The sequence below is a fragment of the Schistocerca cancellata genome, chromosome 5 (genome assembly GCF_023864275.1).
Source record: "Schistocerca cancellata isolate TAMUIC-IGC-003103 chromosome 5, iqSchCanc2.1, whole genome shotgun sequence".
Taxonomy (NCBI): domain Eukaryota; kingdom Metazoa; phylum Arthropoda; class Insecta; order Orthoptera; family Acrididae; genus Schistocerca; species Schistocerca cancellata.
This window is the reverse complement of record NC_064630.1, coordinates 492,793,734-492,895,217: the sequence shown is the minus strand read 5'-3', so window position 1 is coordinate 492,895,217 and position 101,484 is coordinate 492,793,734. Positions and strand designations below refer to the sequence as shown.

Sequence of the window (101,484 nt, the reverse complement as noted above, 5' to 3'; positions counted from 1 at the left end):
AAATAAACATATTGAAACAAAGTGGGACGGGCTGCATGGACATAACAACTGGTTACTGGTAGCAATCGCAAGAGTTCTGTGTTCCTGTTTCCATCTGCTTCCTTGACTATAGGAAAGCCTTTGACTGTGTTGTCTGGTAAAAGTTGTGGCAGGTGCTTGCAGAGTTCAATGTCCCACCCCATTTGATAGCACTGATCAAAAGTCTATACAATAATCACTTCGCAGTTGTAAAGACAAGTGCTGGCAAGTCTGATTCCTTCAGAGTATCAAAAGGTGTGAGATCAAACTTGCTGAAAGAGATTAGAAGGCTCTTTCATCATTCTGAAGCCATATAAAATAATAGGTATTTCTTATGTCAAGGCAGTACTTTCTGTAGATACATCCAACAGTAAGGAAAACAGATTATATAACACAGACATGATGAAAAGATACATGACCAAACATCAGGGTCGCAGGGAATTTGATGACCTGCATAAATTATGCGGACTGGTGCCTGCAAGGCTCCAGTTGTCTGTTATATTTTTCCCTATTTGGATTTCTGTGTAACAGTCTCTTCCTCTTATCCTATGCTATATCGGTTAAACAACATTTTTCTTTGACTGTTCTATCAGAACTTATCACTAAAATAAATATATAAACAAATAAATACATAACAACGTGTATCAGGCACCTCTATACTTGGTGTGAATGCATTTTGCGTTTATGGACTCTTAAGAGGCATTTATGAAGTTATCTAGATGTGGAATGATTAAACCAATGGCATAAAAATATCGTCTATATTAATGATACATTAAATGAGTGTGTGTGTGATTTTGCAATCATAGTATATTATACTTACATAACAAGATGCTAAGTAATGTTACAGTAACAATGTAGTTGTTCCCTCTTTAAGTATGATTAACTTAATATGAGTACATAGGATGAATACTAACCCACAAGGATTTTGTACATTATTGCAGTAAGATATTGATTAAAGTTTATGTAACACTACACATGTAAGTAGTGGGCATGAGGTCTTAAAAAACAAACAAATAACGACAGGATGCCCCACACCAAAATGGGAGTTGTGAAATTTATAGGGTTGTATAAGGAGTATTCTTCTATGAAAGGAGGTGTATTTGACAGTTCCTACAGATGCAGGAGATCATTGATTTTGATGCTTATTATAAAATTGCAAAGTAGATGAACCCACCTGGGTATTGTTTACACAGATTTAATACATGAATAATGAGGATGCAAGTGTCTGAGCTTTGTAGGATATTCACAATGCTGAGAAGAATATGAGAATAATTATAGTTTGCAAGACGATGAAAGGTGGATAGTTGTTCTAAAGTATTACTTAAACGCTGTAATGCATCCTGGAGAAGTCTGGTAAAACAGCTTAAAATAATAGATATTTAAGTCTCCTATGACACCTATGTAGGTGTAGTTCACAAATACACCTTTGTAAGTTTTGTAGTAGAGGAATTTATACCCTTTTTGGTATGCTAAGCCACATGGTTGCATCTATATAAATTTGCAGAAGAGGTTAGTTGATTGGTGGAAGGAATTTAACCTGATTTTCCTACTTTGTTTTACTAAAGAGAGGTAGAACCCAAATTAGAGGCATGGTTAATAAAGTCTGAGTTACTTTGGAAGTTTAATTTATTAACCATCAGAAATTAAAGTAACACTGAAATGGTAATGGGACAGGATAATTACTTCATGTCCAACAAGCATGATGATGAGATGAATACTCATCTTATGCAACTGAAAAACTAAAAAAAACGAAACTCCATCTAAACAGGCCGCCGTTTCATCCTCAGTCCACAGGAGCCACTTTTGCGGATATGGAGGGATATGTGGTCAGCACACCACTCTCCCATCCGTATGTCAGTTTATGAGACCGGAGCCGCTACTTCCCAATCAAGTAGCTCCTCAGTTGCCTCAGAAGGGCTAAGAGCACCCCACTTGCCAACAGCACTCAGCAGATCAGATGGTCACCGATACAAGTGCTAGTCCAGCCCAACAGTGCTTAACTTTGGTGACTGACGGGAACCGGAGTTACCATTGTGGCAAGACCGTTGGCCTTGTGCAACTGAAGAACTGATAATAAAAACTACAGGTGGACTGGTTAGCCAGTCCTCTATGTGGCTTGTCTATGCGTATAAAGAAATAGTAGATAATCTCTACAATTTATGACTACATCTTATTTTGAGAACTCAAATGCATATCAAATGAGAAATAACCATGCAGAGATGTTTATGTAACAACCAGGTAGAGAGGTTTATGTAACATGACAAAAATAATTCTTGGTCAGTTAAATGGCAATTTTCAGTCATTAATGGCGCTTTGTGGGTAATCCATATGCAAGGAATAAGAAATTAAATGACTATCTAATGATTTAAAATTTTAAACCTGAAAAATTGAAATAATACTTAGTGCAAATGGCATATGTTAACCTAAAGTTTGGAAGATGATAATGTTACAAGGACTCCCCTCCCCCCGCCCAACCTAGGTCCAGTCCGTCACAAAATTGAAACAACAGTGAAAATCCAATGAATCATTACACAGACATGTGCACAGGGTCTCTAGTATGTCTATTGATCTCATCATGTTACAGTTGTCAGTTCTGAATGCACTGTGAGCATGTAAACATGCCTAGAACAGTAAGAGTACCCTGCCAAGAGTACATGCTGTCACTCAATTTTGTCATGATGAGGAGTGCAATGCAGCCAAAATTCAACAAAGAATGAGTAATGTGTACAGTGAAACTTTTATGAGCGACAGTAACGTATAGCAATGGTTCAAAAACTTTGAAGCTGGACATACAGACATCTATGCTGTAGGCAGTCAGGGAAGGAAGTGAGTATCAACAGTTGATCAAGTTCAGCGACTGGCTCAAGCAACTCGAGAAAATCATTGACTCACAGTTTCTGTGCTGAGTGATATGTTTTCCAAAATTTCAATGTCAGCTCTCTCTACTCGTGAGTGAGAGACTTCAGTGCTGCAAAAGGGTCTCTAGGATGCTTTTTGACCATCAAAAAACACAGCCTTAATGTTTCTCCAGTGCTATCATGATCAAAGGGAAGATTTTTGAACAAAATTGTCACAGAGGGAGAGACTTGGGTTCATTTCATAAATGAAGGTACAAAAGAGTAATCCAAATAGTGAATGCCATCTCATTCACTGAGTACACCAAAGGAGTACAAGTGAACTTTTTCCATCAGAAAGTGTATGGTTATTGTGTTCTGGGATCCAAAAAATTGAGTTTTGTTGGTGGCATAACCATCACTGCAGTCTCATACAAGGCGAATCTTCAACGTCTATGAAAGGCATCTAAGAACAAGGAAAGAGGAATATTGTCATCAGGCATTGTCCTTCTTCATGAAAATACTCAGTTGCACACTGTAGGTGCAACAAAGAAGCCCCTGCAGCATTTTCAATAGGAAGTGTTTGATCAACCACCATACAGCCCAGATTTGGCTACATGCACCAAGCGTGTGTTTGACTAGCAGTCACTCCCAGCCAGGTGGATGGCCAGCCCTCATTACATATGTCCGATGTCGTAGGCCGGGCAGACTAGTAAGACATGATAGGTGGCAGACTTTGGCACAACTAACATCAGACTTTGATAGTGAGCAGAGTACATGTATGTCTCAACAAACAGGGCACCAAACACTCCTAATGATGGGCCTCTGCAGCCGACAACTGAGCCTCCACAGTCAACGACCCTTGCTTGTGCCAATGTTAACACTACGACATTGACATCTACGACTGAAATGGGCACGTGACCATTAGCACTGGATACTGGCACAGTAGCAAAGCAATGTATGGTCTAATGATTCCCAATATCTTCTTCATCATGCTGATGAGAAGGCATGAATATGTCAACTTCCAGGGGAACAGCTCCTTAACACTTGTACAACAGGGTGGAGACAAGCTGGCGGCAGCTCCACTGTGCTCTGAGGAACTTTTACATGAGTATCCATGAGTCCCGTGGAGCTCATGCAAGGTGGACCACATTCACCCCTCGACGTGAATCATATTTCCTGATGGCAGTGCATTTTTCAATAAGATAATGTAGTATGTCACAAGACCATGCATGTGATGGAGTCGTTCAAGGAACACAATGGTGAATTCCAATTAATGTGCAGGCCCCCAAACTTGCCAGACCTGAACCCGATTGAACACATCAAGGATGTGATTGAACATGGTGTCAAAGCTCATTGCCTCCCTCCCTGGAATGTACAGGAATTAAATGACTTGTGTGTGCAGTTATGGCGCCGGCTCCCTCCAGTGACCTGCCAAGGCTTCATTGGTTCCATGCCACAATGTGTCACCACTGTTATCCATGACAAAAGTGGACATACCGGCTATTAGGTGGCTGTATATTCACCACTAACTGATCAGTTGGTGGCAGAGTTAGAGGAGCAATGTCACTGCTTAAGAATTTGTGTGGAACTCAAGAAATCCTTTACAGAGACACACCAAATGAGCAGGAAGTCCTCGGTGATGAGTTCTTAACCTGTACTTGGTGTTACTAATGGTTCACATGGTTTAAGAATGGCTGGGCTTAAGTTATAGATGACCCTCATTTGGGACGTCTACCGACAACGTCAATGAAATTGTGCACGACAATTGAAGACTGACTGTGAGAGAGATTGCAGAAGAATATAACATTTCAGTTGGACCATACCAGGAAATTCTGACACAGCATCTTGGCACGCGCTGTGTTGCCGCCATGTTCGTCCCATGGCTCAAGAGTCAAGACCAGAAGACCTTCACCCCACTACCTGTGTAGAGCTTTTGGATCAAGCAAATGAGCACAAAATGTTCCTTAAGAGAACCATAACTGGTGATGAGATATGGGTCTATGGTTATGATATTGAGACCAAGGTTCAATCTTCACAATGGGCTGGAAAAGGTTCTCCAAGACCAAAAAAAGCTTGTCAGGTCAGGTAAAATTTCAAAGCCATACTGACAGTTTTCTTTGACTTTGAATCGCGAATTCATGCCAAAGGGCATCAATGGTACTATTAGGACATGTTGCGACACCTGCAGGGAAACATGAGAAGGAAACAGCCTGAAATGTGGTGAGGCAATTCATGGCTCTTGCATCACGATAAAGCACCCACACATTCATTCCTGTTGGTGTGTGGCTACAGCTCAAAACACCAAGTCACTGTGCTGCCTCATTCCTCCATACTCTCCAGACACGACCCCTGAAGATTTCTTTTTTATTTCCAAAGTTGAAAACCCTGTTGAAAGGATGAAGATTTGCAATGACAGTCAAGATAAGAGAAAATTCACAGACAGCACTTCACATGATCCAGCAAGAGGCATACCAAGACTGCTTCTGGAAGTGGAAACGGTGTATCAATTATGTAGAAGAGTATTTCAAATAAGACCATGCACAATAAGTAAAAAATAAGTGCAGAAAAAATTTGCGGGCATCATTCCGGAATTTTTTGAACAGACCTCATATTAGTGTACTGACTCTCTGCACTACAATGATATACTCCACCTGTACCTGACAACAGACTTAAGTGACAAGTTCTCAGTTAAATGGGTAGCAGTGAAGACTGGCAAGCTGAGTCTCTGAGTATACAGAGATGGCAAGTTTGGAGATGATGTCATAGAACCTGCTGCCAAGTTTAAAGCAAGTATACAGGGCTCATTTTTGATACCCAGTAGCTGTGATCAGGATCCATAAGCTCTTTGTGACGTGTAGCGCATGATACCAACTTTGTAATTTCTGCTGTGTGACTTTAATCATAAATGTATACTGGTAGATTAATTCTCTCTACCGCTACATTTGTAAATAATTTTAAATAAGTGTTGTCAGCCTCACTATGACCCATCAGACAGGGTTAAACTTCTCACAACTCCGAAGTCAATAATCAAAAACTCTGCAGCTATGTAACTATTTTCAGGTAAAATTCCAATACCTGACCACTAGAATGGAATGTGATCGCTACTAACAGTTCAGTGCACCACTTCCAGTCGTTTACTAGCAACTCTTGGCCTAAATCACAGCATCAAAACAAGAATACAGTTTAAAATCAATATGGAGAAAGTCACGAAAACAACACTTTCAAATTTGCATGGAAAGAAATGAAATTTATTGGTACCAACGAATCCTAGCCAAGTCTGTCACCCTCATTCAATACCACTTCACTATCTAATGGCTCCACACTCGATTCTGAGGCCTGTTTGTACTGGACAATTCCATGCTCACCAATACGTAAGACTCACCGAGAAAAACAGTAAAGAGTCTAAACTGATTTTATAGCCTGCACATGGGAATGCACTCCTAATTCTTTGTAGGCTTGATCATGAAAGACCACAAACTTCAGATATCCAAACTGATAAACAGTTTAAAATACAGACTATGCTGCAGAGAACCCAAGGCTTGCACCTCAACCGCACGAGGGCTACTGGATGATTCATCAATTTCATCAAGTTCCAAACTGCTCCACAAAATTATTTTACATATACGCCTTTTAGCCAATCAGGATTGGGAGCAGAATGTAAGCATTCTGATTGGACATTTCCTGCTCTGGCTTACCTTGCTTCTGTAAAGAGCTACCTTTTGTCAACACTCTCAGAACTTTTTCTGCAACAGGTGTTAGAAACACTGGCCACTGTGTGAAAATTACTTGCCCTTAAAAGACTAGTCAGCTCTGAGCACCACCCATTAAGAGAATCGGGGTGAACAAAAATTCCCTTTCTCTGCAAGTGGAAACTAGCTGATACTAATACAATAACAAAGAGTTGCCAGGAAATGAAATGTTACAATGTGCCAACAGATTGTTTGGTTGGTTCTGGGAATGGAACCAAACAGTGAGATCATCAGTCCCATAGGATCAGGAAAGGACGGGGAAGGAAGGTGGGTGTGCCCTTTCAAAGGTACCATTCCAGCATTTACCTAAGCGATTTAGGGAAATCACGGAAAACCTAAATCAGGATGGCTGGACACAGATTTGAACCGTCATCCTCCTGAATGTGAGTCCAGTGTCCTAACCACTGCTCCACCTCGCGCAATCAATAGATTGTTTTCTTTGAGATATTTCATAATGCTGGAACACACTATATGTTCAAAAATCCTGCTACAAATCAGTGTTCACTGCCATGCATCTATGTTTCAGCATATTACTTCTATTTCTTTCCTTGTACATTGTTATGAGAAGTGCAACATTCTAGACTTTTTTGGTGACCTTTCATCGATCAAGAGTTTGTGTATGATTGCTAAAAACTGAGCTATTTCTTTAGCATACTCTGAAAGAAACCTAATTAATTTCTAGCTTGGATAGGCAAATTTGCTTTCATTAAATGACCTAAGTTGTTTTGCTGTAGTGAGGGTATCTACTTCCAAATTACTTGTATTAACAACTACTCCTGATTCAAATTGTAGAATACTTACTCCATTTTCTTAAGTGGAAGAATTTCAGAAAGTAACACCTCTTTAGTGGTGCTGTCATTACTACCTTAACCATCGGTCTCATGCAGTGAAGGAATTGCTTGTGACTTGCAGTTGCTATATTTTACATACAACCAAAGCCTCTTTCGATTTTCTACCAGATTTTGAGACAGTTTCAGTGTGTAAACTATTAAAAGTATCTCACACTGAAGTTCACATTGTCTGTAATTCTTTGTCAATGTTTGGATTCTTGTGTTATTTTAAATCTGGCATGTCTTTTCTTATTAATTGTGCAAATACTATAGGGGAAATGTTCCATCTCTTATTAATTTGGTTGTTATAAAACTCTCATTCACCATCAGCACTACTACTTTGAATATGACCAACGTTTGGTTCTTCACTCTGATAGTTAATGTTCATGAAAAACTAAGATGTTTCCAATAGCATAGGTAGAGTACTCAGGAAATAACACATTCAAGTAATCCTCTGTCCTTCAGATAATACAAGGGTTGAATGAAAAGTAATGCCTCCACCTTTGTTAATTGGGTTTGGATAGAAATCTTTTAATAAATCAAACACAGAAATACTCCTTAGAACGTGATCTTTAATTACCAATATTCACTTTTCCGTATAATCACCAGCCAATTGGATACATTTCTGCCAACGATGAACAAGTTTTCTGAAGTCGTCACAGAAGAAGTCGACACTCTGTTTCCCCAACCACAGTCTCACATTTCTCTCAAGGTTTTCATAGGAGCATAATGATGTCCCCACAGATCGTATTTCATTATTGGGAACAGTTGGAAGTCAGACGGTGCTAAATCTGGACTGTATGGAGGATGCCATATGGTGGGGAGATTCAGTCTCTGAAGTTCTGCTATGGTGGCACATGAAGTGTGTGGTTTGGCATTGTCATGCTGCAGGAAAACATTTCCGTTTTCCTTTCAGACCCTTGTTACCGCCATTTCAGAGTTTGCAGCATTGTGATGTAACACTCTGAATTTATTGTTGTTCCATGATCAAGGAAATCAACATGGATAAGACCATCTGCTTCCCAGAACACTGTGGCCATGATTTTTCCAGATGATGACTGTCTTTAATTTCTTTTTCTGGCAAAGTCTTTGTGTTGATGTTCCATAGATTGATGTTTCGTCTCCGGGTCATAATGGTGTATGCACATTTCGTCTCCTGTCACAGTTGAATGAAGAAAGGCATCACCTTCATTCTCATAACGTGAGAGGAGTTCCTGGCAAATTTAAAGTCTGTGTGCTTTCATTCCAGGAGTAAGCATCTGGGGTATCCAACGTGCACAGATCTTCCGATAGCCAAGCAAAGCAATAATGTGACCCACATGTTCTTGTGAAATGCCGACTGTGCTTGCAATTTCTCTCTGAGTGACACAATGATCATCCTGAATCAATCTGTCAACATTTTGCTTGCGAAACTCAGTGGTTGTTGTCACAGGACGTCGATCTCTTTGTTTGTCATGCAGGTCAGATGTTCCTGCCTCAACTTACTCACCCAATTATGCACAGAACTCACATCAACACAATCACCATAAACTGCTTTCACTCTCTGATGAATCTCCTTTGGTGTGACACCTTCTGCTGTCAAGAATTCAATGACTGCACATTGCTTAAATTGCACTGACCGACCGTCTGTGCAGGGTTCCATACTTTGCACTGTTACAACACAACTGTTCAATGCTAAGGTACCCTACCAACTGGAGTGTAGAGAAGAGGCTACAGAACAAGTCAGTATCTGTCGCATACCAATGCTGCCAACCTTTGAAGAGTTATGAAGAAGGAGGCATTACTTTTCAGTCACCCCTCATATTTCAGCCCTTCTAGGCACAATCATACGCTCTGGTGTAAGTTACGGACATCCAGCAGTGTTCACAAATTTTTACTGAATAGAACAATGGTTATTTTATTCTTGTCTACATGTGCGAGACAATAAAGTATTAATACAGAGTTTTTGATACATGGTGCATACATAAAGGATAATTTTTGATGAAAATTTGGGAAAATACTTTCAATTATAATTCACCTTCATTAATCACCAAAAATTATTTTGTAATGAGTATAATACTCCAATATTATGGCTTCATATTACTGTATGTATTATCCAATATCACATAATCTCTACTGCAACAAAGATATTACAGAATACTGCAAGTGTATGAGAACCAGGATAGAATGACCAATGTGGGCCACTACGCAACAGATTACCAAAAGTGAATACGCAATACAGAACAATGAAGAAGTTATAGACTGCATGACTGATCAAAATATCCAACAAGTAACCTGAAGAGACAAAACCAGAAATGTAACAGAGCCAAGATCAAGAGCCAGTAGTGTATTATGAAAATTAGACAATAGTGAAATGAATACACAACTGCCTCCCGTTCCAAGCAGCAGTACAGCCATAGCAAGTACTGATTGCCCAGCATGGAGGCTCATGGTGCCACTACATATGACACTAGTGCTTGAAAGCTATTGCTGCTCCATAATTCCAGTGGGCTTTCAAATGTTAATGATGGAGATATTACATCTTCCCACCCCCACCCCCTCTCCAAAGATGGGTGCATATGGCCACAGGTGCATGGGATGCTATTTGGTTTTGGGCTGGTGGTATATTTGGTTTCCTGGCACATAAGCCTGCTGGCTGGTGTGTGGAATGGGTAATAGGTATCATGGTTGGTTGCTGTGATGTGGGCACTGTTGGGCACGACCGTAGATTGTAACAAATCTCTTTTAAGAGTGCTTCAGATAATTTACAAAGTCTTTTACAAATTTCAAAAAACTGTAGCAGAATATTATGTAATGTGTAATTCTCTTTTGATTATTAAGCTGACAATGGGGCGATGAAAATCTGCTTGCTGTAAATATAAAATGCCCAAGGTTTCTCACATATAAGAATTGCTTCATGCACCCCACTAAATAGTGAACAGGAATTTTTAACCATTGTAACACTTCAATTTAATAAATCACAGGTTCCGTATTACAAAAATCCATAAACAAATACCTAACCCAAACAGACTGACTCACAAAAATTTGCTAAATTGGATAGGGACTGGACTAAAAACAACTAAATATTGGACACACAGTTAAAAGATATCCAGCTTTTGTGGCTATGTTTCTAGTATTTAACTTCTTAATGACTGATGATCTTGAATGAGGTGTGTATCTGTTCACTGCATTAGTCTCCACCCGTAGGGATGTCTGGGTTTTTCTAACGCAAGTCAGGAGCTCCACACCAAGTTAATCAAATCAAAATTGTGTGTCCAAAAGAGTTAAATGCTTGATACACTTACTTATTGTACCACAAATCGCCAGAGGTTTTGTGTCTGGAAGATGACATAACTCAGGAAAAGTGTGAGTGCTAATGTTGTAGTGGCAGTCGTCTATAACCACGCTATCTGCTTCTCTGCATATGTTTAAGGTTTAACAAGGATTAAATAAATTTTTGAAACATGAGATTACTAAACAGTTGTTACCAAATTACATAAAACTACTTTCTGATTACATAATTATTGTCAGTGCTTGAATGAAATCTGAATAAACTATTGTAGTGCATCCTATATGTTTTTATGATAGTTACATGTTATCATGTTACCTTCCAAAGCATTTTGAGTACCAGTTTTACATAAATAACAAAGTTGTGATATCCAGTAACATTCCTTTTTAAGTATAATAATATTTGTAAAACCATGTGACGTTGACATTTCACAAAACAAAGTATTAACAGCAGTTATATAATATTATTATACTCACGACAGTGGATCGTCTACTTCACTAATCTTAAGTACCAAGTTGTATACTAGACGAGTCTCAGTCTGGTAACTGCAGGATGTTGCATGGAGAACATCTCCATCTTCATGTCTGTGCCTTCTGGTATTCCTGCTGGTTGTCTTGGGCACAGGCCATATAAGTGTGCTGCGGTACTGCCAATGGGGATATTTGGTTCTGGATGTACCACTGGTGGTGGTGCTATTGTGGTTGGTAGGCATGGACGTAGATGGTTTGATTGGTGACACTCCAACCTCCCTGATGTGTCTACCAAGGTGATGGGCTGTGTGTGGGTGTCTATCACTGTTACTGGTGTCTATGTGCTTTTGCACCTTAAGAGCATGCCCACACTGCTAATCCTTGTTGGTAGTGATTTGAGTGTTGTGGCCATGGTTTTTGAGGCTACTGGTTCAGGAGATGGAGGAGCATTCATGGTTGTCTCCCATGGAGAAGTTCCACTCAGCTGCTGTTCTAGATGGGTGGCAACTAGACTGTTGCTGCTTGCAATAGGGCCATGAGATACTCTTTAGCTTCCTGTGCAATTTCGAAAGAATGTACAGTTGTCAAAGCATTTTCCAATGATGGGTTATCTCATCTGAGTGCTGTCCTACATACTTCTGCATTGGGAGTCCACTGGACTACTACATTTTGAAGTATTAGCATATGGATTCTTGCATGCTAAGTTCATGCAAGTGAAATAGAATTGATGAGTTAACCCTTGTAAATCTGTGACCCAGGAGTGATATGACCAACCAGACTGTCTCTGGTACTGATAAAATCAGAGCAGTGATATGACCACATGGAATATTTGCAAATAATAATTCAACAATAATGAACAAATTCCCTTGAATTTGAGGGTGAATGGATTTGAGAATCAAGTGAACTTCTTGAGCAAAAATAACATCTATGGAGAAGCCCAAGACAAGAAGAGCGACTACTGGGTAATCGCTGGTGACTTGAAAGACATGAAGTGTTGTTTCTGGCAGAGTAAACATGTCTCCTAATCCTCTTAGGCATCATTAAAGGGCAGGAGCAATGGTGAGCAGTTCTCTTTGTGAGTAGTAACCAAAGCCTATATTGAGTTGGTACCCTGTATCTGAATTCGTTGCACTGTTCTCCCAAACCATTCAGTTGCGCAGTAGTATTTGTGTGATGATTTGATTTAGAGTTGTGACTGTTATTGTTATTAAATTTTATGTGGTTTGTCACTGCTTTCATGCCTTCTTGAATCAGATCAATGGCGTCAAGTATAAACATGAATTCCTAAAGATTTGATTTAGGTACAATTATTAGTTTCTGTAAGCAGTTTTGTCTTTAATGATCCCAGTACATTGTGATGAGACATGGGTTTACTGCAGTTCTTTGTTTTATTAATGTATTTTTTCAGGTATCTCCTCAAGCTACCCTGTCAGGCTTGAAATGGTTCCCGGTTGAAAATCTCCTTGCAGAGTCATACTGGTATTCTCGTAGGCCAGAACTTCGCTAGGAAAGATTTCTCAAACTCATCGTATGTGTGACAATACTCAGCTGCACTGTTGATGTGAGCATAGCTTACCCCTGAATGTAGTCACTTACAAACTGAGCATCACACTACAACCATGGAGAAACTCTGCAAAACGTTCACATGAATGTAACTGGATGAATATTTCTTTTGTCAGGCAAAAGCAACTGGAACAGCCGATGTCTGATCAAATTTTCCGTCAGCAGCAAAGAAGTAAAGAGCAGCACAGCCTCCATTTCACTGGGTGAATCCTGTCACAATCGAGCCATCGGCCAACAATGCACTCACTGCAGTTCGCTCGACACTTGTTCGGGAGTGAGAATATTTTGCAAACACCGTGTGACTGATTTGCTATCGTGCATTATGTCCTTTTCCTCCAGTAGCACCGAAGTAAGGAGTGATGCAGCCTCCATACTATATGGTGAATCATGCCACAATTGAGCCACTGGCTCACAATGCACTCACTGTGGTCTGCTTGACATTGTTTCAGAAGTGTGAATATCTTACAAATCCTGTGCAACTGATTTGTTATCATGCAGTATGTCCTTCACCTAAGATATTTCTTATTTCACAGTTTCAATTTGTTTACTGACAGCACTATGCCACAGTAATAAACCTCGATCTAATTTCTGTATTACATATCACAATTTGATTTCTACCTGAATAGTATAACTTGCAATTTCATCTCTATTATGTCAGTGTACTTTGTGTCCTTCTCGGACAGCCAAGAAGTTAATTCATCTACAATTTTTTTTTGTCATTGTAATTCAAACTGTTCATGTATTACTTTTTCAGGCTACACAGCAATATTGATTACTCCATCTGAAAGCTGTCCTTTTTCAGCATTCAAGTCCAAGGATAGGTAGTTACAATATTTTTTTAAAAATTTTACGGGCTTCAGTGCAAGACACAGGTTTGGCCACCTTCAGCTACTGGATTTTTACTCTTTCAGAAATACTGAATAGTCTCTTCTCTAGACTGCCCAAGTCCCACAACAGTCTAAACAGTCTTATTTCGTTTCTAAATCCTACCTAAGTATGTTCAAGTAGGAATGATAAGCTGAACAGTATTACAACCAAGCTTCTTCATTTTTCGTTTTGAGCATCTGACAAACTACTTCCTCAGATCTCCATTGAGAATACAAATGAACAACTCTGTGCTACAGTAACATTTCCAGGCATATTTATGAGCTTATCCACTAGTCAATATCTCAACTATATGTTGAGATATTGTAGTGATTTCTATTTGTGAAATCATGGAATGTTACCCTAGTAATGAAGTGATGCTTTTCATGATTGAGAATTATTGGTTACTGATACTCTTTCTCCACAGCAGAAGTGGTTCAGTTTTTACAAATATATAACATTCTGTCTAATGAAAATTTATGTGCATGATAAATGACTCATGCTTTGCAATCATTTACATGATTTTCATAATACTGTTGATATTTCTACCTGGACTTTCCAGTGTATCATTCAGATGATTTGATAAGACACATAATTAGTAGCTGCCACAATGTGATAATTTCTGATTTGTTTTTGTAAACTTATCACACTGACCCACAGTTCAAAAGAGGGCACTTGTTACATCATTATAACTGACTAGTCGTAAAGGGAATATTGGTGGTAATTTATTTTGAAATATCACTATCACATTCTTAATCCAGAACACTTATTGTGAGTCATTATTACTTCCATATTCCTTCCTTTTACATCTCTAAAATTCATAGAACATATTTGAAAGGTTTCTATTCCACCTTAATTTAGTTAAATTTCACATGGACACTAACATAGAAAGAGACTTTGATAAAAAATATTACTGTATTTCTATTATCTTCTTTCAGCAACAGAATCTTTGAGAATAGAGACATATTCATCAGTTCTTCTTTAAAAATGCTTGTTAGTCCTATACTCTTATTTATGGTTTCACGAAAATCGAATGCATGCGCATTTGCATTGCTACAGTACTTTGCAACAGAAAATTATCTGAAGACAATAAACTCCAGACAAATCTTCCACAAGATCCATTACAATGTTTGCAATATCATTCAAGAGGATAAGATATTGTACAGGAGCCCTTCACAATTTGTTTCATAGCACAGTCTCAATATTTAACATAGAAGCAAACTGTCATGAGCTTTTCACATGGCTTCTTAAAAACTGTATCACTTCAGGTGACTGCAAAAATTCCTGAAAAAAAAAAGTCTTGTTCAGGTAATCCATTTAGCATTTATACAAAATATAGCATACTAGCTACTTCCTAAATGGCGGATTCCCAATGAATGTTAATACTTTCAAGCTAATATTTTTACAGTTCTTGCAAGTCAACATGCCTACACCCAGATTCACTCCTCTCCCCTATCCTTTTTTTAAATTTTTATGTCAATTTATTAGAAGAGAGAACAACCTTGACAGATAGGAAACACAAAGATATGGCGTACTTAGAATTTGTGACACTCATGCAACAGGTGATACTCACGCAAAACTTGGAAACAATATTACTCGTGAAAAACATAAAAAGTAATGAAATCTTTCTCTCCTCTCAGGTAACACATAGTTTTCTCTTGTCCGGTGATTCAAGTGACCTGCCCCTCCTTTCTAAAGTTCCTCAACTTATTTCTCTACCATCTGTAAGGTAGGAACTAAATATGCTAAGGTAGGAATTAATAGTTTCAAATGTTGGCTAGTTTTTCTGTACTTTTGTATATGTCAATCATGTGCACTTCAAATTTTGCTTCCTGAGGTACCAGTAATTACTAGTCACTCATTTTGTCTGTTTGTAATTCCATCTAATCAGCTTATTTAGAATGAAAGTGAAAAGAATGAATATTAAAAATACCCATGAGTAAAAGAGGTGTCTACTTATTAGCCACTATGTCAGGAGAAACTGGAGAAAAAATAATACCCATTTCTGTTTGTTTCAAACAAGTGAGTTAGCCATAAGTAACAGTATACAGGATCCCCTTCACTCTAAAAATGGTTATATTTGAAAAAGGCTTTTACATTTACAATAGGGTAAAATCAATATGAATTTTTTATCATTGTGCCAGAAGCATGGAGAATAGTTCTTACTATGATTTTATACAAATTGATGTAGCACATTACCAATGCTCTAGTTCACCTCAAAATGATGCTGTTGCTTAGAACAAGTCAGTCTATAAAATTCACAGGATTTGCTTCAGACCAAAATACAAAGGTCCTTGCTCTACGGGAAGGAACTCTGTCATGACACAAATTCTCAAATTTAATCACAGTGTGGAAAGCATGCTGCTACCTAAGATATTCTCAAAGGTCCCCCCAGTGGCCAAAACTAATGAATAATTACTGCAGATCATCATATTACTTCCTCTGAATTTTGCTGTTGTAGTGACACATTCCTGTAAATAGCATCTATCATGACCAAACACAACATCCTTATAACTACATACAAGTTTCTTCAGTTACTGAATTTGGCATTAGCAACTTCTATACACCAGCACAAGCATGAGAAAGTTAGGTCACATATCACCATTCTGTCACTAAACTCCATCCCTTGCAATAGCTCACACTGATGACTGATGTGTATGGTGAGAGCTAGGCACATGTGTGCTCTGTGGAAATTGTATAAAAGAATACCTTTACAAATGCAATTCTAAAGAAAATGATGTATGAACAATCGAATCATTACAGCAGTCAATATAATTATCAGTGTTGCTCATTATTTCTATTTTTACTTTTTTAAATTAATTAATTTGTTTTGGTGAGAGCCATCACCAGTATCTGTTGGACAAACAGAAAAAATGAGAAGTAATACTTCTAAAAATATTATAAAACACATTTATAAAATAAAATGAAAAAATACCACACATAATTATTTCATGTCATTTACAGACATGTGTACAATTGGGGTGAACAGTTGCCTTGTATGTAGCAAATGAAGGAAAGGACGGGCATGGAAGATGCTAGGTGAATGATGGGGCGAGAGAAAGGGAAGATCCAGGGATTACGGAGGAACAGGAATGAAGGAGTAGTTCAGATGTTTCACTCTGTGTTAAGAACGATACTATTTTGTAGATGGTTAAAAGTGTGATTTGAGTATTACGAGTAAAGGTGGATATGATATGGTCCACTAAATTCAATGAGTTCTTCCTAACAGCAGATGAAAACATAAGGCCAAAAAACTGGTCCACCAGGAGAAAGTGTGACTATTACTGGAAGATCGCACATACTAAATACTTCAAAGAGATCCCTCATTGGCACTTAGCAGGAAGATAGGGGACTCACAGCAGAACTCTGATCTCTCTGATGAACTTGTGAAGAATTTAAGACAAAGAGCATTTAGGTCACCCAGGTTGTATGGTCTCCCTAAAATTAACAAATATGGCGTACCACTGAGATCAACTGTTAGTACTATCAGCTCTCCTACATACAGACTGGAAAAATATTTAACTAAACTATTGGCACCTATAGTCAGCCACTGTAGATATTAGCAACTCACAAATGTTTGTAGATATCAGAAAGTGGATGAGAATAGGCCCTAGTGAAGTCAAGCTCAGCCTTGGTACCATCTTCCTTTTTAAGAAGAGACCAATAGGAGACACGTTAAAACTGTTAGCTGCTTATTTATGCCATGTCATTTTAAATTTTTTCTAATAGATCTTGATGACTAAATATTTTTTGTAAGTGGAAAACAATTATGACATGACTGATGGAATAGCTATGGGTTCACCACTGTCATCAGCCATAGCTAATTTTTTGTCATGGAAGATTTTGAAGAATGGGCACTGGATAGTGCCTTCCTCCATCTACCCTGCTTCTTCTGACGTGGTGATGAAACATTTTTAATTTGGTTGTATGGCTGTGAGGTGCTGCAGAAGTTTACAGATCATACGAATGGTATACATGCAAATATAAAATTTACAGCAGAGATGGAGGACAGAAAATGGCCTTTCTTGGATGTTTTGGATGAAAAAAAAAAAGCAAATGAATGACTTGGAAATTCTGGATATGAAAACCTGATACATATGGACTTACACCTCAATAGGCATAGTTTTACTGTCCACCTCAGAAGCAACCTATTGTGAACACCATAACACGCAGAGCCAGGACTACTTCAGATTAATCATCCGATGATTGTTTTAAGAAAGAATGGGTATTCTGTCCTCAATATTAGGTCAATCTAGTCAAGGAAACCAAGGCGTGATGCTGTTCAACCAACCCAAGAGTACCGACACACAGTGCATCTTCCATTTTGCAGTGCAACAACTAGTAGTGTAGGTGCAGCCTTAAATAGGTAAAGAATCAGACCAGTCTTTTGGCCAGGAAAAGAAAAGAAATGTTGTCGTGAACTATTAAAGATAATCTCAGCCTGAGAATATCATGGATTTACAATATCCCTTGTGAGTGTGGTAACAGTTACATAGGGCAATTTATATGAACTATGGCCAATCACTGTGGTGAACATCAATGTCTCCATAATATAGGAATTTTGAAAAATCAACAGTGACTGAGCACAGCGTGTTAAATCAGGACAAAGTCATGTTTGATTGCATGAGAATTCTGGCTCACCGATTGAAGTATTGGGACTACATCATCAGGGAAGCAATGGGGTAGACTATTTGATAAATTTAATAGACACACCAGCTGTGCACTTACCAGGGCACAGAAGCATCCAGTCGATAAAGAAAGAGAACAGAGGAAGACCATCTGATGTAAGCAGTGACACTGCAAACAATGCCAGATATTGAGCACAAAAGTAATACTTTGACACAGGGTGCATCACCTGAGAATGCACCACCTCTGTGAGATGGTCTAGCCAATCAGATGCTTTCTGGGCATAAAAGTGATAGCCTTCCCAGTTTCTGACAGTGACAACTAGACCCCAGCAATGACAATGAAGTCAGTCATCAAAAGCTTAGGATTTTATCCAAATTTGATGGGGAGTATTAACCAAGAACTTTTTATCCCAAGACTTTATCACCAAAGACTTTGTAGTCACGCTCTTCTTCATCTCATATTATCCTGATATCTTCCAAGAGTGCTTAATCCAGCAAGATACATGAAAGCTGACAAGATGATTGGCAGAATATGTGAGAGTGCAGGTTGTGAGCTGTGCCTAGACAGCTCAGTTGATAAGAGCATCATCCTCAAAAAGCAAGCTTTCAGGTTGAGTCACAGTCCAGCACACAATTTTAATGTCAAAAGTTTCAAGAGTTCTTATAGACCATAAAATGCAGAAATATATCAGAAGAACCAGTGAAAACAGTAGGTCTGGCACCCAGTATACAATAGTATTTTCCATCTGTACACCCCTTGTACTGCTCTGCTTCAATGTCTTCTTTTTGTAATACCCATTTCCTGGAGAAAAACAATGCCAACTGAAAAGCATGAATTCTGCAAGTTACCTCCATCTACAGTTTTACGAGCTCTACTGCAGTTGTTTTCCATTTTTTTAAAATTTAACAATAAAAATTACTCCTTGTTACTACAACTAATGTCAGAAACTGTAAAAATTAATTTAATTTACAGAAGACTATTTGACTGCAGAAAATCATACTACAGTTCTTCCTTTCAATGATCACATGAACGTTGCAATGACGAAGTTGAGATACATAATGTATGATACAAAATTAAGTGAAATTGCTTAAAAGAGGATAATCCCTAATGGGATATATTGTTATTCTATATAGATTGTGGGGTGACAGAACTTTTAGTAACTTTATTACCATATGGCATGTAAACAAACATACCTTAAATTACAGGCATTACTCATGATTATTCACTAATGTCATCATTACTGGTATCCTTGGAGAAGTCCACATCAGAAACAGATTCATTTCTTCTTTCCCTATCATTGTTGGTGTCATTCCAGAGCACATCACCTACATTGCCATCCAGAGTATCTGAAGTACAGCATTTTACGATCATTGGTGACTTTATGCTTTTCCAGGGAGCCGAAACCCAATGCGCAATAATGCGGAGTGCAGCATGCTTAATTTTTCCTGTTGGAATCAGTTCATGGTTTGGCAGACAAAACCATCTCTTGAACTGTATCTGAACGTAACCTTTGAAAGTTTTATTTATACTAACATCCAAACATTGCGATATGGAAGTCATTCCTTCAGGAATAACAACAGGGTCACTGGATAAACTGTGGATCTTCTTTTTTAGACTGTCAGTGAGATGACCATGAAATGCATTGAAACAAAGTAATGATGGTAGTTTGGAAAGCCCACCAGGATGTAATTCCTATATGTTTCAAAGCAAGTCAAGCATTAAAGTTTCAGTAAGCCATCTCATCTCTTGATTGCAAAAAATGAAATCATCAGGGAACAGCTTTCCTTTTTTATGGGTCTTGGAGCTTGTTTTCCACTCTAAGATTAAGAATGGGGGGAAGTTTGCACCCATCTGCCACGATCAGCAGCATTACAGTTATACACTGTTTTTCACACTCTGATGTTCTGATGATAACTTCTGTTGTCCCCTTCTCATCAATCGTGTAATTACGTGGCATATCAAACCATTTGGCATCTCATCAGTGTTGCCCATTTGGCACATCAAAAAATTCTTCTCTTTCCAAAGTGTGATGATATATTGCTGAAATTCTTGAAGTTTTTCTCAAAATCCTATGGAAGCTTTTGGCATACAGCATTGTAGAGTTAAGTCTACCTATTCCATAAAGTGATCAATCTATCCATGGCTAACCTTAAGCTCTTGGCTCAGATATTAAGCACTGCAGCCACCTCTTTTGCTTTGTTTCTCTGGGGCCACTAGTCACAGGGTGCTCATACTTCCTCCTTTCACAGATGAATTCCAAAACTTTTACGTCAAAGTCAGAATGTCTTCCTTTTCAAGGGTCAGTGAACTTCTTTCTAGTAGTTGCAAATAATGCCAATTTCTGTTTTTCCATAAGCGAACATTACTCTCAGTTACACTCAGCTCGCTCCTCCCTCCTGTTATGATATTCTTCAGCATAAAGAAATACTTTACAGTTGTTCTTCTCTGCCTGCTTTCCATTTCATGACTACCTAATGCAAACACAATATGCAGTCATAAGTCAACAATAAGGTGAAAAAGTTGAGAATTACAACACTGCACTGTGGCATAAGGAACAATACCGAAATTACAATGATGTTGCCAATGAATGAGGGATTCAAGTTTGTACGAGAATGAAATGCGCCATTTGAATACGGCATATCATAAAAAAGCGTGCATTAGATTTGCATAAATAAGGGAATCTAGTAAATTTTACTGTAGGTAAGTAGAGGAGCAGGAAAGCATTCCAAGTGATTGGAAAAAGATGCATGTCATTCCTATGTGAAGGAGGGTCACTGTACAATTTTACAAATTCACAGAACTATACAGTTACACCACAAACATCAACCTGTTGTAGAATTATAGAAAATGTTTTATGCCTGTGTGTGCATTATGATTTTGTAGAGAACAAAAATTTCATAATAAAAAATTCCTACATTGGAATCAACATGAATTCCGCAAAAAATGGTCTTGTGAAACTCAGCTCACTCAGTCTGCCAATAACATCCAGAAAGGCATTTGATACGGTTCCGCACTGTCACCTAACAAACAAAATATGAGCTTAAGCATGTAATTGTATGCTTGGAGTTACTTTTACTTCTATGTGTGTGAAAGTAACATCACATGCACACAAAGTGAGTGAGTTGTGAAAGAAACTTTAGGCGTATCTCGAGTGAGTTAGTTAGTTAGTTTGTGTGTGTGTGTGTGTGTGTGTGTGTAATCTAAGGATAATGTCACAAGCACAGTGAGAGTGTTTGGAAATGAAACTGTTATACAAAGGCAAGTTACAATGTCACAGAACTATAGTGAAACAAAGGAAGCCCTACAGGGGATTGATACTCTGTTCTGAGACTGTAAGTCGAGTCTTACTATAAACTAATGTAACATATTGTGCTTAAATAAGTGGAAAGCCCGATTACTGTCTGATGTGATTGACAAATGATCAATGAAAACAATATCAAAATGTCCAGGAGTAGGCGTCTAGTATGGCCTAAAACAGAAGGATCGTGTAAAACTGATTGTTGGCATATTTTGTCAACAATTCATTTAGTAAGCAAGAGAGAATCAAAGAGAAGATGTCATAAGAGAGGTGTTCTGCATCGAGACAACTAAAATTCTGAGCGAGCATGTCTTATGAAGAAGAAAGGAACAAATTAATTCCTCACAGACACTGCTTTTGAAATGATGATTATGGTACCATCAGACAAATTTGAGCTCATACGGGGTATGCCAACTATATGTCTTCCAGTAGATTAGTATTTATATTTTGTTGCTTGGTAAGCAGGCGCCCTTCTTCAGTCTCAGGAATAGAAGTTTCTATGAAACTAAATACTGTTCTTATACTACACTGTTTCGAAGTTTTGAAAATGTGATGTGTTACGCTCTAGCTGTAAATGATTTGTAATTTGCTTCTGCTATGGCTGATTTTACAGGAATCAAGGGATTATACTTCTAATACTATCATGTTTTACTTGATATTTCTTACTTCTTACAGTAGAAGTGTTAGCAAATAAAAATAAATTATAATCAGAGTACATATTTCAACAAAACTAATTAGTACCAATACAAACATAATTTATATAGTAGTAGTTACTAATATTCTAAAAACTCTTGTGACCACTAAATTACTGATCATATGCAGTTCAATTGTGTAGAAAATTTTGATTACTAATATGTTTGTATAACTAATATAAATTAGCAAACCTCTGGTCTCTATTGCAGTAAACACATCATGCGAAGGCAATCTTTTGTGAAATAATTCCAATGAATAAACTATTCGCATAAAATAATTATGTACTCGAGCACAGCTCACCACTCACCACTCACCAAAGACGTGGTAAGAGGGAGTCGTGTAGGAAAGAGCAAAACTTGCTAAGCTTTTGAACAAAAGTTCATCAGTGCCAATAAACAAACAAGCACACAAACTGACACAGCACTAGCAGATCAATATGTTAACCATACTCTAAGTTTTGTCTGCTCAGCACTTAGAAATCATTTGACCTGTGAATGAGTTTGCTAGCATAGTCCATTGCATACTGTCAGGTGGCATAATCATCTCGAGTAATGCAGCTCAGGTTACAAAACTGTATAAGTGTTTTGCAGAAGTGACATGTATAGGTTCTTCATTCGAAGTATTAGATAACAGCTGACTCTCTGCTAATATTACATTAAAATATTTATCTAAAATAAATTCTAACAGTTATCAGTGTGAGTAAATTAGCTAATTGTTAGCATACTTCAGAGAGGTAGCCTATAGTGGATACCTTTGACAATTAATATTTAATTTGACTCATTCCACATCCCTCACTCTTTGTAGGATTTATGGAACACACCGTGAGAAGTTGAAATTTCAACAACACTGTCTGCTTTGTAAATTTTTTCCCAATGTAATTTTTAGCTCATACAATCTGAACAAGTCATGAGGTATGTTTATATGGTGCAATAACAAAACTACTTAATTAGTATGTTTCATTGTAAATATCTGACCATCAAGGTCTCAAACCATTTATTATCCTCTTTGCATGTAAATCAAACAATAATCAGAGTGTGGCAAACATAGAGATTGTAATGATTTATGCATATATGATCAGGTTGCTGGGATTTTTGTCACTGTTATTTTATCTGCATTTTATTTATCATCCACTTTTAAGCATTTCAGTGTAATCAATTTCATGATTTTATACACATAAACATACAAATGCAATGAAAAGGATATGGAAAGTAACACATATTAATAGCCCACTTCTATTACTGATCAAAATACAATTTATCCACCACACAAAGTCCAATAGAGCTCAAATCACTAGCACTTTATGACAAACACTGAATTCTTCAATTGCATAATGTACCTTTCGTCTAAGCTATTTGTATGTGGTACATCAAACACACTCAGTGGCATACCCTGCGCTGTTTAGGGTGTATAAGTGCTCAACAGCATGGTTACCAGTGCCCTTACAAAGATTAAAAGAAACGAGTGTGGGTAAAAGGGTTAAAAATGTTGGCACACTCACTCACTCAATCCCTCACCGACTACTACTCCTACCCACTCACAATGATCCCCAAAATCGTTCCACATCATATGCTATAAAACAAAGAAAAAATAGTGGAAGTTGCTATATCTGGGAAGAAACAGAAGGAAAATGACACAAGAGCTAAAACAACAGCATAAGAATATGTGACTGGTTGACTACTTACACAAAACAAGGGTGAGCTGATTGCACTAACACATTAAAAATATCTCCCTAAAATCTTTGGAAACAAGTTGGACAAATCACAAAACCTTAAAAGTCTCACCACATTCGTTTGAATGTCACTTAAAATAGAGGGCAGATCTGCCGGATACTCTGCTAGTATCCTCTTGTTGGAAAATAATAGACAGTCTACTAAAATGTGGTGCACATTGACCTGTATGCCACAACATCACACATTGGGTGGTTGTCATGCCACAGCAAGTAGCCATGCATCAGAGTAAGGTGGACCTCATCCCATCTTTGTGGCTGAAAGGAAGTATGCCATGTCCACGTAGTAGGCTTTACTAGATACTGCTTATTGCCTGCCACTTCCAGCCACTGATCCTCAACACAAGACTACGTATCTCAACAGGGAGGCGAGTTCATGCAGGAGGATGGTAAACTGAGTTCACTGAGGATTGCGACACAACTCCTTGGCTGCTACATCTGCCCTTTTATTCCCCAGGCACATACCCATGTGCCCAGCCACCCAGCAGAAAGACATTTCCTCCCCAGCTACTGTAGTTGGAGAAAGGCATCCTTGGAATTTTAGACTACTTTACTGATGGGTACGAGTGTTGTAGAGAGTGAAGGGCACTCAGAGAATCACAACAGACTAAGAATTTAGTACTTGAGTCACATTTCATCTACTCCAGTGCCCCGAAGATCACATATAATTCCACATCAAAGACAGTAAAGTCTTGAGGAAGTTGAACCTCGAGGTCATGATCAGGGGAAATAAGGACATGATCAAGGGAGACAGCAGAGCAAACAATGTGGTCCCCCTGTTTCGACCAATCCATGAAGATAGCTATAGAGTTGTGGTGTTTGGTTGAAATGACATAAAGCATATTAAAAACATAAGCAGGAGTGCAATTTTTCCTGTACTGACTGGGCGAGGTGGTGCACTGGTTAGCATACTAGACTCGCATTCAGGAGGACGAGGGTTCAAACACATGCGTGTCTGGGCATCCAGGTTTGGGTTTTCCGTAATTTTCCTAAATTACTTCAGGCAAATGCTGGGATGGTTCCTTTCAAAGGCCATGGCCGATTTCCTTCCCTGTCTCTCCCTAATCTGAACTTGTGCTCCATCTCTAATGACCTCATTGTTGACAGGATGTTAAACACTAATCTCCTCCCTCCTCTCCTGAATTGCACCAAATCTAAAATTACTTGGGAACTCCACAGTAACCATTGCGGCTGGAGGTTAAAACCCAGGACTTGGGGTCGTATGTGCTCCACACCAAGTGACTCGCACACACTCCACAAGGTCACAAACAGCATTGTTGCTTGTGGACAATTGGAGAAAAGGCATTCCAGAGGTGAAGAAGCAACAGTATGGTATGTAGGTGATGTCAGAGTTGTGAGGAACTTACATGCTTGACACACATGAGGAGCTGCCACTGGATAGTGAGTGGCGATTCCCAGCATCAGCACAGAGACTGGGTACGAGACTGGTGTTGTAAGTACCTGTGGCCAGCTGAATCCCTTCATGATGGATAGCACCAATAATCTTCAGGTAAGAAGGCCTCACTGACCCATAGCTGTGCATCCATAGTCTACCCGCGAATGCACAAAAGCTCTATAAAACTGGGGCAGATGTACCCTGACTGCTCCCCAAGACCTGTCACTAAGGTACTTTATGATAATCAGTGCTGTCTAGGTTCTGGCTTTCTGGTCTCTTATGTGTTGTAACCACTACAGTTTGGAGAGAAAAATGAGGCCGTGGAACCTTACTGAGTCTTTAAAATGTAGAATAATGTCCCAAAACTGCAAGTCAGGTTTATTAAAATTATAATGAGAACAATTAAAATGAACACACACTATTTATCTGCAGAAAACTGAAAACACATGTTTGCAGCCCACTCCTCTAACCTCTGCAACTGCCAGCAAAATTGTCTACAAATAAGGAGCACTGTACAGGACTCCTTACCACAGACATGATGATGTTTATAGCCATGGCAAAGAGAGTAACAATTAAAACACTACCCTGAGAAATACTATTCTCCTGCTAAAACTGATCTGACAGCATGACACCAACTCAGGACCAAAAAAGCTCTTAGACAGGAAGGATTGGTACGAAGATGGGGAGGTGTCACAAAAGCCCCATTAATGGAGTTGCATGAGAATACTGTCCCTCCAAGCAGTGACCTATGCCATTCTGATATCAAAGAATATATGAAGATAGTGATGTTTATGAAGAAAAACCTCTAGTGGGGCCAGTTTCTCGACAGTGGACTAAAATCTTCAGAGTCCACACTGAGAGTAGAGATTTGCTGGTCTCTAACAATCAGACCAGACCAGACAATGGTTAACCATTCATTCCAGTGTTTTTCCTACCCAGCTCATTAAGGCGACACTCCGCTAACTATGGGGATGTACGCAGTCCTTTCCTGGTCTGAGGAGAGGCATCAAAATTGCCTCTCCCCACGAGCTGGGAAATTGAGCTGGGAAATTGAGCTGTCAGCCATATCAAATTAAACATTCAAGTAGGAGTTCCTTTGATACTGCTGGCAAATGTTGAAGCATGTCATACAAGATTTAGTTGTGACCGGATGCAGTATTACAAAATTCGGATAGTGCCAATTATAGCTGCCACATGGAGAAAGGGTAGTTATAGAACTCAAAGTTGTGGGATCTGAAGCCAAACTTGCCGCTCTATGCAGTTGCACAGTAGTGGCGAAAAGCCGGATCCTGGCTGGCACTGACAATAGTCACTGCAAAATGCTCTGCCATTGTCCGAGCAATGACTCCAGGTGTTGTTTGGAGACACCCCTGTTTCATCATCACTGCTGCTAGTAAAATACTGTCTACTGGAATCATTCTGATGGCTTCCCATACTTTTGTGGAACAAGTGGAACGGTTGATCTTTTCTTGCTCTCATTAATTAAGTGTCGAGCCTTGGCTCTAGCAACCCGAAAGGCCATGAGGTTGCTTGCTGCTGTGTGGTACTTGAACCATAAAAAAGCCTCATGCCTGTCCCAGATTCCTGAATGGCATTCATCAGTCCACCAAGGTACAGGTTGTCTTCTAATACTCCTGAGGACTTTGATAAGTCGGCAGCATGATGGATCGTTCGAGTTATGTGGTCCGTCCATTCCTGGATGCTATCATGGTGTTCTCTATTCCAGAGAAGAATCTCGAGTGAGAAGTGGTTACTGGAATGAAAGGTGTCAATGAGTTTCCACTGAAAAGAGTGTGCGAGAGCTGGAGAGCAGAAAGAGAGGTCGATGGCTGAGAATGAACCTCTAGCAGCACAGAAATGAGTGGGAGCGCCTGTGTTGATAATGCACAACTTGTGAGACATCATGAGGTTCTCCAAAACCCAACCTCGAGGGCAGGCAGAGGTTGAACCCAACAATATATAATGGGCATTGAAGTCTCCCAGTAGTCAGGGGAGTTGTTCCATAAGATCTGTGAGAGCCTCAGAGTCCGGAGGTAAATACAGCAAGCAAAGAGTGATCCTTTGACACACAAATTTCAGCTGCAACTGCTTGCAGGTCAGTAGCCAGGGGGACAGCAGAGAGGAATGGTGCGCATTATTGACAAACACAGCGACCCCTCTTTTGGTGCTTTCCCCGGTCAGGTTATCCATTTGATAGAGCATATAGCCTCACAGCACAGCGGCATCAGATGCTTTAAAACACATTTCCTGTAAGCACAAGCACGGAGGGTGTTCCTGCGCTAGGAATTTCAGTTTCTCCATGTGTCCTGAACCCATTAATGTTCCACTGATTGATGGTGGGCATCTATCATGGGGGTAGCACTTTCATCCTGACTTTCAGCTGGGGAGGGGACCCTGCAATGGGTGTAGGTTCAGTCTTGAAGTGAGATAATTGCCCCACTCAGACATCAAGGTCCATCCCCTCTGAAGAAGATTCAAGGGAGATGTCAGACAGGGATGATGTTGACATCTCCATCAGTGGGCAATTCTTCACCTTCAACTTTGATTTTTTGGTCTGTGTAGGATTCAGAGTCACAACCACAGAAGTGTTAGTGGTAGCTCTGCATGGTGGACATGACTGGACCTTTGGAGGGGCAGAGAGTTCGGCAACATTAGAAACCATGACTTTTTCTTAAGTTCTGGTGGTAGGGGCAGGCTTTGAAGTAACTGCAGCAGCACAAGTGCATTACAAACATAGGTACTAGTTTTGACACTAGCAACCGCCATTTGTGTAGCAGCATCACTTTTTTGGACTGACTGAGAATAGAAGCAAAGAAACCAGTGAATGGGGGTGGCTGCATGGCCTCGTATATGTTTTTAGTTTCACCATACAGGATGCATTTTGTCACTTCTATCTCCTGGGTCTTCCAATCTTCAAGGCAGACACAACAGTCCATACTCCACACAGGGTGATCCTCAGAGCAGTTGACACACTTTGGAGGAGATGAACAACAACTCAATCATGGGCGGTTTTACCACATTTGCCACAAGTGGCTTCTCCTTTACAACCAATAGAAGCGCACCCAAATTGCTGGGATTTAAAACATCACACTTGGTTTGGGGAAATAAGGCCACACGATTAGGTGAAGGAAACCTGATTTGACACGCTGTGGAAGTTTCGCGCTGTTAAGTGTGAGTGTAAAAAGAGTCCGATTTGATGAGATTACCATCCACTTTTTTCACAATGTTTTGCACATCAACAATACCTCTCTGGGACCACTCAGCTTTCAGTTCCCAGATCCATGTAGTCACAACATCTTTGCTACAGTTCAAGGTGTTGTGCAGTTCAGTTTCAGTTGTGTACTCCCAATGGCATTGAGCTTTCTGGAGCTTCTACACTTGTTGGGAACTAGATGTTTTGGCCAACACAGTCCCATTTTGCAAGTGCTTGACAGATTTGAAGGTTCCAGCAATGCCCTCTAAATCTTTTTGTATGTAAAATGGTGAAACTTTATCGAAGCTGCTCTTTTTCCTCTTAACTATTAAAAACACATTCTGACAACCAGCTTGCATTCTGTTACTATTAACTGAGTCTGGAGGACTAGCTACCCGAGTCTTCTTGTTAGACTGGGTGTTGGTACCTACCAGTGGCTCACCCATTCTGCTGGGAGGAGGAAGAGAAAATTTAAGATATTAACAGAATCTTCCATCGGTTCTTGGTAGAACAACATTATAATAAATGAAAAGCACCAGTTTGCTTTTGTTCTACAATATATATTGTAGAATAAAAGAAAATTTAAGCCTTATACAACTGAAGTGTGGTAGGTTCCCCAAGACTGCCCACTAATGACTGTTCCACTTCAACAGCCATGCATCTCATCAGCACACAACACACCTTAAGACTGAGGATTTTTTTTTTTTAGATGTTTTTACAAACCTCACAATCCAAGCCAAAAGGCCCGGTTCCTGTGACACACAACCACCACTGTGCCATTAACAGTGGCCACTGAACCTTTTTCAGAGTTCACGGTGACAGGAGACTGGTGGTGCTAATCAGCTCCCAGCTCAGGAACCCTGGGATTGGCAAGCCCATACCTAGCAAGCGAATGCTGAGCCCTTGAGGGACACTTACCTTGTGCCTGTGCTGGCAATGTGTTAAATAACTGTACATGCATGCTTGTGTAATCGTTTTTAGTTTCACTACTGCAAATGTATTTGTAATGAAAGATCCTGCAACTGTATTGAAATTAAAATTTATCCTTTATTTCACTGTCTAAGTTGCATATTTAATTTTATGGTAACTAGCTTCTATCAACACTTGGTGATCTTCAGCTCTATGTAGTTGTGTATGCAACCCATTATGTCCATGTGGAACTGGATGCAAAAATGCAGTGTAGTTGGGAATTATGTGTCACAGTGTAATTTGTAGTTCAGTATGGATACCACAGGCTGCTTATGCAACTACACAGATCTGAAGATGATCAAATATTGATACAGACAAGTCATGAGATAAATAAATGTGCGACTGAGGTGGTCAACTAAAAATTTTTTTTAAAAGTCTTAAGTTTTCTTAACTTTGGCAAAATGGGCCGTAAATTTGCTGTTTTGGCAAGTGTCACTTTAATGAACAAATTGTTGCAGTTTAGGGTTCTGTTGGTTTTCCAACATGCTAATATTCTCTTTGCTTTTTCATTTTACTTTTCACTGATATTAATAACATACAGCTCTCTTGTCCTCACTGCTGTGTAAATTTTGCAATATTTCCTCTAGATAACTGCTCAACATCATAAGGTGGATGCTGCTAGCAAGCTGCAACTGTGACAGTCGTTACTTTCCAGCAATGCCCATCTGACAATGTTCAGAAGTGTTCTCCAAGAGAAATTTTGGAATTTATGCAACATAGTCTGATGACATTCCTCTAGGACCATATATTCAACAGATTAACCAGTAAAATCAGAAGGGGTCAGCTGAATGTACCAATACCAGATGTTGGTTTTGGCCCATGACATCTTGTACATGCAAACAGAACACTGACATTACTTATTTTAATCAAAAGAATAACAACATTAACTACGAATGGGCTCTGAAATACATCAATGATGAAAGTTGAAAATTTGTGCCAGCCTGGGGCTCTAAACTGGATTTTTCTGTTTCTCACGAGTAATTGCCTTGGCCATCCAGACACAGTTCCTACCAACCAAAATTTGCAACTTATCCACACACTATTGACATAGTGCCCATGCCCATTACTCTCACTATTTGCAGTGATCGTCGATTGGTGCAGGAGTTTAGGCTTGCTTGGGCATCTGCACAGAAAGAATCATTGGGTGTCTTGTCTTAGTTATGTATGTGTGCTGTCTGTTCTCTCTGATATGTCTGAAAGAACACGGACATGTCCAAAAGAACAAACACCATTGTTGATCCTGCAGACTTATATGACAGTTAATCAACGGAATAATGGCATTAGCTGCTAGTGAGCACTGAAATAAATCAATGGGGATTTTGCTGTTTCTCTTGAATGGTCATTGCAGCATCAATGAGTTAAGAGTGAAGTTCAGCAGTGATGGTATCTGATCTTCTGGACACGTCTGACACCACATGTAACAAGGGCAAGACGGCCAATGATCTCTTCCATGCAAATGCATGAACACACCCAAACTCCTAAGGGAATCAGCAAACACTAGCAGTAGTCAGGGTAATGTGCACAGGCACTACGTCAGTAGTGTGTGGATGAGTTGGAAATTAATGTCAGCCAGGGACTGTCTGCAGGTTGCTAAGGTGGTTAAAGCAACATTTGAGAGAAACAGAAAAATCTGTGTTTGAGTCCTGGTGAGGCCTAAATTTTCAACTTTCCCCACTGAGTTGTTTCAATGCCCACTAGCAGCTAATGACATTATTCCTTTGAATAACAGTCTTGTAAGGCTGCAGGATCAACAATGGTATATGTTCTTCTGCACATGTTCAAAAGAACAGACACCACATAAATAGTATTAGTTTTGTTTCTACGAGGGTAGTTTGGAAAACTTGCAGAATAACCAGCAGATGTCACTGATAGCACACGAGGTTTCTGTGTAATATCAGGTCTTTTGAAATGGTAAAGAGCAGCAATCAGTTGTTGTTTTTGTTCTAGCTTTATTAGAGCAGATCCAGATTTTGACTAGAAAGTAGCCATTATCATTACCATTTTGAAAGTTGTATCACAGTCATGGAGCGCATTCTACTTTCCTAATGAAGGTAATCTGATAATGATACATAATCCTTTACGAATAAACAAGTGATGCATCTGTGCTCTGAACAGATACCTGTGGTGTGGTCATTTCTCTGTTGATGTTCCTGGGTAGTGTTTTTTGTGTGTGTATGCAGGAGGAAGGGGGGGGGGGGGAGATAGCAAGATTTGAGCAGTGATTACAAACACACTGAGGGCGGGAGCAACTGTTCCTTCATATTCAAGTGTTGCCAAGTGGACAAATGAGTCAGGACAGCCTATACGATGATCTATGTAGTGGTCAGGTACTACCCCAGAAATTACAGCAGAAGCACATAAAATGGTCATGAAGAATCACCGACTGAAGGTGTGAGGAATTGCTGACGCTGTAGGGATTTCATCTGAACAGGCACTTCACATTTTAACAGTGGAATTGGATACGAGAAAATTATTTGCTAGATGGGTGCTGTGACATCGCAGAATTAGAAACACATCACAATGGAAATGTCAGAATAATGTTTGACCTGTTTTTAGAGCAACAAACACAATATTTTGTACCAGTTTGTGACCACAAATGAAACATGGGTCCAATACTATTCCCACAGATAAAACAACAGTCCACACAGTAGAAACATGTTGATTCATCACCATCAAAGGAAGCAAAGGCAACATGGATAGCTGGAAAGGTCTTGGCATCACTTTTCAGGAACGCGAAAGGGATTCAGCTGATAGATTACCTTCCCACTGGGACAATACAACACTAATCGTCTGGACCAATTACAGCAAAAGATACACGAAAAGAAGCCAAGTTTGGCACGGAAGAAAGTCTTTTTCATCAAGACAATGCGTCTCCACACCAAGTGCCATTGCCATGGCAATGCCAGCTTATTTGCCTGGTGTATCTTTGTAAGACTTGTTCCAAAACTCAAAATTTTTCTTGTGGATGGAGATTCTTGTCAAAAAAAGAATTGATAGCTGAAGTTGTATAGTATTTTGCAAGCTTGGAGCAATCTAACTTTTAAGATGGGATCAAGGCATTGGAGCATCACTGGACCAAGTGCATTTGCGTACAGGAAGATTACATTGAAAAATAACAAAGTTTCACTGAAGTAAGTCATTTTTTTCCTACTCCATTCAGAGAACTTTGCAACCTACCCTCATATATAAAAATTCTGGAATGTAGCATGTGGTGGCAGACTAATCTGCACCACAGTGCAAGGTCTAGGATAGGTTGGGAGGAATTTGATTTTGAATTGGTGAATTCAACAAATGTCAGTATGAAATCTTATTTGTGGTGAAGTATTGGTACTGATTTCTAGGGTACCCTTAAGTCTAGATTACGTTGAAAGGTATAGTTTGGTTGTGAACCGGGGAAACTGACAAATGTGATTTCATGAGAATAATCATAATTATTTTTATAGTGAGCACTTTGAACATATTGTCTACCACTTTGATAACATCATGAGTCAAAGCACACAGGCAGTATCAGAAAATTCGTTTCCTCCTGAAGATTTGCATTTCCTGTTAGAAGTTTGGTTTCTTCTTTATACACAAGCTGTCTTATGTTTTAATGGCATGCAGTACATCTGTGTTTTCTTATAGCTGTGATTACATTCATACACCTCGCTAGTAACTGTTACAGTGGCAAATATATCTACTCTTTAGATCTGTCTACCAGACTCTATAAACCAAAAGTGACTCAGAAAAATGATTTGCAATCACCAGTATAGAGCTCTTTTAGAAATTTTTGACAACAGCACATTTAACAAGTATATTTCTGAAAATCTTTGTAAACTATGAATGTTGTGGATAACTTATTACACGGCAAATCCACCTCAGTGATTTACTCATCCCGAATTTCAGTACATATCAACATGAATAAACGTACATTTCTCAGATGTTTTAGAAGTTATTACTGTCATGTACATAAACTATTTCACAGTAAATTGACATTTGTGTTAGTTACTGTAGCATACTTTATAACTAACATATTGTGTTATACCTAGCATCCCTTTCAAGAAGCATATATATTACTTGCATTTATCAAACAATGGAAATGTAGACCAACGTCTTCAAACTATTACCAGGTACATACCCTCCTATATAAAAGATACCAACCATTTCCTCCACCGACACTCCACAGGTCCTGTCCCTTTACCACACAGTGCCCTGCTCATCACTACTGATGCCATCTCCCTGTACACTAACATCCCTAATGCCCATGACTTTACTGCTATTGAACACTGCCTTTCCCAACGCCCGACAGACTCCAAACCAACAACCTCCTTCTAAGTCACCATGCCCAACTATATCCTCACCCAGAATTACTTCTCCTTTGAAGGCATTACCTACAAACAAATCCAGGATACGGCTATAGATACCCACATGGCACCATACTATGCCAACCTATTCATGAGCCATCTAGAGGAATCCTTCCTAAAAACCCAGAATCCTAAACCCCTCATCTGGTTCAGATAAATTGATGATATCTTTGCTATCTGGATCGAAGGTGAGGACACCCTATCGACATTCCTCCAGAACTTCAACAACTTCTCTCCCAATTGCTTCACCAGGTCCCTGATCATACTCAACCCAACAAGTAACCTTCCTAGATGTTGAGCTCCACCTTAAAGATGGCTACATCAGTATCTCCATCCATATCAAACCTACTAACCACCAGCATACCTCCGCTTCGACAGCTGCCAACCATTCCATAAGAAGAAGTCCCTTCTGTACAGCCTAGCCCCCCGTGGTTATTGCATCTGCAGTGATGAGAAGCCTCTCTCAAAATATACCGAGGGTCTCACTGAAGCCTTCACTAACCATAATTATCCCACAACCTTGCACAAAAACAAATATCCCGTGCCTTATCTTTCAAGTCTTCCCCCAACTCCCAAAGCCCCACCGTCTGGCTGCAGAGAAGCATTTCCCTCGTACTCTATCGCTCACAACAGGAGCAGCTGAATTACATTCTCCGCCAGGGTTTCGATTACCTTTTATCATGTCATGAAATGAGAAATCTCCTGCCCACTATCTTTCCCACCCTTCCCACAGTGGTATTCTGCCATCCAACGAAGCTAGACAATATACTCATCCATTCTTACACAACCCCTGCTCCCAATCCCTCACCTCATAGCTCACATCCCTGTAACAGACCTAGATGCAAGACCTGTCCCATACACCATCCCACCACCACCTACTCCAGTCTGGTCACTAACATCACCTATCCCATCAAAGGGAGGGCTACCTGTGAAAGAAGTCATGTTGTCTACATGTTAAGCTGCAACCACTGTGCTGCATTCTATGTAGGCATGACAACCAATAAGCTGTCCATTTGCATGAATGGCTACCAACAAACTGTGGTGAAGAAACAAGTGGACCACCCTGTTGCTAAACATGCTGCCAAACAAGACAACCTTCATTTCAATGACTGCTTCACAGCTTGTGCCACATGGATCCTTCCTACAAACACCAGCTTTTCTGAATTGTGCAGGTGGAAACTTTCCCTGCAATACATCCTATGTTACCGTAACCCTCCTGGCCTCAACCTTCGTTAGTCACTGTCCTCACCCATCCAGACCCTTCCATGTTCCCATTCCAGCACTACATAGCTGACATTCCATCACCACACCCAGTCTTTTTATTTCTCTCCTTTTCTGCTACTTCCCCTTCCTACCTCTTCCCTGCCCTCAGCCTAACCTGCAGCACTTCGCTATTTGCCACCGCCACCATACTATGCCTCCCCCTCCCCACTCCAGCCTCCTCCTTACTCCCACCCACTTGCCACTCCCATCATGCACTGGTGCTGCTACTCGCAGTGTGGTTTCAGTTGCCTTAGACTGCAGTTTTGTGTGTGTGTGTGTGTGTGTGTGTGTGTGTGTGTGTGTGTGTGTGTGTGTGTGTGTGTGTGTGTATTGTTGACGAAGCCTTTAGTGGCCGAAAGCTATTATTGTGAGAGGTTTTTTGTTGTGCATTGTTGACGAAGGCTTTAATGGCCGAAAGCTATTATTGTAAGAGGTTTTTTGTTGTGCCTATCTGCAACTCGGCATCTTCGCTATATGGTGAGTAGCAACTTTCCTTTTCATAATTTGTTACTTACATTTATTGTACGTTAATACTACTTTTAAATTTGTTAGAGACTGTAGTCTCAAAACTTGAAAGCTTTGCCTCACAGCAGTCAGGTAGAGGCAATATTTTTGATTCTCGAAAAGCATTTGACTCAGTACCACACCTATGATTTTTATCAAAAGTACAATCATATGGTGTATCAAGCGAAATTTGTGACTGGATTGAAGACTTTTGATAGGAGGGACACAGCACATTATCTTTGATGGAGAGTCATCGTTAGAAGTAGAAGGGAAATGTGTGAAATGTGTGTTGGGACCCTTGCTGTTCATGTTGTATATTAGCCACCTTGTGGACAATATTAACAGTAACTTCAGAATTTTTGCAGATGATGCTGTTATCTGCAATGAAATACGGTCTGAAAGAAGATGCATAAATATTCAGTCAAAGCCTGATAAGATTTCAAAGTGGTGCAAAGGTTAGCAACTTGCTTTAGATGTTCAGAAATGTAAACTTGTGCACTTCACAAAACAAAAAATGCAGTATCCTATGACTATAATATTAAAGAGCCACAGTTGGAATTGGCCAACTCATACAAATACCTGGTGTAACATTTTGTAGGGATATGAAATGGAATTATTATATAGGCTCAGTCGTGGGTAAAGCAGGTGGCAGACTTCGGTTTATTGGTAGACTACTGGGGAACTGCAATCAGTCTACAAAGGGGATTGCTTACAAATCAAATCACTTGTGTGACCCATTCTAGAATACTGCTCAAGTGTGTGGAACCTGTACCAAATATGACTAACATGGGGTATTGAACATATACAGAGAAGGGCGACACAAATAGTCACATGTTTGTTTGACCCATGGGTGAGTGATACAGTGATACTGAAGAAACTGAAATAGCAGACTCTTGAAGATAGAAGTAAAATATCCCAAGAAAGTTTGTTAAAAATGTTTCAGGAACTGGCTTTAAATGATGAATCTATGTATATCCTACAACCCCCTAAGTATCACTCACACAGATATCATGAGGACACAATTAGAATAATTACAGCACATGCAGGGGCATTCAGACAACCATTCTTCCTCCACTCCATATAGAATGGAACTGGAAGAAACCTTAACAACTGGTACAAAGAAGTGTACCCTGAGTCATGCACTTTGCGGTATTTTGCAGAGTATGGATGTTGATGAAGATATAGAAAAAGTTACAAAACTAGTAATTTTTACCACAGGTTAACCTTCTGCCTTAGTAGATATATCATTTTGCATACTAACACTTCAGTTCTTAAAGTGAATTAGTAATGTTTTTAGCACAACAGATTCAAAGACAATCAGCAGGTTTAGTTTAAAGTTATTTGTTTACTGCCATGTAAAACACTGCAGCAGCCACAATGCAGCCCAACTGTGAATGCTGTTCTCAAACACGGGATGAGTTAGTAGATGTTCATATGCAGCTGGAAATTGCCCTGACTACTGTCAAATGACTGGCAGCTGTTGTGAATTGTTGTGTTGGGAGAGCTCCCACAAGCCAAAGTTATCTCAGGTACTATCCTCCCTGTGAATCCTTTCTCGTGTGCAGGAAATAATGGGATCTGGCACTACCTGTCCACATAACTGTCAGTGGCATACCAATGGTACTACAGGCATTCTGTTCAGGATAGACATGGGGCAGGGAGGACTCAGGTTGTCCCTCTAACCAACAGATTCATGGCGCTGTGTTCCACTGAAACTGAGCCAGTTGGACTAACTTCACCTGTTGAAGAAACCTACATTGTCCTGTGTCAAGAGAAAGAAAACACAAAAGGGTAGGGGTCTATTAATTTCCAGCACCAAGTATGTGGGAAGGAACACCAGGTGCCTCATTCATAATGCTGAAGAGGCTATTCTGGCAGACACTGCAGAAACAGTGTGCAATCAACTGCAGATTGTGGCATATGTTGGAACAAACAATGCTTGTCATCTGGGCTCTGAGGTCATACTAGAATTATTCCAGTGACTGGCTGAGAAGGTTTAGAAGATTAACCTTTCGTACAGAGTTTCAACAAAGCTCACAATTTGCAGCATTGCCACCAGAACTGATCACGGCCCCCAGGTTCTGAATTGACTAGATGGACTAAACCAGAGACTCTGAATGTTCCATGACAAGCTAGGCTGCGACTTCCCAGACTTGCAACATACAGCTGAGGACTGTGTGTAGGTTTTATTATTATTATTATTATAGATAAGGTGACTCTTCATCCAGTCCAGATAACGACAACTGTAGGAAACCAGGAAGTATTAGTGTAAGATAGATAGGAGTGTCCTCTACAGGTGAGAGCATTAAAATCCTAGTAGTTAACTGTCAAAGCATTCACGACAAAGTGCAAGCATTTGACGTGCTCTTAAAAATTAGTGAAGCTCTCATAATACTAGGTACAGAAAGCTGGTTAAAACCTGAAGCTGACAGCAGTGAAATGTTTGGGAAAAATTTAAGGGTACATCAAAAGGAGAGGGTAGTGGCAAAGGGAGGTGGTGTATTTGTCGCAGTACACAAGGAACTCAAATCCTCAGACAGAAACTGAAAGTGTATTATGTGAGATTGTTTGGGCAATATTCCGTATCAGCATTAAAGTGCAATTGGATCCTTCTGTCAACCACCAGCCTCATGTCCTGATGTAACCAGAAACTTCAGATAACCTGAGTTTGCTTGTACGTAAGTTCCCACATCATACTGAGAATATCAGTAGATACTTTAATCATCCAATAATCAATTGGAAAACTACAGTTTTGTTAGCAGTGGGTGTGACAAGACATCCTGTGAAAAATTATTAAATGCCTACTCTGAAAATTACGCAGAACAGGTAGTTCTACACACTGACGATACAACTATATTAGGTCCAATGGCATCAAATAGACCTGACCTCTTTGATTATGTCCACATTGAAACTGGTATCAGTGACCGTGATACAGCTGTGGCAACGATTGCCAAAATGCAAAGGACAACTAAAAAAATCTACATGTTCAACAAACTAAACAAAAAATCAGTCGTGAAATATCCCAATGAACTTTAGCACAGGACAGGAACACGAAGAGGAGCTATGCATCAAGATTAAAAGAGTAGTTGACCATGCGCTAGTAAATATGTACCCAGTCTTGTAAAGCAACAGAGACTACTGCATAGTAGGTGTAAAATAAAGTATAGGACTGTAGATAGCGAGAGGCTACATGAAATATGTTCGGCTGTCAAGAGAGCAATGCGTGAAGCCTTCAATGACTACAATATTCTGAAACGAACTTTCATGAAACCCAGAGATATTCTGGACATATGTCAAGCCTGTTAGTGGCACCAAAATTCACATCCCTTCATTTGTGGATGAGACAGAAATTAAAATTGAGGGGTAGCAAAACAAAATCTGAAATGCTTAACTCTACTTTCAAATATTCCTTTAAGAAGGAAAGCCCAGGAGAACTGCCCCAATTTAATTCTCATACAACTGAAAAGATGAGTGAAACAAGCATTAGCATAAGTGGCATTGAGAAACGGTCAATCCATACCATCTCAGAAAAATTTTATATTTGCTGAGTGAATTCTCCTGATGTTTAGTAGTCAGAAAAATATTTTTTTTAAAATTATTGTTTATTATTTTGAAATGGCGTCCACATTTGTTCCAGGCCGCATGCATTTTTTCGTATTTGGAAGCATCTACATTTTTTACAATTATTCAGTAGTGGATTGTCCTAAGCCTTTCAGATAATATGCATTTAGTTCAACACACTCTGGGTTACAAATTAACATCATTATCACTTAGCTGAATGTACTCTTTAATATATTTTTAATAGTTCAAAGTTATCAGCCACAAATTAAAAAAAACTCAATTTTTGAACAGTAGTTTTCCAAAGAAAGATTAATTTCTCAGCTTTAATATTTTTTCTGCTATTACACTGTATAGTACAGTTACTTTTTATATAGTATCAATGGTGAGCAGCTTACACTTAAAAAAATACACTATTTTAAAAAATTGATTTTTTTAATATTCGATTTTGTGGCCTGCAATAGCTTTGTTGGAGGACAATGTCAAAATCTGAAAATTTCACATTTAATAGTCCTTTATGATATCAAACTTCAGTATAAATTTCAACTTTGAGATTCAATTGGAAGTTATGGAAAAAAGATTACAAACACGAGTAAAAAATATGTTTTTTAACATCTGCAATATCTGGTAGGCTAATCAAATAATGTAACCCACCACATTACAATAGCTAATGATTATTTGTCAAAACAATGCTGTGGTAATTCTTTCAGCAGGCTAACAATTGCATCTGCAAGCCTATACAAGTCTGATTGTTGTCTTCCCCCTTACACCAACAATTGTCTACCCACACTTATTTAGCTAGAAGTTCTTGAAGTGTGCAGTTGAAAAATGGTGTCTCAATGTTCTTTTGGTGTTATTTTTAATGAACCAGGCCATAAATGTGTGTATGGAGTGTATCCTAAAGACATTACTTTAATCAAAGATTAAAGTGAAGAAGAAAAAATGTTGTTTTACTTACGAGTCGGCCCTGAGGTCAAATCAACATGCAAGTACCATGGAATGAAATACTTAAAAAAATTTCATCACCTTTTTGGACAGTGTTGCATGGACCCTTTTCAGAAACATAAGAAACTTATAACACAAGGTCTGCGAGAAATAACATTTGATCATTATTCTAAAAATAAAAGCCCTTTTGTCAATCTCATACCAGGAAAATCATTGGCTCCAACTTGTTATTTTGTCAATTTCATACCAGGAAAATCTTGTGTCCAACATGTTATTCTAAGATATTTGTAATTCACAAGAGAAAGGATAGTGAAACCTCAGATACAGAATTTTGTGACTTATCAGCAACCATTGAAAAAGTAGATACAGCTTATGAAATCCTGGGTATATCGCCTGCTAGTAAAATTAGAAGATCAAGTGGCTTGAATATAAAAATTGAGAAAGTGGCAGCTACAGTCAAAAAGAATTTGTAAGTTTCATTTCAAAATACAATTTGTACTAAAACAGGTGGAAGTTCTAAAACTTCACCAACTGAATATGATGATTTGATAGAAAAATTAAAAATTAAATGCAGTACTTCAAACAAAGATTATCCATTTACTGCTGAATTTTTGTAGTTGAGCAAAAGTTAGTGATGAATTTAATGTGTCAGAATGTCTTGTTAAGTTAACAAGGCAATTAATAAACGGGCAGGGAATTTTACCAGCATTACAAAAGAAGAGTGCATCTAATTTGGTAGGTGAAAACAAAATCAATAAAGTTATTAAGTATTATGATGATGACAGCAAAGGACTTGGAAGAGCAGTTGAACGGAATGGACACTGTCATGAAAGGAGGGTATAAGATGAACATCAACAAAAGCAAAACGAGGATAATGGAATGTAGTCGAATTAAGTCGGGTGATGCTGAGGGAATTAGATTAGGAAATGAGACACTTAAAGTAGTAAAGGGGTTTTGCTATCTGGGGAGCAAAATAAATGATGATGGTCGAAGTTGAGAGGATATCAAATGTAGACTGGCAATGGCAACGAAAGCGTTTCTGAAGAAGAGAAATTTGTTAACATAGAGTATAGATTTAAATGTCAGGAACTCGTTTCTAAAAGTATTTGTATGGAGTGTAGCCATGTATGGAAGTGAAACATGGACGATAACTAGTTTGGACAAGAAGAGAATAGAAGCTTTCGAAATGTGGTGCTACAGAAGAATGCTGAAGATTAGATGGGTAGATCATATAACTAATGAGGAGGTATTGAATAGGATTGGGGAGAAGAGAAGTTTGTGGCACAACTTGACTAGAAGAAGGGATCGGTTCGTAGGACATGTTCTGAGGCATCAAGGGATCACCAATTTACTATTGGAGGGCAGCGTGGAGGGTAAAAATCTTAGAGGGAGATCAAGAGATGAATACACTAAACAGATTCAGAAGGATGTAGGCTGCAGTAGGTACTGGGAGATAAAGAAGCTTGCACAGGATAGAGTAGCATGCAGAGCTGCATCAAACCAGTCTCAGGACTGAAGACCACAACAACAACATGATGATGACGATAACAGCCATTTGATGTCTGGCAAAAAAGACTGTTTTTCTGTGAAAGTAAATGGTTCTAAATGAACTATTCACTGAATTTAAAAAACAAAATCCTGACATTCAAATTGGAAGATCAAAGTTTTGCGAGTTGAGACCAAGACAGTGTATTGTTGCAGGGGCATCTGGCGCCCATAATATTTGTGTTAGTTTGTATCATCAGGACATAAAGTTGATGACAGATGGGGCCAATCTTAAGAGTTGAGTATAAAGACCTTTTGGAAGTTATGGTATGCAATGTTGACAGTTACAATTGTATGATCAAGGGAAAATGTGAAGATTGTCCAGGCAAACAAGCCTCACTTGACATGTTTGAAGAATCCGAAGAAGATGATTTGATGCCTGACAATATAAAATACAAACAATGGGTGACACAAGACAGAACTGAATGGTGACAGTCATAAAATCACAAGAAGAGTTTTTTGAAGTGTTGGAGGCTAACCTTGAAAATCTGAAAATGCATCATTTTATTGCAAAAGCTCAGTGTAAATTTTTGTAAGACAAAAAGCAAACCCTGGCAACTGAAGAATGCTTAGTTCTTGCTGACTTTTCGGAAAATTATTCCTTTGTTGTTCAAGATGATGTACAAGGGCACCACAGGGTAAACAAACAGGCCACAGTTCATCCATTTGTATTCTATTATAAAGATGAAGATCAACTAATGAGCCACAGATTTTGTGTCATAACTGACTACCTTGAACACAACACTACAGCAGTGCACATTTTTTCAACTAAAATTAACAAACCACATTCAAACAAAACAAATTTTTTTTATTAACCTCTTCTTTCATAAAGAAGATTTTGGGTTTAATGTAGAATGGCACTTTTCCACTTCATGCCATGGAAAGAATGCTTCTGATGGTGTCGAGGGTACAACAAAGCAAGCTGTCACAAAAGGAAGTCTGCAGTGGACCGATGACCATCATATCATAACACCTCAAGAAATGTTTGAAATCTGTAACAAACATATCAAAGGAATTACCTAGGTTTTTGTACAATGTGAGGAAATACAAGAAGTCTATGACAGTGTCTTGAAGGAAAGGTACAGCACTTGTCATAAGATTAAAGGCACTCTGTCTTTTCATTGTTATGTATCCCATTCACACAACTTACTGAAGTGTGAGATCACATCAACTTCACCTGACAGTGAACTTTTTCAGTGTGGAAAACTTGTGCAACTGGTTCTTCAAAATAAGGACATAGTGGCTTGTGTTTATGATGAACAGTGGTGGATTGGTGAAGTTGGTAATATTGACTGTCAAAACCAAGATGTACATGTTGTATTTTATCACCCTCCTGGATCAAGGACATCTTTTAAAAAAACTGAGAAGAATCAAGTTTGGATGCTACTTAAAAATGTACTAAGGAAGCTGTCGCCCATGGATTTACAACTGTGACTGGGCAAACTTATAACCTAACACCCAAACTGAGTGAACAAATTTCTCAAATGTTCAATGAGCAATGTCCTAAAAACAAATAACAAGAGAACAATATAATGTAATTAGTAGGCTTATTTTCAATAAAAAAAGTAGGTAATCATAGATATGATTAATCTATAAACTGTAATTGATATATTTTATTTCATAAGCCTAGATATCACAAATGTTAAAAAACGTATTTTTTACTCGTGTTTGTAATTTGTTTTCCATGACGACCAATTGAATCTCAAAGTGTCAAGTGTCCAAGGAATAGAAAAGCAACTGGAATCACTCAACAGAGGAAAGTCCACTGGACCTGACGGGATACCAATTCGATTCTACACAGAGTACGCGAAAGAACTTGCCCCCCTTCTAACAGCCGTGTACCGCAAGTCTCTAGAGGAACGGAAGGTTCCAAATGATTGGAAAAGAGCACAGGTAGTCCCAGTCTTCAAGAAGGGTCGTCGAGCAGATGCGCAAAACTATAGACCTATATCTCTGACGTCGATCTGTTGTAGAATTTTAGAACATGTTTTTTGCTCGAGTATCATGTCGTTTTTGGAAACCCAGAATCTACTCTGTAGGAATCAACATGGATTCCGGAAACAGCGTTCGTGTGAGACCCAACTCGCTTTATTTGTTCATGAGACCCAGAAAATATTAGATACAGGCTCCCAGGTAGATGCTATTTTTCTTGACTTCCGGAAGGCGTTCGATACAGTTCCGCACTGTCGCCTGATAAACAAAGTAAGAGCCTACGGAATATCAGACCAGCTGTGTGGCTGGATTGAAGAGTTTTTAGCAAACAGAACGCAGCATGTTGTTATCAACGGAGAGACGTCTACAGACGTTAAAGTAACCTCTGGTGTGCCACAGGGGAGTGTTATGGGACCATTGCTTTTCACAATATATATAAATGACCTAGTAGATAGTGTCGGAAGTTTCATGCGGCTTTTCGCGGATGATGCTGTAGTATACAGAGAAGTTGCAGCATTAGAAAATTGTAGCGAAATGCAGGAAGATCTGCAGCGGATAGGCACTTGGTGCAGGGAGTGGCAACTGACCCTTAACATAGACAAATGTAATGTATTGCGAATAGGTAGAAAGAAGGATCCTTTATTGTATGATTATATGATAGCGGAACAAACACTGGTAGCAGTTACTTCTGTAAAATATCTGGGAGTATGCGTGCGGAACGATTTGAAGTGGAATGATCATATAAAATTAATTGTTGGTAAGGCGGGTACCAGGTTGAGATTCATTGGGAGAGTCCTTAGAAAATGTAGTCCATCAACAAAGGAGGTGGCTTACAAAACACTCGTTCGACCTATACTTGAGTATTGCTCATCAGTGTGGGATCCGTACCAGATCGGGTTGACGGAGGAGATAGAGAAGATTCAAAGAAGAGCGGCGCGTTTCGTCACAGGGTTATTTGGTAACCGTGATAGCGTTACGGAGATGTTTAACAAACTCAAGTGGCGAACTCTGCAAGAGAGGCGCTCTGCTTCGCGGTGTAGCTTGCTCGCCAGGTTTCGAGAGGGTGCGTTTCTGGATGAGGTATCGAATATATTGCTTCCCCCTACTTATACCTCCCGAGGAGATCACGAATGTAAAATTAGAGAGATTAGAGCGCGCACAGAGGCTTTCAGACAGTCGTTCTTCCCGCGAACCATACGCGACTGGAACAGGAAAGGGAGGTAATAACAGTGGCACGTAAAGTGCCCTCCGCCACACACCGTTGGGTGGCTTGCGGAGTATAAATGTAGATGTAGATGTAGATGTAAAGTTGAAATTTATACTTAAGTTTGATATCATAAAGGTCTATTAATTGTCAAATTTTCGGATTTTTATCTGTTCCCTCAATAAAGATATTGCAGGCCACAAAATGGAAAAATTAAAAAAAAATCCATTTTTTACAAATAGTGTATTTTTTTAAGTGTAAGCTGCTCACCATAGGTACTCTATAAAAAGTAACTGTACTATACAGTGTAATATCAGAAAAAAATATTAAAGCTGAGAAATTAATCTTTCTTTGGAAAACTACTGTTCAAAAATTGAGTTTTTTAAATTTGTGGCTGATAACTTTGAACTATTAAAAATATATTAAAGAATACATTCAGCTAAGTGATAATGATGTTAATTTGTAGCCCAGATTGTGTTGAACTAAATGCATTTTATCTGAAAGGCTTAGGACAATCCACTAGTGAATAATTGTAAAAAATGTAGATGCTTGCAAATACGAAAAAACGCATGCAGCCTGGAACAAATATGGTCACCACTTCAAAATAATAAACAATAACTTTAAAAAAAAATATTTTTGTGATTACTAAACATTGGGGAATTCACCCAGCAAATACAAAATTTTTCTGAGCTGGTCAAGCAACCAATTATTATTATTATTATTATTATTATTATTATTATTATTTTGGACCACTTGGTATGGATTGACCCAACAGCTGAAATCATTCATACTGGAAAAAGCTCCAGTGCCCAATGGAATCACTGTCAGATTCCACACTGAATTTGTGGCTGAGCTAACCCCTCTGTTAACTATAATCTGTCACAGATCCCTTGGGGGGGAAAATAAAAAAATAACATGCTCAGTAGTTGGAAGAAGGCACAGGTCAGACTGATATACAAGAAAGGTAGCAGAAGTGATCCACAAAACTACCATCCAGTATCCTCAGCACAGACTTATTCTAAAACCTTAGAACATGTTCTGAACTTAAACATAATGAGGTACCTCAAACATAACGACCGTCTCCATGCCAACCAGTATGAATTCCAAAAACATTGATCATGTGAAAACCAACTCGCAAATTTATCACGTGACATAATGAAAGGTTTGGATCAAGGCAGTGAAGCACACACAGTATTTCTTGATTTCTGAAAAGCATTTGACTCAACACCGCATTTCGCTTATTATCAAAAGTACAGGTTGGTTGGTTGGTTGGTTGGTTGGTTTAAGGATTAAAGGGACCAAACTGCAGAGGTCATCGGTCCCTTTTTCCAAAATACTAAAAATATCCAAAGAGAATAAAAATGTTCAACAGAATAGGAGACAGACGACACAGAATAAAAGAAACATAGACAAGGACCAGACAAAACGAAATAAAATCACACGGAGTGTGACGGTGGGTGGCCGACCATAGGAACAAAAAACAGGAAAAGCCAACCACCGAAAACACATTAAAAACTTAGTTTAAAACCGTAGGCCAAATGCCAGAATCAACACAAAACAATAAAATAAAACAGAAACACTCAGATTAAAGAATAAAAACCCCCTGCCCGAATAAAACGTAAAAGTAAGTCAGCCATAACAGGGTCATCAGATAAAAGGGCAGGGAGCGTATCAGGCACCGCAAATGTCTGCCTGACCACAGCTAAAAGGGGGCAGGCCAACAAAATGTGGGCCACTGTCAAAGCCGCCCCGCAGCGACATACAGGAGGGTCCTCCCGGCGCAGTAAATAACTGTGTGTCAGCCGGGAGTGGCCAATGCGGAGCCAACAAAGGATGACTGAGTCCCTGCGGTTGGCTCGCACGGATGACCGCCACACAGTCGTCGTCTCCTTAATGGCACGATGTTTATTGGCCGTGATACGATCGCGCCATTCAGCGTCCCAAACCGCAAAAACTTTTCGGCGGAGGACTGCCCGCAAATCAGTCTCTGGGAGGCCAACATCCAGAGACGGTTGTCTCGTGGCCTCTTTCGCCAGGCGGTCAACATGTTCATTGCCCGGGATACAGACATGACCGGGGGTCCACACAAAGACCACAGAGTGGCCGCAACGCGCAAGAGTATGCAGGGACTCATGGATAGCCATCACCAGACGAGAACGAGGAAAACACTGGTCGAGAGCTAGTAAACCGCTCAGGGAATCGCTACAGATAACGAAGGACTCACCTGAGCAGGAGCGGATAAACTCTAGGGCTCGAAAAATGGCGACCAGCTCAGCAGCGTAAATGCTGCAGCCAGCCGCCATGGACCGTTGTTCGGAATGGTCCCCTAGAGTTAGCGCATACCCGACACGACCAGCAACCATCGAACCGTCGGTGTAAACAATGCCAGAGCCCTGATACGTGGCCAGGATGGAATAAAAGCGGCGGCGGAAGGCCTCTGGAGGGACTGAGTCCTTCGAGCCCTGTGCCAAGTCGAGCCGAAGGCAAGGGCGAGGAACACACCACGGGGGTGTACGCAGAGGTGCCCGGAACGGAGGTGGAACAGGGAAAAACCCAAGCCCGCAGAGAAGCTGCTTGACGCGTACGGCGATCGGACAACCCGACCGGGGCCGACGGTCTGGCAGATGGACGACAGACTGCAGGAACAGGACACGGTAATTTGGATGCCCGGGCAAGCTAAAAACATGGGTAGCATAAGCAGCCAGTAATTGTTGGCGTCGTAACCGCAGTGGAGGGACACCTGCCTCAACAAGGATGCTGTCCACAGGGCTGGTGCGGAAGGCACCAGTGGCAAGTCGGATCCCGCTGTGTAGGATTGGGTCCAGCACCCGCAACGCAGAGGGGGATGCTGAGCCATAAGCCAGGCTCCCATAATCCAGACGGGACTGGATTAACGCCTGGTAGAGGCGCAACAGGGTAGATCGGTCGGCGCCCCAGCGGGTGTGGCTCAAGCATCTCAGAGCGTTTAGATGCCGCCAACACGCCTGTTTAAGCTGCCGGATATGAGGCAGCCAAGTCAACCGGGCATCGAAAACCACCCCCAAAAACCTGAGTGATTCCACCACTGAAAGAAGTTCGCCGGCAAGATAAAGCCGCGGCTCCGGGTGGACAGTGCGTCGCTGGCAGAAATGCATAACGCAGGTCTTGGCTGCCGAAAACTGGAACCCATGAGCTACAGCCCAAGACTGCGGCTTGCGGATAGCACCCTGTAGCTGACGTTCAACAGCTGCAATGCCAGTAGAGCTGTAATAAAGGCAGAAGTCGTCAGCATACAGGAAAGCAGAGACAGAATTTCCCATGGCCGCAGCGAGCCCGTTAATGGCTATTAAAAACAGGCAGACACTTAAAACAGAACCCTGTGGCACACCGTTCTCCTGGACGTGGGTGGAACTATAGGAGGCTGCGACTTGCACGCGGAAGGTACGATACGACAGGAAATTGCGGATAAAGATTGGCAGAGGGCCCCGAAGACCCCATCCATGAAGCGTAGAAAGGATGTGATGACGCCAAGTCGTATCGTACGCCTTCCGCATGTCGAAAAAGACAGCGACCAGGTGCTGACGGCGGGCAAAGGCAGTACGGATGGCCGACTCCAGGCTCACCAGATTGTCGGCGGCGGAGCGGCCTTTCCGGAACCCACCCTGAGACGGAGCCAGAAGGCCCCGAGACTCCAGTACCCGATTCAAGCGCCGGCTCACCATCCGTTCGAGAAGCTTACAAAGAACGTTGGTGAGGCTAATGGGGCGGTAGCTGTCCACCTCCAAAGGGCTCTTGCCCGGTTTCAAAACAGGGATGACAATGCTGTCCCGCCATTGCGACGGAAACTCACCCTCGACCCAGAGACGGTTGTAAAGGTAGAGGAGGCGTCGCTTGCAGTCCACTGAAAGGTGTTTCAGCATCTGACAGTGGATGCGATCGGGCCCGGGAGCGGTATCAGGGCAAGCGGCAAGGGCACTGTGAAATTCCCACTCACTGAATGGAGCATTGTAGGATTCAGAAGTGTGGGTGCGAAAAGAAAGACTCCGACGTTCCATCCGCTCTTTAATGGAGCGGAAGGCCTGGGGGTAATTCGCAGAAGCGGAACTCATAGCAAAATGCTCTGCTAAGCGGTTTGCAATGACGTCGGAGTCAGTACAAACTGCTCCATTCAGTGAGAGCGCAGGGACGCTGGCAGGGATCCGATAGCCGTAGACGCGTCGAATCTTGGCCCAGACCTGCGATGGAGTGACATGGAGGCCAATGGTGGACACATCCCACTCCCAGCACTCCTTCTTGCCTTGGCGGATAAGGAGGCGGGCCCGCGCACGCAGCAGTTTGAAGGTGATGAGGTGTTCAATGCAGGGATGTCGCTTGTGACGCTGTAGCGCCCGCCGGCGATCTTTAATCGCTGCAGCGATCTCAGGCGACCACCAAGGCACAGTCCGCCGCCGAAGGGGCCCAGAGGAACGGGGAATGGCAGATTCGGCGGCAGTAACGATGCCGGTAGTGACCGATGTAACCACCGCATCAATGTCATCATTTGAGAGAGGCTCAATAGCGGCAGTGGAGGAGAACAAGTCCCAGTCAGCCTTATTCATAGCCCATCTGCTAGGGCGCCCAGAAGAGTGACGATGTGGTAGTGACAGAAAGATCGGAAAGTGGTCACTACCACACAGGTCGTCATGCACACTCCATTCGACAGACGGTAAGAGGCTAGGGCTACAGATTGAAAGGTCAATGGCGGAGTATGCGCCACACTGAAGTGTGTGAAGGCACCATCATTCAAAATCGAGAGATCGAGCTGCGACAATAAATGCTCAACGGTGGCGCCTCGACCTGTTGCCACTGACCCACCCCACAGAGGGTTATGGGCGTTAAAGTCGCCCAGTAACAAGAAAGGTGGCGGCAATTGGGCTATCAGCGCAGCCAGGACATGCTGCGCGACATCACCCTCCGGCGGAAGGTAAAGACTGCAGACGGTAATAGCCTGCGGCGTCCACACCCTAACAGCGACAGCCTCTAAAGCTGTTTGTAGAGGGACGGACTCGCTGTGAAGAGAGTTAAGGACATAGATGCAGACGCCACCAGACACCCTTTCATAAGCTGCTCGGTTCTTATAATAACCCCGGTAGCCACGGAGGGCGGGGGTGCGCATTGCTGGAAACCAAGTTTCCTGCAGAGCAATGCAGAGGAAAGGGTGAAGGCTGATAAGTTGGCGGAGCTCAGCTAGATGGTGGAAGAAACCGCTGCAGTTCCACTGGAGGATGGGTTTGTCCATGGCTGAGAAAGGCGTGACGGGACTGGGAAGGCAGATTACGCCGCTGGGTCACCTGCTGCCTCCGATTGAGCACCTGTGCTAGTGCTATTCATGGCGTCTGAGGGACCGGCGAGATCGAGGTCCTCAGCGGACGCCAGAATCTCCACCTCGTCCTCAGATGCAGAGCTGGAAGGTTGCGGTGGGGTGGCTGCCACCGCGAGTTCCTTGGGCTTAGAGCTCTTCTTCTTGGATTTCTCACGCTGCTCCTTGGGTTTAACTGGCTGGGAGGGCTTCACCGATTCAGTCTCCGGGACTGACGAGGATCGTGAAGCCCTTCGACCAGCTGATTGTGGGCTCTTACGCCACTGTCGGTCGTCAGCCTTCCCCTTGGTGGAAACCTGGGAAGGGAGGGACCCAAGGGACCCCTTGCGAGTGTGAGAAGCCGAAGAAGTTGGACACTTCTCCGGCTTAGAAGCGGGGACTGACGTCCCCGAAGGGGGGGATGGTGTTGCTCCTGAGGTAGGTGGCACAGGAGCAACCCGGTGGGTAGAGCCCCCCACTGGCAAAGGGGTAGGAGGAGTTGTACCACTCGTCGATCCGGCCGGAATTCGCGAAACTGATGGGGCGAGCACAGGTATTGTAGCAGCGGCGTAGGAAGATGTCATTCTCACTGGATGTAATCAGTCGTATTTCCTTTTGGCCTCAGTGTAAGTCAGTCGGTCCAGGGTCTTATATTCCATGATTTTGCGCTGTTTCTGGAATATTCTGCAGTCTGGCGAGCAAAGTGAATGGTGCTCCCCGCAGTTGATGCAGATGGGAGGTGGGGCACATGGAGTATCGGGATGAGATGGGCGGCCGCAATCTCGACATGTGAGGCTGGAAGTGCAGCGGGAAGACATATGGCCGAACTTCCAGCACTTGAAGCACCGCATCGGGGGAGGGATATAGGGCTTGACATCACATCGGTAGACCATCACCTTGACCTCTTCCGGTAAGGTATCACCCTCGAAGGCCAAGATGGAGGCACCGGTAGCAACCTGATTGTCTCTCGTGTTTTTTTTTTTTTTTTGTGGTTTTAGGGCGCACAACTTCAACGGTCATTAGCGCCCTGACTACTCTAAGAATGCACCGCGAGGCACAAGTTGACAACAACAACTAAAAGGGAAAACACGATAAAAGACAGACTGACAGGCATAGGATTAAAAAACAACATCATCAAATGTCCTTGGCGAGGTTTGTCAAATTGATAAAACGAAGAACACGAGCAGCTGCTCGTGGGTCATCCGCTAAAATGGCATCAAAAGTATTTGGCAGGTTAAGATCGAGGCGCAGTGTGTTAAGATCTGGACAGGACATTAAAATGTGTCTAACCGTCAGCAAGTGCCCACATGGGCAGAACGGAGCCGGCGCAGCCATCAGCAGATGGCGATGGCTGAACCGGCAGTGTCCAATTCTTAACTGGGCTAAAACGACCTCCTCCCGCCGAGAAGGGCGTGAGGAGGACGTCCAAGCCACGGGAAGAGGTTTTAAGGCCCGAAGCTTGTTGTCGGTAAGTGCAGCCCAATCGGCATGCCACAGCGATAAAATGCGCCGACAAATGACCCTGCTAAAATCGGACGAAGGGACACAACAAGAAGCTGTCCGAGGATGGAGGACCGCAGCCTTGGCCGCGGCATCTGCAGCTTCGTTCCCAGGGATACCGACATGGCCAGGAACCCACATAAAGCTAACCGGAGAACCGACGTCCACCAGCTGCTGAAGAGAGCGTTGGATCCGGTGTACGAAAGGGTGAACCGGGTACGGATCACTGAGGCTCTGGATGGCGCTCAGGGAATCTGAGCAGATGACATAAGCAGAATGTCGGTGGCGGCAGATGTAAAGAACAGCCTGGTAGAGGGCAAAGAGCTCAGCTGTGAAGACCGAACAATGGCCATGGAGCCGGTATTTGAAACTGTGTGCCCCGACAATAAAGGAACACCCGACCCCGTCATTGGTCTTAGAGCCATCTGTATAAATGAAAGTCATGTTGATGAACTTCGAACGAAGTTCCAAAAAACGGGAGTGGTAGACCGAACCGGGGGTGACCTCTTTTGGGAGCGAGCTGAGGTCAAGGTGCACGCGGACCTGAGCCTGGAGCCAAGGTGGCGTGCGGCTCTCGCCCACTCGAAAGGTTGCAGGGAGTGAAAAATTAAGGTGTTGAAGGAGGCGACGAAAGCGAACTCCAGGGGGTAGCAGGGCAGAGACATACAACCCGTATTGACGGTCGAGAGAGTCGTCAAAAAAGGAACGATAGGACGGATGGTCGGGCATTGACAGTAGCCGACAGGCATACCGACAAAGCAGTATATCGCGCCGGTAGGTGAGTGGCAATTCGCCAGCGTCAGCATGAAGACTCTCTACGGGACTAGTATAAAATGCTCCGATCGCAAGTCGTAAACCCCGATGTTGTATGGAGTTGAGGCGGCGTAAGATGGATGGCCGTGCAGAGGAGTATACGAAGCTCCCATAATCCAGCTTGGAGCGGACGATCGACCGATATAGACGAAGTAGGACGGTTCGATCCGCTCCCCACGACATACCACTGAGAACACGGAGGACATTTAAAGAACGGGTACAACGGGCGGCCAAATACGACACATGTGGAGACCAGCTAAGTTTCCTGTCAAATGTAAGGCCTAAAAATTTGGTTGTCTCCACGATTGGGAGAGCAACGGGACCGAGTCGTAAGGACGGTGGGAGAAACTCTTTGTAGCGCCAGAAGTTAATACAGACCGTCTTCTCGGCAGAAAAACGGAAGCCATTGGCGACACTCCAGGAGTAAAGACGGTCAAGAGAACGCTGAAGACAGCGCTCCAGGACACGTGTACACTGCGCGCTGCAATAGATGGTAAAATCATCCACGAAAAGTGAGCCTGATACATCAGCTGGGAGGCAATCCATTATTGGATTGATCGCGATGGCGAAGAGAGCGACGCTCAAAACTGAGCCCTGTTGCACCCCATTCTCCTGGCGAAAGGTGTCGGACAGGACAGAACCCACACGTACCCTGAACTGTCGATCCATTAAAAAGGAACGAATAAAAAGAGGGAGGCGACCGCGAAGGCCCCATGTATGCATGGTGCGGAGAATGCCCGCCCTCCAACAGGTGTCGTAAGCCTTCTCCAAATCAAAGAACACAGCCGCGGTCGGGCGCTTCCGCAAGAAGTTATTCATAATGAAGGTCAACAAGGTAACCAGATGGTCAACAGCAGAGCGGCGCCTACGAAATCCACATTGTACATTGTACACTCGAGCAGCCAAACCAATCGAGAGTTAACCATTCGCTCCATCACTTTACAGACACAGCTGGTAAGCGAGATAGGTCGATAACTGGAAGGCAAGTGCTTGTCCTTCCCCGGCTTAGGAATCGGGACAACAATAGACTCGCGCCAGCATGCGGGAACATGTCCCTCAATCCAGATGCGATTGTATGTACGAAGAAGAAAACCTTTACCCGCAGGAGAAAGGTTCTTCAGCATCTGAATATGAATAGAATCAGGCCCTGGAGCGGAGGACCGTGATCGGCCAAGTGCGTTTTCGAGTTCCCGCATGGTGAATGGGGCATTATAACTTTCACAATTCGAGGAGCAGAAGTTAGGTGGCCTAGCCTCCTCTGCCTGTTTGCGGGGGAGGAAGGCAGGGTGGTAATGAGCGGAGCTCGAAACCTCTGCGAAAAAGCGGCCGAAGGCATTGGAGACAGCCTCAGGGGCCACAAGGACGTCATTCGCGACCTTCAAGCCAGAAACTGGTGAGTGGACCTTAGTGCCAGATAGCCGGCGCAGGCTACCCCAGACAACAGAAGAAGGAGTAAAACTGTTGAAGGTGCTTGTGAAAGCAGCCCAGCTGGCTTTCTTGCTTTCTTTGATAATACGACGACACTGAGCACGTAATCGTTTATAATTGATACAATTCGCCACTGTAGGGTGGCGTTTAAATGTGCGTAAAGCACGTCGACGAGCACGTAAAGCGTCTCTACATGCTGCGGTCCACCAGGGGACCGGTACGCGACGTGGAGAAGAAGGAGGGTGAGGGATGGAATATTCAGCAGCAGCGAGAATGACTTCCGTGAGGTGTGCGACCTGACGATCGCAGCTTGTGAAGGTTTGATCCTGAAAGGTCGCCCTGGAAGAGAAGAGCCCCCAGTCTGCCTTGGAGATGGTCCAATTAGAGAAGCACGGAGAGGGGGTATGCTGCAGGAGATGGATAACACACGGGAAGTGGTCGCTCGAATATGTATCAGAAAGTGCATACCACTCAAACCGGCATGCAAGTAGGGGAGTACATATAGAGAGGTCTAAATGGGAATAGGTGTGAGATGTGTCCGAAAGAAAAGTAGGGGCGCCAGTATTGAGGCAGACAAGATTGAGCTGGTTGAAAAGGTCTGCTAACAAGGAGCCCCTCGGGCAGGATGCTGGAGAGCCCCAAAGGGGATGGTGGGCATTGAAGTCTCCAGTTAACAAAAATGGTGCAGGTAGCTGAGCAATAAGTTGCATCATGTCTGCCCTGGTAACGGCAGATGACGATGGAGTGTAAACGGTACAAAAGGAAAACGTAAAAGTGGGGAGAGTAATGCGGATGGCAACTGCCTGCAGGCCGGTGTGCAACGTGATGGGATCGTAGTAAATATCATCCCGGACCAGCAACATAACCCCTCCATGAGCTGGGATACATACCACAGGGGGTAGGTCAAAACGCACAGAGGTGTAGTGTGCCAAGGCAATTTGATCGCATGGGCGTAGCTTCGTTTCCTGGAGGGCTACGACGAGCGGACGGTGCAAGCGGAGCAGCAACTTCAAGTCCTCTCAGTTGGAGCGAATGCTGCGAATATTCCAGTGAATAAGTGCCATCGTAAGAAAAGGAAGATGAGAGAAGGGGTCACCTCGAAGGCCGCTTAGAGCCTGGCTTCGAGCGAGCACTGCCGCCGCTATCAGTAGGCGGACAGTCATCGTCCATTGGGTCTATAGGGTCATCGGCCATCTCGGGAGGATGGCCGGGAGGGGGAGCTTCCTCCGCCGGTGAACGGCCAGATGTATGGCTACCAGTGGTGCGGCCAGGCGAAACGGATGACGGCCTGGGGCGGCAACCGCTGGGTGGCGCAGGAGAAGAAATGCGCCGTGGCGGAGAAGGAGAACTGTGCTTCCTATGCACCTTTTTGGAAGGACATTTGATGGAAGTACCGGTCGAAGGCTGGGAGGTCGAGGTACGGAGGAAGTCTGCACGGGATGGTTCCTTCTTGAAGGCCCGTGCATCTGACTTCGGGGTCTTCGTCTTAGCAGAAGCTGAGGAAGGGGCTGGTGTCTGTGGGGTGATGGGAGGAAAAGGAGACGTCGACCGCGCGATCTTAGCACTGGCCGAACGGACGACCGTGGTGCTGAAGGTCAGATCGCATGTCTGGTTTGCTACCTCCCGGGTAGTCCGAGGAGAGGCGAGGACAGTACTGTATTTCCCCGCTGGGAGCAGCGTGGGCTTCCTACTAGCCAATAGCTTGCGAGCAGCCGAGGTGGACACTTTCTCTTTGACCCGAATTTCTTGGAAACAGCGTTCTACCTTATAGACAGGACAGTCGCGGGAGGATGCGGCATGGTCACCCTGACAGTTCACACAACGAGGAGACGGAGGTGGACAGTCACCCTCATGGGCATCCCTGCCACAAGTGACACATTTAGCCGCATTGGAACAAGACTGTCGAGTGTGATTGAAACGCTGACACTGGTAGCAGCGCGTAGGTGTCGGGACATAGGGGCGAACAGAAATAACCTCGTAGCCCGCCTTGATGCGCGATGGCAGCTTAACACTATCGAAGGTCAAGAAAAGTGTCCGGGTCAGTACAAGGTCATTGTTGACCTTTTTCATGACCCTACGGACAGCCGTCACGCCCTGCTCAGCGAGGAAAGATTGAAGCTCCTCATCAGTCAATCCGTCGAGGGAGCTAGTATAGACTACACCACGAGACGAATTCAAAGTTCGGTGGGCCTCCACCCGGACAGGGAACGTGTACAGGAGGGTGGCCCGAAGCAGTTTTTGTGCCTGAAAGGCACTCTCAGTTTCTAGTAATAAGGTGCCGTTACGCAACCTGGTACAAGATTTGACAGATCCGGCTATGGCATCTACGCCCTTCTGAATAACGAAAGGGTTGACAGAGGAAAAATCCTTTCCGTCCTCAGATCGAGAAACTACGAGGAACTGTGGGGCAGGCGGTAGTACTTTTGTCACTGTTGGCTGGTCACGTTTCCGTTTTTGGGTCGAAGTCGAGAGAGATGGAGTAGAATCCATTGCGGAGGAATCCCCCATGATTGCCAGTGTCTCCGATGGCGCGCTCCTTCCTTGTGGGGACCCTCTCAGAGGGCACTCCCGCCTTAGGTGAATGTTTACACCTCAGGTCACACCTCCCGAGAAACAGACGGAGGGACCAATCGGTATGGTCAGAAGGTATCAGCTCAGGCAATCACCCCTCCCCGGGCCTGGCCTTTACCAGGGGGTACGCGCGTGCCTTACATGTCTACCCAGGGCGGGGACTTACGCGTTACCCCGTCACCGGCTACGCGTGCGAACGCGTGGGTCGGCCTTCAGGCACGCACAGGGAGGAAGGAAGAAGAGGAAAAAGAATAGAGAGAGGGAGAAAGAGGACAGACTGTCTCAAACGCCGAGGCGGAGACCAGAGAAGGCAAGGAGAAGAAGGCAATGAGAAAGCAAGAAGAAGAAGGCAATGAGAAGGCAAGGAGAAGAAGGCAATGAGAAGGCAAGGAGAAAAAGGCAATGAGAAGGCAAGGAGAAAAAGGCAATGAGAAGGCAAGGAGAAAAAGGCAATGAGAAGGCAAGGAGAAAAAGGCAATGAGAAGGCAAGGAGAAAAAGGCAATGAGAAGGCAAGGAGAAAAAGGCAATGAGAAGGCAAGGAGAAGTCAAGGGAAAGAGTAAGGAAGACAGTGAGGTGGAGAATAGCAAAGAAAGGAACCAACAAAAGGAAGGAAGAAACGAGAAGTGAAAAACCAAAAAGACCACGATTATAGGTCGTGGAACCGTCCGTCTCCGGACGCAGGCGCTAACTACCCCCGTGAGGGGGATGGACTCTTACGACAGGCAGGAATACCTCGGGCCTATTCTAATCCCCGGACCCGCAGGGGGGTGATTGTCCCTCGGACCCTGATGAACGCGCCGGATGAAATGAACACCTCTACGTTCTAAGTTGGCGCGCAGCTCGTCATCAGACTGCAAAAGGAGGTCCCTATGGAAAATAACACCCTGGACCATATTTAAACTCTTATGTGGTGTAATAGTAACGTTAACATCCCCCAACTTGTCACAAGCAAGTAACCTGCGTGACTGGGCGGAGGATGCTGTTTGTATCAGTACTGACCCAGAGCGCATTTTAGACAAGCCCTCCACCTCCCCAAACTTGTCCTCTAAATGCTCGACGAAGAACTGAGGCTTTGTGGAGAGAAAAGACTCCCCATCAGCTCTCGTGCAAACTAAGAATCGGGGCGAATAACTGTTACCTCCATCCTGAGACTTACGCTCTTCCCACAGCGTGGCCAGGGAGGGGAACGTTTTCGGATCGTACTTCTGAGCATTAAAATGAGCCCGAGAACGCTTAGAGACTGCTGGCGGCTGGCCGCCAGCGAGAGATGATGTACCACGCTTCATTGCGGGTCATCCGCCCTGATGCCACCTACTCCGACCAAGGGCCCTCCCCAAGGGCGCCACCCAGCCACAGCAAAGGCCACCTGGCAGGATGGCCGTTGCCGGGAGTCCCGATACCCCAGGAGGATAGGCATCTACTCCTTGGCATACGTGGGGAGTTAACGGCGCAGGCATCAGTAGAGCGATCCCTGTGTTGTCAGGGGGCTACAACCAACAGGGTACATGGCGGCCCCACCACAACGGACTGGCTACCACGCTGGATCTTAGGTGCAAAAAAGTCCAAGGTCGTCGTCGCAGGTAAAAGAAACACTGCAGAGTGCAGCGTGGTAATCGCACCCAGGGACGTATCCTCGCCCAAGAGATCGAAAACGAGCGGGACACCATTGCAACGATGAGAAAGCCGGCTAAAGGTCTAATTGCACGACGGATACAGTGCACCATGTAAGGCGCCCTTCCCCAATTGGCTCGCTCTTCGGAATAATTTAGAAAGATGGAGGTCAAACCCGAGAGGGGACCATCACATAAGGCCCAAACATGTGAGACTCCTTTTAGTCGCCTCTTACGACAGGCAGGAATACCGCGGGCCTATTCTAACCCCCAAACTCGCAGGGGGATCAAAACTACAGTTATAAGGGGTATCAAGCAAAATTTTTTGTTATGAAGAATCCAGCAAGTTATCTTGGATGAAGAGTCATCAGCAAATGTAGAAGTAACCTCGAGTGTGCCTCAAGGAAGTGTGTTGTGATCTTTGCTGTTCATATTGTATATTAATGATCTTGCAGACTATCTTAAAGAAGCTTCATAAATATTCAGTCAGAGCTTGATAAGATTTCAAAGTGGTGCACAGATTGGTAACTTCCTTTAAATGTTTAGAAATGTAAAACTGTGCACTTCACAAGATGAAAAAATGTAGTATCCTATGACTATAATATCAATGAGTCACAGAAGGAATTGGTTAACTCATATGAATACCTGGGTGTAATAACACTCTGCAGGGATATGAAATGTAATAAGCACATAGCCTCAGTTGTGGGTAAAGAAGGTGGTAGACTATAGTTTATTGGTGGAATACTGGGGAAGTGCAATTCATTTACAAAGGGGATTTCTTACAAATCACTCAAGTTACCCAGCCTAGAATATTGCTCAAGTATGTGGTACCCATACCAAATAGGACTACAGCAGATATTGAATTCGTAAACAGAAGGAGAGTACAAATGGCCACAGGTTTGTTTGATCCATGTGACAGTGTCATATAAATGCTGAATTACAGATGTAAAAGATCTCACAAAGTCTCAAACTAGCTTTAAATGATGACTATAGGATATGCTATAACCCCCTATATATTGCCCCCTAATGCATCATGAGGACAGGATAAGATTAATTACAGCACACACGTAGGCATTTAAACAATCATCCTCCCACACTCCACAAGTGGATGGCATGCATTATGTGTTTTGCAGAGTGTAGATGTATTGGGTGATAAGGGTCTAAGCAAGATGAATGGTTGATACCTACAAATCACAAATGCATAAAATGGTATTGTATTTACATCTCCATTCATTCTCTGCAAACCACTGTCAATTATGTACGGTTTCTTCCAGACGCTAGCAAGTTTTCGTCTTCCTTTGTGTGTGCCTTTCGCTGGCTCTACACTTCTGTCATTCAAAGAGTGGTCACCTGTACTCCTAAATTATTTACAACATTCACCCGGAACTTTCTTCACTATAACTGTGGTTTGTAGAATTTTTAGTAGCTTTTCTCAGGATAGTTAGCATCTGTCTTCTTGGATCTGCAGCATTTCTGTGATGCTCTGTTGTGAGTCAAACCAACCTGTGAGCGATGTTTTGAAAGCAATCTTCTTAGTAGAATAATTGCTTTTTTTATTGTCCTACCGATGGTCCAAGACCTGCTTTACCTATCACTGATCAGTCCATTTCACATTCCCCAAAATTGCTACACCCTGATATTTGTAAGAGTTGACTAATCCAATTGTGACTCATTTATTTTATAGTCACTGGATACTGTTTTTCTGCATTTTTTGAAAAGCACATATTTACTTTTATAAACTTTAGAGCAAGCTGCCAACCTTTGTACCACTTTGAAATCTTACTGAGACCAAAGAAAGACATTGTTTGTGCACATTTTTTTCCAGAACTTCATTATAGATAACTGCATCATCTGCATTGATTACTATGTATGTTGTTCATCAATGCAACATTCAACCTGAATGATGATCATGTTGCTTCTGTACATTTTCCTGAGACATGCCTGAAACTACTATTACATCTGTCAATGACTATCTGTCACTTCACAAACATAAAAAAAAAATTCCTTTCAAGCTTAAAAATAAGCTTATAGAGACACTAATACTCCCCCTCATTGACTATCTATTACTCCACTGAGTGAACAGTACAACAGATATACTCATTCTCGACAAAGTAAAACTCTCTCTGTACCATCACATAGCACTGCCATGTTTACTAAACCGTTTTGCATACCAGGAATTCGACTTTGGAACAATCTTCCTCAAAATCTCTGAGAAATTAAATACCTTCCAAGCAAAGAGAGACAGTTAATGATTCATCTTTTGCCACAACAGCCATCTCTCCTACACTCTGTGCAGCTCATTCTTGTCAGTCCCATACCCCAAAGCTTTTCCCTACCCCTTGTTGGCTGATTTCTCTATTTACATTCTGTACTTTCCCGAAAGCCACTGTCACTATCATTTCAATGTTCTCCTCCTCCTTTATCCTTTCTGCTTCTCGTAACACTAAACATGGCTTCAAATGTGCTAAGCTAATCTATAGCATTCAAAATGCCCTTCATTATTATTATTGATAATATTATTACTAGTAGTGGTATCAATCATCATCATCATCATTCATAATATGGTCAGGCTACATAAGCAATAAATAAATAACATAACAGCTTCACAGTCTGAACACAGGGATTGTATTACATGTACTTTCTATGTACATGTGTAGCTGTAACTTAGAAATGTAAAATATAATGTAACTTTTGTATCTCTCTTAAAAAAGTGAAAAAGATTCTTTTGTAAACCTTGACATGTCTCCTGTATATCAAATCAAATGAACTGAAAATTGTATGTAATGGGATGAATAAATCACATATCTGTGTCCTCCTAACCAAGACATCCTCAATCTGGTTATTAATTTTGATTGATACCCTATATGATCACACTTTTGTTAATAAGTTTTGATGTGGTGCTCAATGAAATGCTTTCTAGATGTCAAGAAATACATCTACTCAACTGCATTGATCCACAGCATTCAGGATCCCATGTGTGAAGAGCACAAATTTAGCTCTGCACATCCAATGTTGTAAGAATCTGTGCTGGTTAGCATGTCTCATTATGTTTGAGCTAAGAACATGTACTAAGATTCTAAATTGGGCAGGCATCAAGTTCAACAGTAAGTTTGTTGATCACTTCTGCTACCCTTCTTGCACACAGGTGTGACCTGTGCTTTCTTTAAACTACTAGAGACAGTTTTTTGTGTGTAGAATCTCTATATTTTATGTTCTAATGTGGGGCTAACTCAGAACGTAAAGCCATACAACAAAACACCAATTAGTAATGGTCACATATGTCTACAATTACCCATTAATGTGGCATGGTTTGTTTGGAGCCACAACAATGAAAATATTATTCTGCCGCTCGCTGGAGCACATTGGCAAACATTGGTGCACGGTGCTGTGGTTCTTTGGCATCTTTTTAGCAAGTTTATTTTATCAGTAACTGTAAACATGGACTGACAGTCCAGGGAAATCTATTAACTTTATTCTAGCACCTATTGGTACTTCACAGTGCGTTAAAAGAGATGTAGATGTACGGTAACATCATGTAGATTAAAAAAAAAAAAAATGAACATGAAACGTAAAGTCACAATACTCCTACCTTTTTTTTCTCACTCAAGACGTCGTATAGAATGTTATTATTGAAAAACTGTTCGCCGGTAGAACTGGAACCCAAATTCGTTGTCTCTGTAATGTTTATTGTCTGGCATTCATCCTCAGGAGCTTTTTGCTTAGTAGACGCTGCTGCTCCATCGTCTGCTTTCTGCTTCTCTTTACCTTGCCTAATTCCAGAAGTTGATCGTTTCCGTTTAGCTTTTTTAATCGACTTTTTAGGCTCACTCTCTTCCAGGGAAACTGTTTCGTTGTCTAAATTATGTATCACGCTATCCATTTTAATATATCAGGCAAATTAACATCAGAAAACACTTCGTCAATTACTGCAAGGTTCTGCCCAAATAACACACAATATTTTTTTTACATTTGGCCGTAACAAATTTAGGATTTACACTAGGAAGCAGTTTATGATTTCAGAAATCACAAATTCCATCTCTCGACGTCTGAATTCCGAAAATCTGAAAACAACGTACCGCTGCTGTGTGTGTGTGTGTGTGTGTGTGTGCCCCAAACTTCTAAGCAAACAATATCGTGTGTAGTAGCAATCACTGTCAAAAGCTGTGTCTATTTAAGTATGTTCAAGCTAGGTTTAATGATGAAACAATTCCTGAACCATCGCAGGCGTAATAAGCGACCTTTGACCCTTCTAAAAATAATTGTACTGCACACGGTACATGCTAATAAGCGTTGGCGAACCTGAGGAAGGCGTGGCTTTCTGTTTGCACACACCCCCACCCAACCAGTTGTACACGTGCTAGGTGAGTGTTGTGTTTAGGGTAGTTGTTTAGTTGGTGCTAAAAAGGCGATTGACACGCGTAGTGATTTGAAGTACAATCGAATTGATTTAAAAAAAGTTCAGGTGCCAAAAAACATTTATTTTGATTCTGGAATAAACGAAATGTAGGATAGAACACACCATTGCTGTATTTAAAGATTTCGAACAACATTACAACTAAGAAATGGAAGCAACGGCAACGACTGCCCGAAAAATTCATCCGGTCGTAAGTATTGTATCTCGATTTTAAAGATCTTTTAAGACTGTTTTGATGCGACTTATTTCTCTCTTTCTTGCCCGTGTTCACTACTGGTAAATACATATTTGTTTGTAGTTGCAGAAAATGATTCAGAGTGGATGCCAGAATCAACAAAAAATTGCAGTAGCTTTTCAGGTTTATATGGAGCTGTGTGAAGGTATATGTCGAAAAATCTGAAATTTTGTGATTTAGATTGAGTCTATTGTAACCTACGCGTATAATTTTCAGTGGAAAAGCTGTGGAACGTTCGTCATCATTACAACGAATTACACGATTTTTTCTATCTGACTGGCAAACATTCTGCATCCTCTGAAAGGGACGAAATATTTATCCCATTGTCAATCACATCAGACATCTCTCCAGCATGGGTTGAAAATATTCAAAACGAAGTGTGCCGTAACACCTCACCAAAAAGGTCAGTATGATCATCCTTTCATCACATTATTTGATGAGATTAGATACACTTTTTGTTCCATGTATTCATAGAGATCTCCTCAGCGATGTAGAACATGCCCTAAAGCAAGTTTATCGCCGATTTACAAAGAAAATGTATGTTGTTGCCGTTTTGGGTCATAATCGAAATGGCCCTCATTGATATGAAATAGCTCAAAAAACTTGAACCACATTTTAATTTAAGAGATGATAGCAAATTTTTTCCCGTACATATACTTGTACAATACAGTGTGATGCATATAGGCCTAATTCTTAAATTATTTTAACCGTGCATAATCAAACAGAAAAATCAATTCACAACACGCACTTAACATTAATCACATTACTGCACAAAACATGCAGAAACCCGATTTTATATATCACTCACACCATTTGATATTATTAATAGTATACACATCAAGCAGTTCAACCGAGAAATCTGTCAGTGGTGTAGGTAAAGCTGGCCATCAATAAACATTTTAGGCTGCTCTTAAACTAAACTTTACTATAGCTAAAATATTTATTCAAATTAGATGATTCATTGGGTCGACAGAAGCGACCGATCCCACGCGTCGGCTTTGACCCGTGACGTAAGGGTGTTGTCGTGTGTGACGTCATGACGGCGCGGAGTTTGGTTCGAGTGTGGCTGTCTCCAGTTCTGTTTTATCTTATTTTATTTACTTTTCTGATCTGTTCGTTCTATCTCGTGAGATTTTTTTTTTTTTAATTTAAAAACGCTTATTACTTATTTTAATTATCTGTTTCCTCCAATTTCTGTTTTAGTTTATTATATTTATCTTTCTGATCTGTTCGTTCTATCCCGTGAGATTTTTTTTTTAAAAAAGACAAAAAACACTATTCAGCTACTGAATCATCTTTATCTTCTATGGGTTGCAGGGGTTACGACCCCTGGGGAGGTGGGTGGGTATTCATGCATGGCTGTCTTCACTTACACGTTGTAGCTACGCAAGGCGTCTAAATTTGTTTATATTTAGTTTGCCCCCCCCCCCCCCCCCCCCAAACACCCTATTTACCGCACTTGTCCCGTTAGTGTCTTAGCCTTCTTGTGGAAAGTGTGTGTGTTTGTTTTTGTTTCCGCCATATTTGTGACGTCATGGGTCAAAGCAGACGGGCGGGATCGGATGCTTCCGTATTTCCGATTCATTCACCTTTGAACATCAGTAAATACAACCAGTGACTGGGTTATAAAATAAAGTCTGTTTATTTATTGTGTATTCTCATGGCATAATCAGTATAACTTAAGGCAGGGAGGCTACCTTCATAGTCTCAAATGTTATTGAATTTAGCATATTCAGGAGTAAGTAACAAACATGTATTTTTTTTGTTTACTCCAAAAAAATTCCTGCCCCGAGATACAGGCGTCCAAAGATGACACTGTGAACACCATTTTGAAAATGCGAATTTTGGAAATTTTTTTAAAATGCTGTATCTCTGTAGCAGTTCTAGATAGTTCGTTAGTTTTTTTTTTTTTTTTTTTATTTGAAAGAAAACTGCTTTATGATTATGATGGTATCCTCCATTTCGACATATCTGCCAAACTTCTTTTACTGTCGCCTTTTGAATTTTAAACTGCCAATACAGAAAAGTTAGATTATTTTCTGTTGATTAGTACTATATTCTCTATAAAGTAGAGAGGATGTAAAATGTAGACTGGCAATGGCAAGGAAAGCGTTTCTGAAGAAGAGAAATTTGTTAACATCCAGTATAGATTTAAGTGTCGGGAAGTCGTTTCTGAAAGTATTTGTATGGAGTGTAGCCATGTATGGACATGGAACATGGATGATAAATAGTTTGGACAAGAAGAGAATAGAAGCTTTCGAAATGTGGTGATACAGAAGAATGCTGAAGATTAGATGGGTAGATCACATAACTAATGAGGAGGTATTAATTACAATTGGGGAGGAGCTTGTGGCACAACTTGACAAGAAGAAGGGATCGGTTGGTAGGACATGTTCTGAGGCATCAAGGGATCACCAATTTAATATTGGAGGGCAGCGTGGAGGGTAAAAATCATAGAGGGAGACCAAGAAATGAATACACTAAGCAGATTCAGAAGGATGTAGGTTGCAGTAGGTACTGGGAGATGAAGAAGCTTGCACAGGATAGAGTAGCTTGGAGAGCTGCATCAAACCAGTCTCAGGACTGAAGACCACAACAACAACAAACATAAGTGATGACACAGGACATGACTTGGCACATAAGTGATGACACAGGACATGACTCGGCACATTCTTCAACTGCAAATAGGGTCAGAGAAGATCATCATCATTTCTAATGGTGCTCCTACTCATTTTAAAAGTCATAACCAGCTGTTTTAAATTGAGTAAGTCACTTGTGCCATCTAAACGGGTATACAGTGCTTCAGGTCACAGGAAGGTTCCATGTGATGGAGTAGGCGGCCTGCTGAAGCACCATGCTACAAAACATAATCTTTCCAGACCAAATACAGCTGCAATTCAGAAGGCTGAGGATTTTCCGAGAGTCGTGAAATCTTACACATCCGCAACTCTCATCCTTTTGTCCAAAGAGGAAATCAAAGAATACTGTGAGCAGAAAAAAGAAGAATGATCTGAACAAACTACTAATTTGAAAGGAATTCAGAAGACACATTGTTGGACTCGATGATGATGATGATGATGATGATTGGTTTGTGGGGCGCTCAACTGCGTGGTTATCAGCGCCCGTACAATTACCCAATCTTTGCTCAGTCCAATTTCGCCACTTTCCTGGATGATGATGAAATGATGAGGACAACACAAACACCCAGTCATCTCGATGTTGGACTCGAGAGTGATTGGGGAACTCATATTGCACACACTTTAAAGAGCAAGGAAGAAGAAATTTCATTCATTCGGCCAACACCTCAGAAACATCAGGATAATATTCAGATTCACATCGTGAGAAGGGAGATGTTTGTGGTGTGTGTGTGTGTGTGTGTGTGTGTGTGTGTGTGTGTTTATGACTGTGACTGGTGGATTGCAGAGATTATAGACACCAGTTATGAGTTAAATGAAATTGTAGTGAACTTTATGCTACCACATGGACCAGCTGCTGAATATAGGTTTCCAGCTGAAGGACAGCAACAATGCCATGAGTGCTCACTTCCTGTTCACAACGCTTTGAAGATTGTAAGTGTTCCAGTTCCTATTGGTTCAACAGGAAGGCATCACACTATATCAAAGGAAGATACTGAAGCAGTGGGACACATTTTTAGTTCATTGACTGGCTAATTTCAGTACAAAACAGAGTGCACAGAAGTTGTATAAATTGAAACCATTAAGTCATTGGGTCTTTCACATACATTTTGGAACCATTTAAAATGCTTGACGAATGAGTCTCCTACTCATCTTTCAAAACTAAAATTGTGATAAATAAGGCTAGGTTTTGATTTTTATGAGCCTGTTATGTGATACTGTAACAGCTTTTTGACAAAATATGTAGAACTGTTCCAAAATTCGCACATTCAAAATAGTATGCACATCGTCATCTTTGGAGGGCTGTATCTTGGGGCAGAATTTTTTTTTTTTTTTTTTTTTTTTAGAAAAAAAATACATGTTCCTTAATTAGTCCTTCATTTTAACATAGGCTAAATTCAATAACATCTGAGACTATGAAGGTAAGATTTTTCCCTAGCGTGCCTGAACGGATATGGACTATGCCTCATAAGAAATTTGGATCATTTGTGACACAGTCAAGTTAGCAGACCAAAATCCGCTACTTTTCATCCATTTCACAATGTATTATCTTTAAATTTATTTATTGGAACTGTTAGGTGTTTTTAGGTAGTTTGTTGTTGTAGACAATAGCAAAGTATTTGTAGCTGTCACGCGTCTTTTCCAATGCAGTGCATGGTGCTTTAATTATATGTAAACTTCTTATGTTGCAGTCGTCAGTTGTTCTCCTTAGGTCAGACTTATTTAGATTTTCTTTAACAAATGTAGACAGTTCTAGATATGTTGGCTAGGTTCTGTCATGTAGTCGTTTGAAATAATCTCTACATGATTCACGTGGGCTACGTCATGCAATGCACCTGAAAGCATTCTTTTGCCATTTAAACCCTAATTTTAAGCGTATGGAATTTCCTCATAGAAGTACTTGATGTTTTGGATGGGAGTACAAGAATGCAAAATATCCGTATACTAGACATTATTTACTGACATCGCTCCTCACCTTGTACCGGAGATAGAGGACATGTGCACATCTGCCAAATGACTTTCCTGTTTGGTAATCTCAGCTGAGCTTGTGGCCAATGTGAGATCGTGATAGTTCAATGGTTTTTTTATAATGACTGGGAGGATTCAGATAGAATACAATGTCTCAGTTCAGTGTCATTTTCAAGCAGTAAATTGTCCTCTACCAAGTACTGTGAATCTCTCCATTTCTGCTACCATACTGTGTTTCACATTTTCAAGGTTGCTATCACATATGACCAGAGCCAGTTAGAGAACATTTTTCCACACAAGCACCTTTTCATTTAACACCCCCTCTCCTCACCTTCTTCACTTGTATACTTTCACCTTTGTCAGTTTTTGCTCCTAATTGTGTTATGCTCTGTATACAAATCTTGCACTTTGAATCCCCTGGTGCCCCCCTCAGCTTGGTGTCCCAAGTGGCAAATTGAGTTATGTGGACCTTAAACTAGACCTGCATGTGATCATTGTTGTCATCTGTGTATAGCACTGCATCAAGTGGCAGAATTATGGGTAAATAATTAATATACACTGATCAGCCTGATCATTATGACTACCGGACTAGTAGCCATTGTACCCACCTTTGGCATGGATAACCATGGTGAAACATCATGGTTTGAAGCTGTGAGGCCTTGGTAGGTCACTGGAGGGAGCTGGCATCAGATCTACACACACAGGTCACCTAATTCCTGTAAATTCAGGGGAAGGGGGACTGTGAGCTCTTGACGCTACAGTCAGTCATATCCCAGGTGTGTTTGATCAGGTTCAGATATGGCAAGTTGAGGGGCCTGCACATCAGTTGAAACTCACCACTATGTTCCTGGAACCACTCCATCACACTTTTGGCCTTGTGACGTGGCACATTATCTTGTTGAAAAATGCCACTGCCTTCGGGAAACACGATCGTCATGAAAGGGTTTCTGTAGTTTGCAACCAGTGTATGATATGCCTTGGCTGTCATGGTGCTTTGTGTGAGCTCCACTGGACCCATGGATGCCCACATGAATGTTCCCCAGAGCATAATGGAGCTGCCACCAGTTGTCTCTGTCCCACAGTACAGGTGTCACGGATCTGTTTCCCTGGAAGATGACTGAGTTGCGCCCTCCCATCAGCACAATGAAGAAGGTATCTGGATTCATTGGACCATGTAATGCTCTGCCAATGTCCATTGCCCATGGTCATTTGCCCATTTCAGTCATAGTTGCCGATATTGTGGTGTTAACATTGGCATGTGCATTGCTCATCGGATGCAGAGCTCCATCATTAGAAGTGTTTGGTGTGTTGTGTGTTCAGACACACTTGTACTCTGTCCAGCATTAAAGTCTGAGGTTAGTTCTGCCACAGTTCACTGCCTGTCCCATGTTACCAGTCTGCCCATGCTATGATTTCCATCATCTGTAATGGTGGGGTGGCCGCTCAACCTCACGAAGTCTGAATGTGGTTTCTCATTGGTTGTATGAATGTGGCTTCTGGAGGCTCATCACAATCTCCCCTCAGTGAAACTTGGATAGATCACACACCTTCCTCATTCCACACGTGGACAGCACGCTCACTGATGCTATTAGATGCACCATGTTTGTGTCTGACTAGCAGTCATTCCTCGTCAGTTGATGCTGCTATTGTGTGGATGGGTTTAGATTGATAGTACGTCAGTGATGATAATGTTCTGGTTGATCAGTATAAATAGCGAAAAGGAAAGATCGAGCTACAGATCCCTGAGGTACACCCTTTACAACTGGAAGACGTTCACCAAGACCTTGGTGGCCAGAGACAGTGAGCATGTGTGTGCAAGTTGTGCTTGTACGAATGTGTGTGGGTTTTCTGCTTTAGAAAAAGGCCATTTGGCCGAAGGCTCACATGTCTGTCAGCCTTTTGTTGTGTCTGTCTGTGACACAGTACCTCTTCTAAATGGTGAGTAACAATCTATCTTTATCATAATATTGTCATTATTCTACTCTGGATTTTCCATCATTTGATTTTTAACAGATATTTTCAAAGTGTTGCAGAGAGAAATGTAACATAGACTACTTAAGCCCATATAGGTTATTAATCATTTGATTCAAAAGTATTATAATGGTATGCTACCAGAAATGATACATAGATCCACTGTAGTTCCAGCCCAGCCATGTAGTATTGTAAAGCAGTCTCATGTACCGTATGTTGTCGTGACAGATATTTGTTGTTTCATTGGTCACTCAGATGCCTACTGGAAAACATCAATTATTTGTTTAAAAAAAGGGATAGGGAGCAGTAACACACTATGTTAATGTTCAATTTGAAAAACCAGATGTACACACCGACGACGTTAAACATGAAGGTAACTCTTAGAAACATCAGTTTATTTGTACTTAAATGATGAGTTTTCTTAAGATCTTTTGGTTTAAGTTAAGGGACAGTGCTGACCAATAGGGGGGTAGATGGTTCAAATTAATCTCCAGCAATCCAGGTTTGGATTTTCCACGATTTCTCAAAATCGCCTCAGGCAAAGGCTGGAGGGTTCCTTTGAATGGGCAGTTTACCTTCTCCATTTTGTAATCTGAGCTTGTGCTCCATTTCTAATGACCATGTTAAATTCTAATTGTCCTGCCTTTCTTCCTTTTGGAAAGAGCGTAATTGATAAACCAATGAAACTATTTTATGTAACACAGTGTAACCTACCAGGTCATATCTGGTCCACACATGAAATCACATGACATGGTATGTCGGGTATACTGGAAAAGAGGGCATTACACCAGGCAGTGTAAGGAGAATATGTGTTTGAACGGGATCAGGGAAGTTTTGGTGAATACAGATACTAGGTGATTGAAGGCTTAGTTTATAGTGGTGTTATGTGAATTATGAATTCAAGTGTCCTCCAGGAATCAACACTTCTGGATTTGTGGTTTGACATCCACAGAGTGCCTGAGCTGTGTGCGGAGGTTTTCTCTTCATTTCCATTTCTGTGGAAGCAAGATGGGTCATTGGTCATGATGTCATCCTCTCCCGTCTCCATCAAAAATACAATCAGCATGATAGCTGAGAATTGACCGAAGATAACTGTTGGAAGCAGTGTGAGGCACAATGGGAGAATGTATCGGGTATTAGGGAATTATGGTGAGGAGAAAGTATTAGGAAATTTTATAAAGTTTAATTAAGAGATCAGACGTGGCTTGTCTAATGGTTGTATATTTACTTATTACTCATAAATTAATAAAATTTTAAATATTTCTGTTATATGGAATGTGTAATACTAAAATGTCAGTGTAACCTCTTGAATGTCTAAGTATCCTTCATGAGGTCAGAGTTTACCTAGCAAGTTTTTAAAGTTTTTCTACATTACTTGAATTTCCACAGCCGCCATAATCTGAAAAATAATTGTGCTGGTACATTGCAGGTGTCTTCTGCTCCACACAGCTGATGTTTCTAGACTGCATCATTCTCTGAAACATTCTATATTTATGCAGCTTCGCTGTACACAGATGTGACAAGGGGGTGGGTGCAGTAGCACACTCTGATATTCTTGAATGTTGGCTTCAGATTTGGGGAAAACTACTGATAAAATTAAAACAGTTCTGATGAAAGGAGACTTACTCTGATGGAACTGGACTGTTTGCAGGCTCGAGCCAGCATTTGGTTGGTTGATTTGGAGGAGGGGACCAAATAGTGAGGTCATCGGTCACATCGGACTAGGGAAGGATGGAGAAGGAAGTAGGCCGTGCCCTTTCAAAGGAGCCATCCCAGCATTCGCCTGAAGCGATTTAGGGAAATCATGGAAAACCTAAATCAGGATGGCTGGATGCGGGTTTGAACTGTCATATTTCTGAATGCGAGTGCAGTGTTCTACTATTTACATTTAAGCTAGCTTATATGCACCTTAGCACTTAAATAAAGTTCTATCTTGAAAAAATATCACAGTGGCGGCTGTTAAACAACATACCTATTCTCAGCATCCTCTAAAGACAAAACTTACAATCTGTTAACATCTCTTTTCCTCACCCTAATAACATCTCAGAATACTCCACATTGCATAGAGCTTCTTTCTCTCAGTTGATTATGTTTCTCTGACAGTTATGTTAATATCGTGATCTTTGCCCATGCGCTCAGCACTCAATTCGTTTATCGGTAGTTCTTACAAAAATATTTGATAAAATCGATGCAGTATAATATTTCATAAGAGTTTCACTTCTCATTATCAACATACAGATGTGTTATTACACTTGTTTTGGTGTGAGCACTGCAGCATTTCTGCATGTTACACTGCTGTTGCTGGCCAACATGTGGCTCCAACACTTGACAGTTTGGCCAGCATGCGGCTCTGACACTTGACAGGAGGGTTAGGTAGGCGTGGAGTCTGTGTAAGATGGCTGCGGCCAGTGCACTTGGAACTGTCAGGATTGCTGAGGATAAAAGTGATTTAATGAGGCCATTGCAGTTAGCACAGATGGTAGCTAGCAATTGTACAAGTTTGTGCATTTCAAGCAGAAAACGTAAAACTTACAGCAGAGTATGATACGCCAACTTCAAGAACTCAGGGAGGTGGTTCTTTGTATTTACAAATTGACTGTGGAAATGATGCATTTAATTACATATTGTGCCAATAAAAAATGTATAATGACTATTTACACTACCTGCAATAACAGTTTTACTTATTAAGACCTAGAGAAGACTCCCCCTATGCGACCCGCAGCTCTTTTGTGGGTAAGTGTGTGACATGCACAAGTCCCTGAGCTATTGCAGCCTTTCGTATTTTTTGGGCTGCTTTACCTTCGCCTTCCTTCTCCCTCCTCCCTCCCTGCCCTTATTGCTTTCCCTTTGCCCCTTCCTCTCCCTCTCTTGGTGTTCTTATTTATGTCAGCCTGACTATCCTCCTGACTTCATTTTGTCTTGCAGTTTTGGTTTGATTGCCTTTCCCCCACCTTTTTGGCTTTTCTTTTTTGGTTCCCCTCAGGGGTTTGACCTCCATCTCTATATTTGAAATCTTTAGTGTGAGCCAAATGGGAAAGAACTCCCTCCCTAGTGTCTTTGGCATGGATTCCTCTCCCTCCCCTCCCTTTCCCCCCTACCCATCTCCCCCTCTCCCACTCTCCCCGTGATGGGGCTGTTATTTACTCATCTGGCTTAGCCCCCTGACATCACAGGGATAACACTACTGGTACCTGCATTGCGAATGCCTTGTGGAAGTGTAGAAATGGTTGTCTACCTTTTCGGGACGTCGAAACTCCTGGCAGTGACTGTCATGCCAGGCAGCCGTTGCTATGGCCATGCCTGCTGGCTTGGGGTGAAACCCTTTCCACAGTTCCTGGTCTGTACCAGGACTGATGGGGAGATTTTTCCACCACCATACCCCTTTGAGATCTAGCTCCCTTCTTATAAAGGCAATACAGTCAGTTGGCTTCCCTATGTGCCTGCGACCACTTATGAGACATCCCAGTACATATCACTCCTCACAGGTCTCTCAGTATGACACAGGGTGTAAATTTCCATGGGGACCGTCTCCTCCAGTCTGATGATGAACTTGAGGCTAATCTGGAATCACGTGGCTTTCATTTTGTCCAGCATGTCGAGTGAGGCCTTAAAGACCATCGTGTAGACACTGGTGCTTTCATCTTGACCTTTGAGGGTGGGGTATCTTGCTCAAGAAGGTCAAGGTAATGGTATACAGATGTTTTGTCAAACCATACATTCCATCTCCCATGTATTGCTTCCTTGCCTCAAGGTCAAACACGTGTCCTGCTATGCGATGCCATTCCCGTCTTTGGTGACTGTTGCTGCCCTCTTTACTTGGGGAGCCCTTGCACCCTACTGCCTAACTGTATAAACGGCTCTGGTCTACATTCTTCCCATTCACCAGAGTGTCCAGTGTATTTTTTATTATTATTTTGAGCTTTTCCTCATTACAAAGGCTTATCTCCAACATAATAATTTACTTGGAAATTACAATGTATACAAAGGAAAAAAAATACAAGAAATAAAGATCCTTGATCATCTCAGCTACTTTGGGGCCCGGAAGAAGTTTGAGAAACTTCATCCTGTGAATCTCTCATCTACCTTTGCCTCAGTTATGTGTTCCCATACCGCTCCCTCCTCCTCCTTACTCCCATCCTGCACTTCTTCCCTTTCAACCCCCCCCTCCCCTCCCGGAGGTGACTCCCATCCCTTCCCCTCAAGGAACTCCTCCTCCTCCTCTGCCTCTTCTTCTTCTTCTTCTTCTTCCTCCTCCTCCTCCTCCTCCTCCTCCTCCTCCTCCTCGGCCAGAGAAGAAATCCCGTTTGCTGGCTCCTCCTAGTGATGAGGTTCCCTCTCGGAACACCCCTCTTTGGGATTCTCAAGATGGCAAGTCTGCAACCTTGGGTCGGATGAGGGACCCACTTTCCAAGGGCCCCAAAGCTGCTCGCTCTCTGTCCAATCCAGACATCGCTGCCACCTGTTCCCTTGCTGGTAACACCACCTCCCTCCCTACTTCCAAGAAAGGAAAAGAAGAAGAAGAAGCAGTGGAAGTCCAAGTACGAGGCTTCCCCAGCATCCTGGGGAGCTTCGCCCACTCCTTCTCACTCCGAATCAAACCCAGTTTTATGGATGTCACTCCATTTCCATCGGTGATATGGCTTCCCCTCAGCTTCTTTATGTCTAACCTGGATTCCTGCCACATGATAATCCAGTGGAATTGCAATGGATATTACCGTCACCTATTGGAAATACAACTACTTGGTTCGTCTTATTCTGCATTTTGTCTCGCTCTTCAAGAAACACACTTCCCTGATGACCACTGTCAAAAGTTTCATGGTTATCGGGTGTTTTTTCTGCCATCACTCCCACAGTCTACTCCCCAGCTCTCATGGCTCCACCACACTGGTCACCCCATGATGATCTTTGTGACATTGACCACTTTGTGGTGATTCCACCATTCCTCTGTCACTGCCAGGCAGACAGCCCCCCATGTTGGGCATTCTGCAGAGCTAGTTAGCCTTTATACACGTCTGCTGTGCACTTCTACATCTATCTATCTCTCTTATTGGTTATAATAGAAGGACACATTCCACGAAGGAAAAATATACCTAAAAACAAAGATGATGTGACTTACCAAATGAAAGTGCTGGCAGGTCGACAGACACACAAACGAACACACTTTTGTGTGTATGTTTGTGTTCGTTTGTGTGTCTGTCGACCTGCCAGCACTTTCATTTGGTAAGTCACATCATCTTTGTTTTTAGGTATATCTCTCTTATTGCATTGATCTAGTCGTGCAAGGCATCTCTGACACTATTCTTCATGCTGCTGGCACTGCTATCCCCCTATTCACAGGTCCGTTACTGTGGTGGACGAAGGACATAACAGTCACTATCCAGGACTGCTAGCAAGTGTTGCAATGATTTGCATGACACCTTTCACAGACTAACCTTATTTGCTTTTACGTGTCTCTGTGCTAAAGCTCACTACCTTATTAAACAAAGCAAAAAGGAGTACTGGAAGCACTATGTTTCCTATGTGGGAGCATGTGCCTCTTCCTTCCAGATTTGCTCCAAGTTCTGTAGCCCTGTGGGCCACCAGCGATAATCAACTGTCCAGGGTCTTATCCTAAGGGTGCCCTGTGTACTGATCGCTCGGTTCTTGCAGAACACCACGTGACATATGTTGTTGCAGCACCGGCATCCTCTTCCTATCTTGTTACCTGTTTCCAGTAGAAATGACAAGTTGAAGAAACTCCCCTTTCTTTCAGCCCCCACCAAGCTGAAGCCTATAATGGACCTTTAACTGGATGGGAATTCTTGCAGGCTTTTACCTCTTCACATGGCTCCATCCACAGCCAGACGATCCGACAGAGGCAAGATCTACTCAGGGTTTTCAACCGCATGTGGCTCAATGAGTTTCTTTCCCCTCACAATTGTGAGACAGTATAGTTATCCCCATTCTTAAGCCCAGGAAGAACCCAACATCTCTCGACAGCTACTGACTGATTAGTCTGACCAACTTCAATGCTCAATATGATGGTTAGCTTCTGATTATATTGGGTACTCCAGTATGAGGCCCTTTTGTCCCCGTATCACTGTGGCTTCCGGGATGGGCGATCTGCAGCTGACCATTTACTCAGATTGGAAACAGTAATCTGACAGGCCTTTGCCCTAAATGCAAACACCTTGTCGCAGTCTTCTTTGACCTACATAAGGCATTCAACATGGCTTGCACCATCACATTTTAGTTACTCTCCATGACTGAGGCTTTTGCCGCCCCCTTCCAGCTTTTATCTGCGAGTTTTTATCCCGTCAGCTCTTCAGGGTTAGAGTTGACCTTCACTCAGCCCCCCACCCCAGAGGTCCAGGAGAACAGTATCCCACAGGGTTCTGAATAAAGTGTCACACTCTTCCTCATCACCATCAACAGGCTTGTAACCTCTGTTGGGCCTCTGATTACCCCAGCACTGTGTTTGCAATTTTTGCATCCAGTGCAACCCCCTCTCGGTAATATCTGTTGAACGCTAGCCATCGAATGGGCCTCTGTGTGAGCCCTTTCACATGTCTTCCAATTTTCTCTCTCCAAAATGCATGTTATACATTTTTGTCATCGATCCACAGTACACCCCAATCCAGAACTTTATTTAGGCAACCAGCACCTAGATGTTGTATCGCAGTCCCATTTTTTGGGCCTCCTTCTTGATAAAAAGCTGATGTGGCTACCCCATATTCGCAACGTGATGACTACCTGCATTTCCTAGCAGAAGCGGGGATTCCATCTCTACAAATGTGATGGAGCCAACTCCTGGTTTATTACGCAGTTGCCATTTGATGGTTCCTGGACCATCTTGTTTACCCTGCCCTCTTTGCAAACAAAGGCCATCTCCCTCCTGAAACCCACCCTCGGGTGGGATTGCCGGTTGGAATGCATCTCACTTCCCTCTGTTGGGATCTCCATCTCCACTCACTGGAATGCGCTCCCCCTTCCTCCGCATGGTGCCTAGACCATGGATTAGGACCGACCTATTCCAGAGTCCTAAGGTATCTGTTGCCCCTGTGATATTCCAACATTGTGTATGTTACATCCATGAAGAGTTCCAGGGTGCTACCATCTTCTACACTGATGTTTCTAAATTTATAGGTAAGATGTGATACAATTTTGTCTTTCATAATGGCATGGAACACCATTTACTGCCAGGATCATGTAGTGTGTTCACAGCACAGATCCTGGCTATTAACAGGGCCTTACATTTTGTTACTCAGATCTCCCTCCACAGTGTTTTAATATGTAATGACTCAATAGCCAGCCTTCAGGCTATAGACCTATGCCTTTGCTATCTGCTATCCACGACCTTCTCTCTGCCCTTGGCTGTGCTGCCTACTGGGTTGTCTTTCTCTGGGTCCCAAGTCATGTGGGCATCCCAGGGAGTGAACTAGCTGACTGTTTGGCTAGAGAGGCCAATACTTGCTCCCCTCCACCCATTACCTTTCATGGTTCCGTTTGCAGATATGCAGATACGCATAAAGCCTCTCTTTTTGCCCAAAGGTGGAATGACATCTGGTGTGCTATCGTTCTCAGTAATAAATTCTACACAATCAAGGAGACTACTGCAGTTTGGCACCCTTTCTTCCACTCCTGTCGGAAGGAGTCCAGTATATTATGTCGTCTACACATCTGTCTTACTAGCCTCACATATTAAGACTGTCACAAATAAATCTTTTGGCCAGTAAGGTCTTTGTCAAAAATACACACACACACACACACACACACACACACACACACACACACACACACGACTGCAGTCTCAGGCAACTGTAATCACACTGCGAGCAGCGGCACCAGTGCATTATGGGAGTGGCAACTGGGTGGGGTTAAGGAGGATGCTTTGTCGGGGAGAGGGATAGTAGAGTAGGGGTGAACTGTGAGCTGCCGAATCTCTTATCTGCCGAGAGAGCTGCATTCATGCTGCCCCCCTTCCTGTACGTGTTAGCAGCTACTGGTGTGCTGGCTGCCTCTTGTTGGGAGGATAGGCATATGCCTACAAGGTCACCATCTTCCTGTGTGAAAGTGTTGGTTAGTGACCAGGGCACAAACTATGACATCCATGAGACTGCCTTGGTGGAATGGCTCGCCATGCTGTTAGCAACTTGGCTGCGTGGGCAACACCTGCAGACTACAGTGGTGGCTTCCTGTACAACGGCACCTTTGTGAGAGTGCGGTTCCTGACCTCGCCATGCAAAGTAGATGCTCACTGAGCCGGACATATCAGCAATTCCTGGCCATGCATGGCACTCTTCCTGAATCTGTCCAATGCCATGGAGGAGCTATTTTCAGTGTGGAAATATTGACAATAAATGCATTCACAGCCAACACTGTCTCGCTGATACGTTTGGGTGTGTCACCGGACCACACTTTGGCACCCCAAGGTTACCATCATGTACACACAGAGACCACAGCTCCCTGGGTCTCCACAGTTCTTGTCAGAACTTGCTATAACCTCAGGGTTTCAGTCTGCAGCATCAGCTGTTATCACCTGTTTGGACTTGCAGTCAGGTGCAATGCAGTAAATGAACATTTTTCTGTTGGCCTTCTTTTATTGTTCACTCTGTGTGGCCACAAGTCATAAGGACACCCATAGCACTTTAAAAGTGTCATTTTTTAAACCACAGGAGTCTGCAGACCTGTTGTGGTTTAGAGGGAATTGCTGGGAAATGTATTCAACACCAGAGAGATGTAAATTCTGTAATTTATCAGGGCATGAGTTGCCATGTACTATTGTAGGCCCAACTGCATGTGTCGTTTGTAGGTGATTTGGTCATTTGCACAGGATGAGTCCCGTTGGACCATGATATGCCATAAAAACAATTTTTTTATGTGTTTTGTAAGTGTAATTTTTCCCCAATTTTCCCCTTTTGTTGGAATGACACTTGTAGAATTCAAAAACTGTCAGATACACGTGCAGCTACTACTGGTGAGACTATTGCCACATTTATGGATGTGTTGTTGGCAATTAATTCTCAGCAAAAAGAGTACAGTGAGAAATTACTTAGTCAAGTTGAAGTATTGCAAGCCATTCAACAGAAGATACAGTCAGTGGCCAGTGGGAGCAGAATCAAAGTTGAGTGTGGCCCCCTCCTTCTGTGGATCCATTAGCAGTGAACTTGATAAGGCCTTTGTCTGGGAAAACAATGAAGGATGTAACTTTGGACATGTCTGTGCATGGCTGATTTATGGTTAACAGGTGAGTTATGTATCGTGAAACATGTAGTAAGGCACAAGCATTCAAGCGGTTAGCTAACGGCCTGCATCATTGTTACTGAAAAAAGAATAATGCACAATCCTTTAGGGAAAAACTCAGTAGTTTGGCACAGAAGCACAAAGAATCGGTGGTGTCCTTGAAGGCTGATGAGTCATCCTGCATAAGTTGAAAATAGCTCGGTGTCTTTTCACATGCCACACTGAGTCAGCATGGAGTATCTGTCTGCAGCCTTTAGAATTATTACTACTAAAGGGCATCATGACCATCAGGATTTCACCTCCGAAATAAAATGTTACAGATGTGGACATAAGGTCCATCTGTAAAAGCAGTGTTGTCACCCAGAGTCATATGATTGTGGATGAATTGAGCATAAACCACACAAATGTAGAAATAAGAAGCAGGGAAAACAATATCAGTAGAAGCATGCATTAAATGAAAATGGGAATGCATTGCTTGTCGGAAAATATTCCCACTAGGGCATAATATTGCACCAACATATGCAGACACAGGATGGTGCTTGTTAGGCGTAATAAAGAGCAAGGAATATATAATTTTTGTTTAGACGCAGTCACGTGTCAGTCATTAGTCTGGACTTCGTAGGTGGGAAAGGGTAAGTGGGGTCATTAGGGACAACCGTGCTCTACTTGAGCATTGGAGCTAAAGTACACATAGAAGTGCTTCTGCTTCCTGTTGATGGATATTCTGTAATTCTCAGATTGGACTTCATTGATAAACGCTATGCTAAAATTGATGTTTTGTGGTATATGCCAGGAACAACTGCAAGCAAGGCAGTGTCATAAGGTGCACTGATCATGAAGGCATTACCAACTGAATTCAAACATGTATGTTAAAGATTGTTTTTCTGGATAACATACCATTGGATACAGCGAGGTTAGTGTGGGTTACTGTAGGTACTAGAAATGTTGTGTTATGGAACCACTAGAGAGTAATGAGGAATTGGATAAATGCATTGTTTTGTGTGCAGAAGCATAGCAAGGATTAGTAATATTGATAGTTTGTTTATGGTTCCTATTAGCCTAAACAATTTAGGCATGGATGACGATCTGCATTACATAGAAAGGTGAATCATGGAGAAGATAGTGATCAACAAGTGCTGAAAGCTTTACTGCTACAATTCATGAATTTGTTTGATATGGATTGTACATTACCAGCAACGCCTGTTATACATCATATAACAACAGGCAACAATAATCTATAGGTACCTTATATCAAGGCATCAGGAACCATTGATGGAAGAATTCAGTGATCAGAAACTGGCAGAGGGATTAATAGAACATAATGGTACTCCATGGGCTACAGCTGTTGATTTCATTCTGAAAAAAACAGATGATAGTAAAAAAATACAGATTCTGTTGTGACTCCCAATGTCCAAACTTGAAAACTGTCACTGATGCATGTCCCATCACAAATGGTTCTGAGATGGGACAAAGTAAGACAGTGCAAGTCTTTTTCAGCAATGTACATAAGGAGTGGATGTCACCAGCTAGTAGCAGTACCAGAAGATAGATTGCAAACTACACCGTGGGCCCATTATCAGTATCACAGAATACCATTTCGACTCAAGAATGCTCATTTCAGAGACTGTCAGATGGAGTACTTCAGGGATTAAAGCCTAAGGAGTTTATGCTGTACTTAGAGGACATCATAGTATTACAGAGAGCTGAGTGGAGACACCTCTGGGTGAAGTCAAGATAGCTTTGGGGGCAACCTGTGAAGTGTCAATGACACTAGTCAAACATCATTAAAGTTCAGTCTTTTATTCTAAACGTTTACAAGTTGCTGTTCTTCTGCACCAGTCTCAGCTGTTGCTCATTCAGCTATGTGTTGGATTCTGGCTGATGTCCATCAAGCTAGCTCAGAGGTTGCATGCCAAGAAGCAGATGTCAGCAACCCTGGCGCTGCAGCAGACTATCAGGTAACAGGTGTGGCCATTGCCCAGTGGAAGGTGGTTCTCGCACTGGCTGCTGGAGTGTAATCGGTCCCACTCCGAACTCTACAATGACCCTTGATGACCCATCTGTGATGTACCTGTGGTTTGGAGTTGTGTGGTTGGTTGATCTCCTCCCTACCTTTGGCAGGTGTCAGCACGGGGAGACAGCTGAATGTTGAACAGGATCATGGACACATCCTGACTGGAAGTCCAGTACTGGCAGCACCTTGAAATGTGGTGTTTGTGATGAGGTGTTGTCAGAAGACAGTCAGTTTCACCGTCAATAGATGGTAGGTGGTGAGCAGCATGATGTTCATAGGGTGAAGCCCATCATCTCAAGTGCACCTTCGGTTAGTTCATAGACTGTGCTGGAGCATCTAAGACGTAGATTCACTACAGTATCGTAATCATGTAATCGAGTGCTGCTATTGTGAATGCCATCGATCCCAATGATCAATTCATGTCAAGAGCTGGAGTATTTAAATGGAGTCAGCATGAGGCTGTGATGCAAGGCACAGTTTGTAATGACTGCATGTGTCCTCCTTATTCTGCTGTATTCACTTAATTGGCTGTTAACTGCTGTGTCAGTTCCTCTGTTTGCGGTTATGGAAGAGAATGAGTTTCTTGCAACATGTCTTACAAGGTAACGAATATGCTTGTCTCACTTCCTTTGGTTTTCTGTGACAGTCTCCTTTCAGCTGAATGCGTATCTTCACTCAGCAGGCAGTGCTGTAATGTGTGGACAACCTGAACCACTTGAGACATACTGGTTCACTTTCTGCTTCTGCCTCCACTTCTGTCTCTGGCATGGCCTGAGTTTGGCTATGGCAGTGTGATTGAATCTTAATAAAAAAAAAATTCTAATTTCTACCCTTACTATTCTGCTCCATAACAGTATTCTCAAAAGATATAGAACAACACTTTAGAAGTAGTATCCAGCAGACTACGAACAGACCATCTGATGCTTAGCATGGATAAATGCCATTTTGAACAGACATAAGTGCACTACCTTGGACACATAATTACTGGAAAAGATGTAAAAATTGATTCCCAGTTAGTACCAGCAGTCTGTGATTTCATGACATTGCAAACAACAAAGCAACTACAATCACCTCTAGGCGTAGGTAACCGTTAAATAAAATTCATCAAACATTTTGCAGAAATCTCAGAACAACTAAATCATTTATTAAGAAAAGGTGTAAAATTTGTTTAGTTGATGGAGTGTCAAACGGCATTTAAGGCATTGAAAAAAGCGATATCAGTTCCAGCACTGATATTTCTTTATTTTGAGAAAGAGTTCATCTTGTACTATGCCAGCAAAAAACATAAAATTGTGTTTAAGTATGAGTGCAGAAAAGTACATGATATGCTGTTAAAAAATACATGAGGACTAGGAAGCTGGATGTCAGTAAGGTTTTTGCTTACATGACGTTTTTGCAAGTTGTGCTTGTAAGCTGATTGATATGTTGTGCTTGTAAGCTGATTGATATGTGCAAGACTATATTTGTAACTTTCAACATGAGTGCTGGCTGTCAGTAAGATTTTTGCTTACATGACTTTTTTGCAAGTTGTGCTTGTAAGCTGATATGTGGAAGGCTATATTTGTAACATTCAACATATATATGTACGGCAAAGTGCCCATCCCCATATAACATTAAACAAATTTTTTAAATGTGACATACGCACACAGCCAATGTCATACATTTTGAAAATGTCCTGCCACTGAAACTGGCCAGTAATGTAATTTATGTGTATGGTGCATTAAAGGAACAAAACTGACAGCCTATGGTGTTTAAAATTGTTCCATCATTTAGACAGTACATCGAGGGTGTCGACCGCTACTTGAAGAAATTATAGACAGTAGTGTCATAGGACTGAGGAGTAAAACATAAAACTTGTGGTTCAGTTCTCTTGAACATCAAATAACATTGCTGTCAATTTGAAATATGTGTAATGTGATTGTTTCAGAAGTAATCTGAGAAAAATTTGGGGCAGATTTACCAAAGGGGAGGGGAGTGTTGCACTGCAGAATAGAATTCTGGGGGTACATAAAATTTTTAACGTTTCTCCCCAGAAATCACAGAGCCAAGTCAAGACAGGCCCAAGCATAGTCCCCCCAGGGGATCCACAACTCTTGCGGATACGTGCATGGCGAGCACGGGGCCCTGAGCTATTACAGCCTTCCTTCTTTCCAGGGCTGCATTTCCTTGCCCTTCCCCTCCTTTCCTCTCCTTGCTCCTTCCCCTTCGCCCTCTCGTCTCCCCCTCTTGGTGTCTTTGCTTATGTTGGCCCTGCTATCCTCCTGGTTATGTTGGTTTTGCAATTTAGTTTTGTTGCATAATCACCTCATCCTTTTGGCACTCCCTGGTCCCCCTCTGGGGTTTGACCTCCATTGCTAAATTTCTCTTCCATAGTGTGAGCATTTGGGGAAGAGCACCTTACCTAGTGTCTCCGACGTGTGCCCTCCTAGTTCATTCCACCTTTTCTTTCACGTCGTTGTCTGATGCTAGGGTGCATAGACAGCACGGTAGCCAGCCTTTGTGGTAGGGTTGCTATGTACCCTTTTGGTTGAGCCCCCTGAACACACAGGGATCGCACTTCTGATACCTGAGCTGTGACCACCTCATGTAAGCCTAGGAGTGGTTGCTTGTCATCCTGGAGCATCGGAACTCCCGGCAATGGCCAACGTGCCAGATGGCCCTTGCTGTGGCGCCTGTGAGGAGAGCCCCTGATCAGAGTGGGTGGTATCAGGGCGGACGCTATGCAAATGAAACGCATACGGGTCTAGAACTCTGGCCATTCTTCTGCGGCCGTCTCACTGCGTGGAACTGATTCTTCTAGTGCTGCTCCTCCTGCCCCTTCGGCCTTCCCTTCCATGGCTACCCTCTGGGAGGAGGGTCAGGCCCGTCGGCTAAGGGCGAAACCTTTTCCCCACTATCTGCACCAGGACTGATGGGGATACTTTCACCAATACCAAACCTTTATTCTTTGTGGAACATATTGAAGACAAGTTTGGCGAAGTGGACTCCCTGAGCAAGATGTGGTCGGGTTCGTTGTTGATCACAACTGCTGCAGCTGCTCAGTCTTCAGCCCTTCATGCCTGTAACCATCTTGGCATAATACCTGTGTCCATTACCCCCCACCAGTCTCGAAATATGGTTCAAGGTGTGATTTTTCACAGGGACCTCATCCTTCAAACTGATGAGGAGTTTTGGGACAATCTCGGACGGCGGGGTGTTCACTTTGTTCGGCATGTTCAGAAGGGTCTGAAGGACAATTGCATTGATACTGATGGCTTTATCCTGGCCTTTGAAGGGGATACCCTCCCTGAGAAAGGGAGGACACACGTCTTCCTGCTGTTCACAGGCCTCTCTCTGCGGTGGCTGTGGACGTCCACTCCTTGAGGGGAGTTCCTGTGTTCCCCTCCTGTGTGTGTAAATTGTCATGGCAATCATTCTCCACGTTCACCAGATTGCCCAGTATATAAGAAGGAAAAGAAGATACAGGAGTATAAGTCCCTTGATTATCTAACCTACACTGAGGCTCGTAAGAAGTATGCACATCTTCACCCTGTGTCCATGATGTCTAGTTAAGCTTTAGTTACATCTTCACCCCTTCCTCCCCCTTCCTTTCCCCAGTCCCGGACCCCTCTCCTCCCTCCCTCCCCTGCAGCTCCCATACTTTCTCCTCTGGGCGCTGCTCCACCTCCCCATCTGGAGAAGTGTCCCACTTCTTCGGTGTCTGACGGTCAAGGGCGTCCCTCCCGGGATACCCCTTCCCAGCATCTTCCAGGCCCAAGGTCTGCTGCCACACGATGACCATGAGAACCACGGTCTGTTGGCCCCCAGGTCGCCCGATCTCTTTCTATTGCCGATCTTGCTGCAGCTGGCTCCTTTATGCCACACAGCCCTCCTCGATCTCAAACAGAAAAGAAAAAGAAACTTAAGTCCCGGGACGAGGAGCCTCTGGTGTCACCAGACGTCCCATCCCCAGCTTCACAACCAGATTCTGACCTGTTGTTCATGGATATCGCCCCCTCCTTGTCGCTGATGGGTGGTGACCCGGCGGTATGACTGGGTTTAGACTGTTCAACCCCTATTTGAATCATCATTCTGTGGTCATCCAATGGAATTGTAATGGATATTACAGTCACCTTCCAGAATTGAAATCCCTTATTCATCTTCTCTGCAGCTTGTATGGTTCTACAAGAATCTCATTTTACTGATGATCACTCACCGACCCTCTGTGGGTTCCGTGTTTTCTGTTGAAATCGGGTCGGCCCCCTGCGGGCTTCTGGCGGCATTTGTGCATTGGTCTGTACAGACCTTGCTAGCACATGGATTCCTCTTCAAGCTACATTGGAAGCAGTTGGTGTTAGGGTCCACCTTGACTCTGAGGTCACGGTTTGCAATCTTTAATATCTCCCTCTTGACAGGACTCTTACACCTGCTGCCGTAACTGCCCTTCTTCAGCAACTTCCTCCTCCCTTCTCCTTGTCGGGGATTTTAATGCTCATCATCCCTTGTGGGGCAGTGCATTTCCAACTAGACGAGGTCTTCTCATAGACCAGTTTATTACAGACCACGACTTGTGCCTTCTTAATGATGGCTCCCCTACTCATTTCTGTGCCGGTCATGGTATCTTTTCTTCCAGTGATCTTTCTCTTTCTTCTCCCTCCCTCCTTCCTTCAATACACTGGTCACCACATGACGACCTTTGTGATAGTGACCATTTCCCATTGATTCTCTCGCTCTCTTCCCACTGCCCGATGGACAGGTTACCTCGTTGGTCTTTCCAACGTGCCGATTGCACAGGTCATGTTTTCTCCTTCTTTGTCAGGTTGTATTAATGACGTCCTACGGGACGTGTCTGACGCGATTGTTCGCGCTGCTAGCCTTCCTGTACTGCGCTCATCTGGACCATTTCGACGCCAACAAGTCCCATGTTGGAGTTCGGCCATTGCCATTGCCATCCGTGATTGCCGTCGAGCTTTGTAACATCTTAAGAGGCACCCATCCATTGCCAACCTTATTACCTTTAAACGCCTTCATGCTAAAGCCCGTTATTTAATCAAACAGAGCAAACAGATATGATGGGAACACTTTGTTTCTTCCCTTGGTTCTACTGTCTCTAAGTCACAGGTATGGGCTACACTTCGCTCTCTCCAAGGTTGCCATTGGCAGTCCACCCTCCCAGGCCTTCACCTCCCAGATGGCCTTTGTACGGACCTGTTGATTCTTGCGGAACATCTTGTGACCCATTTTGCAATGGCATCAGCATCAGCCTGCTATCCGGCTGCTTTCCTTCACCGGAAACAGCGGGCTGAAGCCTCCACCCCATGTTTTACCCCTTGTCAGTCAGAATCTTATAACGAACCTTTTACTGAATGGAAATTTCTTTCCACACTTTCTTCTTCTCATGATACGGCCCCTGGCCCAGACTCCATTCATAACAAACTGCTTCAACATCTCAGTGCTCCACAACGGCAACATCTTCTCCAGGTGTGTAACCGTATTTGGCTCCAGGGTGACTTTCCTTCTCAATGGAGGGATAGCATCGTGGTTCCTGTCCTTAAGCCTGGTAAGAACCCCCTATTTCTTGAAAGCTGTCGGCCAATTAGTCTGACAAATGTTGTTTGCAAGTTACTTGAATGGATGGTAGCCCGTCGGCTCAATTGGGTTCTCGAATCTCGGGATCTATTGTCAACTTTCCAGTGTGGCTTCTGAGAGGGTCGGCCTCCGATCGATCATTTACTTCGCTTGGAATCCGCAGTTCGGCAGGCTTTTTCCCAGTGTTGCCATTTGGTTGCAGTACTTTTTGACCTTTGCAAGGCCTATGACATGGCTTGGCGCGATCACATCTTACTTACACTTCATCAGTGGGGTCTGCGGGGCCCGCTCCCGATTTTTATCCGCCAGTTCATGTTGCATCAGTTGTTCAGGTTTTGGGTTGGTACTGTTTCCAGTTCTCCACGGACCCAGGAGATGGGCATCCCACAGGGTTCTGTATTGAGTGTACTTCTTTTCCTCATTGCTATCGATGGACTTGTGGCCTCTGTCGCCCCTGCTCTGTATGTGGATGGTTTCTGCATTTGGGTTAGTTCCTCTTCAATGGCCTCTGCAGAGCGGCAGCTCCAGGGAGCTATATGGCTTGCCTCTGCATGGACCCTCTCACACGGGTTTCAATTCTCTCCTTTCAAATTGCGGGTGGTCCACTTCTGTCGCTGTACTGCGATCCCCCTGATCCAGAGCTCTATCTTGACGCACAACGATTGCCTGTGGTCCCACAATTTCATTTCCTGGGTCTTCTTTTTGACAACAAGCTCACTTGGCTGCCCCATATCAGACTTCTGAAGGTAGGATGTTTCCAAAAACTTAATGTTCTTCGCTTCCTTGCCCACACCTCTTGGGGTGTACGGTCTCAATGAGTGGCCTTCTGGCTATTGACCGGTGTTTTTCGCATCATCCCTTGGTCTCTACCATCTATGACCATCTCACTGATCTTCACTGTGCTGCTTGTGCCGTTGACTTCCTTTGGGTCCCTGGCCATGTGGGTATCCCAGGTAATGAGCTTGCTGATCGTTTGGCTGGGGGAGCAGTCACTTATCCCCCCATTTTGTATAACCCCTCCTGCAGTGGATTTATGGCTTCACATCAAATCCCACTTCGCACAATCGTGGGCCAACTCATGGGAGGCTACCTCCCTGTCTAATAAACTTCGTGCGATTAAGGTGACACCAGGCCCGTGGGGTTCTTCCTTTCGCCTCTCCCGAAAGGACTCGACCACACTGTGTCGTCTCCGCATCGGCCATACCAGGCTGACCCATGGTTTTCTTTTTCTTGATGAGCCATCCCCACTTTGTGGTTGTGGAGCTTTCCAGTCAGTAGCCCACATTTTGGTTGACTGCCCCCTTCTTTTGGCTCTGTGTGCTAAGTACAGATTCCCCCGCACTTTACCTTTGATTTTGGCTGATGATTCCCGGATGGTTGAACTGGTTCTCGGTTTCCTTCGGGAAAGTGGTTTTTATTCTCAGTTTTAAGGTTTTTACTCTCACTCTGGTGATGGGGCAGGACAGTGAGCTTTGGGGTATCTCCCATTGTAAGCTGTGTTTGGAGATTCCTGACTCCCCTCCATGGCCGAGATCCTCTTTTCTTCCCCTTTTACTCTGTTTTTGTCACTTTTTTAGGATTGTTTAGTTTCCTTTTCCCATATGCACTTCTACATTCTAGCGGTTGCATGCTTTTAAGTCACAGGTGGTCTTGCCTCTACTGCTTCAGAGGTGGGATATTTTCTGCCTCTAGCATAGTGTTGGAGTCGCTCTCTTGCTGACTTACCTCATTTTCGTTTTACCATTGACGATATGACTGCACTTCTATGTTTGTTAGCCTTTTCCCTTTTATCGTTCTGACTTCTCTGAGATGTTGCACTATCTGAATGGACCACATTTGAAGCAAGGGACTGATGACCTTGCTTTTAGGTCCCTTTAACCCCAATCAACCAACCAACCAACCAAGCATAGTGTTTCAATCATAGTGTAAACCAGGCAGGAAAACCGATACTGCAAATAGCAAGGAATGTGATGGGGCCATTGCTACACAACACTCAAGCAGTGAGCAAAGATGCGAAGCCACAGTTGGGACACCATGATGTGGTATAGAGCGCTGACAAGCATTGAAAACGTGGCCAAATTCATGCATCGCCACAACTTGATAACAGTTTCAAATAAACCAGTATATCAAGACTAGTCTTCATATCACAGGAATGCAGAAGAAAGGACCATGACAACAACTACTGACAACAGCAAGTTGCAGCAGCAGGGATTTGTCCAAAGGTAACCAAAAAAGTCGGTTTTGCCACAGATCTATGTGAAGAATTCATTGGAAGCAATATTCCTCTTCACAAACTTACAAACCCTATTCTCAAAGGCTTCCTGCACAAAATTGCTTAAATCAAAATATACCAGATGAATCAACATTGCGTAAAAATTACATACCAACAATTTACGTAAATGTTCTGGAAGAAATATGCAATGAACTAAAGGACAGCATTATGTGGATTTCAGTTGATGAAATTACAGACACTTGTGGCTGTTCAGTTGCAAATTTAATGGTTAGTGCTTTAAAAGAAGAGCCTTCTTCTTTCTATTCTGCAGCCTGTAAAGAACTTGAAAACGTAAATCATTCTATGAGCATCAGATTTGTGAATGAGGGGAGTAGAAAAATATTTCCAGAGTCTTCTGCAAATGAAAGGGTGTTTGTATTTATTTCAGATGCTGCTCTCTATATGATCAAAGCAGGAAAAGCCCTCAGAGTATTTTATCCCAATTTGATTCATGTGACGTGCTTTGCTCATGGAGCACATCGCTTTGCTGAAGAAGTACGTTCCACATTTGTGAATGTAAATGAATGATTTCATCCACAAACAAAGTGTTTCTAAAGGCTCCTGCTCACATGAAGACCTACAAAGAAAAACTACCAATTGTGCCTTTACCTCCCGAACCAGTGGTAACTCATTGGGGTATGTGGATCAAAGCTGTGTCGTTTTACAACGAACATTTCGAGGCCATTAGAGGCGTAGTAAATGGCTTTGATAGTGCAGAGGCCTTGGCAGTTTTCCTGTGCAAGGAAGCTTTTAATGATTCTGTTATTAAAAAAGACATTGCTGTGATTAGCACTAATGTTTCCCATGTAACTGTGAGTATCAAAAAGCCAGAAACTCAAGGTTTGGTGTTGAATGAATTATTCTAGTGAACTCATTGCTGGAGACATTCCCAAGAAAACTTGAAGAAAAGTTTGAAAACATTTTAAACAATAACTCAGGCTTTGAACCCATGTGCAAAATTGATAGTTTCATTAATGGGATGGGTGAACTTTTACCAGAAACGATAAGTGCTAACATAGCACCCAGATTCAAATACTGCCCAATTATCTCAGTTGATGTAGAATGGTCCTTTTCTGCTTACAAAAATATTTTGAGTGATCGAAGATACAATCTTGCTACAAAACATTTCGGACTGCTCGGTTGGCCGTGCGGTCTAACGCACAGCTTTCCGGAGTGGGAAGGAGAGCCTGGTCCCCGGCACGAATCCGCCCGGCGGACTTGTGTCGAAGACCGGTGAGCCGGCCAGTCTGTGGATGGTTTATAGGCAGTTTTCCATCTGCCATGGCGAATGTGGGCTGGTTCCCCTTATTCCACCTCAGCTACACTATGTCGGCGATTGCTGCGCAAACAAGTTCTCCACGTATGCGTACACCACCATTACTCTACCACGCAAACATAGGGGTTACACTCGTCTGGTGTGAGACATTCCCTAGGGCGGGGGTTGTCCACTGAGGGCTGATCTGGGGTGGCGGAGGGGTGAAGTGGACTGCGGTAACCGTTGTAGGGTTGTGGACCACTGCGGCTGCGGCGAGCCTCTCCACCATTTCTAGGCCCCCGGTTAACATACAATACAATACGAAACATTTGGAAGAGAACTTGGTTGTTTGTGTTTACAGTAGTGGAAACGTGTGAAATAAATTGTAAATGATGCTTTGGTCCAATAGTATTAATTAAAAGTTAATGCTGTCAAAAAATTCATGATTGATTTTTCTTAAATAAAATATTACAATGTTTTTGAGCGTGCGCTTCGGCATGCAATATGTCTCGAAGTTGGTCCTGTGCATACCAATTGTTTCTGTGCGACTCACTTGCATCGCATTCACTTGTTGCTGACAACAATAGCAAAGAAGAAACAATTCTTGAAACACAGTGAGTGTCCCCATTTTGCAAATTTTTAGAAAATAATCCCTGAAAGAGCTCCTTCCTAACCTGTACAGAAAGTATTCAGAGAATGATATCAGCATTCTAAATGTACCGAATTTTCATGTGGCCGGCGCTTTTCCTCTTAATTGATATGCACAGGTTTGACTCTGAGATATAATGGATGCAGTAACTACCATGTTTTTTATTATTGGATCTTTCTTATTTTGACTCTTTTCATCCATTTTTAAGCATTTTTCATGCATATATGTATGCATATTTTAAGGTCTCTAGTGATCAGTAATCAGTTAAGAGTTGTGAGTCGGTATGGCAGTCTTGTAAGTTGCCATGTCAAACTGGAAGATTGTTGTGGACACCTCAGTGAGACAACATGACGAATGCTGCAAGGAGCAGCAAAGAAAGTGCATCAATGTGGAATCAGGCATGTATAAAATGAACAAATGGTGAAGTGTGGTAACAAATCTCAGCTATACTGGTACTTAATAGGTCTAGTGTTAGTTATCAAGGACAGCTAGTGACTGAAACCTTGTAAACTGTAGAAAGAATTTAACTGTATCTGGGCATCTTGTTTTAGCTGTTTAATTGTTACAGTTGGACTTCTGTAGATGTTTTGAGTCAGAGACTAACAGAATTTATCTGAAATGAACTATAAAGAATTTAGTTCCAAGTACAGCAGCAGAGAGAAGAAGGCTGATAAGAGAAGAGATGTATAATGGAATGAGCCTGAGCAAGAGGGCTAGACACCATAAAGAGGGCCACTTGCAGCCGTATGCTGGCACATCGTTGTGTCATTGGACACACTGGTGGTTTTGGGCAGCCACTGGCCATCTAGAAACTAATGTCACATGCAGCAAGCAGTTTCCATTGTGTTGTCAACAGTACTGTTAACACAATAGACAGCATTTGCAGCATGTGCCTGTAGTCTGAAGATGACCTCCCACCTGTTGAAAACCAGTTAAGACATTGTGAAATGATCATGTGATTGTGCCTCAAAAAATAAAAATTTATGAAAGACTGAATATCAATCACTTAATTTCCAAGAATGTATGTCACTTTCTCCTTCTTTTCTGTACTGCTATTCTCACCTACTTCTATTCTATTCTCTTTCTCTCTCTCTCTCTCTTTCCAGAGAATCAAGGAAATTAAGAAATATGTATGTTAGAGAAGAAATTTGTCTGTCTGTCTATCCAGGGAATCAAGGAAAGCAAGAAATATGTATGTTAGAGAAGAAATTAAGAACTCCAGCAATAAAATCAAACCAATATGGAATGTTGTTAGAAGGGAGACAGGGAAAGTAACCACTGGGGTAGGTAGTATTACTGTTAAAGAGAATGAAACCATCTTAATCAACAGGACACAGGTAGCCAATGTATTTAACAATCACTTTTTAAGTGTAGGAGAAAAATGGTGAGAAAAGTTCAAAAGAAAAAGCCAGGCAGTACATGGAAGAGTCAGGTTTGAAAAAATTTAGTCGGATTAAGTTTCATTTAACAACCTCTTGTGAAATAAGGAAAATTGTTAAATCTTTGGAAAATAAATGTTCTGTTGCAGTAGATGACATCTCTAACAAGTTATTAAAACAATGTGGAGCAGTTACAGCTGATATTTTGAGTCACATATGTAACACATCACTGATCCAGGGTATTTTTCCAGACAGGTTAAAATATGCCATTGTCAGGCCTCTCTACAAAAAGGGGGAAACCACAGATGTCAATAATTACCGGCCAGTATCCTTGCTTACAGCATTTTCAAAAATCTTTGAGAAAGTAATGTACTCAAGAGTGGTTAGCCGTCTCAACAGTAATGGGATACTTAGTAAATCACAGTTCAGATTTCAGACATGCTGTTCCACTGAGACAGCAATATACAATTTCACTGTCCACATAATAGAGTCTTTAAATAGTAAAATGTCACCAGTAGGAATAGTCTGTGACTTATCTAAAGCATTTGATTGTGTGAACCATGACATTATGTTAGAGAAATTACAATTCTGTGGTGTAAATGGAACAGCATATGAGTGGTTTAAGTCATATCTATAGAACAGGAAGCAAAAAGTCTCTTTATATGCTTCAAGTGGTTCAAAGGAGTTTGCCACTTCATCTAACTGGGTTGAAATTACATTAGGTGTTCCACAAGGTTCCCCTCCTGTTCTTGATATATGTGAATGCCTTCTCTTCTTATGTGAAACAAGATGCTGAACTGATACTGTTTGCTGGTGATACAAGCATAGTTATTAATGCAGTAAAAGAAAGTCTGATAAAAATGATACAAATAAGGTCTTTGGAAAAGTTATTAATTGGTTTTCTGCAAATGGGCTTGCTCTGAACTTTGAAAAAACACAGCACATCCAATTTTCTGCTGCAAAAAGTATAATTCCTTCAATAAACATAACACATCAAAAGAAGTCAGTATCCAGGGTAGAGCATACTAAGTTTTTGGGTGTACGTATAGATGAGAATCTTAATCGGAAAATTCATATTTTGGATCTCCTAAAGAGACTAGGTTTAGCAACTTTTGCAATCAGAATAATTGCCAATTTTGAGGATGTAGAAATTAGTAAGGTAACATACTTTGTATACTTCCACTCTCTGATGTCATACGGAATAATATTCTGGGGCAACTCAACACTTAGGCAAAAGGTATTCACTGCTCAAAAGAAAGTAGTTAGAATAATGTGTGGGGTTCATAGTCACACATCTTGTAGGCATCTGTTTAAAAGGTTAGGAATTCTTACAACTGCCTCACAGTACTTTTACTCAGTAATGAAATTTTTTCTCAACAACATGGACCAGTTTAAAATCAACAGCGACATTCATGATTACAATACCAGAAAAAAGAAAGACCTACACTATCCTTTACTTAACCTATCTTTGGCACAGAAAGGGGTAAAATATGCTGCTATAAAACTTTTTGATAAATTACCAGATGTAATAAAATGTCTGACAGACAGCAGTAATAGTTTCAAAAACAAATTGAAATCATGCCTCCTTGACAACTCCTTCTATGCCATAGATGAATTCTTGAATATGAGTAAATAAAACTGGAGATATAATTTTGTGCCGCTTAAGGGAATGGGATAGATAATAGAAATATTTAGGTATAACACTATAACTTCTTTCCTGTGTACATTTGTTGTGCATTAGACACATTCCACATCATAACGGTTTTTCCGTGCTATTGATCAATGGAACACGTAACTAACTAACTCCACTCTTCTGATGACAACCTGGCTCTCACCAAGGTCTTACCATGTTACATGCTTGTGACTGTTACATTTCTTAACTTCTTTTACTTCCTACCCAGATTTTGCAGGGTTCACACTACTACAGTCTGAGCCACAAACCCTCCACATTTACCAAGAAGAAGGTGCCCATCCCTATTGGGGCACTGGAACTTTGAGCAACACTCACCAGGACTGTTGCCATGGCTGGGTGGCAGCTGTAGAGAGAGCCCTAGTTGAAATGGATGATGCTAGGATGGACAGCCTGCCATGAAGTGACTCCCTCTCAAACTGGCAGTTGCAGGAGCCAGGCAGTTTCTTCAGATTAGAACTCTTTTCTTCAGATTAGAACTCTCACTGTGATGCCCAACAGTGTTTCCACACTTCGCTGTGCCATGGGAGGAGGAGCAACAGGGCATCAATATTGAGAGCCTTGCTCACTTCACTACCTAGTGTGCAAAAGAGCATATGGCGAGTCATTTCTACGACCGACTTTGTTCGGTCTTAAACCATACTTTCATGTACTTTGGATGACATTCCAGTTTCTTTCACTCCCCATATACTTTTAAATAAAACACAAGGCCTTATTTTTCACCCAGACTTGATACGAAAATCATATGAAGCACAATGTGCCAACCCAGAATGGCCAGGGGTACAGTTGGTTTGCCATATCCAGAAGGGGCCGAAGAATAATAGAGTTGATGTGGGAGCATTTATTCTATCATTCAACAGGACAACACTTTCATAAAAGGTGAAGAACATGGTTTACCGCTGTGTCATCAAGCTTTACCTGCCATCAACTGTGCGGATTGCCTTTGTTTTGTATGTGTGTATCTCATTGTCCCAATAAACCCTCCTGTGGCAATTATGGTCATACTCAGCATGAGTAAACTTGACAGTTTGTGCCAACGTGTCAGGACAGGCATCCTACCCATTCATCAGTGCATCCCATTTGCAAGAACGAATGGACAATCAAAAAATACAAATCCTTTTATTGATTATCATACTCCAGCAGTAAAAAGAAGTACAAACATCAACTTGTTATTATAGTGAGTGGTTTCACAACCACCATGGGAAAACTTTGCTATCCATATAGTTGACATCTACCTGTAATCACATGCTACAAAACCACCTCTGTCATCCCTTTTCTTACCAACATTGGGGATTGACTCCCAGTCCTCAGCTGGAACAGCATGAGCCATGCAGACTCGTAGCCCAGTGCTGGCCTGCGGCTGAAGTAATTTAAGGCTATGAGCTGTAGAGCTGCCATTCTTCCATTTTCAATCTTAAATCAGACAAATCTTCACTGTCTTTGAAAACCTCAAAAGTTTCAAAAGACATGTCAACAAAAGAACCAAAGATGAAGGTGATTCTGGTGATGTCAGAACCTATGTTGCTGGACATTTTAACAGTGGAATTGATGGTGAATGGGGACTTTGAGGCATGATTGGCTACTCCAGCCTCTTCATCACTCTAGCCCACCTGAGTGGAATTATAAGGAGTACTATCTTTTTGAACTAAAACTGGCATTTTCATTCTGTCTTGCAATCTATATTGTCATGCAAGAAACCTATATTTGTGGTAACTGCTGAAGTCCTACCAATACCAAGCTTTCTATAGGAAATGTGACAACACTGAGACAAAGTACAAAGGGATCTGCACAGTTGTTCCAGACAGTCTCATATATAGGTCTCCTCATCGAACAGTTGCATTTCAGTGCAGCAAATGGCTCTTCTTGGCCACTGATCTTACTAGTTGCGCACCAAAGTTATTCACCTTATTACTCTTGGGTGTATGTAACTTTGTGACAGGGACCACTTCTCGGTTGTCCTGCCACTCTTATTGCACCTACCACCAAACTAACAGGCATTCCAGAGGATAAACTGCCAGACCTACACTTCAAATGTCACTTTCTTGTCCTCCGGTCTATACCTGTTGATGATGTTTTTCTAGTTGTAACAACTGCATTTACCAATGCTAGGGATGTAGTGATCCCATTATCCAATGGGCCTTGTCACCATTGGCCTCTAGTGGACTAAGGAAATTGCGGTAATAAACAGAGACTAACGAGTGAGCTATTCATTATTCAAACAATGCCCCAGAAAATCATTGAACAGTTGTACACAAGGCCCTGTTTATTACTTAAACATTGAAAGAATGAATGCTAAGAAACATACATCTCCTTCTTGGGAGAGCACACAAAGTCCTGCATGTCCATGATTTGTCCCCCAACACAACTCTAGGTTGTCTCTTGATCCATAATCAAATGATCCAACACCTACAGGCAGATGCAGATCACAAATAGTACCTTCTCCACCTTTTTAATCATATCTGGCTCAGAGGTGAATTTCCTTTGCATTGATGCTATAGTATCATTATCCTGATGCTTATGACACGACAGGACCCAACTTACATTGATAGTTACTGACCAGTCAGCCTTACTTGTGTGCTATATAGATTACTTGTGAGGATTACAGACTGTTGATTGTGCTGGGCCCTCAAATTAGAATTCGTTTGCATTGTTTGCACCTTAACGCCTCTGTGTGGTGAGTACAGGGTTGTGATTCTCAGGGATTTACATAAAATCGGGGAATTTCAGGAATTTCACAAAATCTCTGGGAATTCTGCAGTTTTAACCTATCATAGAAATTGAATTTTATTGAGTTTATTAAATCACTAATACTTTGTATCTCAAAGAGTGTTAATTATATGAATGTTATTCCATATAAATTATTGATGTTTAAAAACAGCAGTGCAACTACTGGTTATGGCTAGTTTAGAACTCAGCTGAGAGGAAATGAAAGATACCATTGATGTATCAGGAGATTCTCGACACCATCTTCCTCCTCACACCTGGAATATTCAGGAAAATTTTTTTCCATGTTTGAGTAGCTGCCTTTGAGTAGCAATTTGCCCTTTCCATGTTGTTATTACATCCATTTTTTAAAAGTATATAAGTCTATGTTTCTCAGAAGTCAGGATATGGGCATGCTTCATTTTTATTCAGACATGCAGTTGTCATTGTGGTTGTTTATTTTTTTTCTCACCCCATCATATAGAAGTACATACCATAAGAGATCAGACTCGATGTCCTGTTAAAAAAAAATAACAGTGAATTCATTCATGCTGAATAGCAAACTGTACAAGCCTGTAAAGCCATCTCAAACATACACTCCTGGAAATGGAAAAAAGAACACATTGACACCGGTGTGTCAGACCCACCATACTTGCTCCGGACACTGCGAGAGGGCTGTACAAGCAATGATCACACGCACGGCACAGCGGACACACCAGGAACCGCGGTGTTGGCCGTCGAATGGCGCTAGCTGCGCAGCATTTGTGCACCGCCGCCGTCAGTGTCAGCCAGTTTGCCGTGGCATACGGAGCTCCATCGCAGTCTTTAACACTGGTAGCATGCCGCGACAGCGTGGACGTGAACCGTATGTGCAGTTGACGGACTTTGAGTGAGGGCGTATAGTGGGCATGCGGGAGGCCGGGTGGACGTACCGCCGAATTGCTCAACACGTGGGGCGTGAGGTCTCCACAGTACATCGATGTTGTCGCCAGTGGTCGGCGGAAGGTGCACGTGCCCGTCGACCTGGGACCGGACCGCAGCGACGCACGGATGCACGTCCCAGCAAATTAGGGACACTGTTGCTCCTGGGGTATCGGCGAGGACCATTCGCAACCGTCTCCATGAAGCTGGGCTACGGTCCCGCACACCGTTAGGCCGTCTTCCGCTCACGCCCCAACATCGTGCAGCCCGCCTCCAGTGGTGTCGCGACAGGCTTGAATGGAGGGACGAATGGAGACGTGTTGTCTTCAGCGATGAGAGTCGCTTCTGCCTTGGTGCCAATGATGGTCGTATGCGTGTTTGGCGCCGTGCAGGTGAGCGCCACAATCAGGACTGCATACGACCGAGGCACACAGGGCCAACACCCGGCATCATGGTGTGGGGAGCGATCTCCTACACTGGCCGTACACCACTGGTGATCGTCGAGGGGACACTGAATAGTGCACGGTACATCCAAACCGTCATCGAACCCATCGTTCTACCATTCCTAGACCGGCAAGGGAACTTGCTGTTCCAACAGGACAATGCACGTCCGCATGTATCCCGTGCCATCCAACGTGCTCTAGAAGGTGTAAGTCAACTACCCTGGCCAGCAAGATCTCCGGATCTGTCCCCCATTGAGCATGTTTGGGACTGGATGAAGCATCGTCTCACGCGGTCTGCACGTCCAGCACGAACGCTGGTCCAACTGAAGCGCCAGGTGGAAATGGCATGGCAAGCCGTTCCACAGGACTACATCCAGCATCTCTACGATCGTCTCCATGGGAGAATAGCAGCCTGCATTGCTGCGAAAGGTGGATATACACTGTACTAGTGCCGACATTGTGCATGCTCTGTTGCCTGTGTCTATGTGCCTGTGGTTCTGTCAGTGTGATCATGTGATGTATCTGACCCCAGGAATGTGTCAATAAAGTTTCCCCTTCCTGGGACAATGAATTCACGGTGTTCTTATTTCAATTTCCAGGAGTGTATTAATACAACTTTATTCCCAAGTTCTGTACAATACACCAATCCATAATTTAATTATCTTCTCTTAGGCCAGAAATGAGACCTCTATTGTAAAAAGTTTTGCTTGTTGTAGTCTTATCACTGAAATTGTTGATTTCCTTAAGGAATTTGGTATAATGTGAAATTACTTCAAATAGGTCTCTGCATGACCTGTCCGTGTGAGTGCAAGAAGTGCCTATATGTTTAATTTTTGTAAGTAAAATTAGTAGTGATACCCAATTATCTAATTCCATGCCCAGCACTCAAGAGCTGCTTGTCCACATTTTGTCAACTTCTGTTACAAATTTGTTGATAGAATTCTATATTCACATATTACATAGGAAAGTTTTGTTGACACAACATATTTTATCTCTGCAACTTGTAATATTATTGTTGTGGTATTGCTTCTAAATATGTTGAAAACATTTTGTGAGTTAGAGGATGAATCCTGTGGTATCATTAAAGTCTGACCCCTGATTAGCTGTAAAGACTCATAAATAATATGAACCATTTATAGAAATTTACTGTTGTTTTCAGCATAACATTAGCAATAAAGGAACAAGATTCTACAGTTGTCTATTATAATGTGGAAAGAGAACTAGCCAGCCCAGACTCCCCAGAAACAACACAAAAGAGAAAGAAGAAACAAGAGACACGTAATTTGATTGAATCAGAACTGCATCGACAACGATTAGACATTTATGAGTCAGCACTTAATAAATAGATTAGTACAGTTGTGCTAAATACTATGTGGAAATTGATAGAAACATTCCTTGGTTATACCTATTACAATTTTGTTTTACATGTCGAAAGTAGAATAAGGACCATTGCTGTGACTGAATTTTTTTTGACAATATCTGAAAGAAAGTAACCTCCTCTTAAAGTATATTTATTGTACCTCTCATCATAGTGTTGAAATGCAGATCTTGGAAACCAACTTGTTCTGTGCAAAAAATTGTTCATATGTATATAAACAGTGGATGTACCTTGGACTGATGAAATCTTGTTTTGCATGTATATAGTCTGTGAGACAGAAAGTGTAATTGTTGTGCAGCAGCTTTTTTAGATTAACAAATGACAGTGTCTGTAAGTATGACTGAAATATGAGTGAAATATATGCATGCTTCTTATCTTTCTTACTTGTTATTATTACTTCTTACAAACAGCTTGTAGATAAAATAAATTCAGCAGCCAGGAAGGTGTGCAACTTATGCAACTTGAATCTTCTTTCAAGCATACATCGATCTTTGTATAAATTAAATATATACTTACTGTGCTGTTTCAGCCCAGCTTAGAATTTATACAAGTGTCTAATCATGTAATAATATTATTTTCCATTTTATGTATTCATAATTTTAATACTTTTTATTTAGTGTCCATTTGTGAAAACATGTAGAAAATTCTAGTAGAATGCATCATGCTTCTGATCACCAATAGAAAGATATGAAGGGGATGTTGACATCACTAATATGATGAAACATTAAACCTAAATCCTTCCTCCTTACTTGTGTGTAAATGTGTGTGCATGTTGTGCAATAGATGACTTTCAGATTTGTAACAAACACATTGTTAAACAGGGACTGGTCATTGTTGCAGGAATTATCTGTTACATGTAGCTGTAAGGAATGAGAGGCAATATACAAAAGGGGTATAATGGGAATAATAAAGTAAATAGAGGGCAACTATGGGAATACTTGTAAAATGTTGTAAGGAACAGTAGAAGGAATTTACAGAGTGATATACACGCATTGAAACTGCTGAAGAAAATTACAGTATGTGATCTGAGGATTAGCGTATAAGTTTCATCAAAAAATTTTCAGTAGTGTGGGCAGAGTAGGGAATTTCATCCAACTTGGCAAATGGCCTACCAGATGTGCAATTCCACATTATTGATTTGGTGTGTGTACTGTATTCAAAGTGCCCAAAAGCCAAAACAATAGCCAACCCATTGTGGTGGGACATCAAACACCTGCACAACTGTGGCTCTCTGACCACACAGAGATTGCACTGTTGGTGCATGTGCTGTCCCTTATATGCTTAGGCACATGTGTTTGTAGATCTGGGACATGGAGAATCAGTGCAACAGTGATATACACCGTGTGGCTGTAGTTTGTTGGCAGCCATGGGAAAAACTGCTGCTCAAAACGGCTGGCACCAAGGCAGACGACTCACAGTGAAGAGACCGAAACTATCCTGGGCTGGTGGTCATACACTCAAGCAGTCTCACCTGAAAGATCAGATAGTTACAGTGCTGAAAGGTACAATTCCAAGAAATTTCCTGTCTTAGGTACATCATGGTAGGAAAAGCAGTTCAACAAGCAAGGTGAAAAGTATACTCCAGAGTACTTGATATGTTACATAACAGTGGTGAATCGTTCTTGAATATAAAATGAGAGTTCAATGCAGAACAAATTGAAAGTAAGGTCAGTGAAGGAACCTCAATAAAATGAATAGCAGATCAGTATTAATTCAAACGTCATCTCTTTCCCAATCACCGGTCCTTTTCTTGTGTAACAAACTGGATGATATCCCAGTCACTTTTATAGCTCATAAGAACCTCAGAATCTACAGGCAAAGTTAGACAAATATGGAGTCCAGTGTGGCCGTGAGTCATGTTCAGATAGCCTAATGGTAAGGGGATTGCACATGATATGTGGGAAATCTGGGTTCAAATCCCAGTCCAACACAAATTTACATTGTCGTCGTTTCATTATACAGCTGATAGTTGCTCACAATCGCGACTGTGAATATGTTTCATGTATTCTGCCAGTTACCACTGCAGTTGGCTTGTTCTAGGAGGACATTCCACGTTTTGTCCTTTCCACCTCTGTTAAAAATTGATGCACACATTTTGATGGGCGAGGTGAACCATAGGTTACAAGTGCTAGAACTGGAGATGGTGATAGCACCTCCTTATCACGTTCGCTGCCATCGGCGCACCAGCATGCACAGCCAATACTGGTGCGTATTCTGTGGACACACCTGCGCAGCGAGAGACTCAGCTGTTGCGAGGAACCACAGTTTAGTCGGGCACAGCCATTCAGTGTGGTTTATTGTGCAGGCACTCTAAGAACATATGATTTTCAATTCTTATGGGTGCGGTTCATGTTTTTTTCCCTACAGTTTTTCTCTGTTGTGGGACTGAAAATGGAAAACAATCGCAGACTCTTCAGAACCTAAGACATATAAAATACGGGACACAATAAACATACAAAAACTAATGGATGCAGAATTGTTACGAATATTAGAAGAAAACTATTCGGAAACGGAATTGGCCAGTGGGGAGGATGGGTGGGAATCCAGTGAAGAGTCTGACAGAGCCGAGTTTGCTTTTGTAGAAATGGCTGTGAATCCAAGTGAAGGGGAAAGGGCAGAAGGCGTGGTAACAAGTGGTAACATAGCTGATACAAGTGTTGCATGGGAAAGCGAGCCAATTGGAATGGTAAAGAGGGGCTGCTAATTCAACCAGCGGGAAACACTCCCT

The 101,484-nt window shown here is 42.2% G+C and overlaps 1 protein-coding gene and 1 long non-coding RNA gene across 2 annotated transcripts; one reads left to right on the top strand and one right to left on the bottom strand.

Annotated features, from left to right (window-relative positions):
* Positions 1-14,302: 14,302 nt before the first annotated feature.
* Positions 14,303-62,313, bottom strand: LOC126188315 (uncharacterized). The gene is made up of 2 exons (XR_007537852.1): positions 61,628-62,313; positions 14,303-14,883 (listed from the first exon to the last, which is right to left on the bottom strand). It is a non-coding gene; the product is annotated as an uncharacterized LOC126188315 (long non-coding RNA).
* A 79-nt stretch (positions 62,314-62,392) lies between these two features.
* Positions 62,393-99,139, top strand: LOC126188313 (uncharacterized). The gene is made up of 4 exons (XM_049929906.1): positions 62,393-62,642; positions 62,751-62,832; positions 62,904-63,090; positions 98,538-99,139. The coding sequence occupies exons 1-4, from the start codon at positions 62,601-62,603 to the stop codon at positions 98,722-98,724; spliced, it is 498 nt and encodes a 165-aa protein (XP_049785863.1). The 5' UTR covers positions 62,393-62,600; the 3' UTR covers positions 98,725-99,139.
* The last annotated feature ends 2,345 nt before the right edge of the window (positions 99,140-101,484 follow it).

Coding starts and splice junctions, on each gene's coding strand:
- LOC126188313 (XM_049929906.1), top strand. CDS start 62,601: ATGGAAGCAACGGCAACGACTGCCCGAAAAATTCATCCGGTC. Junction 62,643..62,750: donor CCCGAAAAATTCATCCGGTC/GTAAGTATTGTA, acceptor ATTTGTTTGTAG/TTGCAGAAAATGATTCAGAG. Junction 62,833..62,903: donor TTATATGGAGCTGTGTGAAG/GTATATGTCGAA, acceptor TATAATTTTCAG/TGGAAAAGCTGTGGAACGTT.